At 42.7% G+C, this 143,392-nt stretch overlaps 4 protein-coding genes across 9 annotated transcripts; 1 reads left to right on the forward strand and 3 right to left on the reverse strand.

Annotated features, from left to right (window-relative positions):
* Positions 1–2,709: 2,709 nt before the first annotated feature.
* Positions 2,710–27,121, reverse strand: Myh3 (myosin, heavy chain 3, skeletal muscle, embryonic). The gene is made up of 39 exons (XM_013013175.1): positions 26,916–27,121; positions 24,975–25,118; positions 24,105–24,261; positions 23,578–23,605; positions 23,038–23,146; positions 22,029–22,121; positions 21,249–21,312; positions 21,069–21,167; positions 20,150–20,253; positions 19,918–20,056; positions 19,464–19,582; positions 19,223–19,372; positions 18,292–18,462; positions 17,905–18,211; positions 17,728–17,798; positions 16,601–16,688; positions 16,391–16,508; positions 15,813–15,936; positions 15,584–15,720; positions 15,250–15,505; positions 14,644–14,886; positions 14,380–14,556; positions 14,111–14,256; positions 13,933–14,023; positions 12,066–12,455; positions 11,836–11,962; positions 10,240–10,358; positions 9,459–9,655; positions 8,905–9,088; positions 7,627–7,792; positions 7,263–7,387; positions 6,133–6,441; positions 5,800–6,003; positions 5,587–5,712; positions 4,667–4,837; positions 4,461–4,565; positions 4,194–4,289; positions 3,954–4,091; positions 2,710–2,842 (listed from the first exon to the last, which is right to left on the reverse strand). The coding sequence occupies exons 1-39, from the start codon at positions 27,117–27,119 to the stop codon at positions 2,816–2,818; spliced, it is 5,823 nt and encodes a 1,940-aa protein (XP_012868629.1). The 5' UTR covers positions 27,120–27,121; the 3' UTR covers positions 2,710–2,815.
* Positions 27,122–44,452: 17,331 nt separating this feature from the next.
* LOC105983542 (protein SCO1 homolog, mitochondrial) lies at positions 44,453–57,799 on the reverse strand. The gene is made up of 6 exons (XM_013013486.1): positions 57,511–57,799; positions 55,234–55,324; positions 52,194–52,391; positions 51,441–51,533; positions 49,607–49,722; positions 44,453–45,660 (listed from the first exon to the last, which is right to left on the reverse strand). Exons 1-6 carry the CDS (start codon positions 57,784–57,786, stop codon positions 45,526–45,528), a joined length of 909 nt encoding a protein of 302 aa, XP_012868940.1. The 5' UTR covers positions 57,787–57,799; the 3' UTR covers positions 44,453–45,525.
* Positions 57,800–57,885: 86 nt separating this feature from the next.
* On the forward strand, positions 57,886–72,728 carry Adprm (ADP-ribose/CDP-alcohol diphosphatase, manganese-dependent). Of its 5 annotated transcripts, XM_013013412.1 has the most exons (7): positions 57,901–57,970; positions 58,135–58,243; positions 58,989–59,139; positions 59,298–59,339; positions 66,941–67,558; positions 68,769–68,885; positions 72,313–72,728. In XM_013013412.1, exons 5-7 carry the CDS (start codon positions 66,958–66,960, stop codon positions 72,621–72,623), a joined length of 1,029 nt encoding a protein of 342 aa, XP_012868866.1. In that variant the 5' UTR covers positions 57,901–57,970; positions 58,135–58,243; positions 58,989–59,139; positions 59,298–59,339; positions 66,941–66,957; the 3' UTR covers positions 72,624–72,728. The 5 variants fall into 5 exon arrangements, with proteins under 5 accessions (XP_012868865.1, XP_012868869.1, XP_012868867.1 ...); XM_013013411.1 differs by lacking the exon at positions 58,135–58,243 and having other exon boundaries at positions 57,886–57,970; XM_013013413.1 differs by having other exon boundaries at positions 57,895–58,243; positions 58,989–59,060.
* A 2,760-nt stretch (positions 72,729–75,488) lies between these two features.
* On the reverse strand, positions 75,489–88,452 carry Tmem220 (transmembrane protein 220). Of its 2 annotated transcripts, none has more exons than XM_013013419.1 (6): positions 88,350–88,452; positions 87,777–87,806; positions 86,151–86,211; positions 83,502–83,562; positions 82,384–82,443; positions 75,489–76,669 (listed from the first exon to the last, which is right to left on the reverse strand). In XM_013013419.1, exons 1-6 carry the CDS (start codon positions 88,443–88,445, stop codon positions 76,534–76,536), a joined length of 444 nt encoding a protein of 147 aa, XP_012868873.1. In that variant the 5' UTR covers positions 88,446–88,452; the 3' UTR covers positions 75,489–76,533. The 2 variants fall into 2 exon arrangements, with proteins under 2 accessions (XP_012868873.1, XP_012868872.1); XM_013013418.1 differs by having other exon boundaries at positions 83,502–83,625.
* Positions 88,453–143,392: the final 54,940 nt, after the last annotated feature.

Here is a 143,392-nt window from a genome sequence, read left to right on the forward strand (position 1 = left end):
AGACTTTCACTCTATTTGGCCATTCTGTTTTGACCTCAGATATATAACAGCCAGTGAGCATCACAAATGAACTAAAGGTCATCTATGTTCTTACTGAAAAACTGACTAGCTATTGGAGGGCAGACACTCAAGGATGGAGTAGGTGGGGTGGCACAGGTAATTGGTGGCCAAGAGAAAGGAAATGGACAGCAATAGCCACTAAGCAAAAAGGAGCCAGGTACCAGTGGCTCATGCCTATAATCCTAACTGCTCATGAGGCTGAGATCGGAGGATTGGCATTTGAAGCCAGACCAGACAGGAAATTCTGTGAGATTTTTATCTCCTATTCACCACCAAAAAGCCAGAAGTGGTACTGTGGTCCAAGTGGTAGAGTGTCAACCTTGGGCACAAAAACTTAAAGACAGTGGCCCAAGTCCTGCATTCAAGTCCCAGGACACACACACACACACACACACACACACACACACACATAGAGTATACTTGATGTTTTAGAGCCTAGGTTTTAACACAACTTTGCCCTTTGCCCTCCACTTTTTAGTATTTCTGTCTGTCTGGTCAGCTGCCCATGTGGACAGCCACTGCCTTGGCCTTGATCAAGCACTGTGCTTTGATTTCTTCTTCCTCTGTAATTAGCAGACGTATCAAACCCATTGAATCTTTATAACGATGACAATGACATGAGATGATCAATGCACACTGAGTGAACAGCACGAGCTGGGTACACAGTGACTGCTGTCGCCCCCTCCTGGCTGTGTAGGGTAGCAGCTCCTTACTTGGAAGGAGATGCCTGTTTTCATTTCTTTTTCCTCAGTGTCAGGGCTTCTTGGCAAAGTTCTTCACGATCGTAACTCTTAAACAATGAACTTCCTTCATTTACAACCTTCAGAGAATTGGAGCCTAACAGAGAAGCCATGGATGATTCAAGAATCAGATTCCACTTTATCTTGATCAGAACCATGTAGATATCTGGCTAGAAATTCTTTGTAAGTGACTGTGTCTATTTCCATTAGGAGGCCTATAATGTCTGGCTGCCTATTATTTTGTGATCTTAAAGGTTCCTATTTTATGTCAACATGATGGTACTCTTCCAGGAGCATTGACTCACATCTGTCATCTTCATTACTCAGGAGGCTGAGAAGGATAGCAGTTTAAGCAGTCCGGGTAAAAAGTTGATGAGATTCCCATCTCAACCAATAAAAAGGTGGGTACTGGGGTGTTCACCAGTCATCCTAGCTATGTGAGAAATATAAAAATGGGGATGAGGGTCAAGACCCACTTGATAAAAAATGGGAGACCCTATTAGTAAAATAAAGAAACCAAAAGAGGCTCAAGTAGTACAGTGCCTGCCTAGCAAGTACCAAGGCCCTGAGTTTAAACCTCAGCACTTCCTTCACTCCTAAAAAAAAGGATGTCCCAGTTCCTTCATTTCTCTTTGACTCAGTATGAACTGGATTCTTCTGAAATGAGGAACTTCTTTTGCTTTCTCTGTTGCCTGCTTTCCATGAAAGGTGATATCTGTCAGTTTTCATGAATCCCGAGACGATGTGAGGATTGTGGGTCTTTTGGGTTGGGCCTAAGGTCTGGAGGGAGATCCAACTATTTTCCAGAGCAGTGAGGTTCCCTTAGAAATAGCCACTACCAGAAAAGCATAGCACTTTCTACTCACAGTGCTGGAATGATGTCACAGAAACAAGCCAGGGACCTGATCTTTCAGAGTGACTAGAACCAGCAGGAATCCAAACCTGATGTGATCACAGCCCTGGGCCTGTCATCCCGACAAATCCCAGGAGAGGCTAAACTTGGGGTTGAGCCCTCAAGAGAATTCCCTGAGGACTTCTTACCCAAGTCCAAATGGGTCACTTTTGAATTCTCTACATCCAGATAAAGCAAAAGACTTTGGCAGCTCTTTCCAATGAGTTTAATTATGGCAATAAACAAATGATCACAGGTTAGATGATGCTATTTCAAATCACGGTCAGTTAAATTATTCTGATTTTCTGCTCTAGTTCCCCCTATAGGTTTTACCTGGGTGGCAAGTAGGGTTTGGAGTTGTGTGACTCTGAAAATAATGTACATCACGCCAAGATAGAAAGACTCCACAGTAACTTCAGACTGAATATCTTTTATTTTATCTCATAAATGTTAAGTATGTTTTGATTGGAGCCCAGAGCTGGGTTAGAACTCTGCTGCTGAGTTACCTGCTCAGCCCCTTAATTTTTGAAAGAACCAGACACACTTTCATTCATTTGTATATTCCCAATAGCTCAGAGAAGGGAGCAGCTGTCCATCAAATATTTGCTGGATTCCAGATCTATTTCTTTAATAGGATTATAGAAGAGGGGAATCTGACCCTTCGCTTTATTACCCTACCTAATGTGAGATGGGGTTTGCATACGCCTAACCTTTATATCCCCCCACAATGTATCAAACAAATGACTCTTGAAAAATTCTCCCTTCCCTCCCTCATCAAAGTAACCCTTAATCTAAAAGTATTTCCTTTGTTATCTGTTTATACAAAGTGTGATCCCTCCCTCCCATGTACACACATGATTTGAATTTTGAACTAAACCATCTGCTTACTGAGATTTCAACAGTAAGCATAAAAATCACCAAAGAGGATGGGGGGTGGAGTGTGGGGAAACCATTTCCACATGGGGAGAAGGAAAGCAATGGTAATGAAACAGGCTGAGCTAGAAACAAGGCCAAGTTTATTGCATGTGAAAAGGAATCACATGGAAATGCAGCCTAGTGGTCAGGCACTGTGAAAATATACATTTTGTATATCTTCTGTCCATCCTGATCCTGGAGGGCTCCCTTACTCTTCACTGTCGTGGACTACCATCTGGAAAGGAAGCGGGCACTTGTAGTCAAGTCAGATGGCAGAGACACCTTTCTTCCTTCCTGTCTTCCAACAGTTACCAAGGAGTTGTTCATACTTATCAGTAGGAGGCAGGAAATTTGGGGGCAGGGGATCTTGTAAGGATACAGTTATATAGATGAAGCCTGAGAAACCAAGCCAGGAGAGACAGCAAACCCCATTTGGATGGCAGATGTCCTAAGTGGATAGACACTGCAGAAGCAAGTGCTCCTCAGGCTCTAGAGAATATTCCTGTAGCGGTGCTCTGGTGCCAGCAGAGGGCATGTGAGAGCTCAGTGAGATTCCATTCTTTCTCAAGATAGTGTTTGTTTTTTGTTGTCAAACTTATTTTTTCGCTGGGTGGCTGGTGGCTAGATATTCAGGAGGCTGAGATCTAGGGATCAGTGTTTGAAGCTATCCTGGACATACAAACAGGAGAGATTCTTATCTTCAGTGAACCAGCAAGGAGCTGGAAATAAAGAGGCGGCTCAAGTGTCAGAGCTCCAGCCTTGAGTGAAAAAACTAAGTGAGTGATGCCCTGAGTTCAAGCCCGATACTAACAGAAACAAAAAGAAAATTAGGAGACAAAACTGTACTTTTTGGTGGTGCTTGAGTTGGAGAGCCAGGCTTCATGCTTGCTAGGCAAGTGCTCTACCACTTAAAAATATATTCCCATCTTTTTGTTGTTGTTTTTTTTTTGTAAGTTGTGGGGCTTGAACTCTGGGCTTAGGTGCTGTCCCTGAGCTCTTCAGCTCAAGGTGAGTTCTCTACCACTTGAGCCACAGCACCACTTCTGGTTTTCTGGTGGTTAATTGGAGATCAGAGTCTCACAGACTTTCCTGCCTGGGCTGGCTTTGAACCGCAATCCTCAGATCTCAAACTCCTGAGTAGCTAGGATTATAGGCATGAACCACCAGCACTTGGAGCAGCCTTTTTTGCTTTTAGTATTTTTTTAAAATATTATAGGTCTCACATGAAAACTAAGTTGCTTAAGACAATCCCCACCCCGGGATGTAATAAAGAGGATTCTGTACAGCTGCTTCTAGCTCAGCAGTCGCCATCATCACTGTGGGTGGCTCTTGGATCAACAACTTACCCTGCTAGAGGTGAAGTCTCGGGTCTTTGCGCGCAGTTTATTGACTTGCGATTCTGCGATGTCTGCTCGTTCCTCCGCCTCTTCCAGCTCATGCTGAGCTTTCCGGAATTTGGTGAGATGAACATTAGCTTGTTCATCCTAAATACAAAGAGCCCGGCAGGTCAGATCAGCGCATGTTCCTCTCTCAGAACTCCTTGCGGGATCGGGACCAGGCACCGTGTCAACATCACACAGACTTACCGCCTCCTCCGCCTGCCTCTTGTAGGACTTGACTTTCACTTGAAGTTTATCCACCAGGTCCTGTAACCTCAGCACATTCTTCCTGTCCTCTTCACTCTAAAATGGGAACGTTATGAGAGAAGAGGGGTAGAGCTGCACAAGACTGACCCATTTTCTGAACTGCAGTGTCTCTTCTTATATTCAGGTTGGACATACTGTTCAGAAGTACTTATCCCAAACAGGAAGAATTAAAAAAACAAAAGGCCAGCAATGCTTCTTTCTACCTACTTGGTATGTGAGCTCCTTGACCCGACGCTCATACTTCCTCAAACCCTTCACAGACTCCGTGTTCTTCTTCTGCTCCCCTTCCAGCTCAGACTCCAGCTCTCGGATCTGAGGAGAAGTCAGGGTGTTGTTCTGGGCCGGTGATATGAATGGGAGAAGATGGGGTGGGAGGTGGGGGCTCAGTCCAGCCAGGGATTTCCCTGTTGTACCCTGGCCTCCAGTTTCTGGATCTGCTTCTTGCCGCCCTTCAGTGCTAGCTGCTCAGCCTCATCCAGACGGTGCTGCAGGTCCTTCACCGTCTGCTCCAGGTTCTTCTTCATCCGCTCCAGGTGGGCGCTGGTGTCCTGTTCCTTCTTCAGCTCTTCAGCCATCATGGCAGCCTGAAAAGTATATTATTAGGCCCACTGAGTGGCTGACCAAGTTCAGAACCCTCATCGCTGTGGAGACCTGGGTGTTTGAAAGGAGCAGAGATCATGCCCTAGAGCTATGAGTGCGCACAGCTTTCCCCCTAGAGTAGGACAAGCGCTCCACAGGACATACAATAATCTAAGAAATAGAACTTGCCAGGACTGGCAGGACAAAGTGGTTGGCTCCTAGTGACCTTCCCCATCTCCAAGGGCTCTTCCTTTCATGACCACTAACATATTTTAGAAGATCCTGAGGCTAGGAGAAAACTGGTTTGATATTCAGCACCCCAGGATTGGGGATAACGAGGTTAAGACAGATCCTCTTGAGAACCAAAAGCCAAGTCTCTTTGAGGTGGTATTCCCTTGCCAGACAGCAGGTGACGCCATTAGATCTGCAGACCCAGGAAGCAGGTTTAGGGGACCAGGAAGGTTATAGGTAATTAGTGGGCGAGGTGATTTGGGATGTCAACGTGAAGGTGCAGTTTCCACATCTGGAAGGGCTCACCTGTCCTTCCTATCTTTCTTTATTCAATATATCCCTTTCGAATGTACAGGAAGAAACAGCTGAGTTTGAGGAGAGAGGGGGCAGGGGTCTTGGAGGAGATGTAAGCCATGAATGTTCTGGGGGAGACCTCTGCCTTTCTCATGGGACGGTCTAGGGGATTAGGGAGTAAGAAAGGCTTTGAGGAAGCCCAGGCCAGGAAAGGAAGATAAAGCCTTACATCGGTGATGGCCTTCTTGGCCTTCTCTTCAGCATTCCTGGCGTCTCTGCTGGCATCTTCCACCTCACTCTGGAGCTGTGTGAGGTCTGTCTCCAGCTTCTTCTTGGTGTGGATGAGGCTGGTGTTCTGGGGAAGGTGAAGGGGTGAGCATCACACAGGTGTGCCTGAGGTTCAGGTGGGGTCTGTAGGATCCCTAGGCTCCCACACCCTTACCTGGGTGTGCAGCAGCTGCACTCGCTCGTTGGAGTCCAGGAGCTCCTGCTCGGCCAGCTTCCGGGCCCTCTCGGTCTGCTCCAGCGTGGCCCGCAGCTCCTCCACCTCGGCCTGCAGCAGGTTGGCTCTGCGCTCCACAATGGCCAGCTGCTCCTTCAGGTCCTCCTGGCCCCGGAGAGCATCATCAAGGTGCAGCTGCGTGTCCTAGCAAGAAGAAAAAGGAAGACACTCTGAAGTGGGTGTCCTAGGTCCATGAGCTTTGTTTTGAGCCTTTAAGGATGGGGGAGGTTTTCCTCAGAGGGGGGGATCTGGGCGGGGGGAAGAACTCTGCACCTTCAGCTGGCCCTGGACGCTCCGGAGGTGTTTGAGGGTCTCCGCAGCCTGGCGGTTGGCATGACTCAACTGGATCTCAATCTCATTGAGGTCGCCCTCCATCTTCTTCTTGATCCGGATCGCTTCATTGCGACTCCGCACCTCAGCGTCCAGTGCACTCTGCATCGTCTCCACAGTCCTCTGGTAGTTCCTCTTCAGCTGCTCAATCTCCTCATCCTTCTCGGCAATCTTCCTGTCAATTTCTGATTTCACCTGGGTCAATTCCAGCTGGATTCGGAGAATCTTGGCCTCTTCATGTTCAAGAGCAGCCTTTGGGGGGGGGGGAGACAAACAAAATTGATGGTAACCATGCTGGGGCAGAGCCTGCTACACCAACCTGGGGAGGGCAAGCCCTAAAATCTAGCGCTGTCACATTAAAACGACCTTTGCAAAAAGTCTTCACTTGGCCAGGTTGTTGGTAGCTCATGCCTTGAGTCCTAGCTCCTTAGGAAGCTGAGATCTGAGGATGGAGGTTTGAAGCCAACTTGGGCAAGCAAGTCCATGAGATGCTTATTAATCAGCAAAAAAAAATACCCATGAGTGGAACTGTGACTCAAGTGGTAGAGCAGTAGCCTTGAACAAAAAAGCCAAGTGAGAACATGAAGCCCCAGTATTGGAACACACACACACACACACACACACACACACACACACACACACACACAAAATCTAACTTCACTGGGGAAATGAAACCTGCTTCCTTATGATTTGGCTTTGATTATGCAATCATCAATCATACACTAAAAACATTTAAACCATCTTATTTCTTAGGAGCAGGCAGCACTTTACATATATTTTTCAATTTGCCTAAGTTTTATGGAATCTAATTTTCAGACCTATTTCCATGTCAGCATTTTCTCCAGTGAATTCAAGGTAAGTCATAGAGATTATCCTATCTAGCCTTATAAGAGTTGTTGGGGGGAGGGGGGACAGGCATTAGGACTGTGATTTTACAAGCGTAAAAACAACAACAACAAAACCTAAAGCAGCTTACCTGCTGCCCGGCCCCTTCCACCCACCCCCACCCCCACATCCTGGTCTTTTATTCCTCTTTTATTCCTGCTGCCGCCAGCAGAGGCTCCAGTGCTCACCTCTGCTTCCTCCAAAGCCATCTGGATATCAGCCTTTTCCAACTCCATCTGCTTCCTTGATTTCTCCAGTTCGTGGATGGTTTTCCCATTTTCAGCGATTTGTTCTGTGAGGTCCGCTATCTCCTCTGCAACAAAGTAAGTCCCCACTGCAGTGAACTGCCTCCACCCGGGTTTCCCCAGCATGCAAAATGCTAACTCCCGGCTTTTGCACTGGTTTCTTATCCTGCTAAAGACTTCTGTGTTGTAGAGATAAGAAACGGTACCTAGAGAGACTTGCAATCAATGCAAAAGATGGTGGCTGCTTCCCGTGAGGGGAAGGGAAAGGTCTCGGACCGGCTCCTACTTGGCATTTGGAACAGCTTACGCTCTAAGTTCTTGTTCTCCCGTTTCACGGTCTCCAGTTGATCCAGGGCTTCCTCATAGGCATTTTTCAGTTTGAAGAGCTCAGTGCTCAGGCAGCGGGACTCCTTCAGAGATGCCTCCAGCTCTGCTTGACTCTCCTCACACTTGGTCTTCCACTCAGCCAGCACCTGAAACACCCAGCAGCAATTTCAGTTTATCAGCTCTCCTCCAAGCTTTGAACTCAGCAGAACCATTAAAGGGGATACTCTCAGATCTAGGGTTACACTGCCAGAGCTTTTTGTTTCAACTTCTTAATGTTGCTCATTGGCGTAGCCAAGATTTCCTTCCATACATTTTTACTCACTCAAGATCACCTGGGGGCTGGTAGCTCATGCCTCTAGCTTACTCAGCAGGCTGAGATCTGAGGATCCCAGTTCAAAGCCAGCCTGGGCAGGAAAATCCCAGAGACTCATGTCTCCAACGAACTACCAAAAAGCTGGAAGGTATTGCTTGAGTGGCAGAGTGCCATCCTTGAGTGAAAAAGCTAAGGGACTTGGGCACACGCCTGTAATCCTAGCTATTCAGAAGGCTGAGATCTGAGGATTATGGTTCAAAGCCAAGCCAGGAAGAAAAGTGTATGAGAGTCTTATCTCCAATAAACTACTTAGAAAAAAACCAGAAGTGATATTGTGGCTCAAGTGGTAGAAGTGCTAGTCTTGAGCACAAAGAGGCTCAAGGACAGTGCCCAGGCCCTGAGTTCACACACACACACACACACACACACACACACACAATTTTGCTCAAGATCAGTAGCAACTGCTGTCTCCAAAAAGCACATGGATCCTTGGAAGGAGGCTCTTTTCCTCATACAGTATTTCTAAGTATTTCCTTAAAACATTAGCTCCAGTGATAGCTGTCTGACACACTGAGAAGGGGCATTCCAGTATGCCTCCTATTGGGACATGTTAAGAGTTCCACACATCAACTACCTAGACGCTCCAGCAACATGAGGGTTAGCAAAGAGCTGGGGGCTGAGCAAGACTATAGACATTAACTAGTCCCTGCTGACCATGTTTGCAAGGATCCCCACCACCTCACCCATACCCCATTTCCATTCTGTTTGCAAGGTGTGGCAACCACACCCTGGGTAGTTCAGGGACATTCTCCATGCCACACTGCTGTTGAGGAAGACCCAGGCCTAAGGCCAGCCCCTCTTTCCACAACCAACCAGAACCTACACACACACACACACACACACACACACACACACACACACAGGCATCATGGCACTTGGCAACACCTTATCAAAGTTCCGCTGCTTCTTGTCCAGAGCAGCAGCCAGCGAGTTGGCTCTTTCCACATCAACCATGAGATCCTCCACCTCTCCTTGGAGCCTCTGCTTTGTCTTCTCCAAGGAAGCACATTTAGCATTCACTGCCTCAACCTGTTCCTCCGAGTCCTGAAGGCGCTGAGCAAGTTTTTTCCTTTTAAGGATATGAAAAAGAAGCAGATGTTATTTTGGTTTCAAGCTTAATGAACATCACTGCTCATCAAGCTGGAGTTGCTGATCTGTGGGATTCAAGCACTTCTGTGGTTTCAGGAGCCCAGGAGGGAGCCCTCTCTGCTCAGAGTCTGTGATCAATAACCTGCCTTGTCTCTATCCAGGATCAAAGTGGATGTCTTAATGAGACTGGCTAGTGACAGGTTCACACACACACACACACACACACACACACACACACACACACACACACTCAGTAGAGCATCCTCAGTTATGAAGCCAGGATGTTGGTGCGTTCTACCATGTGAGTACTTAAAAGTTTTTCTAGTTCTTTCACAGGCAGAGTTGCTTACTTGGCCTCCTCCAGCTCCTCCGTGCGCTGGATGGCGTCCGTCTCATATTTGGTCCTCCACTGGGCAACCTCACTGTTGGCCTTGGACAGCGCCCTCTGCAGCTCGGCTTTGCCTTCCTGCTCCTCCTCATACTGCTCCCGAAGGAGGTCACAGTCATGGCGGGAGGATTGCAGGGCATGGGCCAGGGCGTTCTTGGCCTGGGGAATAAAAAACAATAATATGATAAAAGCGAAATGAACTCCAAGACATGGACACAGAGGTTTTTTTTTGTTGCTGTTTTAATGTATTATGTGATTTTTCTGTTTCCTTGGAATGTTCTGCCCGCTATGGTACATCCCCTGTTGTCACTGTGTTTGATTCTGGTACCCTGGTATTGTATATACATTTATTTGAAATAGGGAAGTGAAGGGGAACAAGAGAATGGTGAGAAAAAGGGCCAGGGGGGAACCAATGCATCAGCAATATACACAAGACAACTGGGGGCAAGGCGGGGAGAAGTAGGAGAAAAATGAGGGAAGGGGTAAGGGGTAACAAGTTTGAGAAGAAATGTGCTCATTACCTTACTTATGTCACCCCTATCTACCTCACCTTGACAATAAAAAATAAAAAGTTTAAAAAAAAAGAGTCCACAATGGATTTAATACTATGTGCTTCACACGACCTAAGTATGTCCCTGTTGTCATCTCTGACTGGACAGAGCTGTGTGGTGTGCATCCTGTGCACCTGCAACTCCAGGTGATATCTGAAAATCCAACCAAGAACATAGAGGCAAGAGAGGCACCTTGCTTTCTTCCTCCAGCTGCCTCTTGAGCTCTTCTATCTGCTGGGTAAAGGCTTGCTTGCTCCTGGAAAGTTGGGACACGATGCTCTCCTTCTCTTCCAGTTGACGACTCAATTCACCTGTGGTCAGAAGGAAATACTTTCATGCATTCATACAATGCACTCATTCCTTCACTCCCCAAGTTCCTAGTATGTGTAAGATCTGGCAAGCAAATGAGAAGATGTGGCTATATCCATGGACAGGGGAACAGCATGCCTGACAATGACAGTGCCAGAAACCACTGTTGTGGGGACCACAATGAGGCCCAAAGAAAACCATTGCACCCTGAAAATGTTACCAGGGCCCTGAATGAATGACTTCCCCCAATCTGCCCAGCAGCCTCTTCCTTTGTCACGAAAGGAATTCCTTAGTGCTTCTGGGAGCAGCTGCTGCTCCCCAGCAATGTGGAGGTACTCTTTGACTGAACAGGGCCAGTTCAGGTTGATATGTGTACAGAGGTCAGAGATAAAGGGGACAGACAGGGTTTGTGACTCCACACACAGCTTACTCCTCAAGGTTATTGCAGAAGGGGTAGCTGACTACACTTCTTTTTGATTTACCTGTAGTGAGGGGTCCATGGTGAGTGGAGACACATTTTCTAGGTGAAAACCCCAAACAATGTTCCATTAGTTTGTTGGTGGTGGTAGTGGTGGAGGGGGTGGTGGTGGTGGTGGTGGTGGTGGTGGTGGTGGTGTGTGTGTGTGTGTGTGTGTGTCCAGTACCAGGGTTTGAGCTCAGGGCCTCACACTCTAGCTTGGCTTGCTTACTGTTTCTCTACCACTTGAGCTACATCTCTGGCTCTGCTTTTTGCTGGTTAATTGGAGATAAGAGTCTCATGGACTGTCCTGCCTGGGTAGGCTTTGAACCAAGATCCTCAGATCTCAGCCTCCCCTAAGTAGCTAGGGTTACAGCTGCCAACGCCCAACTTCCTTACGTTTTTATCACATAGGGAGAGGCAACACAAATTAGCCCGTTTCTCGCTTTATTCTCCACAATGCCTAAATGTAGACACCATGCTACAAGAAGTAGAGATGGCTGGATCTTCCTTTCTCCTCCTATTTTTGCCTATTAGATTCAGTCTGACCTAAGTTTGTATTAATAGGGAACATCCTAGAATATGGCGATGTTTTGAGCCCCTCCTTGTTCTGATCCACTTTCTCCCCTCTTCCTTGGACTCTTTTTTTGTTGGCCATGGGGCTTGAACTCTGGGCCTGGACTCTGTCCCTGAGCTCTTCAGCTCAAGGTGAGCACTCTACTTGAGCCACAGCTGCCCACTTCCTGTTTTCTGGTGGTTTATTGGAGATAAGAGTCTCATGGACTTTCCTGCCCAGGCTGGCTTTGAACCACGATCCTCAGATCTCAGCCTCCTGAGTAGCTAGGATTACAGGTGTGAGCCACTGGCACTCGGCTCTTGGACTCATCTTTAGGAATATCTTGAATGCACCTTCTGTGGGTTATTTCGATTAAGTCTCTGGTGCAAAGATTCTCTCAGAAATCCTCTACCAAACCCTGCCCTGCTGTCCTAGATCCCAGTGCAGGTTGGGCAGCCTGGCTCACCGGCTTCGGCCTGCAGCCGAGATTTCTGTGTGGTCAGCTCGCTCAGGCTCCTCTGACTCTCCTCGTTCTTGCCCCTGGCCTCGCTCAGCTGATCCTCCAGAGTTCGACAGATCTTCTCCAGGTTGGCCTGATGAATCGGGACAAGGGGGAGAGGTAAGGATGGCACGTGTGCCGGGCTGGGCTGTGGGCCCGGCCGCAGGGATCCCGTGCGCCCGGCCCCGCTTGCACACCTTGGATTTGGACACGCTCTCCACGCTGCTGGACAAGTCGTCGATCTCCAGCTTGAACTCGCTCTTCTCCTTCTCCAGCTTCTGCTTGACCCGCTGCAGGTTGTCGATCTGCTCAGCCAGCTCGGCAGCACTGTCTGCATGCTTCTTCCTCAGTGTGGCCACCGTGGCTTCGTGCTGCAGCGTGGCCTCCTCCAGGTCCCGGCGCAGCTTCAGGAACTCGGCCTCCCGCTTCTTGTTCAGCTCGATCTGGGTGGACGTGACGCCGCCCGCCTCCTCCAGCCGCTCGCTCAGCTCCTCCAGCTCCCGAGCGTAGTCGCTGCGCTGCTTCTCCGTCTTGGCACGCGTGGCCCTCTCGGCCTCGATCTCCTCCTCCAGTTCCTCGATGCGAGCCTACAGAGGGGTGAGCAGCCCGTCACCCACCCACCAACAGCTCTCCACAGAGAGTGGAGGGTCAATGCTTGGGTGCCAGCATCCACGCAGGTGCCCACCCCACTGGGGCACGGATGGGTAAAGGAACTGTGTAGATAGATGGATGGATGGATGGATGGATGGATGGATGGATGGATGGATGGATGGATGGATGGATACATACATACATATATACATACATACATAGACAGATACATAGATGCATAGATACATAAATAGATAGATACATACATATATACATGCATACATACATACATAAACAGATACATAGATACACAGATACATAGATAGATACATAAATAGATAGATACATACATACATACATAGATACGTAGATAGATACATAGACAGATACATAGATATAGATAGATACATGGATAGATACATAGATACACAGATACACAGATAGATATGTAGATTCATAGATATGTAAACACATAGATAGATAGATAGATAGATAGATAGATAGATAGATAGATAGATAGATAGATAGATAGATAGATAGATAGATTCAATGGAGTATTATTCAGCCATAAAAAGAAATGAAGGCAAGTCATTTGCAGGAAAATGGAAGGTACTGGACACTAAGTTACCTTACATGAAATATGCCAGAAGCAGAAAAAGCAAATGCCAAATATCTTCTCATGCAGAGTTTTTAAAGTTTTTATTTTGTGTGATGTGTGCATGGATATGTGTGTGCACACGCACATATCAGAACTAGGGCTTGAACCCAGGCCCCTGGGTGCTGTCACTGAGCTTTTTCACTCAAGGCTAGTGCTTTATTTAAACCCCTCTACTTCTGGGTTTGGGGTAGTTCATTGGAGATAAGAGTATCACAGACTTTCCTATCCAGGCTGGCTTCAAACCACAATCCTCAGATCTTAGCTTCCTAATGAGCTACTGGCACCTGGATTTTATTTTTATTTTTTTACATCTACCCAAATGTAGAATAGTGAGTAACTACCAGAGGCTGGGGAAGTGGGGGAGGCTGGATTTGATCAGCGCATGTACACTGTGTACATGTTTTGAAATGTCACAGTGAACCCCATTAATGTACAGCTAATACATGTTGATAAGGAATCTAGTTGTTACCATATTACCTGGTTACATAGTTTCTATTCCTATCAGATGAATGAGTCATCAGATCTCACAGATAAATAGCAATGTCACTAATTTCCTTTTAAACAAGATTTTCCTGTGCCAACCACCATTCGCCCCCAGTAGCCAACCCATAACGGTTCCCATTCCTTTGAATATTGACCCACATATTTTAGTTATGTGTTTGATTACAAGTTGGAGGTTAGTGATCGTGCCTGCCCCATCTGCCTGGCAAAAAGGAAACCCAGGAAATTCATTCATGCGGCCCTGCCTGTGAGAGGCCAGCACTTGGCTCCTTGGGTGACCCATGTGTGAAAGTAAAATCGGAAGGCCTCCTAACCTGTAGCTCTTTGATTTTCTTCTGGAACTGGAGGCCCAGGGTCTGCTCATCCTCCACTTTGCTTTGCAGTTGACTGTACTCAAAATCCTTCCTGTGGAGGGAAACGTACAGTATGTGAAGACAGAATCCATCAGGTAACAGCCTACAACGCACCGGAGCCAGTGGTTAGGTGGTTTACTTCTTCAGCCTTTCATCCAGCTGTTGCTTATCGTTCTCCAGATCTAGGATGGACTCTTGAGCAAGCTTCAAGTCTCCCTCCAGCTTCCTCTTGTTCCTTTCCAGGTCTACTCGCAGCTTCTTTTCTTGTTCTAGAGAGCTCTCCAGCTGGAAGAAAAAAAAATGGCACCATTTCCTTTTGGGATCAAATGCATTGTTAAAGTTCTCCCAGGAAAAGGGGATGTGCACCCTGAAATTCCAGGACTCCTGAGGTTAATGCTGTTGGCTTACATCATCTACTTGCTGTTCCAGTTTGCTCTTGATTTTGCTCAAAGAGTTAACTTTGTCTTCCTCTGCCTGCAGGTCATCCAGGGTCTGCTGGTGGGCCTCTTGGAGGGCCTTCTTCTCCCTGGTTAGCTTAGCGATGGTCTCATCCAACCCAGACAGCTCTTCTGTAAGGTTTTTCACCTAAAAAGAGATCTCAGCCATGAGAAGAAGGGATGGTTTGGTTTGCAGTGAATATGTCAAGCCAGAAAGACCCAGTAGGGGGGATACCTTGTTCTCTGTAGCATGCTTCTCCTTTTCGACCTTGGCCAGTGTCAGCTCAAGGTCATCAATGTCTTTTTTCAGTTCTGAGCACTCGTCCTCCAGCTTCCTCTTCTTGGCGGTCAGCTCAGCATTGATCTCTTCCTCATCCTCAGCTCTCTCCGTCACCTCTTTGATTTTGGCCTCCAGTTGGAATTTGGCTTTGATCAACTGATCACATCTCTCCTCTGCATCCAACAAGTTTTCACTTTCCTAAAGAAAAAGAAGAATCAGAGCAAGACGGATGAGAGTGATGAAAGAAGTGACCGCAATTAAGATGTATTCATCGTGCTTGCAAACTGACACGCTGAATTGGAACCCTTTGTACAACCGCTTAGGGATAAAAACAAGTAAGCATGCAAATCAATTAATAGATAATAAAATAATTATCACTTCCTTTAGGTATAATGAGATTTGTGATGTTTTAATATTTTGTTCTATATCCTTTATGAAGCACCCAGCCCCCCCCAAAAAAACTCCACCATTAATCTAGCTTTGCTAAAAACTTAGTAAAATACAGGACAATGGCAACAACAAGAATAATAGTAATAGTAGAAAAGACTCTTAGGCACATACAGCTTGTACTTGGAGCTGCAAGTCATTCTTCTCTTGTACCAGTGTCACCAGCTTTTCTTCTAACTCTTTCCTTTTAGCCTCTGACTTGGCGAGCTCATCCTTGGTTTTCTGGAACTCTTCCTTCATGGTGGCCATCTCCTTCTCAGTCTCCGCACTCTTTAGCAAAGGCTTGATCTTGAAGAAGAGTTTCATCCAGGGCCAGTGCTTGACATTCATGAAGGAGCGGATGTTGTACTGGATACAGAAGATGGACTCCCTGAAAACAAAGCATTGTTTACTCTACGGAGGCTCTCTCCCCCTTTCCCCCAAAATTTGAATAAAGACCCCACTTTACCTTCTTTGAACCATTTTCTGGAATTCCACCCGCATGAGGAACCCTCTGCACACAGCCTGGGTCCGGGTGATGAGTTTGGCCAAGCGGTCATCCCGCATCTCCTCCAGGGTCCCCAGCAAGCCAGCCTTGAAGAACACCTGCAGGGAGAAATGGATGCAATGCGGTCTGTTTTCTGGGGAAACTATGTGGAGAGGATGGAGAGGCCAACACCTGCAGACTGAGGTCCTACCTTCGTGTGTCCAAATTTGTACTGCGTGTGGTCAATATCGATGGATGCCAAGAGCTTCTCACAGGCTTTCTTACTGTCAATGAATTGTCCCTCCGGGATAGCGCTGGCATTCAACACTCGGTATCTGCCGTTGCATATAGAGATAATCAGGCTATTAGCAAAGACGTAACCCTCAGAGACCCAGCCAAGTCAAGGCCCCTCTTCAAGGCAGGAAGGCCAAGTTGCCCATAATCACACTGCCATACAATGGCCTAGAATCTAGGCTGGAGAGCACTTAGGCCAGGCCTTTCCCTGCCTGGAGGTACATCAGATAAATTCCAGAGGAAAACATGGAAGACACACACATATATATATACATACATACATATATATATACATATGTGTATATGTATACATCCATCTGCATATGGATGTATACACATATACATATATATACGTAACCCAGTGGTAGGTTATTTATTGTACTCACAAGTCCACATTGTTCTTTCAGAATGAATCTTTTCACACTAACATTTTGCCCCTGTCAAATCCTAGTCTTTGTACGCTCAAGAATCATCTAGAACATCTTCCCTACACACCTTTGCTTAAAATCTCCATAGAGAATCCTGTTGGGGAATCCCTTCCTGCAGATGCGGATTCCTTCCAGGACGCCGTTACAACGCAGCTGGTGCAGAACCAGGCTGTGCTCCATGGCCCCTATGAACAGAGGTGAGACCCGTCAGCTTCACTGGGAGCCCGCTGGCAGGCAGGGCCTCTGCCCAGGGGAGCTCAGCCTGCAGGTGACTCACCTGGGGTTTTGGTTTCATTGGGGATTATACAGCGCACGAAATGAGGGTGAGTGGTCCTCAAATTGGACATCAGCTTGTTCAGGTTTTCCTAAAGGACAAGATTCAGTTTCACAGTGTACAGTTAGCCTCTTACAAAGAAAGACACACTGCCATGAAAAATAAGATAGATGTTTTACATTTATCACAAGTTCTAAAGAACAGTGACAGCACATTCTTGCATGCAATAGTCTTAGGGCATATTCTCCCCACATTACAACTAATATATGTATATGTATATGTATATCTATCTATCTATCTACTTACCTATCTATCTATCTATCTATCTATCTATCTATCTATCTATCTATGTATCTATCTATCTATCTATATATATATATATATATATATATATGATAGCCAGGCATCAGTAGCTCATGCCTGTAATCTTAGCTAGTCAGGAGGCTGAGATCTGGGGATCATGGTTCAAAGCTAGTCTGGGCAGGAAAGTCTGTGAGACTCTTATCTCTAATAAACTATTCAGAAAAAGCTGGAAATGGTGCTATGGCTCAAGTGGTAGAGTGCTAACCTAAAGCATAGAGAGGCTCGGGGCCAGAGACCAGGCCCTGAGTTCTAGCCCAGGGACCAGAATAAAATAACATAAAATAAATTTTAAAAAATAGAGGTTAACATAAGCAGAAAAAGCTGGAAGTGGCACTGTGGCTCAAGGGGTAAAGTGCTAGCCTTGAGCCCAGAGAAGCTCAGGGACAGTGCCCAGGCCCTGAGTTCAAGCCCCAGGACTGACAAATAAATACATAAATAAATAAAGAATAGAGGTTAGAGGTGAAGGTGGAGGCAGTACTGGGCATTGAACCCCAGCCTGGGCACAACTGTTCTGCCACTTGAGCTTGCTACCAGCCCTTTTAGTTTTGTGTTTTTCTAATACATGGATTTGTGCTACTTTTGCCTGAGCTCGCTTTAACTTCCCACCTTCTTACCTCTGCCTTCCCAGTTGCTAGGATTACAGGTGTCATTAGGATCACTACTATGTGCAGACATTGCTGGTCTTAAATGATTCAAGGTTAGGCTCTGTTATATTGCTTGTGGCTTAAGGAACTGTATACAAGCAAATGAACTTGCACTCATCCTACCCTGAAAAGTGCAGAGACAGTTTGAAAGGAAGAACCCTTCTTCTTGGCAACTTTCTTCTTGCCACTGTCAGCTATGAGAAACAAAGAAAGACAAGTGCTGTGAACAGGTCTGCAAAGTGGGCTGCAAAGGGGTGACCACCCAAGGCCGAGGCCCTCCTCCTGTCCAGAGTCTTTTACCATCAGTTGTGGCAAAGGTGGCGTAGAGGTGTGCCAAGAGCCTGTTGGAGGACTTCTGGTACAGCCCCACAACGGTTTCGTTCAGAGGGTCCTTGTTCTTCTCCAGCCAGCCCGAGACACTGTAGTCCACAGTGCCCGCGTAGTGGATCAGAGAGAAGTGGGCCTCGGCTTTGCCTTTGACCACTTTGGGCTTCTGGAAGTTGTTGGATTTGCCCAGGTGCTGGTCGTACAGTTTGTTCTTGAAGGAGGTGTCTGTTGCCTTGGGGAACATGCACTCCTCTTCCAGGATGGAGAAGATGCCCATTGGCTAGATTTGAGGCAAAGGCATTGGTAAACATGAGTCGCATTGCAGCATGGGAAGAGGGTTCTGAGTGATGTGTAAGATACCTTCTCGATGAGCTCGATGCAGGCAGCCAGGTCCATCCCGAAGTCAATGAACGTCCACTCGATGCCTTCCTTCTTGTATTCCTCCTGCTCCAGCACGAACATGTGGTGGTTGAAAAACTGTTGCAGTTTCTCATTGGTGAAGTTGATGCACAGCTGCTCCAGGCTGTTATACTGCCATCAAAATATAATATTCACGTGAAAACTTAGACTGCATTCAGACAGCCATGAGCTGTCCCCCTTACAGCCTTAGTAGTCCTTGCTGGTCCATCTCTGCTCTCTCCCGGGCCCAGATTTGACCATACGTCCTCCTTTATGAAAGAAGAAGGCGTCTCCAACTTCTACCTACCTACAAGATGTTGCCCCCTCTCCTGAGTTTTCATGGTGTGAGGCTAGTCTGCATGCTGTAGAAACTGCTGTGTTGTTTTTAGTTTTTTTTTTCCCTCAACTAGACAAGAGGCTCATTTTTTCTGCCACCTGCATGTCTGGTACACATTCTCCTTAATGACTGGCCATATGCTTCTAACACAGGACAGTACAAATATTTATATAAAATTGTGTGTGAGGATTGGAGATATTTCTAGTGGTAGGGTGCTTGTCTAACATATATGAGGTCCTGGGTTGGATTCGTCAGCACCTCAAATAAATAAATAACTTGATTAATTTAAAAATAGTGTATCATTTACTTCACATCAAATTCTCTGCTTCTCATTCTGGCTCTTCCTAACTCATGAATAGTATTAATTTTTTCTCATTTACTCATTTGTGGATAGCCTTTAAAATTCCCTTCACAAAGAGTCATCACCTTTCTGAAATACTTATAAACCCTCTCAGCGTGTCAATTCTCTTCATCTGATTTTCTCAGTCTAGTTTTCCTACAGTATGGCCTTCCAAAACCAAGAGCTATCAAGGGAGGAATGGAAATCAGACAAACCTCAAAGATTTCAAAGCCTGCAATGTCTAAAACGCCAATGAAGTGCTGTCTCGGCAGCTTCGTGTCCAGCTGCTGGTTAATGCGGGTGACCATCCAGAGGAAGAGCTTTTCATATACTGATTTGGAAAGGGCATTCACAGCATGGTGCACCTGTCCAGGAAAAGCCAGTTCATGAGGAGGAAGGCAGTGACCATCAGGGGCCTGGCTCTCTTCCTGGCCTCTGGGATGGGACGCTCCTTACCTGGTCCACTGTCTGCCCCTTGGTGACATACTCATTCCCTACTTTCACTCTGGGGAAGCACAAGGCTTTCAGGAGATCGGAGGAGTTCAGGCCCATCAGGTAAGCTGTCTTGTCAGCCACTGGTAAGCAAGAAAGACAACATTCAGCCACATGGTGGCAGTGGACCAAGTCCATCTTGGTACCTGACATCACCTATCTCTTAAGAACATCTGTGGGTCCAGTGATGTCACTCAAAGAACATGGTCAGTTTTATGAAAGGGAAAGATCTGTCCCCAAGGCTCAGCCCTGGTCACTTCTCACTGTCACTAAAACCAGACTGTGCTAGGGATTCGACAAGTGGATAGTGACCGTGCCCAGAGGCATCTGTGGTCTAGCAGCAGGTCATTTGGGCACTGAATGATGTCAGGAGAATGGCCCCAGCCCTGGTCGATGTCCTACTTTGTGGAGTTGGTACCTTCAGTGCCATCTGGTTCTGCCTGCTCCTCACGCTGCTTCTGCTTGAATTTCATGTTCCCATAATGCATCACAGCCCCCGTCAACTTGTACAGTCCGGATTTCTCCTCTGGGGTGAAGCCCAGGATATCTATGGCACTCTGGGCATGGAAAGACCAGCCCATGGTCAGTGGCCTATGATGAGAGAAGCCCCCTTACCTCCCACACCCCTCATGCCTCTTCCCCCTGCTTACATCCGTAGCCAATAGTTCCTCTGCGTCGTCAATGCTGCCCACCAGGATTTCACCCTGGCTGATGAACGGGTAGTCGTAAGGGTTGGTTGTGATCAGGAGCAACTCTGAAATGATGAAAGGTTGAAGAGTTGACCCTGATACTTAGGGAAAAAATCCTTCTGGTGGATTTCAGTTCCCCTACCCCAGACTGGGAGTTTAACCCAGCTGGAATCAGAACTAATTGTAGAGTTAGAAATCTCTTTTCTCCTCTAGCTGAGCCTGGAAACACAGACCAGGGGAGACGTTGCTGTCTTCTATGCCTTGTAGATTAAGAATCCTAGAGGATATTTAAGTGTTCTTGTTTCTCAATTGGGGAAAACTGGCTGAACATGGGCCAGGTCTGGAGTTACAACACCGGATGGGGAAGCAGAGGTCTGTGGTAAAACCTTGCCTTTTCCTAATTTCTGTCGAAAACCTGCAGCCTGTTTTCAGGCTAAAGACCAAGAAGTGTGAGCAGATGCAGCCAGAAGGCAAGGAAGCCAATGTACATAGAGGTTTCTGTCTGAGGCAGAACTCGAGGCAGGGTGACTGGCTGGCTACCCACCCACAGGCTGGGTTCATCTGATTGTGCATGGGCCTCTCTCAGCCTTTGCAAGAGGTTAGTCTCTGCGTCTGGACACAAGAGGGCGATCAAGGACAATTAAATGTTCAGCCGCTCAGAAGCTTTTTATAAACCTGCTCTGAACCTTGGCTTAGTCTTGCTGCTGTCTGACCAGATGTTTTTCAAGTTGGTATGGTCACTGCCCAGGTAGCTCACCCCACATCTGACATAAACTCCTTCGTTGGCAGTGCATCACCTATGCAAAGGCAGAACTCTTCTTCATGCATGAAAGACCACGCCCTCTAGTAATTTCTCCAACCCCATGGAGGGCCTCCTCACCGATGAGCTCCGGCTTCTTGTTGGAAAGAATCTGGTAGAAGATGTGGTAGCTTCTCTCCGCCTTCAGCTGGAAGGTGACCCTTGATTTTTCCAGCAGATCTGGAACACAAACACAGGCCTGTGCTCCCAGCTGTTCCCCAAAACATGGAGACCACATACTACCTCACAGCGGCTACTTACAAGTTTCAATATCTGCAGAGGCTAGCTTCCCCGTCGTTCCGAAATGGATTCGGATGAACTTGCCCTGTACAAGGGGAAAAGGGAGAGCAGTTCCTACCATGCCCCTCCCCCTTCATCTCCTGGGCACCATCAGGAAGAGCCTTGTCCCTGTAATTTGGTCTTAATTATATGCTTTCTTCTTTTCTTTCCCTTCTTCTTCCATGGGACTCATCTGCTTCTTTCTGTTCCTCCTACTCCTGCTCATATCTATGCAGCAAAGTACTGATCTCTCTCTCTCTCTCTCTCTCTCTCTCTCTCTCTCTCTCTGTTCATGCCAGTAATAAGGCTTGAAATCAGATGTGAGTGCTGCTCCTTAGACTTTTCACTCAAGGTTAGTGATAGATACACATTTGGCTTTCCAGGGATTACTGGAAAGAAGAGTCTTGTAGATTTTCTTGAGCAGGCTAGCCTTCAGACTGTGATCCTCAAATCTCAACTTCATGAGGAGTATAGGCATGAGCTATGGGTGCCCAGCTCCTCCAGGTGTTCAGGTTTGGGGTCCCGTACCTTCTACACCCCTCCTAACCCCCTGCTCCCAGCCATTACCTGCCAATTCCATCTATTGAGGAGTTGGCTTCTGGTCACTCAGCTAGTCTATTACCCACCCAGTTCATTGAACTCTATCTGAGCATGTCTTGTGTATTTGTTTGGACTTTCATGGTCTCCCCACTCTGGTCTGTAAACTCCCTGTTTTAGGTATATTGTACGCAGAGAGATCCCAACCATGCTTGGACTACTCACGAAGCGAGAGGAGTTGTCATTCCTCACGGTCTTGGCATTGCCAAAGGCCTCCAGCAGGGGGTTGGCACTGATGATTTGATCTTCCAGTGTCCCCTAACACAAAAAGTGGAGGAAGAAACACCAATTTAAAAAAAAAAAAACACCTATCTTTTTAAAGCCAGAAAATGATGGTAATAAGTGCTCACTAGTTCCACCTCTCCTGCCTGCCTAGGAGTGAAAGGCCCCTCCCTCCTCCTCAGATAATCCAACCCAAGGACTGACTCAATCAGCAGCAGGCCTTCCTTCACACCCTCTGCCATTCCCACACATGTAGACATAGTTGGGTCTCTTAAATGGACAACCCTTGCTTCTCTGGGTAGACTGTCTGGATTTATTTTATAATACTGTGTTATTATTATTATTATTGTGTATTTCATATTATTGTATTGTCTGTGTCAAAGGCAAGGGTGTGATAGAGTTCTCTCACTCATCCATGAATCTGAAAGAAAGGAACAAGCTCTTTAAGCTGCACCCAGATTGTGAAACCTTTGCATCTTCTAAGAAATCGCAGGATCCTGTGCTACCCTTGGCTAAGATGACTTTTACATCCTAGCCTGCTTTTCTCTCTCACTTTTTCATTCTCTCTTTCTCCCTCTCTCTTTATCTCTTACTTTCTCTTATGCTAGCACTGGGGCTTGAACTCAGGGGCCTGAGCACTACCCCTCAGATTTTTTTTTTTACTCAAGGCTAGAGCTCTACTACTTGAGCCATAGCTCTAATTCTGGCTTTTGGCTGGTTAATTGGAGATAAGAGTGTCAAATGGGACTTTCCTGTCAAATTGTGATTCAAACTGTGATTCTCAGGTCTCAGCCTCCCAAGCTAGTATTAGAGGCATGAGCCACCCATGCCTGGCTCTAGCCTGCTTTTCTCTCCTTGTGGAGAGAGGAAGGTACCTGCCTGGCCTCTTTGTTGTGAAGTTAGAATAGAAATGTGAAGAGGCAGTGGAGAAAACTCCTCAGTCCCTGCTCACCTTCATTTTGGAGTCCTTCTTCTTAGCCAGGTCTCCAGTAGCTGCAATTGTTGCAAAGTACTGGATGACCCGCTTGGTGTTCACAGTCTTGCCTGCCCCGGATTCTCCGCTGTTCAGAAAGTTGGAAAGAGATAAAGGAAGTGAGACCTGATCCAGGCGCCAATGGCTCACAGCTGCAATTCTAGTGACTCAGGAGGCTGAGATCTGATGATCAATGTTTGAAGCCAGCCTGGACAGACAAATCTGAGAAGCTCTTATCTCCAGTTAACCAGCAAAAAGCCAGAAGTAGGGCTGTGGCTCAAGTGGTAAAACATCAGCCTTAATAGAAAAAGCCAAGTGAGAATGTAAGGCCCTGAGTTTAAGCCCCAGCACTGAAATTTAAAAAAAAATTAAAAAGAGAAGAAAAGAAGTGAGAACAATTGGTGTAGACAGGCTTCCTGGGATGCATCAAGTGGCCTGGACATGGACGAAACTAGCCTAGAAGTCACTAAAAGTGGCCCAGGCCCAGCTATGAAACCACTCTGTGCTTGAGATACTCACGTGATCAGAATGGACTGGTTTTCACGATCTGTCAAAGGAAAAAATAAAATAGAGCTTATGGCAGTACGGAAGAGCTCTCCAAGACTCCCTGGTCTCTCAAGGAGCCGCAGCTAACCTAGACAATTCTATTCCCCCTTACTTGCCTTCTTTATTGAGTGCACAGTAGGAAGGGAAGAGCTTCCTTCTTTTGAATGAGAATCAAAGAAGTGAAGCCCCTGATGGCAGCCCGTGGCTTCCCATTGGAAGAGATGGAGACATTTAAACCTGTCTGTGTTTCTGATCTGTATAGTTTTACCAATACTCTGATCAGTGAACATTCCTCACCCTGGCCCTGGACAGACAGTCTGTCTGGCTTCTTTCTGTCTCTTCTCCCTCATCTCTCTCTACCCCCTCCTCTCCCTCTCCCAGGTACTAGAGTGAGGCAGTATCAGGATGAGGGAGAGCAGCCGAGCCCTTTCATTTCCCCTTTCCTCATCTCTCCCCACACTCCAGATCCCGCCCCTCCCTGCTTCCTCCTCAGAACACACCAGTCAGCATGAACTGATAGGCGTTGTCAGAGATGGAGAAGATGTGGGGCGGGGCCTCCTGACGCTTTTTGCCTCGGTAGCCGTTCACCACCTCAGGGTTGTACACCGGCAGCCACTTGTAGGGGTTGACGGTGACGCAGAAGAGGCCGGAGTAGGTCTGTGTAGAGAAAACAAAAAGTATATGTATCTATGGGTTGGGTCTTTTTGATGTTAGATTTCTTTCTGGTAAACTTGTAAAAGAGTGAAGTAAATATTTGTTTATTGGCAGTATGGGATTTGAACTCAGGGCCTCTTGCTTGCTCAGCTGGTGCTCTGCCACTTGGGCCACACCCCTTGCCTTGCTTTATTTATTTATTTTTTTGATAGTTATTTTGGAGATGGAGTCTCATAGACTTCTTCTGCCTGGGCTGGCTTTGAAGTAGTCTCTTCTAGATCTCAACCTCCTGAGTAGCTAGGTTTACAGGGGAGAGCCACAACACTGCTTGATTTCTATTTACACATGAAGCAACTGAAATGCAAAACAGAAACTAGCCAGACCTCCCACAGCTAGTACTGTTTTTATGTTGTTTTCTTTTATGATTTTTTTGTGTGTGTTTCTGAGGCAAAAACTATATATCACTGTATATCCCAGGCTGGGCTTGAACTTTCAATCCTCCCATCTCAGCCTTCTGTGTGCTGAGATTATGGGTGTGCAGCACCACACCTGACTCCCACCCATCTCTTGCTTCATCTTCTTTCTCTGCCCCTCCACTTCTTCTGTTGTGCTCCACACCAGTCAGAACCCTCCACCTGCACAGTCTGGTGTATACCTCCCTTCCCCACCCCATATATAGTGTCCCAAGAAAGCCAGGGCCCGGGGTCACCACTGACATAGATCATCCAGGACGTGTAGCGGTCTTTGAGGTTGTACAGCACGGCCGGCTCATTCAGATGCGTTAGCATGGCCATGTCCTCGATCTTGTCAAACTTGGGGGGATTCATGGCGTACACATCTTCCGGCTTCACCACCAGGGTCTGAAAGGGGAAGAGGCACCAAGGCTTAGCTCATATTCCTACTGCTTCAGGAAGAGACTTGCCCAGGTGGACAAGAGGGCTACCTGGCTGATGGCGAAGGAAGATGCTGTTAGGGGGTGACTTGTGGTAGAGGGGACAGGGGGTGCTCGGTGTCTGTTACTGGGGTTCATTTCCTCTCCAGTGTGTTTGGGGAGGGGAGACAATGACAGAAATGAGAGAACAGGATGGGACCCCTGTAAAGGAGGTGGAGGCCTGTGGCTGGGATGGGAGCTAATAAGGCCCATTTAGCTCCGCAGTGCTGGCATCCCAGGAGCTCTCCACAGCCTGTTCAGAGAAAATAGCCCATCCTGATAGAAGCCAGGGGAGGAGAGACAGCTGGGTGGTTTGGATTCCCAGGCTGGTGTCCATGGCATAAGCTAACATGTGAAGCTCTCTGAGAGCAGCTGACACCCCCAGAATACCTCCATTGTGCCCCCAGAATACCCCCATTGTGTCCCCCTTCCTCAACCTTGTTAGCACATGCTTAGGAAAGAGTGGCACTCCTCTCTTCCCTGTCTATGGGCAGACGATTACAGGCCGAGTGAAGAGTCAGCCAGGGGCCAGGCAGAGCAGAGGTTCCCAGCATGCACCAGGGCTTTGCATTGCTCTCAGGAAAACACCCACCCCAGGCCTTGAGTTTTCTCTGTGTAGAGCCTGAAGCCCTGGGGCGGGGGACTTTTTCTTCTCTGTGCTTGGCACTTTCTTTCTCTCAATTGGTCAATCCTGTCTCTGCACCATGTGAGCAGGAAACCTATCCTAAACATTGGCCCTCTGGTCTCATTATATCTAGCTTTTACCTTTCCTCCCAGCTCTTCTTCTTAGCTTCTTCTCTCTCTGTGTGTGTGTGTGTGTGTGTGTTTGTGTGTGTGTGTGTGTGTGATTTTTTTTGTTTGTTTGTGGTGTTTGAACTCCAGCCCTGGGCGCTGACCCTGAGCCTCTTTGTGCTCAAGGCTAGTGCTCTACCACTTGAACCACAGTGCCACTTCCGGTTTTTGAGTGGTTAATTGGAGGTAAGAGTCTCATGGGGACTTCTCTGCCTAGGCTGGCTTCAAACCATGATCCTCTGATCTCAGCCTCCTGAGTAGCTAGGATTACAGGTGATAGCCACTGGCACCTAGCTTTCTTCTTAGCTTCTTTATGAAGTGTTGAATGCCCTTTCCTTCGCTCAAAGACACTATTTCCTCTTCTTGTCTGTTAGATTCTCTTTTTTCCTTGTTTTATTTTACTTTATCTTATTTATTTTATTCTATTTATTTCGGGGACATTTTTCAGACTCAGAAGGTCTTGAAGTCCAAATTATCTTCCACCTTTTCCCATAATGGCTTGGCTCAAAATATAATGGGCTACAGTGTTCATCTCCCTCTAATAGTAGATGTCTGCTAGTTCATTAAGCTTGTGGTCCACTAAGGGCCTCTTGCCCACTTTCCTTACCATTGCTAGAGATAGGGAAAATCTAGACTTCCAAGGAAGGGTGTTATAAAAGTGCGCCTCCTAGTGTTGGACTCCCAGTTCTGCACCTTTGAAAAGCATGCAAACATTGATTTGTTTTTTTAAAAACTCACAAAAATACTGAATGCTGACTGCTTTGATCAATCATCACCAGGCCTTTTCCTGCCTAGAAATGAAGGCCAGTACTCACTATGCTTTCTCCTAGAACACCCATGGGCCAGAGCCCATGAAAGTAGCTGGAGGAGGGGCCAATGCACATGTGCAAAAACAAAGCAGAGATCCAGAGGAAGGCAGGCCCAGGAGCCTTACCCGGCTGTCTTCTGTCTCCACCGTGACCTTTCCATCTTGGCTATTCTTAATTTTCCCCTTGGCATACTCTTCTTTGGAGTCAACCACAAAGCAGTAGGTTTTGGCATCGAAGGGCTGGTTCTGAGCCTCGATCCTCTCCTTTTCCGACTTCCGGAGGAAAGGGGCGGCTATGCCGAACACTTCCATCTCGCTATCACTACTCATGGCGTCAGCTGTGAAGCAAACCCACCGGTGAGCCCAGCTGCTCCCTGGCCAGGCACCAGGCAGCTCCCACCCCATCCCAGAATCCACCTGCAGGAGCCCTCAAAGGTGCATCATGCAAAAATAAAGGCACTAGTCAAAGGGCATCCTGAATGGCAAATGACAAAAGCAGGCTTGAACCATTTTGAACGGAGGCTTGACCCCCATGTGAGTAGTCAGAGCCTGACTTCCTTCGGTGGCTTAGAGGCTTGCCTCTGATAGCACCAGAGACCTAGCATGGTTCAGAAGGGCTGCCTCTTGTTCTGGCTCTGCAGCCCTAATGCCCTGCAGTCCAAGCCCTCTGGTGTCCAAGGGACCATTAGGAGGAGAATACCAGATGATGGGGGGCTCATCTGAAGACTTCCAGAAGCCTGGGGGTTCTCACCTGAGTCACACCTGCAGGAGGACAGCAGAAGGTAGTAGTAGAGGCTGGAAACCACAGGCCCTGCAACAGAACACACAACACACACACACACACACACACACACACACACACACACACACCACCCAAGTTCAGAGATGCCTGGGAGGATCCTGGCTCTCTGTCAAGTAAGCTCTTGACGAGACTAAAGTAGTAAAGACCAAAAAAAAATGAGTCATTTATAAATAGAGTTAGCCAGAGACAAGCTTCAGGGCCAAGACCTACTGATACATAAAGCCATCACAGGTCCCCATTTGGCTTCCTTCATCCCTGCCCATTCTGGTACAATCTGACATCAGAATCAGAAAATGATGCTTAAAGGTCAGAATCCCTGATAAAAAGTTGGGACTACCCAGCTGGTGGGAACGAGAGGTGGGGGGTGAGCAGGTGTCTTGGTCCTCCATAAGCAGGAGAAATCTCTGAGATGGGTTAATTAACACCTGGCAGCTCTGAGGGGTTGAGCACTTGGGAGGTGTGCAGCCCAGGAGGGGAAGACACTGAGTCCACAGGCCCACATTGCACAAGTCAGAGGGGCCAGAGAGAAGGTCAGGCCAGGGTGGACAACTGTGCAGGTGTCCAACAAGATCCTGACTATGAGGAGGAAGGAGCAAGCATTACCTCAGCTTTAGGGAGGAGGTGCTGGAGGCAGAGGGCACCTGGGTATTTTGGGCCCAGGGAGAATTCACTCATCAAATTCTATGAAAACTCCTTAAGACAGAGAAAGGAGGTACCACCTTACCAATGCCAGGCAGGGCCAGGAGAGTGGAGAACCACACCAGGTCAGTAGCAGGTGCTGAAAAGAGTCACCCAAGAGGAGGCTGTGACTTACCTCTGCCCACAAGAGCGAGCCACAGAGAGGTGACTGGTCCCTGGGGCTTTTATACGCCTCTGCTAACCCCCTCGGCTCATTCCTTCTCTATATTTGGAAAGAGAATGACCGACACCACCGGCTGAGAACCACAGCTCCTTCCACACGTACTTTTTTTTTTTTGCCATTGCCAAGGGAAAGGTATATATAGAAATGAGCAGGATCCATAACCATTTCTCCAACTGTAGAAACTTGGGAGCTTGAGATGCCTTTCTCTGAACGTGAGGCTGGTGCATCTTCACCAGATGCACTGAACAGCCTTGTAGGGGAGGGAGGGAGGGAGGAAAGGAGGGTGGTTCCATCTTGCCAGCCGCCTCCCTGCAAAGACAGGGGAAAACCCCTTTGGGAGAATTGGGGGGGGGGTCTCAATTGGGAAGTTTGCTTTTTTAAAAAAAATCTTATCAGGTGGGAAAACAAATGTATCTGTTGAAATTTCTCCTGAAAAAAATTTTTAGTAGGACTTTCATCTCAACCTGAGATCTGTATAATGTTAAAAGTTGTGATAATGATAATAGTGATGATGGTGGTGATGATGATAGTAATAATTCCCCCTCCTGCCCATCCTCTTCTGCCTCTACTTTTCCACCATGTATTTTCTGTCTAAGTGTTATCATTCACTTAATCCTTTTTTAAGTACTAATAGGCCCAACACATAAATGAATGACAGGGAGCTATGCCGCCAGCCAACACTCACAGTGACAGGTGCTGAAGGGCCTGTTTGTGATCAAGATACATTCCCAATTAGAAAAGACCAGCTGCCTGGGGAGGCAGGGGAGGGGGTAGTCAGGAGAGTGGTGGGGGCCTGCAGAGAAAGGGAGAGTGAGAGGTTGTCTCATAAATGTGATCATTTCTAAATCAGGAATGGAAAAATATCAAGCTTGAAGAGAAGGATTAGGGTGTATTTGAAACTTTACTTCTTCCCATTTTGTTCCCTCTGTCCCCTAACTGAAGCTTTGGAAGAGTAATACTGGGCCTTCCATGAATATTTCAGAGAGAGCTATGGGTTTTCCATTTGAGAATCAGGACAGCTCCTTCTGTATTCAGCCCAGATGTGCATGGGACAGTGGGCACAATGAAGGGACCTTTAATAAACTCCTTCTGTCTTCTAGCTCTATGGTGAGCACTTCAAGGAGGCACAATGAAGCTAAGTCCCAATAGCTCAGGCCTGTAAATCTAGATACTCAGGAGGCTGAATACAAGGATCATGGTTCAGAGTCAGCCTGGGCAAACAAATCTGTGAGACCTCCATAACAGCCAGCAAAAATAAAAAGGCTGAGCTGAAGGCATGGCTCAAATGGTTGATTAAGTAAGCAAGCTGAGAGAGTATGACACTAAGAGTTCAAACCCCAGTACTGTCAACAAATGAACAAAACTGTCAGGAGTCACAAGTCTGGACATTCACGAAGTGATTATAGGACAGGAGAGATCTGTGGGGAGCAGCTCCCTCCAATTGTAGCAGGAAAATCATATTGCTGAGAGCTGGGCAGGCCTGGAGATTGTACCCACTGGACCCATTCCAAACCAGTGGGCTATAGCATCATGCCTCTCAAAGCCTTTCTCCACGCATCTGTGAAATGTAAGTATGTCTGTTTCATGGACTATGTGTGTTGAAGGATGAAACAAACCTTTTGCCATGCTCTGTTTGAATCATCTGTGCCTGACCAATGTCAGTTCTCTACCTAAATTTGCAACAATGTGGTATGATGGGTGAATGCATGTCATTAGAGGGGAAAGACATAGATGTAATTTATCTTTAAAAAATGTCTATCAGAACTAGGCACGGGTGGATCATGTCTGTAATCTTAGCTATGCAGGAGGCTGGAGATGCGAGTTTCAAGATTCAAAGCTAGGCCTGGGCATAAGAGTTCATGTGAGACTCTTCCCTCCAATTAACCAGTAGAAAGCCAGAAATGGAGCTGTGGATCAAGTGGTAGAGCCTTAGCCTTAAGCAAAAAGCCAAGCAACATGCAAGGCTCTGAGTTCAAGCCCCAGAACTGGCAGACACACACATGTGCACGCACATGCACACACACACACACACACACACACACACACACACACACACACACAAATCTATCAGAAGAGTGAATCTTAAAGATGAGAACATCTTGCCACAGCTTTCACAGCACAGTGGATATTCTGACAGCGAATTCTCTCTCTGATAAGCAAGGGACAGATGACTTATTGGTATATTATTAGCTTGCCTTTGGAAACAGAAGGAGCCCTTGTTCTCTGAGCCATCATCCAACCAGGGTTAATCCCATAGCCAGGACAGAAGGCTGCATTTATCCCTTATGAGCTGAAGAAAAAATGTATTGTGTCTCAAGAATGCAGGCTGGCTCAGGAGCTTCGAGAGCCTGGCTCTTCCTCTAGGCTATTTTCTCCTGTTTGATGTCCAGCCCCACAGCAGGGACACGGGGGTTCCTGGCCATGGAGCAGCATTCCCAGGACTGCTGTCTGCCCGGGCATGAAGTCAGCCTTTGGGAGCAAGTGCCTTCCTTCCCCATCTACCCCTGCAAGGAAGATTGGATTCCCTGAACACAAGGAGCTCTGTGATCCTTGGCCAACACTATTCCCCAGCTTTGAGGGGAAATGGGGAAGCAGTGGTCTTTGGGCAGTGACCAGAATCTCCTGGAGAAAAAAGTTCAAACAGAGTAGCCAGTCTCCTTTTATTACACTTCAATCATACAGTTTCTCCAGTTTCCTATTATGACAAGTTTTGTATGTGCCAGTGAGCACCAAGCACCAAATATGAACGCTCATCTCTATCAATATAATAGCTGCTAGCATTTGGCCACCTCTTAGAATAAAAATAATCTCCACCATGTCATTTTCCTTCCCAGGAAAATTAACAGTAGTAATTCTGTGTCTGTAGTTCATATCCAAATTTCTCCAGGTATTCCAGCAATGATAGAACTGGGTTTCTTCCTCCAAAAATGAAGATTTAGTCTTTATCTCTCTCTGTCTCTCTGTCTCTGTCTCTCTCTTTCTCTGTATGTGTATGTATATATACCAGGGCTTGAACTCAGTCAGGGCCTTGTCCTCTTACTCAGTTTGCTTGCTTGCCTTTACCACTTAAACAACAGTACCAGCTAGATTTTTTGCTGGTTAATTGGAGATGGTGTTTTAGCCTGCTCCTCCTGGATTGGCTTTGGGCTATGATCCTCCACATCTCAGCCTTGTGAGAAGCCCCAGTAGCTAGGGTTACAGGCATGAGATACTGGCTTCTAGGCTAGCATTGAGTCCAGTTTTTAGCACTTTACTTGGTTCTGTATCTTTAGTTTCTTTTAGTCTAGAATCGTCCTCCATCTCATTTTCAATTTTTTTTTTTTGGTCCGGTTGTGGGGCCTGAACTCTGGGCCTGGGCACTGTCCCTCAGCTCTTCAGCTCAAGGCTAGCGCTCTACTACAGCACCACTTCCGGCTTTTTTCTTTTTTGCTTATGTGGTGCTGAGGAATTGAACCCAGGGCCTCATGCATGCAAGGCAAGCGAACTCTACCACCGAGCCACCTTCCCAGCCCCTCATTTTTAATTTTTAAAAGTAATATAAATGTGTTTGTTTTTTTTGCCAGTCCTGGGGCTTGAACTCAGGTTCTGGGCATTGTCCTTGAGTTTCTTTTGCTCAAGGCTAACACTCTACCATCTGAATCACAGCGCCCCATTTGGCTTTTTCTGTTTACGTGGTACTGAGGAATTGAATCCAGAGCTTCATACATGCTAGGCAAACACTCTACCACTAAGCAATAGTCCAAGCCATGTTGTATACTTTCTATGTGCCAGGTACAGGCTCCTGAGAGAGAAACACAGGTGTTTGTCATTTTGTTATGTTTTGCTTTTGTTCCAGTCCAGGGCCTTTATGCTGTCTCTGAGCTTTTCTTCCTCAAGGCTATTGCTCTACCTCTTGAGCCACAGCTCAACTTCTGGATTTTTTTTCGTAATTAGTTGGAGAGAAGAGTCTCATAGACTTTCCTGCCTAGACTGGTTTTGAGCCACAATCCTCAGCTCTCAGCCTCCTAGTTAGCTAGGATTACAGGCATGAGCCAAGAGTGCCTGACAATAACTGTTTTTCTTTAAAGAAGTTCTCAGGCTCAGGGCAGGAAGAAGATGAGACATTTGCCCAAGCTAAGTAGGTAGGATAAGATCAGAAATGACAGCACATGTGGTGAATGCCAGGAAACAGGCAGGCAGGGGTCCCAGGGAAGTATAGAGGGCACTTGGTAAAACGGTGTTAAGTCAGACCTTGAGGATGAAAGTCTGCACTTGGCCATGGTTCTTGTTCCTTGAGAAAAGGAAGCCACTGTCCAAACTATGAATAACTATTTATTTGGATTCCTTTTGCTTTTGAGGTAGTAACTTGTTTTGTAGCCCAAGAGGGCCTCAAATGAGCAATCTTCCTGCCTCAGTCTCCTGAAGGCTGGGATTATAAGTATGTACCAACACACCCAGTTTGTATCTGGACTTTTCAAAAAGAGAAAGATCCTACCCACATATCTTTTAATTTGAGTGTGTTTTTTGTACAATAGACCCATGGTGTCTGTCTGGTGATTATGCTTCCAAGGAGATCACCATTGAGGAGATCTTGCAAAGGCTCAGATACTTGAGAAGTTCAGCACTATACTGCACGTGAGTGCTTGATTCATTTTGAATACTACCCACCTTCCCTTAAAGCCATGCCCCCTTTCAACACCTCTCAATTTCTATGTCATCATTTAAGAACATTCACTTTTATTTTCTGGGGGAGATGGAATTTGACAAAATTACGGATTGGGAGACATTTAGCATATCACACAACTGACGTGATCTCAGGAATGAGGGAGCGTCTCCTCCTCCACTAAGCTGAAGTTGCACGTGATGGATTTTGTGGGGTTTTCCTTGTTGCGGTGTTTTTTGTTTTTTTTTGCTTTGAAATTTCTTTTGGTTTTAGTTGCTTATGTATTTGATCATGCTTTGTCAAAACTGTGTGTAAGAAAACTGTGGATAAGATAGGCTTACCTTTTCAATTTTATTTATTTGTTGCTGGTGATCACTTGCTGTGCCTATTTTGTAAATTAAACTTCATCACAGAGGTGTATGTACAGGCAAACAGGTGAATCGGTGTCAGGTATTCACAGGGGGTGCTGGAATGCATACCATATCTGTAAGCATGGAGGCTGGTAACAGAAGAGGCAGCAGGAATGTATTCTAGTGAGGAAAGGAATAGAGTAAAACCAAAAGGAGGAAACTTGCAGGGAATGAGGGGAAAAAAGGGACCCCTAGTAGGCTATAGCATGACAAAAGCCAAGGTAATTTGCCCCAAACCGCTACTGACTTCTAGAATTTTCCTTTCCTGTGGGAGGAGAAAAAGGGATTGAACAGAATAAACAGGGAGGGGAATTTCCTTTTGACTTTCTACAATTTAGCTTTTGGTAATTTCTGAACTAGATGCCTATTTCAAAGTGTTTCAAAAAGTAATTAACTCACACTTTCAAAAAATATGTAGTATGAAAACATGCTCCCGATAAGGTCAATAAAACTAAAACGAATATACTGAGACCTTTGAAGAGGGCAAAAATAGCACAAGTATTCAGTGTTCATGCAGGGCTAAACGATTGGTTGTATTTTAAAATCTCTGCTGGGCCTTGTGCTAAAGGTTTTGTGGCACGATCATCTAATACCTGTATAGATTCTGTATTACAAATGAGGAAATGGAGGCACTAGAAAGGAAAGGAAACTGGCTTGGACCATATGCTGGTAGCTTACACTTGAGGATTACAGTTCAAAGCCAGCCCAGGCAGAAAAGTTCATGAGACTTTTATCTCCAAGTAACCACTGAAAGGCCAGAAGTGGAGCTATGGCTCAAGTGATAGAAACATGGTCTTGAGCAAAAAAACTTCAGGGAGTAAAGTACTATGTGATTTTTTTGTTCCATTTCTATGTTCTTCCCCTACAGTATAACCCCTGTTTTCACTCTATTTGATTCCGGTGCCCTACATCTTTTATATACGTTTTTCTAATTTGGGGAGGGGAAGGGAAATAACAAAATGCTGAAATAAGGATACAGGCTGACCCATTGTAACAATAAGATGTACAAGACACCATATTGAAAACAAACTTTACAACTTTGTGGGGAGGGAGGAAGGAGTTGGGAAGGTGGGGCAGGAAGGGATGGTAGGGGGAAAACAAGGGAAAGGTAACAATGCTCGATAGGAAATGTACTCATTACCTTATCATGTAACTGTAACCCCTCTGTACAGAATCTTTACAATAAAAAAATATTAAAAAAAAAAAGAAAAAACCTCAGGGACAGCATCCAGGCCCTGAGGTCAAGCCCTAGTACTGATTACCTCCCACAGAAAGAAAAAAAAAGGAATGAAAGGAAAGGAAGGGAGAATGAAGAAAAGGAAGGAAGTAAGAAAGGGCATGCTACTAGCTAGCAGTCTGGTCAGAGTCATCTGCAGTCATACGTTTTAGAGCTGTACTATGAATTACCTTGTTAACTGCATTAGAAGAGATCAGGAGATGGATGGTTCAGGAAATGTAACAGGAGCTAGGATCCTCCTACAGTTAATCAGAGGAAACTTTGGAAATGTCAAACCTTAATCTGTGAGAGACAGCTGGTGCTGAGAAGGGAACAGGTAAGGGACACGATTCCACATGCTGGAAAGGAATGGGCAAAGGAGGTGCTATCCTTTGAGCTATGTAGCAAAGGGAGATGACAGCTACTGTCACAAGTCTGCATTGGGCTCTGCTGATTGATGGTGCTCGTGTGGTCAGGGGCTTGGAGCCTGGTGACTGAAGCAGGGAGGAATGCTTTGAGTAGGGCGGAGGAAACCAATTCCAAAGGAGGCTGTGAGAAGGCAGGCCTGGTCCAGGGCTTTGCCAGCAGATTTGGGGGCAGGAATTAGAAGTAAGGGATGAATCTGAACAATGCCATGGAGAATGAAACAGGTAACTCAGTCTTCTGGTTATATTTGGGGGCATGGAAGAGAGAGATCAAAGGTCACTGTCAAGTCACCAAAGGTCTGAAATAGAGAGAAAATGGTCATGTGACAAGAGAAACTGAAGGAAAGGTGGCCCATTTTGGAATGTGAGGGTAGATTATCCTTATTGGAAAGATAACATGAATTGTTTATTCAAAGCAGTGTTTTGGGGGGTTTTTTGCTTTGTTTTGTTTTGTTTTTCCAAACTGGCCATCCCTAAGCATTACTTGAGGAGCTGTTAAAGAGAAAAAGCTTTGCAAAGCCACTAGAAGAGTGGACTTGGGGCTGGGAAGTTGGCTCAGTGGTAGAGCACTTGCCTTGCATGCTGGAGGCCCTGGGTTTGATTCCTCAGCACCACATAAGAAAAAAACCAGAAGTGGCGCTGTGACTCAAGTGGTAGAGCGCTAGCCTTGAGCTGAAGAGCTGAGGGACTGCGCCTAGGCCCAGAATTCAGGCCCCATGACCGGACCCCCCCCCAAAAAAAAAGAGTGGACTTGATGTGGAAGAAAAGAATTGGAGGCAACAGATGGAACAACAAACATAATACGTATATGCAAAGGCTGAAAGTATTGCTGAAATACATAAAATTGAGTGTTCCTTGGCATTGGAAAGGATGGTTCAATATCTTGATATCAATTATCCCAAGTTTATATAAATTTAAAGCAACCCTTGCTCCTCCACCCCCTGAGCAAAGGAATACCACAGACAGTCATGAAGGGAATTTGTATAAGCCTGTGGAAGCTGGGCACCAGTGGTTCACTCCTATAATCCTAGCTACCCAGGAGTCTGAGATCTGAGGATTGCAGTTTGAAGCCAGCCTGGGCAGGAAAGTCAATGAAACTCTCATTTCCAGTTAGCCACCATAAAGCCAGAAGTAGACCTGTGTGTGTGACTCAAGTGGTACAGTACTAGCCTTGAGCAAAAAAGCTCAGGGACAGTGCCCAGAGGGCTTGAGTTCAAGCCCCAGGTCCAGCGGGGGGGGGGGGGGATAAAAAAAATCTATGGTAATACACATGGGGGTTTTGTGCATAGTGTTAGGTCTTCCCTGCGGGAACACTCTTTACCCCTTCCTCTTCACCAGCCTGAAACCAGCAATTACCTGACTGACAATCACTGGACTAAGTCAGCAAAGGATCCAGGCTCTGAGGTCATTTCCTCATCTGCTGAGATATTTTCTGAGCCCCCCTGGACATGCCTCTCTCAGACAGTGAGAGGCTCCCCAGGTATCACTTCTACATCCGCCCTGGTGCCATCTCCCATCTTTATATAATCTGGTCCAGCACAAGTTCCCTTCTCTCTTTCTCTCCTTCCTTCCCCTCTATCTCGCATGCCTCCATCTCTTGGGAACCAACAGTTTGCTCTCCCCTTCAATGAACTCTTTTTCTGCCTGAACCATGTGACAGTTTCCTTTCCAGTGAACCTTACATATATGTAGAGGGCAGTATCTCAAGCCAGCAGAGCAAAGATGGACTTCTTCGAAAGGAGGGATGGGACAATCAGATGGCCATTTGGGAAAAGATAAACAGAGACACACTTTATCTCATACCACATGTCAGGCTAAATAATAAATATATCAGATCCAAATATAAAGCAATTGAACCAAGTCCTAAAGAAAAGATGAGTGAATTCAGGTCCAATTCCTGCTGCTATGGCTCTGAATTCTGAGCAGATAAATTCTGGAAGAGCTGCTGTTATGTCCAGGAGGAGCAAGTGCAGGTGGTTTCTTGTCTACCCAGCAAGAGAGAGGAAGAAGGAACTCTTAACTCTTCATACTCTCCCAGAGATCTAGCCCTTTGGGGCTATACTGGGATTAACCTGACACCCTGCTTTTCTTTCTCTAACTCTCCTGGGATCATCTCTGTCAGGACCCCCCAAAATGTTACCAATACAAGCTACCCTTCTCTCATGGGGGATTCTGAGACACTGAATCAGGCAAGTTTAGTTACCGTGTTTTCTAATTTCTCTATGCATTTCTCCATCATTCATGGCTAACGATTACCTAGTATTAAAAGTAAGGTTGAATCTTGTGATTCTTGCATCTTTACGATTCTCATAGGAACAGCCTTCCTATGCTTTTTCCTTTTCAGGCAAGATTTTTCTATTTTAAGAACTTTCCAATGTCAACGATTTTGGTAAGCTCTTGGTTATTTCGTTATGACATTCCTCCCATTTATTCCTGATACCCTTTGAGCCTTACAGCAATTGCAGGGGCTAGGCAGAGCAGGTGGAATTATCCCCCACTTAATTGATGGGGAAACTGACTCATCAGAGAGTCCTTGGCCAGGGTGCAGTGGCTGCAGGAAGAATTAGGTTCCTTTCTCTAAGTGTGGTATGTGGTGCTGTCTCACTGCCTGTAACAGGAAGTCAGCCTTGATGGCAGCTTTGGGGATTATGGGAGAAATAAAAAGTTTCCCTGTACAAATTAAAATTTCTTAAATATTTGAGTCTAAGTTTCCTGTTCTGTAATAAATAAATAAATAGAGGAAGTTGAGCTACATGGCTTGGTGAGTTCTCCTTCTAATCTTATTATCTTCTGATCTGGTCACTGATGCCCAAAGAGAGATATGATACTTTGGGGCATTCATTGTCTTTATCCTTAAGGTCTATATATGTATTAAAGGTGGGAGCAGGGTGGGGTGGCTAGGTTATTTGGTCCCAGGTATGACATTCTCTAGGATGAATGCTTATGCCAGCTACTCACCGGGGTCATTTCTCCCCTAGACTTTGTCAGATTGTGAATGAAAGGCTTGAGTCTCAACAAGCTTCTCTCCAATGAAAAGCAACCAGTCACATAGAACCATAAAAAGCCCAAGCCCCTCACTTTCCTGGCTGGGGAGATCAAGGTAGCTACCAGGACTTCCCTTTGGTAGGGAGCTGTAAACCATGAGCCATGGGAGATGTAAAAGCAACCTAAAATGGAAGAAAAGCTCACGGGGTCTAAGGAGAAAACCTCATGCACTTTCCAAGTTACAAGTAACCAGCCTTTGTGGCCACCGACATCATAAAATCTCACCAAAAGATTTTTTTTTGAGTACTCAACTGACTAAGGATTCATGATAGGTGCATGGGTGGGCTAACAAATAGATGTAAACCAGCAGGTCTTTAACTTACCTACTCAAGCCAGTAAACATCTAATTCACTAAACTTCCTCCAGCCTTAGGACATGGACTCTGCCCCAGGAGCTGGTCTTGAGGGACTGGGTACCCCTGCACCTTTTATCCTTGCAGCCATCTTGGAATCCAGGGAGGGCATCAAGGATGCTTACTGTAACAAGTCTCTACCTGATGAGACAAAGGACTCATGGACCACATGACACCACCCATGACACCACCTCTGACCCTGTCTGTGGCTTGGGACTGTCTTAATCATACATACTTCTCACTCCCTGTCCCCAATTCTCCCTATTTAACCGAAGTCTGTACCCAGGAAGAGAGACAAAGATGCTCTGAAGTGCTGCTTTCCTATGGCCGATGCCACACATTCTCCTTTCTCTGCCATATTTCTTTGCTAATAAACTTCCTTACCACTGTTGCTATGCTTTTATCTTGCCTGAATTCTTCTCTTTCTGGATGCAAGGACCAACGATGATTAGCTTCACTGATTTTGTGGTAACATCACAGCCCCTGCAGACAGCATTAGTGGATTGCAGCTCACATCTAAGCTTAGTCAGAGCTTCATAATCTCACTTAGCTCTGTATTTTCAGAAGCAATTAAAACTTGATTAAAGTCAAGACAGGGATAAACTGTTTTCCTGGGATGTGACTATTTTTTCTATAGTACCCTTTACTCTCTTCTTTTTTTCTCTCTCCCTTCTTTCTCTTTTTTTTCTTTTCTTTTCCTTTATCTTTCTCCTTCTCCTCCTTCCTCATCTCTCTCTCCCATTCCCAGTCTCTTCCTTTGCAGGATACTGGGGACTGAACTCAAACATGCTTGTTAGGTAAGCCCTCTACCACTTGATCCATGTCTCTAGTCTATAACTCTTTCTTATTATGAATACAATATATGTTCATTTAGTCAGTTTAAGAAAATAGTTGATTGGGCTGGGAAGGTGGCTCAGTGGTAGAGTGCTTGCCTTGCATACATGAGGCCCTGGGTTTGATTCCTCAGCACCACATAAGGATAAAAAAAAAAAGCCAGAAGTGGTGCTGTGGCTCAAGTGGTAGAGCGCTAGCCTTGAACTGAAAAGCTGAGGGACAGCACCCAGGCCCAGAGTTCAGGCCCCACGACTGGACCCACCCCCTCAAAAAAAATAGTTGAACAAAAATAATTAAATTCACGTATTACCATTGTAAACGACTAAGGTTTTGGTGTCTATTTTGTGTTTAGGCAAAACATGAGCTTAGACTTTTGAATTTTATTCATTCAGGGTATATAGTGATTTTGTTTTTCCATATCGTTAAGTAGTATTTAACAGCTCCATTTTAAGAATCTCATGGCCTATTGATCCACTCTAGCTGGCCACATAGATTGTTCTGAATTATATATTCTTTTTATAGTCTACTATTATTAAAAAATGTTCCAGGAAACATCTTTATACCTACTTATGGTTCCTTCTGTGAATAAATGCATAAAGGCTAGATTTGGTTTGCTCTATCTATCTATCTATCTATCTATCTATCTATCTATCTATCTATCTATCTATCTATCTATGGCAATTGCTGCTACATTTTCTCCACCTGTGTGGGGGTGTTTCTTCATTCCTTCATCCTTAATGGATAAGGTTTTTGTTTTGTTTTTATAGTGTTTTGTGAACCTGAGGTAAGAAATCTATTGCTTTAATTTGTACTTTTGATCACTAGTAATGTCATGTTTTCCAATGGCTATTATCTGATATTTTTCATTTTGAATTGCTTATGTATTTTCTTAGTCTGTTCATCTTTATTTCCTTATAGATCCATAAAAATTCCCTATGTATTTGTGTGACTGTTACATGTTTATTAAGCCTTCATGACTTTATGCGTTCTGTGGTATCATATTCACAATAGCTGTCACTTTTATGTGGCACAAGGACTTGAACTCAGGTTACTTGCTGGGCAAGCATTCTACCATTTGATCCTTGCCTCAGACTATTTTTCTTTAGTTATTTTCCAAGTAGGGTCTCACTTTTTGGCCAGGGCCAGCATGGACCATGATTCCATTTACACCTTCTGTGTAGCCCTATTACATCTAGCCTATTGATTGAAATGAGGTTTTTCCAGGCTGGCCTTAAACTACGACTCTCCCAATCACTGCCTCCCAAGGTGAGCTATTGAACTTGGCCTAATGATCTTTAAGAAAGGAGATGGGAATATTTTATCGAAGACCAATAATTCCAGGCTTAGAGATGTGAGTATAGGGCTGGAGGTGAAGATGTGGGAAGCCATCTAAAACCAGCATAGGGCAGGTTGAAGTGGAATAGGGATCTTGAAGGGATAAAAAAACACTAGAATCAACCATCACTGATCAAATGCACCTGTTACACAACCCCAGTAAGCCAGCCCCAAATCACCACCCTCATCAAGATAAAAAATAAGGGCTGTCATCACTCTCTGAGCACATGCTGGTATTACTCTAGGTGGTCTCATCTGATCCCTATACCACTCCTCTGTGAGCAGTACTGTCAGCATTCCAAGATCATGGGTGAGAAAAGTGGGGCTTACAGAGGTTACCTTGGCCAAAGCTGTCAGGAGCCAAACTGGTCTCAGAGTAATGGGTTCCTGAAAACAGCACAACTGAGAGTGAAGGCTGTGAGGACACTGTACACCCTCCACTAAGGGGAGAAGCAGCAGCCCACACACAACTGGTAAGGAAGCAGTGGTCGTTGACGTGAGAACCCAAGATCCTGCCATCTCTGAGGATTAGTTTGGTGCTCAGCATCTATAATCATTCAAGAGAAGGTTGATGTGTAGCCAGTAACACCACTATCATTTAACTATAGGTCGCTATATGGACAAAACTTTCTACTAAACTGCTATTTTCTTCAGTTAACTTACTACCTACCTTTGGTGAGAGCAGGGTAACTACTGTGGGCAACCTTCAATATTTACAAACTCAGTAATAAAAGTTGAGCAGTCTGTCCACAACCCAGTGGACTCTGAACACATTCTCTGGGGAGAAACATCCAATATAAAACAGCAGTTACCTTTGAGGGGACAAAGGCAGGAGGCAAGAGACTTACACTTGCTCTGTCAGGTCTAATTAGTTTTTAAAGAAAGACCTCACAAATTTCTGATAAAATGATTAATTTTAAAATGATGGATATTAAGCTGGGCTCCAGAGATTCATGACTGTAATCCTAGCTAACTCAAGAGGCTGAAATCTGAGGATCACAGATTGAAGCCAGACCAGTATGAGCAGGAGCTTGGGGCTCTTTACCTCTAATAAACCACCAGAAAATTGGAAGTGGTTCTGTGGCTCAAAGTGGTAGCACACTAGCCTTGAGCCAAAAAACTCAAGGACAGCATGCAGGCAGAGGTCAAGCCCCACAACGAAGAAAGAAAGAAGGAAGGAAGGAAAGAAGGAAGGAAGGAAGGAAGGAAGGAAGGAAGGAAGGAAGGAAGGAAGGAAGGAAGGAAGGAAGGAAGGAAGGAAGGAAGAAGGAAGGAAGGAAATTGTGAAAGATGCATCCAAATATTGTTTCTTAGCAGTAGATTAAGGACTTAATGCATTTTCTTCCTTTAACTTCCCTACATATCCAAAACTTTCTCTATTAAGGATCTGGCATAATTATGAGAAAGAACCCTAGAATTTTAAAGGTAAACAGAACCTAACAGGCTCCTAAGACATGGCTAAACAGGTTATTACTTGCATCTCATTAGTAACAGGAGCAAAAAGCTGTATCATCAGAACAATGTGGCTCATAATACTAATGTAAAGAATAAACCAAATGGAGAATGTATCCATAAATGAAGAATGTTTGCATGACTTTTTAAAAAAATCAGCTGTATACTCACAAACACATACACAAACCGTGCTATAAATAAAAAAAGAAACCACTAGTTGAGTGCTGGTGGCTCAGCCTGTAATCCTATCTGCTTAGGAAGCTGAGATCTGAAGATCCCTTGACCAGATCAAAGCTAGCCCAGGCAGAGAAGTCCCTGAGATTCTTATCTCCAATCCACCACTCAAAAACCCAAAGTGGAGCTGTGGCCCAAAGTGGTAGTGTCAGCCTTGAACAAAAGAGCTCAGGGACAGTACCCAGGCCTGGAATTCAAGCCCCATGTGTGTCAAGAAAAACAAACCAAACAAAGCAGAGTACGGTGGAAACTTTCATTTTAACTTCATACTTAAAAAAAAAAGAGAGATTTAAATTTCTTCAGTAGGTGCATTTACACTTTTAAATTTCATTTAAGGCTTTTCATTAGCCTCCTAAAATGATAATTAACCTTCTAACTCATATGGGCGTGTACCGGTATTTAGAAAATCTCAGCTCTTAGACACACTGTATCAGCTGCCCTGTGGACAGCCATGTGGACAAGTCCTTTCATGCCTACTGCATTGACAGGATTCTTACAATTTTCAAATAAACAAACATCACTTCTTAAAATATTAGTTCCACTGCTGGGCCCAAACATCCTAGACTACTGAAAAGATCCTGAAGTCAGGCTCAGTTGAAAGGAAGCCTTAAACCTTGACTCTCTGAGAGGCACCACATGGAAGCCATGGCTCTGGTTAGATTCACACGGTCACCATAGAGATTGCATTATCAGTGCACCAAGCAGGGACCAGCTCCAGAGCAGAAAGTCAGACCCTGGCTTTTCACCTTAATATTATCTAGGAGTGTTCCCTTGTACACAAGAGGGAGATAATTCCCGAGACCCCTTCTCTGCTTCTAGCCTTTAAACCTAACATTGGAATGAAAAGCAAATGGAAAGGTTTCTCCCAAAGCTGCTGCTCCTTTTCTGGATCATTACACAAGCGGACTTGCAACAGCTGAGAATGAGGACTACAGCTAATCTGAGAGCAAGCTTGTGTGCAGTGATCCACACAAATGTCTGGTGGCTTAAAACAGACCACCTTTTAAAATGTTTGGCACTTCAGATCCTCAGTATTATTCTTGTTACAGGAGACTAGTCTTTTATAGCAAGTTCTTCACTTTAAATCATTTCAAACCAACTATTTGTGGACAACATCTAGCAGTTATTCATCAAGGAATGAGTTGTTATGGGGGTTTTCTAGGGCTCTTTGAGTAAAATACCAGGCAAAGCATTCGAAGTCCAAAGCCAAGGCGGCAGCAGGGCTGGCTCCTCCTGAACCCCTGAGACTCATGGTGATATCTTCTGTCTTTTAAGGACAGCAGTCAAACAGGCTTAGAGATAGTCTACCCTAATGATATTTTCATTTAACCTCTTTAAAAATATTCTCTTCAAATAGTCATATTTTGAAGTAACTGGGACTTGGACATATGGAGTGTGAAGGACATGATTCAGTTTTTAATGGCTATAGTTACCTTTCTTTCACTCATGTAAGTATATTTCTTACAGATGGTTGCCAATAGCTCATGTCTGTAATCTTAGTTACTTTGGAGGCTGAGATCCAGAGGGTGACAGTTCAATTCAGCTTGGGCAGAAATGTCTAAGAGACTCCATCTTTAAAAACAAAAAAACCTTGTAAAAGCAGTGCTAGAGGTGTGGCTCAAGAGTACCAGCTGAACAAGCATGAGGTCCTATAGTACCAGGAAAACCAAAATTAAAAAAAAAATTAAATGTAAAGCTTAGGAGCTAATGCTGAGTTTATGAGAATGTAAAAGCCAAAACACAAGCCTGCATCATGTACATGTAAAAATAAATCTATGCTGGCGCCAGTGGCTCATGAATGTAAGCCTAACTACTCAGGAGGCTGAGATCTGAGGATCGCGGTTCAAAGCCAGCCCGGGCAGGAGAGACCGTGAGACTCCTATCTCTAATAAACTACCAGAAAACCGGAAGTGGCGCTGTAGCTCATGTGGTAGAGTGGTAGCCTTGAGCTGAAGAGCTGAGGGACAGCGCCCAGGCCCAGAGTTCAAGCCCCATGACCGACAAAAAAAATAATTAAAATTTAAATAAATAAATAAATAGATCTACTTCCCACCTAGGTGGCAATTTAGGATTTATTAAAAGACATTCAGAGAACTTGGCCCTAGTGACAGTCAAGTCACTAGGCAAGAAAAATGTAAAAGCCAAGATTCACTACACCACTCAACGGTCATTTTCTTGAACAGCTGACATACCAAGTGGTTATTCTGCAATGAAATGATGTTTCTAGGCCTGTCTATTAGGACTCTGCACCCTTCTCCAAGCTTGTTGAGGCCAGCTCTGGTCAGAGAATCTGCATTTTCACAAGCACCAACCTACCCTACACAGTCTGCAGATCTCAGCCTCTGCTCTGACAACAGGCTTGCTCTTCACCCAGGGGAAGAGCCATGCTCATCTATGCAAAACTGAACACACTTTCATTTTATATGCAGTGCAATGTTATATGCAAAAAAACCATTCTTTGTCACACTGATGATCAATACCCTTATTTGTCTGATCTATAACTAAAAATCTGACAAATCATTTATCTATTTAAAATAAACCCAAAAAACGCTTATAGGAATCAAATGAACAGTTATCTCCAAGCAACAGATTTCCCCCTCTTCACTAGTTAAATCAGTATCTACTGATGGGGAGATGAAATGTGACAATGATATTCATTAACAAGACTAACCTTTTCCTTTTAAGTACAAAGACTGACTTTGAATGGCAGATAGCTAATCTTTACCTGCTATCAAGCACTAAAGGTAAGCAAAGCAAGAGCACTATGGAAATTACATTCTTCTGTAAAGATCAGCCACACAACCTGTGTGACATTAGTCCAAGACAATGGAGAAGCAGCCTGTGAGGGCCTTGCTCCTTGGCCATACACCAGCATGCTTCTCTCTGTTAATTCTGTGGTCTTTTCTCTACTGGCTCCATTTAACCTGGTCTTCCTGGCTCAGGGTAGCTATTTGGCTGGACTGTAATGATTACAGTTCCAAAAGTGCTAATTGAGTCCAAAGGAAACACGCAGCTAACAGACATGTTCTCCTGGTACGAAGGTCTTTCAGTAGGTTGCATATAGATATATATGCTTTAATAGCAGACAATGCTTTGGTCTTCTTTAGCCAGAGAATCCTGGCTGTGGCTATCTCTTTTTCATGTGGGTCCTCATGTGTGCAGCAATTGCACCTGCTATTTCTGCATTTTTCTTGTTCTGGCCAAAATAATCTAGAAATTCGCCATCTGGTCCAATCAAGTACATTATTATTGTATGATCCACCTGCAAAGAGAAGGGAGGAGTATGTGACATAAGGGTTATTGAAGTGAGCCAATGAATACATAAACAGGGTAAGTTTCACATTCATGCATAGCCATTGTAGCATCTATTATTTATGCAATGGGCTTCTAAGTCTATTACAGGAAATGAATACCTATGGACATCCAAACTCTATGTTGCACTGGTGACTATTGCTTAAAATGTCAGTTACAACTTGGTTTGTTTGGTTCAATCCTTAAATATACTCACCCACAGAGCTGCTGAGAGAACAGCCCCCTTAATGGTTGCTACAGGCTTTCATAATGTGTTCAATGCTTGAGTAAGGCTGGTTTGGAAATACTTTAGATTTTTGAGGGAAAGTGTCACAGCTGAGCCCTTTTCTACATTATAAAGAGATGCCAACTGAAATTGAAAGTGTTGAAAAAAATTAATTTCCATAGTAAGTTCTCAGGTAAGCTTCTATGTTTTTAGAAAGAACTGGTTCTCATTCATTACTATCTAAATTGAGCATATGATGTTTTACGAGAAGCCAGGAAATTAATAGTTTTAATTATGTAATCTACAAATCTTAATACAATATTTAATGCCCACATTAGTAGTTCAAACGAAAACTAGAAGATGTGTTTTTGTCCTTTAATTAATGTATATATGTTGCACTGACAACCAATCCTACTGGAAGCACACTGGAAACTCCTCAGTGGCCAGGAATGCCATACTTTGAGCTCTCTTCAATTTATCAATTCATCTATTCCCCTGACCAAGATCTTAAAGTGTTCCCAGCTCCAACTTAAGTTTAGTCATTAATCTTTCTAGTTAGCTACTTCCAAAAAAACATCTAGCTTTAAGAGACAAGATTTAGTATTTTAAGCCCTTGGGCATCTCTTGCAGGCTCAACTGCTATTTGGGAAGACAGGAAGAAAGGCAGGAATGTGATCACACATACCAAACTGGAGACACTCCCCCAAATATGCCCAACACACATTACATGTCTGTGAGGTTATATCATTCATATATATATATACATACACACACACACACATGCATGCACACGCGCGCGTGTGTATGTGTGTAGATAGCAGATGGAAAGAACTATTTGTCTGTCCCATAAGGAAAGAATGCTGCTGAGAGCTCAGACAGCTGGTGACTTCATGTATTGTGGAGAATTTCCTGCAGGGAGCAGAAAAGGGATGGATGTTTCTCCACAATTTGACAGAGGAATCAGAATTAATTCTCCGGTTCTCCTCCAAGCCATATTCTGCTGCTCACATCTCTTGCCTCCATTTCTCCCTTTCTTTTTTTCTCTATTTTCTTTCTCTCTTAAGAAACAGAATTGTAGAGTGTTGGACTCTTTTTCAGAGTAGTCTAAATATAATTTTTTTTCTAGTATCCAATAAAAAGTTCTATCTCTATCAACCTTTTCAGTGGTCACATTTTTGGGCTATGGCTATAGCCAATGTATGTACAGAATTCTTATCATATCATATAGAATTCTTTAAAGTTCTAGTAGTTTCTCATATGGAATGAAACTTGCAATTACTGAAAAGTCCTGTCACATGTCATCTCAGCCCTATCCAAACACAACTTTCTGAAGGAGGTTACATAATGACACAGCAAACCTAGCATGTATCTAACTGATCTAATTCAAAGACTTTTCTCACCACGCTGTTTCCATCTTTCCCTACTCCCACTGGAGAAAAGCAAATCAAGTGTTTTATCATACATGTTTCTTGTCTAAAAAGGTTAACATGCATACTACACTTAAGGGTATCTGGGCTGTCAGTTTCTTGTGAACTCCTCAGAGATACTCTGTATTTACTACTCTTCTAAGTTAAAAAATATATTGATCATTGGTGTGTATCAGCATAGACACTGGTAGCTTTTACAAAATGGCTGCTTGGCTTTCAGTCCCTTCTCTTTGCTAATAATGCTTTAGGGTCCATCTGTAGGAGGGATTTCCAAAAGAGGAATCTTTAGACCAAAGCAGCTGACAGGCTGCCCTCTGTTAACAACGCATGGGAAGTGCGGGTAGTTTCTGACCTCTTCCATAGTGCATTTCCTGCTGATCCAATTTTGACAATATATTTTACAATAGATTTTTCAGCTAACTAATTGATAAAAATTAGCATCTCATTCAGTCACATTTATTATGAAACTGAGCATCTTCTCCTAGCTTTGAAAGCCATGTATTTGTGTTCTCTTTTGAAAAGCATCTTAATACTTATATTGGATCTGTTATGTACAATAGTGCACAGGTTTTTTTTTTTTTAAGGAATCTCAAATATATGGCATGCCCAGCTCATGTTATCACACTAAAGATTCCATACAAAAGCTAGTTTATGTTTTGTTGCTGTTGTCTGATACTATGAAAATGTCATTCCATTATGACTCGACATTCATCTTTAAGGGAGCACACCATTCCTTGAAGGCCCTTAAATCTTAGATGTTTTCCATACCATTCTGCACATGAAAATTTGTGGTCTCCCACAATTAATGACAACCTAAGACACCAAGAGTGTCTCCCCCTATTGGTTCTCTTAGCAAATGTGCAGCAATGAACTCATTGATTATTATATATCAACACAGGTAGGGTTTAAGATGTACTCAAGAGGGTCAAAGAAGTATCCATAAGATTTACCTTTTGCATGTAGAATTTTAAGATTAAAAAATTAAAAATTGTGGCCTGAATTGCCTAAGTTATATGTGAAATGTCAGGTACTAAAACTGTTTGGTTTGTCTATAACCTTGCTGGCACCTAACTGTCCATGCTGACAACAGACAGACAACATGAAAAGTGCGAGTTCTTACTACATTGAGACTACCCAGCAGTGACTACAGAATTGTCAAGGGACAGTTGACAGAACAATCAGACATATGACAGCAACTGGATCCAAATCTCATTCACTGGTGAGCAGTGCTTTAGTTTCAGTAAAACTCTCCTAACACATAGAATGTCTTTAATTTGCTCAGTTTTATGTGTAAAATTTCTTACTGAAAAATACCTTACTGACAGAGTTAGGAGCTATAAAAACAACAGACTAAGGGGTATTAATTTGTGTACACCATTTAGGAAAATTCATTTAAGGCTTGAAGTCAGACCATCCTGACTTCAGTTGGTCAGTTAAGAACAAAACTAGTTACAGGGGCTGGGAAGGTGGCTCAGTGGTAGAGTGCACGCCTTGCATGCATGAGGCCCTGGGTTTGATTCTTCAGCACCACATAAACAGAAAAAGCCAGAAGTGACGCTGTGGCTCAAGTGGTAGAGTGCTAGCCTTGAGCTGAAGAGCTGAAGGACAGCACCCAGGGGCAGAGTTCAGGCCCCACGACCAGAAAAATAACAACCCGCCCCCCCCAAAAAAAAAACTAGTTACATTAACTCTGCCTAGAAATACAGAAGAACTAAGTGCCAATGCCTATAACCCTAGCTATTCAGATTATCTGAGACCTGGTGGACCGCAGTCCAAGCCCAGTCTGGGGAGAAAAGTCTGAAAGACTCCATCTCCAATTAGCCAGCAAAAAGCCAGAGTAGAGCTGTGGATCAAGCGGTAGAACTCTATCATGTGTGAACAGGTAAAGAAGCTTGAGAAAGCCTTTTTCGATGGTTTCCTCTCTTGGCTGGTGCAGCAAAGAAGCTGCACAAGGGTCTGTCCACTTTCCTAAAGGATTTCCTTAAGAATTGTTCCTGAAGGAAGATTTTTCTCTTAAGCTTTTTTTCTCATAATTCAAGTTTCTCAATGCTACGAGGCACCAGACCTGGGAGGCATGATTACTGTGTGGGCTTAATTAGGGCAGAAGGATCAAGATTACTTTTAATTTAGGCATAGCCCATGGGGGAACATAATGTGCTCTTCAAGAATTTGCAGTAATCTCAGGTTTCCTTTCATCTTGGATGCTGTGTGAGTATTTCAGATCTAGGAGCCAGCCACAAATTACAAATGGAGTGTGTACTTACTATGTAGTCCTCATCTTCATCCTTGGGTCCAGGGCTATAATACACTCTGTATGCTTTGGCCACTTGATCAATCTCCTTTTTGGTGCCAGTCAAGCCAACAAGCTTGGGAGAAAACTCTAAATTCAAAAAAGAAAACAGTACTTACTAGACACTACGTTGAAAATGAACTATACAACTTATAGATACAGATGAGAGGGAAAAACTTGGGAGAGTAAGGGAAGAGGTGACACTGTCCAAAAACAAATTTAATCTTTCCCTGACTTATGCAATTATAATCCCTTGAACATCACTTTTATAATGGCAATAAAAATATAAAAAAATCAAAAAATGAGAAATAAGCAAGTAAAATAACACCTCTACTTAAAAAGTAATAAAGCAGCCATACTTTTACTTCTTTTCTGAATCCCCAAACACTTGATTCAAAAAAAAATTCATATAGAAAAAATAACAATTCCCCTCAATAATGTATGTTTCATCTTTTTATGGCATCTACCAAGTATCTGTACTGAATTCATTATTGTTACTTAACTAACCTTTATAATTAGTTTTAAAATACATATAGTAGGCCATCCACTGGTGGCTCACACCTGTAATCCTAGCTACTCGAAAGCCTGAGATCTAAAGATCACAGTTTGAAGCCATCTGGGGTAAGGAGTCTGTGAGATTCTTATCTCCTGATAACTAGCAAAAAAAGCCAGAAGTGGTAGAGCACCAGGCTTGAGTGAAAAACACTAAGGAACAGCACCTAGGTCCCGAGCAAGCCTTAGTTAAGATACAATGAACTTATATGAGAAGAAAATTCTGATTCACAATTAATATAGCATAGCAAAGTATCTGCATCTTTTTCTTAGTACACAATCTCCACAATCTTAGTATAGGTATCATGTTCTACTTGTGTGACAAAAGCTGAATAATATTCATCCTTTCAAATCAGCAATTGTTAATAAACTAAGGGCTAGGGTAAGCAACTAGGACTAAAGGTAAATCATTGATATATCATGTATGTACTGATTCTGGAATTTACATAGGTGGAAGTCACTTAAAACAACTGGATTTATCTGGTAACTAAAATGACAACCCAACATCCAATAGTAGCATCTTTTTCCAAATGTACACAACCCAATTTTTGTTCTTTAACTCATTCTAAACTAGAAAATGACTGAAGCAAAGAAAAAGCAGGGGTTTGTCTTTGCTTTTCAGTCTTTGAGGAAGTAATCAGAGGTGAAGAAAGACTTAGTTAGTGCACATCCAATATTGTTTTATTTACCAAATTGCAAAATGGCAATATTTTCTTACATACTAACTTAAAAATTTCAAGCACTCAAGATGCAACTAGTAGTGTTTATTTGCTGTTGAAGAATATTAACATAAAGGTTTGCATTTAAGTATAGCTACTCAGAGGTCTCTTCATTTAGAGCTATTATGATTTAATGTGACAGAAAACAATTGGTTAAATAACATGCAAATTATAGATTATGTATTAGAGGTCACTTATAAATAGCTGGTTTGTAATGCTTTAGAAAAAACTATTATTTCCAATATTTCTGACAAACTTGCAAATTATAGACATAAATTATACAGCTGGGTCCATTTGTTCTGTTGATTTCACAAGGTTCTGCAAGGTTGAAATGAATTGATACCTTTAAAGCTGCAAGGAGTGGTACAGAAGGATCACGAGTTCAAGGCCAGCCTAAGCTATTCAGCAAATTCCAGGTCAGCCAGACTGGGATACAGGGTAAGGCCCTGTTATAAAACAACAACAACAACAAAAACATTTCCCCCTAAAAAGCTGCACAAACTAAATAGGATATAAAGTATCATTAATAAAACCTACCTTTAACATAATCTGCGATAGCTTCTTTTGTATCCCTTTCTGGGTCAATGGTGATGAAAAGCGGAGTTAAATTTGGCAGAGTTGGAATACTATCTGAAAGAAAGTCCCCATCAGTACATGGTAATACTGGAAGGGAAAAGACAAAGCAAACCAGCAATGACAGGGGAGTGCAACAAGTGCAAAGCATCAGGGTGACACAGGGCCCGTGAGATCTGAGCTGAGAGAATGAGAAGGGGATAGAGAAGCAGCGCCACATGCTGTCTATGCTAGAACCAATCCAATCCAATCTAATACCAGGCTGGCATATAAGTACTGGTATCTATAGTATATGCTATGTTTGTACTTTCTTCTTTATCCTATTTCAAGGGCAAGATAATACTCTTCATAAGGAGAGAATACCCTCAAACAATTCTGAAAACAATTATTCTAAATGGCATTAATTAAAGACTACGGATCATTCCCAATATCTAAATGTAACCATTAGGCACTGGGGAAAAGGCAATAGGTAGTCTGCAATACAGGAAGGCCCAGGCCATACTGACTCTTTGAAGTGACTAAGCATCAGAGCAAGCTTCTCCACCAGAGGGTAGGGAGTAAGGCCAGAGAAAGCAAAGCAACAAGCTAAACGCTGAGATTCATGTTCTTTCAGACTAACAACGTACAACAGTCCCCTGCAACCTAATACCAGAATGTAAAAAACCACATGACATAAAGTAAGCATCAACAGTGTAGAGGTAGTGATGCTTTTCTTACCTATTTCATCCACAACTTGAATCATTTTTTCTAGTTCTTCTGGACAGATATCAGGGCAATGAGTGAAACCAAAATAAATCAGTACCCACTGACCCAGGTAATCCTTGTCAGTTTTGGGCTCTCCAGCATGAGTTGTGAGGGAAAATGGTCCCCCAAGTAAAGGCTTTCCAATGCTTCGCTGCCGTTCCTTCTCCAGCTCTTAAAAGAGACACATATACAAACACAGTCATTCTGGCCAGAGCTAATCAAATATTGGCATATGGTAGCACTATACTAAAACTGGAGGAAGGGGAAATAAAATATAGAAATACTCCTAGTTTTCAGGAAGCTAACAAGAATCTTTTCCAAACCAAGCATAAATAAAACAAAATGCTACGATACTGAGTAAGTACTATGAAATGGTAAAGATACTTTCCTCTTTAAAAGCAGTTCAGTCGTAAACCATTACAATGTAAGGCTGCTGTGGGGTAGGATGCTTAAGTAGGCAGGAGACCCTGAGCCTGACATATTGAGGAGGCAGGGGAAGTGGCAGTAGTGATTGGCCTTAGCTATGTACAGGGTATTGGTGAAATAAAGGAAACAGAGATCTTTGGAGAAAGTGTAAGATGAGCTTGTTTTTCAGTAATATGGGGTCTGAACACAGGGCCTTGCATTTTCTAGGTAAGTACTCTACCACTTCAGACACACCCTCAGCTATCTATTTTAGTTATTTTTTAGGTAAGGTCTCATCTTTGCCTGGGCTGGCCAGGATTTGCCAGATCTCCACCTCTCAAGTGACTGGGATTGGAGATGTCTATCTTTTTATGCAGAAGGAAGGAAAACCTCAAATAATATTGGAGACATGTCAAAAGGACAAAGAAGCCTGCCTGAAGAGTCTCTCACTAGCTAAGCTGGGTACTCTGAGTATCAACATAAAGAAAATAATGGATCATAACTCATGGAATATATAAAAAAAGCTATGAGTCCATACTGAAATAAGTTCAGAGACTGATGGGAAATAGGACATACAAATATACAAAACCAAATACATATTTGTAATCATAACTTTTCAAGAAGCCTAATACACATCATAATCAAATGACCACATTATCAGTAATGGGACAAGATGAACCCAAGAGGCACCTGACTCTATGCAATAATGGGCTGCAGCATTCTTTCTGTGATATTCCTGCCAAAATGTTGCACCAGTAAACATCAGACAAACCCTAACTAGGGGACACTTTATGAAATAACTAGCCTGTAATCTTCAAAGTTGTTAAGGTCATGAAAGCCATGGCAAGATCATGAAATTCCTGTAAAGCTTAAGAGCTAGGTACAAATTGAATTAAGGAGACCAGAGTCAACTAGGAATGTGTGGCTATGAACTGGCCTCATTTGCTATAAGAAGAATCAAGTGAGTAGTCTGATTCTGATAGATATATCTGTGCTTGTAGGAAATATACAATATAAAGCATTTGGAGATGATGAAGGATCATGTCAGCAAATATTTAGAACACTTTTAAGATTGTTTCGTTGTAAATTTTTGTTTTTTTTGGGGGGGTAAGGGGTCCGGTCGTGGGCCTGGGCGCTGTCCCTCAGCTCTTCAGCTCAAGGCTAGCGCACTACCACTTGAGCCACAGCACCACTTCAGGCTTTTTTTTTTTCTGCTTATGTGGTGCTGAGGAATCGAACCCAGGGTCTCATGCACGTAAGGTAAGCAAGCGCTCTACCACTGAGCCACCTTCCCAGCCCTGTAAATTTTCTATCTAAAACAAATATTAATATAGGTAAAATTCAAAGAAGTTGCTTATTTTAGAATTGTCAGAAGCTAGTGCATTTCCTAACATTTCAACTTCTGAAAATCTACTTTCTTGTGCAACTAAAAGAATTCAGTAAGTGTAACATTATACCAATAAAATTATAATTGTTATACAAATGTTATTCAAGAGTCATCTACCTATACTATATTTATATACAACTCATATTGTCCTATGAATTCTCACACCCAGATGCATATATTTTCCTTTATCTAAGAACAGTATCAGATTTAAAATAGTATGTTTAAGATTTACTGGAAACTTCTAAACCAAATCTTAAAAACTTTTGAATAGTCACTACAATGTTTCAGGATGCTACATCAGATCAGTATGCTGGCCCTCTGTCATTCAGGTTTATAGGATCTACTTACACTAAGATCCACATCTGATGATTCAGGCAGTCTTCACAAATCCCAAGGGGAGAGGCTGTCCCTTGGTACTAACCTGAGATTTTCCCTCTGGACTGGCAGAAACTTATGTAGAAAAACTCTGTATTTGTCTGTTCCCTGTCACCTGCACCTGTAGGACTGGGCTAAATTTTATTCATCTTTGCATTCTCTGGACCTCATACTGCCACATTCAAATCTGTTCATGTCTTTAAAGACTTACAGCTTAACAAAATTTAAGTATATATCTAGATCTAGGAAAAGTAAAGTGTCAATGGAACATGTGAAATTGAAAAAAAAAACTCTTTAGTTTTTAGTAGATAGTTTTGTGCTTCTCCCTACTCAGTTTCTAATTATGTATCTACAGCTATACAGATACCCTTTTATCCATTTTATTAGCATATATTGACTGTGAAAAGTAATAGGTTTCACTGTGAGATTTTCATATTTGTATATTCACCCTTTCCATTACCCAGTCTTATCTTCTCTCCTTCCCCCTTGTCCTTTTCCACATCTTAACAATTCCCCTCAATTCTACTTATTAGGGAAATCACGAGCTATTTATCTTTCCCAGTCTTGGCTTACTTTGCTTCACATGATAACTCTGTTTCACCCATTTTTCTTCAAATAACATTAATTTCAGTCTCCCATGTGGTTAAAATTTGATATATATGAAATGATTATATAAAATGTTAATGTAAGGGAAACTGGGTAAAAGATAGTGACAATCTTCTATGTCATCTCTGCAAATTTTTAAAAAATCTTACACAAAGAAAAAAAGATGTCAGTCTATAGTCAGGAAATATTTTATTCAGATCTAGCAAGATATGTACCAGATGTAACCACATATGCACTTACTCTCTGTCTTTTCTTTTTTGAAGTACTTCATTCCAGCCAATAATGCTCCTCCAACAGCAAAAGTGAATGCTAAAGACTTCCAAGAAACAGGCTACTGGGGCAGAGATTTCAAAATAAAATATTAGAAATAAACATTTAACCATGCTAAATATTGCAGGAATTTTTAATATACAGGTACACAGGCCATGATCTTGTTAAATATGAAAAATGCTTCTGTTTATTGCTAAATAAGAAAATGCTGACAGCGGATATGGTTCTATCTGAACTCTACAGACAGTTACAAAGACACTCATTTCCAGAGGAAATTTCCCCACATTAGTTTCTGTTCCTTCAGAAAATCAACCAAAAGAAAGGCAAGTATTATGACTGTCACTATGTGCGAACCTAACTACAATGACGATTTAAAAAATAATTGCTGGGCGCCAGTGGTTCACACATGTAATCCTAGCTACTCAGGAGGCTGAGATCTGAGAATCACGGTTCAAAACAGTCTGGGCAGGAAAGTCTGTGAGACTTTTATCTCCAATGAAACACCAGAAAACCAGAAGTAGAGCTGTGCCTCAAGTGGTAGAGTGATTGCCTTGAGCTGAAGAGCTCAGGGACAGTGCCTAGGCAGATTTCAAGCCCCACTACAGACCAAAAAAAAAAAAAAATTAATTACCAGCATGTGTTGATATCAGGTATATAAATAAGCCATAAAATGTGGTCAATGCCCAGAAGAGCCAATGTAATAGGAAGTATGTCTAGAAGTGGGCTCTCCCCTCCCATGATTGTTTTACTGGGGGGTGGGGAGTTGAAGATAGGACTTCTAACTTGCAAGATGGAGTCTCAAACACTTGAACCCTGTCAAACACTTAAACCCTGCCCCCAGATCTTTTTCAATTCTATTTTTCATGTAGCCTGGTGGTTTTTTCCTTGGTCTCATCTAAGCTATCCTCACACCTATGGCATCTTCACTTAGCTGGGATAACAGATGCTTATATGGACGGTTTGCTAAGATTAGGGTCTCCATAATTTTTTGCTCTAGGTAGCTTGGGAGACTGAAAAGTCTCCCAAGTAGATGGGATGGCAGCCTTATGAGGCTTCTTACGAATTGCATGAGTTTTACTTCACTGCATTTTCAAGTCCTAAGGCAGGTAAGACCTAGCTCATTAACCTTATCCTAGCTCAGAGAACTCAATTACCTATCACTACAGTAATGGCTCTAAATTCTTTTGTGTGAGTACTAGAACCAGACAACAGACAAGAAAAAGGCAAACAACCTGCAACTACTATCTACTTTTTGTTTCAATTTCAAGGTATACATGGGAGATTCAAATGACAGAAATTCTAAGTAATGACTCTTTAATCACAGTAAAGTTAAGGCAGGGACCCTTAAGAAAACAAGAACAGAAAACCTGGCACAAGTTAACATCCAAACCTACGTATCTAATCCATGTGGAGAAGCAGTAGGTTCTAAAGCTTCCTTGAGGATTGGGAGAGAAAGCAAACCCGGAAACACGGACCTAATTCCAGGGACGGATGAGAAGTTCCTTCAAGTCCCAGTTTCCAAGCAAAAAATTACAAGCCCTTTGAGAGCTACTCATTCATGAAAAGCATTTCGGGGTGTCTCGTAGAAAGGAGAGTCTCAGAAGGTGAAAGGTGTGGCAAGGATTTTAATAGAAGAGGATCGGAGTCAGAAGAAATAGAAACATTTCCTCGCTTGATGCAGGATATGGGAATTCAAGACTCGAAATTGCTATCCCTGACTGTAGTTGTTTTAATTTTTTGAGCAGAGAAAATACACAAGGTCATATCTAGCAACCCCTAGTGCTTAGGACAAAGGTTTTTTTTTTTTTAGGGGGAGGCGAGCCCAGTCAGGCTCAAACCTAAGATACCTTAACCTTCAGGACCTCCTTTTGTCAGATATGCCTTTCATTCCTTCTGTCTTTCCGTCATTCGGGAATGTTTCTCAGAGGTGTTTTTTTTTTTAATTATCTTTTTACTATTTCAAAAGAGAAGGCAAGTTTGTAAAACCCCTCCAATGTCTCAGTTCTTAACACCCAAGAGTAGGTGTGGCGGGAGCTGGACTGATTCCCCCCCCCCCAGTTAAAATTCTGGGTCTGATCTTTTTGATATGAGATTTATAAAAAAATAAACCTCATCTCCTGTCTCGTGGATCCTACCTGGCCCACCACCACCCAGGTAGGCAGGCCAGGAGTTCTCGCGTCTGACGATAAAATGGGAAGGATATGCCAGCCGGCCTGCGTGAGCAGGGCGCCCCGGGGAAACACTCACCCCGGGCTTGGAGGGCCGTGTCGGGTCCCTGCGGTCCCCCGGCTCCCGCCCCGGGGAGGTCGGGGGCGGCGGCAGGCGGGTGCCGAAGGGCCTGCTTCCCACGGTACCACCGGGCCGCGCGGAGGCTCGCCGCCCCCCTTCCAGCCGCGGGCGGCACTGGCTCATCCAGAGTCTCCCGGGCCTCTCTGCCAGACCCCAAAGCCCACATCTGCTCTGCCAAAGCTGGACCCCGGGAGGCCGCATCATGCGGCCGGCTGCTACAGCCAGCCCCGCCATGAGCCGAAGCGGAGGAAACCGCGTCTCCTTTCACCCGCCCCGCCACTTCCGGCGCGGCTTCCGCTTCCTCCGGAAGTTGGGCGAGGCCACTCTAGCTCTCGGTTCAGCTCCGCTTGGTGGTGGCTGTCATCGCCTTACCGGCCGTGAGCGATCCTGGGCTTTGGCGGCGCCCACCGGCGCGGGGGTAGGGGTGTACTGGGGACGAGGAGGCCTGGAGGATTCCTGGCTGCGTGGCTGGGCCGGGGGCTGGAGGTCCTGACCTCTGGGGGCACCGGCTTTAGCGGGGATCGGGGGGGGGGCGTATCCGGCCCCAGACTCTGGGGTGACAGAGAGTCCTTTGCACCCCAGGACCGGGACGGGGTGGGACAGACGGGCCCTTTCCCCCCACTTTGTCCTGCTTATCCTGTCACCTCGTCGTCCTGCCTAATCTAGAGGTCGGCTTGTTGGCATCCCCGAGGTAGGAGTCGCCCCGTAGAGATTGAAGTAATCCCTGGCATATAATATATATATAATATATAATATACATAATATATGTGATATAATATATATGATATAATACATTATATATAATATAGAAATATATATCATATATGATATATCGTAATTATATCATATATGATATAATTATATATAATATATTATATATGATATATATCATATAACATTATATATGATATATATATTGCTAAGGAGGGTAATTTGGGTGGTGAAGGTGGTAAAAACCGACTTAAGTAATGACCGAGGGTGCCCAGCCCTTCTAACTATAGCACAGCACAACCTGATCCCAAAGCACAGCTCTCTACAAGGCGTAAATGTCAAATCACATCCCAGTTCTAACTTACCAGCTTGGGATGGGGGCGGGGAGGGCAGGGCGTACAGTTTCTTTTCTCGACCTCACAGCCTTCCCTCCCACCCTTCCTGTTTGTGATTTAATGTTTGCTAACGACTTCCTCATCTAGGACAACACCTTGCTTTTCTACTGACACTAGATCAAAAGTATTCAAGGAATTATTTAATTCGTTAATTTGGAAATCTTTGTTTACATTCTGTCTAGATCTGCTTTTGCTTATGGGCCACCCTTGCCCTCACTCCCACTCCCCCCCCCCTCCACCTCTATGATAGATTTGTGAAAAAGTCCTCTCTCTTCCTTCACTACAGATTCCACTCTTGCTTTTTCTTCTGTTTTTGTTTTTTTTTTTCAGGGATGTCCACTGAGAGGAAGCACCTCTTGATTTAGCTATATTGGATCTGGAACAGAAGTAACTATTGATCCAGTGAGTGTTGGATTGGACCATGGTGGTTTTTTCCCTCATAACTTGGACCAACTAGCCAAGTGTGTTGTCCTGTAATCCAGTAAGTAAGCATTGTAGTTGAATATCATTGGTGTTTTATCATTCCCAAATTGAGCTGGAGCTTCCTAAAATTTGCCCTTATAGGTAGAAGAATTCTTAGATGTTTACTAAGCACTTAAAATCATTGTTAATTAAAATAATGTTTCCTTTTTTTGTCAGGTGAGGGCTTGAACTCTGGATCTGCCCACTCTTCAGCTTAAGGTGAGTACTCCACCACTTGCAGTTTTCTGGTGGTTAATTGGAGATGAGTCTCACAGACTTTTCTTCCTGGACCATGACCCTCAGATCTCAGCCTCCTAGGTAGCTAGGATTACAAGTGTGAGCCACCATCACCCAGATTTTTTTTTATTTTTTTGTCAGTCATAGGGCTTGAACTCAGAGCTTGGGTGCTGTTCCTGAGCTCTTTTGCTCAAGGCTAATGCTGTACCACTTTGAGCCACAGCTCCACTTTTGGTTTTCTGATGATTAATTGGAAATAAGAATCTCAAGGACTTTCCTGCCTAAGCTGGCTTTGAACCACAATCCTCAGATCTCAGCCTTCTGAGTAGATAGAATGACAGTGTGAGCCACTAGCACCTAGCTTTTTTTTCTCTCTTTTTGTATGTGTCAGTATCAGAGCTTGAGCTCAGGGGCCCTAGTTTAGCTTTTTCTGAACTGGCACTCACCACTTGTGCTATACTTCCAGTGCAGCATTTTGCTGGGTTTTAGCCCATATTGACTAAGAATTAAGATCTTCAGATCTCAGCCTCCTGAGTAGCTAGGATTATAAACATGAGCCACCAGTGTTCACTTAAACTCATTCTTCCATTTTTGAAGTTGCTTACAGTAAGGATTTGTCCTCTTATTTCTGTGTATTTTTACCTGTCAAGTTTTCCCCACACTTGACAAGAAAAAGAAAAAGAAAAAAAAAAGATATGAAAGCACATTCCTTGTTCAGATAATGAGCACCCACACATCACATAAGTTAAAATTGAATTTGATGTTGTTTTCAGCTGATCTAATTTATTCTCTTTTTTTTTGTGTGCCAGCATGGGGGCTTGAACTCAGGGCCTGGCTGTTGTCCCTTAGTTTTTTTCATTCAAGTATGGTACAATACCACTTGAACCACTTGAGCCCCACTTACAACATTTTGCTGGTTATTTGGATATAAAAATCTCATGGATTTTTCTGCATACCATGGCTTTGAATTGAGATCCTCAGATCTCAGTTTCCAAAATGGTGAGGTTTATAGACATGAGCCCCTAATGCCCAACTACTAAATGTTATTTGCCACAGTGATTCTATTAGTAGCTTTATGCTCATTTACTTATCAAAGCATGCTTACAATCTTTTCATATTTATAGTAGTAGATAAATATTAGTGTCTACTATAACTTGATTATTGGATGAATTGCTAAGCCTGATTTCTCAGACCATAGCTGTTACCTAAAATATTACCTAATACAAATCTGTTACTTATACCTACTATAAAGCACCAGAATCACCAAATGAGTTGGTTTTCAATTTAGGTACTTTTCTTGAAAAAGACAGAGATAATACCCTCTGATAGTTGTTCATTAGTAGTTGTCAAAGCTGATTAATTTTGTCCTTCATGTAACTGTAGACTAGTTTGACTAGGATAGCTAAGCTTTAACTTTTTGTCAATTTTCTGACTGTTTCATCTTACTTCAGACCCTGACCCTTGTACCTACTACAAATATTTCCTATTATAACCTTCCTGTTACTATTAACACTAGTAACGCTAAATACTTTGCTTTGTTAATTGTTTCTTCATATGAAAGCTTTGCTCATCTGTCTTTTTGTCAACAGTCTTACTGCTAATGTCCAAAAACCTCTCCCCTTTTGTTTTGCTTTGACAATAAGGAAACATATTTTTCTGCAAATGTCTTGGGTGCTTGAGGGCTTTCTGTGAGGAACTTCAGTCTTCTGCCAGTCTTAGGTATTCTAGCAAGTTTTTAGCAGCAATACCCCATGCATGGGTATTTTTTGCTATTAAAAAAAATCTCTTAATATCTGATGTGGTTTTCACAAGATGCTTGCTGCTTATCCATCACCACAACTTTCTTTTTTGGTGGTACTGTGGTTTAAACTCAGGGCCTTTGCTTGCTAGGTAGGTATACTACCACTTGGAACCATGCTCTCAAGCTACTTTTGTATATTTTCCAGGTAGAGATTTCCCCAAGGGCCATCCTCAGACCTCAGTCCTTCTACTCACGTCCTCCTCTGTAGCTGGGATAATTGGCATAGCTTGTTGTGTGAGGTGAAATCTTGCTTTTTGCAGTGGCTGGCCTTAAGCCATAATCCTCCCAATCATTGTTTCCCAAGTAGCTGGGATTACATGCATGAGTACTGTGTCTGGTTGTACCAATATTTTCTGTAGCTATTTTGAGAGGAAAACATTGTAAGTTAAAAAAAATTATTTTGTTCTGTTAGATTTGTGGTAGTTGGGTATGATGGTACATGCCTTATAATCTCAGCTACTCTGGAAGCTGAGGTTAGAGGGTCATGAATCTAATGCAAGCCCAGGAAAAGTTAGTGAGACCATGTCTCAACAAAACCACTGCTCCCATGCCCCCTGAAACTCACAAGCTTAAATGATGGAGCATTTGCTTAACATGCCTGCACAAAGCTGGGGTTTGTTCAAATCATAGTTTCACAAGGAAAACATTTAAAACTTTAGTGGTTTTAACTGTCTTGAGATTCACTGGTGAAATATTCTCAGATATATAATTTAAAATTCATTTTATTGTATGCATATGGTGCTTTATGATTCAGAGATTTACAAAGTAAATATTAATTAGTCAAATCAGTGCATTTAATTAATTAAAATAATGAATGGATTTTAATTCAGCTAACTTTCACAGCAATTGAATGAGGAGTCATTTTCCTCTATGGAAAACTGGGACTATATTTCAGTGTTAGGTCTTCAATTTCAAAGGTGTCAGCAGCTCATCATAATACCTTCTTGAAAACTAAAATTTAGCCGGGTATTGGTGGCTCAAACTTGTAATTCTAGCAACTCAGGAGGCTGAAATCTGAGGATAATGGTTCTAAGCTAGCCTGGGCAGGAAAGGCCATGAAACTTATCTCCAATTAACCACCAAAAAGCTGGAAAAGTTGCTGTGGCTCAAGTGGTAGAGTGCTAGCCTTGAGCAAAAGTGCTCAGGGACAGCACCCAGGCCCTGAGTTCAAGCTCCAGGACTGGCACAAACAAACAATAAATAAAACTAACACTTAAGTAGCTTTGCTCGTAGAGATAAAATTGTAAAATGAAGTTCACTAGAAATTTACTATTCTCTTTCCTATTCAAAAACAAAATATATCCTTAGGTCTTCTAATTTGTTCAGATCTATTATCTCTGTACTTTAGAAGCTTAAATAAACAAGTATTTTTAAAGCATGCATAAAAGTAGCTAGTTATGTACTCATAGATAGCTTCAACAATTACTTTAATTGCCCTCCTCACCTATTTTCTCCATGTGTATTTGGTAGAAAAGGGTATTTTGAGAAAGTTCCAAGATGTAAGGATGCTTATTCTTAATTTCCCAGTGGAGGTGGCTTAGAGATTCTTTTTAAAAAATGTTTTTATTTTTTAAATTGTTACTGTAAAAGTGATATACAGAGGAGTTACAGTTACATAAATCAGGTAATGCATACATTTCTTTTTGAACAATGTTATCTCTGCCCTCCCTTTCTCCCAGTTTTTTCCCTACCTTCACCCCCAACCCCACAAGTTGTATAGTTCATTTGCAACATAGTGTCTAGTGAGTATCACTGCTGCATTTGTCCACCCTTTGTCCCACCATCTCTAGGTGTTCCTCCTTACACTCCCCCAAACAGATAAACTTACAAACAAGACAGAAGGCACAGAAAATATAAACAGCAACAAAGAAATAAAGTCTTGCATCTATTTCTTGGAATTCATTTTGATAAGCATCATTTTATATGATCATATGCACATAGCTGTTGAGCCTTTGTGATCCTCTCCCAAGACTATCCCTTGGTCTCACTGTGTGAATGTCTGGAGTCCCATATGATTTATCATGTCCAAGTGTATTTTTTTGTCTTTTACTATCCAGTGTGTTTACTTGTAGATTTATAGGCACATTGCAGTTATGACAAATGAGGGTCTGGCTTACTTTGATTAATATAATTATTTCCAAGCTATCTCTGTCCAGCAAGGAAACTCTGAGCTTCCTAGCATCTATAACTCATAAAATACCACACTGAATTAGCAAGGAGTAATTTACCTGCCCACTTGGTTCTTTGCCTGTCCTTACTTTTGATTCTGAACTTTCAGCTCAAAGGGAAATGTGTTATCTGATGTAACTAAATAACCAAAGGGCAGTCCTGGCAGGAACAGATAGACTGTATATATCCATCAACGATGTTTCCAAGAAACTTCTTATTTCTGTCATTCATATTTGCTTCCGTATAAATAAACTGGGTTTCTTTTCTGTTAACTTTACCCTGGAAACTCAAGTTTTAGTAATAAGCAGAGCAGGCACAGTTGCAGTACTTGGGCTAGTGTTCCCAGCAAATGTCCTTGGGCTCTGCTTATAGATCCAGCTTGGGTTGAATGCCCAACTCAGGAGGAAACTGGGCTTTTATAGGCCAGACCTGAGTCATTTCTCTGCTGTGCCCTTACCCAGCCAAGAGTGGGAAATGTCCAGTAATAACATGAACAGAAAGTAGGGAATTAGGTAAATGCCTAAATGGGGTGCCACTGCACAAAGAACAAGAAATGATTGCTAGGTAGCAAAAATAATAGCCTGTTTATAGAAAGGAGATCAAATTAATTGGAACCAAATTCCTCCAAGAGATCTGAGGAACACATAACCTAAGGCTCTGAACTTGAATATAAAAACAAATTTCATTTGGCAGAGGATTAGGAGCATTGCCAGACAGTTTTTTCTTAAGCTTGGTAATAATGTTCATGTGATATTATTTGCTAAATTATGTTCTAATTTGCTTCTCTTACTAATTTGTACTTGGAATCACAAGTACTTGAAATTAATAAGTTGAGATTTTCAGTTGACTTAGATGAGGTTTCTATTTCTTGTAATTGTATCTGAATTCTCCACACACATAAGTACCTCTCCAGCACATACATAATCACCGACTGTCTAGAGGATTTTCAGAAGGAGATTGAAGGAAGAAATGAACAAATAAAGAGCCTGAGAACCAATTTTTTGCAATTTCTTTCTTTGTGGGGGGGGTGCTATTTTATCTATTGTGGGGTTAGTTATACCCCACAATAGAAGAAAACAAAGTAACTAGTACATCTAATTAGGTAAGTTGATATAGTGTATCTTTGAATGACAAAAGTCTTAGTTTGAAGGGAACCCCCAGGTTGAGTATGAAGTTGTATCTTCCATCTCAGCTGCTTTTACAAGTGGGATTTCACATGTCTATGAAGGAATGGTTGGGAACTTTAGCTACATTGGGCAAATGACTAGAGACTTGGAGTCTGAAAAAAATGTTAGTCAAATGAATTTTTAGATTCAACTAGATCTTAATAAAAATCAGTTGCTACCAAATAGTTTACTGTAAAAAAAAAACAACAAAAAAGAAAAAGCCAAATAGTTGACTGCTATCTATAGTCATTATAACAAAATAGTGGGCTGGGAAGGTGGTTCAGTGGTAGAGAGCTTGCCTTGCATGCATGAGGCCCTGGGTTCGATTCCTTAGCACCACATAAGCAAAAAGAAAAAACACAGAAGTGGCGCTGTGGCTAAAGAGGTAGAGCGCTAGCCTTGAGCTGAAGATCTAAGGGACAGCGCCCAGGCCCAGAGTTCAGGCCCCACGACCAGACCCCCCCCCAAAAAAAATAGCTAAAAATTCATGGTCTTGTCTTAATCCTTATTGTACTTGATTCTTTTAGAGATAATAAATTTAAATTATTAACAATATAATGAAATTGGTTTTTTTTCAAGCTTAAAATTAAGTTTGTTCCACTTAGCCACTAAGGCAGAGCAGAAATCATGTATAAAATGAAAAGATTTCATGCTTTCTGTTTGGTTGTAGGCAGGGGGCTAATAAGATTTTTAAAAATACATCAGGTTAAATTTGAATCTAACTGTTGAAAAAGCAGGAAAATCACTACTTATGAAAGTGACAATCCTCACAGTGTCATAGCTTAATTTTTTGTTTTCTTCAGTACTGGGGTTTGAACTTGGAGCCTTGCACTTATTCAGCTTACTCGTTTCAGCTGACACTTTACCATTTGAGGTGCACCTCCTGCTTTTTGCTATTTTTGGAGAATGGAGTCTTGTTTGTCTACACTGAGGTTTTTTGTTTTGTTTTATTTTTTGCCAGTCCTTGTTCTTGGACTCAGGGCCTGGGCACTGTCCCTCAGCTTGTTTTGCTCAAGGCTAGCACTCTACCACTTGAATCACAGCGCCACTTCTGGCTTTTTCTTTTTATTTGGTACTGAGGAATCAAACCCAGGCCTTCATGCATACTAATCAAGCACTCTACCACTAAGCCACATTCCCAGCCATTCTACATTGGTTTTGAGCCTTGATCCCCTGGATCTCAGCCTCTTGAGTAGCCAGGATTACAGGAATCAGCCACTGGCACCTAGCTATGCCATAGTTTTTGTTGAGCTGCTTGGTGTCTTGGTTTAAAAATATTCCTCTTGCTGGAGGCATGGCTCAGTGGTAGAATGCCTGCCTAGCAAGTATGAGGCTCTGAGTTTAAAAAAGAAAGAAAAAAAGAAAAGAAAAAGAAAAGGAAGCCGTGCCCTGATGACTCATGCCTGTAATCCTAGCTACTCAGGATGCTGAGTTCTGAGAGTCACAGTTCAAACCCAGTCTGGGCAGAAAAGTCCATGAGATTCTAATCTCCAAAAAAACTATTCAGAATAAGGAGGAAGTGGCATTGTGGCTCAAGTGGTAGAGCTCTAGCCTTGTGTGCAAAGAGGCTCAGGGACAGCACCCAGGCCCTGAATTCAAGCCCCAGGACTGGCAAAAAAAAAAAAGTATTGCCTAAATGAGTGAATAAATAAATAAATAGAATTTCTCTCTTTTCATATCATTAATGTTTCCTCTAGTTACTTTAGATATGAAATACAAGAAACTTACTTTAGTGAGCTAGCCATCAACAAGGATCCAGCCTGACACAAAGTGATCACATAGTAGAACTCTGATACATAAAATGTAGTAGTTGAGTGGGCTCAATATATACCTTTATGAGAACCTCGAAGTTTTGATAGAATTGCTGGATATTTGTGGGAAAGAATGTAAATTATGTGCATGGTTAAAGTGAATGCAACATTAGAAATTATTTCAGGTGGCTGAGAAGGTAGCTCAGTGGTACAGTGCTTGCCTTGCATGCATGAGGCCCTGGGTTCGATTCTTCAGCACCACATAAGCAGAAAAAGCCAGAAGTGGTGCTGTGGCTCACATGGTAGAGTCCTAGCCTTAAGCTGAAGAGCTGAGGGACAGCACCTAGGCCCAGCGTTCAGGCCCCATGACTGACCCCCCCCCCACCAAAAAAAAAGAAATTATTTCAGACTTGAATTTGGCTTTACTAGAATTAGAATGTTCATTATTATGATACTGCCCTTCTGCAAATGGTACCCTTCTGAAGAATGGAAGTTAACATCTTTTTACAGATGAGAAAACTGAAGCATTTCAGAGGCTTCATGTTTCAGAATTCTAAAGCCTACATCCTCTTTTCTGTGTCTGGCTGCCCAATGATTTTATTGTTTAATATTCACTTTATCATTTTCTTGAATCCAATTAGTTAAATTAGATGCTTTTAACTTAATTATATCTTTCACTTCCTTTAGTTTATTTAGAAGCGTGTTTTGAAGTTATGGCTGATGAGCAGAATCCCCAAATGCCAACTGATGGTTCAGAACAACTCTTCTCCTTTGGAGTTATAGCAGATATCCAGTATGCGGATTTAGAAGATGGATACAATTTCCATAGAAGCAGGCGGAGGTATTATAGACATAGTCTTCTTCACTTACAGGGTGCCATTGAAGACTGGAATAAAGAAAGCAAGACACTCTGCTGTGTCCTCCAGCTTGGAGATATCATCGATGGCTATAATGCAAAGTATAAAGCATCAGAAAAGTCTCTGGAACTTGTCATGGACACGTTCAAAGTACTCAAAGTCCCAGTTCATCACACATGGGGGAACCATGAATTCTATAACTTCAGTAGAGACTACTTAACAAACTCTAAACTTAACACAAAGTTCCTAGAAGACCAGATTGTACATCATCCTGAGACCATCCCTTCAGAGGATTATTACGCTTATCATTTTGTACCATTCCCCAAATTCCGGTTCATTTTACTCGATGCTTATGACTTGAGTGTCTTGGGCATCGATCCATCCTCTCCAAAATACCAGCAGGGTATGAAGATACTGAGGGAGCACAATCCCAATGAGGAGTTGAATAGTCCTCAAGGTGAATTATTCCTTTGCGCTGAGAATCTAATACATTGTCTTTAAATTCTTCAGCTACCTTTTATTCAGCAGGAACATGGATGATTCAGGTAAAAGTATATTGTCACTGTTGTTGAAGGTCAGGATTTTTCATGAGCCTGATGTCACAAGGACTCATTAGTTGATTTGGGTTTCATTTATTTAACAGATATTTGAATGCCCATTCCAGGATGAGCACTTTACAGTATTACTATTTTTAATAAAAGGAATGAATCATAGTAGTAGGTAGAAGAGATAATAAATATGTTAATTAGTTTTCTAACACTGACAAAATATCTTACGTAAGTAATTTACAAGGAGGAAGTTTATTTTGGATCGTAGTTGTCAGTCCATGGCCCCTTGACCTTATGATGCAGTACATTGTCACTTGGAGCTTGTATTAGAGAAGCTGCCTGCCTCATGGCAGTGTGGAACACAAACAGAAAGGAAGATCTGGGGTCCTTTTATCTCCTTTGAGAGCACAGTCTCAATAATTAATTTCCCAATAGATCCTCTATGTCTTCAAGGTTCTACAATCTTATTTTTGCATTATGAGCTACTACAGCTCAACTTGCTGAGTTGGTGATCAAGCCTTCCTTTAACACAAAGAACTTGGAAGAACATTTCACATTCAAACTGCAGCAAATCAATGGAACCAAAACCAGATTATTTCCACATTGACAAGTGTTAGTAAGAAAATAGAGTATTTTAGTACAGAAAAGCATTATGGATACTACCTTAGATTAGGTGATCAGAGAAAGCCTCTTCCAGGAAAGAAATATTTAAACTGCTGTCCAGCTGACAGGAAGGAGTTATACACAGGAGAAACAAATGCAAAGGACTAAGTAGATAGAACACTGGTATTAAACACAGGAATCAGGGAGGTAGAAGATGATTTTGGAGGACAGAAAAGTACAAGAATATGTTGTGGGTTCAATGGACAAAGTAAGGAAGTCATATTTCTTTTTCAAAATATAGGGCCAGCTGAGTAAGCCAGAGAATATCAAGACTAAAAAGATACCATGTGATTTGTTTGTATACTGCCCTAAATTCTTATGAGTTGGTATTTTTTTCACTGCTAATTAAATAGTCCCTCAAAAGAACAAGTGTCTTGTATTAGCTAATCTTGAATGCCCAAATGAGGAAAATGACAATGGATGTCAGATTCAGTCTGATCTACTGAATTCATTTAGGACTTTCTGAGCCCCAGTTTGTCCAGTATAATGGAGGATTCAGCCAAGAACAGCTCTGCTGGTTGAATGAAGTTCTTACATTCTCTGACACAAACCAAGAAAAGGTGGTGATTGTGAGTAAGTATTGAAATTGTTTATCTGGTTACACTAGCATTTTAGAGATTGAGAAATGTTGGCTATTAATGATATTTATGCTTGATATTCTCTTTCTATAGAATGGATGTTTAGTTTAAAATTTTCATTAAAATATAACCAAAATCTAAGAGTAACATTTAAGGATGAGTTGGAAAAGAATTGTAAAATAACAGAATTATCTATATATTAGCACTTGTAACTCCTGTAGGTTTCAAAATTGAGTTTCTCTCAATGGGATCAGCTTATATAGTAATTATGTGTGTACCAAAATGGGGCTTAAACTCAGGGCCTTGAGCTCTCATTTAGCATTTTCATTCAAGGAAAATGCTCTACCAAACATATCCACTTCTTTATGTAGTTTTAAGTTTTTCCTTTTTATTGGAGGGGATGCACCACACCATTCCTGGACCTACTGCAATACCAGGCTCATGTGTGGTATCCAAGCTCCTATTCCAAGTCTTTGCTCCAAAAATCCATTTAATATACTATTCTTAAATAAAAGGTATATAGGACATTAAACGGATTAGAACAGACATTTTATGTCATAATCTTTAACTGAGAAATTGAGTTTAGACTCCATGTCAACTCCAGTGTTAGGAAGCTTAGCTTATAAGGGAAGTAGCCACCAAACAGGCCATGCTCTCCAGCTGAGACAAAGCTGAGATAACATGAGATCTTCCCATGTGCCTCAGATCACTGTGAGTACTTATCAACAGCAGGGTCCCAAGGAATTTAGATCTGAGTCCTTTTTTTTTTTTTTGGTTGATCGTGGGGCTCGAATTCTGGGCCTGCGCCCTGTCCCTCAGCAATTCAGCTCTGCAACTTGAGCCACAGCACCATTTCCAGTTTTCTGAGTGGTTTATCAGAGATAAGAGTCTCTTGGACTTTCCTTCCTGGGCTGGCATTGAACCTTGATCCTCAGATCTCAACCTCCCAAGTGGTTAGGATTACAGGCCTGAGCCACCAGTGCCCAGCTTCTGAGTTATTTTTTTTATAGACACACTGCCATAGGAGATTATAGAAATCTGGAAGTGCTTAAAACATGAAAAAAACATTTGAATTTGCAGTGTGGCTGGTTTGGGGACTGACATTGCATCTCTTATTTTAAAATCAGATGAAAAGACTGCATCAATATCCAGAGGATAGAAGCCATTCAGACTCTTACTTATCAAACTGTGTGGCCCTGAATACTTATTAAACCTATGAGCTACAGTTTTCTTAGCATTGTGTCAGATGGATTATGAATTTGAAAACAATAGGCTACTCAGCGGGTTGGTCATACAAAATTACATTTATCAACAAAGATAGATTTTACATATTAGTCTTCTACTGACATGGCAGAAATATAAATGGAGTAGGAATATTTGACTGTGAAGCATCAAGGCTTGGAAAGATAAGATGCCCTTGGGTTCTGGTAAGATACGATACTATTTGGCTCAACAAAAAGCTCGTGTACTAGTTGACTAAGTCTGCTTTTAGTTTTTCTGGTAAGCTAAGAGTATTGTTGTTGAAAAGGATCTAGGAATCATCTAGCCAAATCATTTAATTTTACATAAAGATAAACTGAATTCTAAAGAAATTGAAATATGTAGCTATTCATACAGCTGCCAGCAGAACTGCTGACTGTTCATGTTGTATATCCTCCTTCTCTTTCTTTTCTGTCATCCAGTCCCTCTTTGTTGATGGGAGTATATCTATCTGCATCAGTATCCCCTTATATTTGTTTACCATTTGCTGTATATTTAGAAACTAGATAAGCAAACATAAGTTCAAATGTCTATTTGAAGTCATGTGCTATTGTACACTAATGGAGATGTTGGGTGGGCAGTTCAAACATGAATCTAAAACTAAGAAATTTAAGCTAGATATATAAATGTAGGCACTAAAAAGATAATATTTAGATCTATGTAAGTCACAGAGATATCACTAAGTCATTGTGTGCAATACAGAAGTCCAAGGACCAAGCATTTCAGATACTCCTGACAGAATGTTGGGGAACTGAGGAGAGACTAGTAGAGGAAATTGAAAACTAGTGGCCATTGAGGTTGGAAGAGGAAAAGTAGGAAGAAATTTCTAGGGAAAGTAGTGATGTCCTGAAAGCAAAACACTTCAAGGAAAGGGGGCAACGAATCGCCTCATTTTATGTCTGAGTCAGTATGGCTTCTACACAGCCAATGTGTCTGTGCCTTGTGTCTAAAAGGCCATCTTCCTCAGGGCACTAGATGGCTGTTAACCCCTTGCCCCCTGTTTTACTTACATTATAAACAAGGAAATATTAAGTAGAAACATGTTTAATTTCAGAATAAAAACAAACACAGAAAGAATTAAAGAGATGTATTGGGAAGAAGCAGAGATGGAAGTAAACATGTTACCTGGTCTAGATTCACAGATGTGTTGGCACTAGTGATTTTAAATTCTCCAAGATCGGGGCTGGGAAGGTAGTTCAGTAGTAAAGTGCTTGCCTTGCATGCATGAGGCCCTGGGTTCGATTCCTCAGCACCACATAAGCAGAAAAAGCTGGAAGTGGCACTGTGGCTCAAGTGGTAGAGCACTAGCCTTGAGCTGAAGAGCTGAGAGACAGCGCCCAGGCCCAGAGTTCAGGCCCCACGACCTACAAAAGTAAAAAAAAAAAAAAAATCAGACTTAAATTCTCCAAGATCCACCTCCACATGTCTTCTGTGATCCAGGATAAATGTTGGTTGCATCGGTCAGTTATCTCATCTGTAAATAGATAATGGCTACCTTGATCTCAGGGGAGTATTTGAAGACTCTATAAAAAATTGTTTCAGCTCTACTGCACTGAGTGTTTATATGACACATAATCCATGGCCAGTCCCTAAACTGATCTTTTATTTACTATTACATCTCTCTGTGTATATAACATTCATAATCCAGGAAATCAATGAGATTGGATTGCAGCACATTATTTGTCTGAATTTTTGCTGCCTTTGCAGACTGTACTGTGTAAGCTGCCCTTGCATTCCTCGTGTTTGTGTAACTCAGACCTGTAGGCCTCAGAATCTCTGAGGTTTTTCTGTACAGAAGCCTCTCCCAACTTGCTTATGATTTGTTTCAACTTCTTTTTTTCTTTTTCAGTTATGGGTTTTGAACTTAGGGCCCAGACACTCTCCCTGAGCTTTTTCATTTTGTAGTTATCCTCACTATGTAGTCTTGGCTGGTATCCCACTCATGATCCTCTGGCCCCAGTCTCCCCAAGTGTTAGGTGTGTGTCATGGACCATCTGTTAGACTAGTTTTTCGTGTGTATGTGGGTTCTCTTGGTCTTAGTCCATTTACATGAACAATAAGCATTGTTATTGTGTTTATTTTCCCTCAGTACTAGCATTTAACTATTTATCTTGATGAAAAAAAAATTTCTTAATTGGTTCCTAACTTCTTCTTTTTACCAGGCCATCTCCCCATTTACCCAGAGGCTTCCGACAGTGTGTGCCTAGCCTGGAACTATACAGATGCTCTAGCGGTCATTTGGGCTCACAAGTGTGTGGTGTGTTTCTTTGCTGGCCACACACATGATGGTGGCTACTCAGAGGATCCTTTTGGTGTACACCACGTTAACCTGGAAGGAGTTATTGAAACAGCTCCAGACAGCCAGGCGTTCGGCACAGTTCACGTCTATCCTGACAAAATGATGCTGAAAGGAAGAGGCAGAATTCCAGACAGAATTATGAATTACAAGAAGGAAGAAGCTTCCCATTCATAGTCTGATCTATCTTGTTTGACTTTGTGAAAACAATGACTTTAATACGTGTTTATCCCTACCACACCAAAAGGAAAATGGAAATAAAAATTCTCAATCCCATTAGGATTCTGTCTGCATGACCAAATGTATTTATGACTTCAGTATGTGTTAGTGAAGATAAAACATGCAGAAATGTCACTTTTAAGTAGTATATCCCACACTGAAAGTTAGAAACAGAATAAGCCGGGGGGGGGGGAAGGGGGGAGACTCCAGTGAGTGAATTTAGTTCTGATAAGAGATTTTATTTGGCATTACTTGAAACATGTTCATGTGAACTCTATAATTTAAAATTCATGATATAAAAAAAAAACTCAGGCAAACTTTTTCTGTTCACAATGCAGTGTGAATGAATTTGGGATACTTTTGCTCCAAATACCTATAATAGAACTTTATAGACTGTATTCTTTTTTGTGTGTGTGAGAAAAGTTACTGTGAAGTAACTTCTGAGTGTGGTACCCCTCTATCTGTCAGGTCATCCAATCCCATGATTCCAAATGAGGCGCCACTGCAGTCTTGTGCAGTTAGCTAGGTTTATTTACCTGCCGTGTGACACCACGATAGGTAAATGAATTTGTCCTTGATAACTTTTATAACTATGGGGCATGTTTAACTCAGTTGGTATATGTGCTGAGTTACCTTCAGAAACAACCCATGGCAAATGGAGACTGTTTAAGTGTAGAGAAAATTTGATTTGAGCCTAAAAAAAAAATGAAAAAATACCAGTCAATGTGAATGTGCCTGTTGGGAACCAGTATGCACTACTTGGTGGCTTGCAACATGAATTTGTTCTTTGATAGTTCTAAGGGTGGTAAGTCTGAAACCAGTGAGCTAAAAAACTGAGCTATTGGCATGGCTATATTCCTTCAGGAAGCTTGAAGCAGAGTCCTTTTCCTTGCCCTTTCCAGGCTTTGGATATCTGGGTATTTTTGCCCTCATCAAATCTGAAAACTCCTATTTTGCAGAATAAGGTATCGGTTTCCAAGGATTATGACCTACATGTTTTTGAACACTGGTACTCAGCTAGCCACAGAGATGACTAATGTCCTTCTATACTCATAGAACTTTCCATAAGGGAGAGACATGCACAGATACAAATGTGTGAAACTGAATGTCATACAAAAATGTGGGAGGAACACATTATGTTTGAGGGGACTGGAGATGATAAGAAAATGGAGTAAGTGGAGAAAAGCATTTCATGTTGAATAAAAAGAGCATCAAAGACCAGCTAAATTTAGAAATGACTACCAGTGTTATGAATGTCCACTAGAAGAGTCTTGGGGCCTGGCAGAAAAGGATAGAGTAGGACCATACCATGAAGAGCCTTGAGTAATAGCATATACATACAAAAAGTACATGCCATTTCCCTGATAAGGTGACTTCAGAAGCCACTGTCACAAAGACAAAACAATACATACCTTCTGTAATAAACATACACTACTTACTGTTTTATTGAACTATAAAGAGACAGATTATCACTCATCTTCATTCTCTTGATCTATGGTAGGCACTAACTCAATGCTTCAGAATTTCCTAATTCTGATGAAATGGTATCTGACCAGAGTTGGCTTGATTAAAGCATATGTAGAAAAGTTACCATTCAGATACCCATCTGAAATATGTGAACCACATTAAAAATTTTAAACATTCTAGCAGTCATATTTTAAGAAGTAAACAATTTAAAAACAAGTAGAACAAAAACCCAGTGCACCTGTTAAGAGTTGACACTCTATTATCATGGGAACCAGTTTTCATTAAACTTGAAGCAGTTATGACACGGCAGTGTTTTGGTTCAGACACCTGTTCACAGAAAAGCATGATGGGAAAGTATTTCCTGACTTGAGTGTGTTCCTTTTTAAATGTGAATTTTTATTTCTTTTTAATTATTTTAAAATATTTAAGCCTTTTTCTTGATCTTAAAGATCATGTAGATTGGGGTTGGGAGGGATGAAGGGCGAGTGAGTCTAAAGATAATGAAATAATCAGTGCTGAAATAATTTTCCCATCATCCTTTGTTCTGAGTATTCTCTGTACCCTTTAAGATATCCATCTTTTTCTTTTTAAAAACCAGACATGCATGTGAGAACTTTTATTGTATAAAAAGTTCCACAGGTCAGTAAGTTTAGAGGAAAATGAGTATTTGGTCCCCTCAAAAAAAATAATAACCAAGATTTCAGGGCTTTTATTTTTTTCTTTCGTAATTGTATAAAAATGGAGAAAGAAATACAAAGAATTTTAATATGAAGACATTTTTTGCTATAATCATTAATTTTAGAGACATTGTTAGTGTGTGTGAATAGTCCATTTCCCACATCTTTCCTCAAGTATCTTCTATTTTTTTTTTTTGGGGTCCGGTCATGGGACCTGAACTCTGGGCCTGGGCGCTGTCCCTCAGCTCTTCAGCTCAAGGCTAGCGTTCTACCACTTGAGCCACAGCGCCACTTCTGGCTTTTTTCTTTTTGCTTATGTGGTGCTGAGGAATCAAACCCAGGGCCTCTGGCATGCAAGGAATGCGCTCTACCACTGAGCCACCTTCCCAGCCCCAGTATCTTCTATTTTTATCATGAATTCCCTTTTAAACAACTGTAGGTTATTTAAAATAAATTTCTATAACTTAATGAAAAAAGTAAATAGCAACAAACTTGATTTTAATCATTTATTTAACCCAACATATCAAAATATTGGCATTTCACTATGTAATTAATATAAAAATATTTTACTATTTGTATAACATTTAAAAAACCTACTGTGTGTTTTACACTCATAGCCCATCCATTTGGACACTTAATTTGTTATTGTAAAAATTTAATATGGATTTAGATCTCCAAAGCCAATTCTGGAAGATTTCCAATTAACCAGCAAAATGCCAGACTGCAAGCATGGCTCAGCCATTAGCAATAAGCTAGCTAGAGCACAAGGCTTTGAATTCAAGCCCCAGAACTGGTGCATGCGTGCACACACAGATATACACACTTAAAAATTACTTCTCAATCACCCTAGCTGCATTTCAAGTGCTCAATAGCAATTTAACTCAGTAGATAGTGGTGCCATATTGGAGAGGATAGCCCTAAAATGCTCTCCTTCCTAAGGTCACTTTGGACATCCATTTATAAACATGGCTTTTGGCCTTATTTATCATTTAGAATAGAATATATGAGTAACTAATATTCTCTATTTCTTTCTTAATTGGTTCCAAATTCCTTTTCTCCATCCAACTTTTTCAAGTCGTGACTATTTCTTTGGTTTCTTTTGAGTTCTCATCTAGTTCATGTACTCACCCATTCAGTATAATGAGATTAGTTCAGTGACATAGTCCTTTCTGACTCTACATCAGCTGCAAAATAGTGCCCAAATGCTAGTCCCTTGATTTTAATGACATGTGGTCCTTTGTACTCTACAAGCACTTGATATATTCTAAGTGCCTTTGGTTATAGTAACTAAGTATGTAGGCAATCTGACACTAATGTTATAGATAAGGAAATACCAGGTTTATATATTTGCCCAATCAACATGGGCAGTGGTAAAGTGAATTACAACTCCATTAGCTTTGCCACTACGCTACAGGCACAATATTCTTCAGAAAAAAGGCTTCCAGAGATTGATAGACTCCACTTCTCTTATTTGTCTCATTCAATCTTACATTGCAGGGTAGACAGCTTTAAATATTTATTTTTTGTTTTTGCTTTTGTGGTAGCATTGGGGTTTGCTAGACCGGTACTTTATCAGCTCCATTCCACAAAAGTTTGTAAGATCTTTAAATCAACCCTACAATTAGCTAAATTTCTTGATCTGAAAAACTGTCCTGTTACCCTGATATGTCTATTAAAAAAAGAATTGAAAGTACCAATTCAAAAAATACAATCCTTGAGTTTCTTTAAATGACTGTCTTGCAATGAGTTGGCCAAGAGGCCCTCATCTCTTTGTTTATGTATATGTAGACCCATGAAATCAATGGGAGAAGAGCAATTGTAATGGCCATCACCAAATGAATTCTTCCACCAAGTGGATTCCTGTAAAGACACATGAAAACTATTATAAGTAAAAGTCTGCTAAGATCATAGATTACTTTGGAAGCAAGTACAAATATTGAATTGTTAAAGCATAAGATAACATTTTAATATGTTTTTCTATCAAAATATTACTTACCTGTAGAAAATCTTTCCATTTAAATCTTTGTTTGTCTATGTTGCAAATATCTTATCCTACCCAATGATGTCTGTAAGGTATCTATAATGTCTATTTCAGGATTTAATTTGTTAATGTTTTCTTTAGATTTTTCCATCTGTGATCATGACTATGATCACTATGTAATAATCCCCCCCCCCATCCTTTTAAGTGCTCTTGGCAAGTTTTGTCCTCATCAGTGAATCAGAAAGTGTGACTTCTTTTCCTGTTCCTAGAAGTGTTTGTTGATGGCTGGCATCATTTCTTTCTTAAGTGTTAGATTTCTCCAGCTGTGCTCTCTAGGCCTAGAGTTTTCTTTTGGGGAAAATTTAATTATAGACTTTATTTAAGAAGAAAAGGCTGGAAATTAATGAGTTTAGAGTCCATAAAGATATGTATTGTCTATTTCTAGAAATTAGGAACAAAGCAGCAAGTTAAACAGAAACAAGAAGATAAAAGCAGAAATTAGTGAAATAAAAATTAACATAAAAATAAGAGAATTGATAAGGCCAAATATAGTCTTTAAAATGATTTATAGCACCAAGTCCTTTGTTTCAAATAGTTTTTGTATTCTCAATCGAATTTTAAAAACAATTTGTGCCCCTGGTAAAAATGTTCAAATTTAATATCATAAAGTTGTCAAAGTGTCCCCTTAGGATACTTTAGTTTTAGTACTGGGGCTTGAACTAAGGATCTCAAGCTCTCTCTTTACTGACACTCTACCGCTTGAGCCATAGCTCCAATTCCAGCTTTTTGCTGATTAATGAGATAAGAGGTTTGGCTTTTTCTGCCCAGGCTGGCTTCCAACCTTGATCCTCAGATCTCAGCCTCTGGAGAAGCTCTCAAGAGGATTCTGCTATTATGTTTACCTTCTTTTTAACTTTGAGTTTAACTTGCTTTTTTCACCCACCTTTATTTATTTCTTTTCAATTTTGACAGTACTAGGGCTTGAACTCAAAGCCTTGGTCCTTGCTAGGCAGGTACCTAGTGACCACCTGAATCAGCTTTTCCTGTTGTGATGCAACTCATAAAACTGAGTGGCCTGGAACTGTGATTTCCCCCAGTCTTTACTCACCTAGGATTAAAGGTATGGTCTACTAGTGCCTGGCTTTTTCCTAACTTCTTAGAAGCTTAACTCATTAAATTTGGCCTTTTTTTCTCTCTTTCTCTCTCTCTCTCTCTCTCACACACACACACACACATAGCTATATATAAAGCTTTTAAGCATGATTTTTAGTGGCATCCCACAAATTTTGGTATGTAATTTTACTAATTCTGTACAAAACGTGTTAATCTCCATTGTGATTCCTTTTCTGTTCCAAACATTATTTGAAACTGTATTTCCTAACTTCCATAAATACAGAAATCACCTAATTATGGTTAGTAGTTAATAGCTTAATTGTACTGTGATAAAAAAATCATCACAGGATTTGAAATCTATAGTCTTGAAACCTATAGTCCTTTGCAATGTGTGGGGACTTACGTTTTTTAATACTAAACATGTATTAATAAGAACATGAATTCTACCATTCATATTCAGATGGTCTAACAATGTCCATTAGGCCAAATTTCTTATGGTGTGGTTAAAGTCTTATATTTTTATTTTTTGTCTTCTTGCTATATTACATAATAAGAGAACTACTTTGATGTCTTCCACAATAACTAGAGTGAAAAGTTTTTATCTCTCAAATTTTATGGTATAAGTTTTAGCTATGTTGTTAGGCACATAAAATTTAGAATATGTCAAAAAACGAACTTTACAACTTTGGTGGGGGGGGGGAGATGGGAGGGCAGGGATGGTAAGGGGAAACAAAGGAGGAGGCAACAATGCTTGGTAAGAAACGTACTCACTTCCTTGCCCATGTAATTGTAACCCCTCTGTACAGTATTTTCACAATAAAAAATTAATAAAAAATTAGAACTGTTATATCTTTTTAATGAATAGAAATGGTCATTAAAAAGTGTCTTTCTTTGGCATCCTAAGTGGACTTCTTAATAAGTAGTGCTTAGATGACTAGGTAACTATGGAAAAAGATAATATTGACTCTCTTATTCCTTATTCATGTCATTACCTCGGGTTTATCTATAAGGAATTTTGTTGTTGTTGTTTTGGCTATACCGGGGATTGAACCCAGAACCTTGAACATAGGCAACTACTTTACCACTGAGCTACACCCCAGCCCAATTCTGAAGATTTAAGTGTAAAACTGAAACCACACATATATTACAAGAAAATGTATGTCAGTCTCTTTATAGTGTGAAGGGAAGTATGATTTCACACATGTGGTTCTAAATGAAGAATCAACAAGGAAAGGATGATCAAAATTGCTTTAATGAACATAACAAAATAAAACTTTCCCATGGTAAAGTGAAAACAATAACAAATTGCACAAGAAAGTAGTTCTGGACTTATAACCAAGGGTTAATTGCCCAGGCATATAAAGTTCTTCTAAAGATAAATAATAATAAATCTGACAATTAAATTTAACTATATCCTGGAGATGGACCAATGTTTCAGAGAAAAAGAAATATAAGCTGGGTATGATAGGTATGCCTGCAATCCTGGCTAGTTGGGAGGAAGGAGTGGGGTAGATGATTTGAAGCCAACCTAGGCAAGAAGTGCAAGCAAGAGATGCCATAAAAGTGCAGGGGACTGAGCTCAGTGGTAGAGTGCTTGCTTTGCATGCATGAGGCCCTGGGTTTGATTCCTCAGCACCACATAAGCAGAAAAACCTGGAAGTGGTGCTATGACTCAAGCGGTAGAGCACTAGTCTTGAGCTAAAGAGCTGAGGGACAGTGCCGAGGCTCAGAGTTCAGGCCCCACAACTGACCCCCCCCCAAAAAAAAACCCAAAAAACAAAAGTGCAGGGGACCCAATTTTATCTCAAGCAATAAAACACTAAATGTGGTGGTGCACACCTGTCATCCCAGCTACATGGGAAGTGTAAATTAGAGGATCACAGTCCATGCCAGTCTAGATATGAAGGTAAGATCCTATCTCAATTATAACCAAAGCCAAAAGGGGTGGAGGTGTGGCTCAAGTGTCTTTAATCTCTCTTCTTTCTTGGATGGGGATTGGACACAAGGGCTTACACATGCTAGGCAAGTGCTCTACCATTAAGCTACATTCCTAGCCCTTAAGTTTGCTCTTAATAAGACCAATTAAATCAAAAGTCTATCCCCTTTTCAACTATCCAATTAGTAAAAGTTCAAAAATTTAACAATATGTTCTATTGGCTAGGGCCTAGGGAAAGTCACGCTTATTGATGGCTAGAGTTAATACAAAACACACAGCAATCCCTGTGGAGGAGAGTCTGAGGAAGCACAGTGAAATATTAATGATGCAATTATACTTTGATCCAGCAATCCCAAAGCCATACTTCTAAAACCATTAGATATATGTAGAAGGTTATTAATTGCAGCGCTATTTTTAATGGCAGAATCGTGGATATAATCTAAACAGAGCCATGGAATAAGAAAGTCTTTGTATATTATAATGAGCTCTAAGAATAGGTCAGAAAGCCTAGGTACACTGCTTACAGCTCACTACCACTCATCTATGGTAGGCAGGAATGAATACATATGTTTCTATTGCACTGAAAATCCATGGGATAAGCTATAAAGCTGAAAAAAGCTCACATATAGGGAAAGGATTTAGGATTCAATAAAGAAGTTAGGGCTTAAGAGCAAAGAGACAAACGGTACATGGTCTCCCTGATAAGTGGATGCTAAATCTAAAATGTTAGGTGATACGACAAAACTAACAGGACTTAAGAAACAAAGAACTCCCACTCATCTGGTAGAACCACTACTAAATATCCCCATGCTGCTGATCACATGTATGGTGTATATGTGTACACCGTTATATGTTATAGACTGTGATAGACAATTGGCTCCAGGAAAGTTAGAATGAACTTGTGACTTTAAATGAGCATCATTATTCCACAATACTGTGAAATTTGGGAAATTATGTAATCACTTAATCACAATTAAAAAAAAAGAACCTCGGGGAAGGTAGGGAGAGAAGGGATGGTAGGGGGAAAACAATGGAGGGGGTAACAATGCTCAATAGGAAGTGTACTCATTACCTTACTCATGTAACTGTAACCCTCTGTATAGTATCTTTACAATAAAAAATTAAAAAAAAAGAAGTTAGGGCTTTTTTTCCCCAAATATGTCTTATTTTATAGATTTGACTAGGAAGCCATGTAGACATTGTACACAATTATTTAAAAATGAGTACATTTTAAATAAAATGATACCTAAAATATGAATGCATTAGTGTGTGTGTGTGCGTGTGCACAGTATATACCACAGGCTGGCCTAGAACTCATGATCTTCCTGCCTCCTAATAACAGGAGATTACAGGCATGAAGCACCACACACAGCTAATACATTGTTTCCACCTTTTGACATTTGGTATTTCTATATTTGTATATTAAAGATTGTCTTCTATGAACAGTGGAGATTTGGATTTTAAGTCTCTGTGCATTTTGAAAAGTTTTGACTCTTAACCAGAATATCTGGTAAACTTTTGACATAATTTCTGGTGTATCTGGATTTTTCATCTCTATCTTAACATGTGCTTCCAATTTGTGCCACTTACCTCCTACTTCCCATTTTTGTACTATCTTCTCTATTCATTTCCTATTCTCTTATATGCAAAAGACGACAACATCTGTACTTTAACTCTTCTTAGATAATCCAAGATCTATAAAAATCTTAACTCCATTTATACCCTTCAAACATACATCCTACTCTTGTTATGTATTTTTATTCTAGATTTTTAAACTCAATGAAACATTGCTACTATTGTTTTGTTAATATCCATTTTATATGTATCTTACATGTTTGTATTTTCCTTGCTTTTCCTTTTTTTCCTTTTATTTTTTTTTTATTGTGAAAATACTGTACAGAGGGGTTACAATTACATGGGCAAGACAATTAGTACATTACTTATCAAGCATTGTAGGCTCTTCCTTTGTTTCCCCTTCCCATCCCTTCCCATCCTCCCCGCCCCCCCTCCCCCCTGCCCAATCCACCCCACTCTCCCCGCTCCCCTCCCCACTTTTCCTTCTTTTCTGAAGTTTCTGTCTGAGATGACTGTTTCCTTGAAGAACACAGACTACACATGGGGTTCATGAACATACAAATGATCTGTTAGTCACTTCCCTTATGAAAAGGTAAGATTAGGGTAGGAAAGATTTTCTTTAAAGATTATTGTTTTCATTTACATGTCTAAATTTTCTCTTGAACCCAAGTATTGGTGGCTCATGCCTATAATCCTAGCTACCTAGGAAGTAGGGATCTGAGGATCACGGTTAAAAGCCAGCTTGGCAGACAAATACAAGAGAGTCTTATCTCCAACTGACCAGCAAAATTCCAGAACTAGGGGTGTAATATAAGTGGTAGAGCACCAGCCTTGAGAAAAAAAAGCTAACGGAGAGATTGAAACCCTGAGTTCAAGCCCCAGTTCCAGTACATTAAAAAAAAATTCACTTGCTACCTGATTTTACCAACCTTGGGGTCACCTGATTTGAATGGAAAGTTGAAAACTTACTTTGCTGAGCTGTGACATAGCCCCATCCATGCTGTGATGATCACCAGGCCAGACAGCTCCCTGGAAAAGTTTCACATTTCATGATGTGAAGTGCCTGCACCTTACTCCCTTACCACTACGGGGAAAAGTACAACCAAGAAAACAAGCCCAGATAAATTTCATTATCTCTACTTGTCTGAGACCTCAGTGTTAGGCAGGATGAGCTCAAATCCGTATACATTTTTAGCAGGAGTTGGAGCCTGAAGGGAGATACATAGTTTGTAGCAAGAATCAGATTACTGTTGTAGTGCATATGTGCTTCTGGATATGTATTTAAAAGCACATGACTTTTACATAGGATTAAACGCAAAAAACAACAATTATCTTCTGTCAGTGCCACTGAAGGTCCTACTTGAAGCTCACCATAATTCCTGGGCTTAAATTGGAGGCATTCAACCTGTTTGGTTTACATCCCATATACAGTCCTAGCCAGGTTGACTCTCTAGTTTCCCACAGATGACAAATCACACCTTAGCACTGATGACTATTTCATAAGTTGGACTTGGAAAATAGCCGGGGGTAGAAAAGAAAGTAAATAGTCTCTCAGTAAGGCCAAGAGTCAAGGGTAGGAGGAGGGAAAGGAAGAGGTAGTAACAGGAGAGTAAAGGTTCATGGTGATCGGAGGAGATGACATGTGACACAGGAGGGTGAGGCTGGCAGAAGTGGTTATAAAATATTGACCTCAGGAGGCAGCTGTTCACATTTGAGGACTTTGACTTAGCCAGAGGTGAATGGAAGTGCTGACAGAGTTACTACTATCTTAGTAGAGGCTTAGGTCACTGTGTTGTACCTTGGCTTTGTTACAGGGAGGTCAAGGTCCAGCTGCCTACAGTAATAGAATGGAATAGGTAACGACTTTGGGTGTAGGTAATCACGGAATCTGATAGGTGGGTTTTGAATCCTGGCCCCATCATTTCCTCAGTTTCTTCAGCTTATTGAAGACGTGTTACTTTCCTTGCTTCTCGTGGTACAGTTGGGTAATTAAATCATCACTGTGCACAGTTAAACTGGCATTACAAAGAAATAAAGGGTTTCTTGGTTTCACCCCACCCATCCAAAGAACAAAAGTTACTGCTCACCTGCCTTCTTCTTCATGTAAGATGTTCTGTTGTGTGTGAAGCAGGAGATGGTACGCCAAACCTACAGCCCACACCATACAAAACACCATGTGTATTGCAGAGATGCTCTTCCAAATAAAGTTCCCTACAAATACACATCTTGATGCTATTAGTCACTGGAACACAACCAGAAACAATCTCTTAGTACCTGTCATGTCATAAACTGCTTTCAGGAAAGAGATTCTGAAGAGACAACGTAAAGGTTATAATGTGCATTACCTATAAACTTCACTGAACAACTTGTTTTTGGTTGTCTAGCATTTCCCATTTCCATGAGTAGTATCATTATTTTCTTTATGAGACTTACCCTTTCCACACCTCTTGTTCTATGTGGGCCATGATTTGATGCCATGATTTGTCTCAAGGCCAACAGATAGTGAAACAAGGCCAATAACTCACTTCTGGGCCTTTGGTAGTGAAGAAATGGGAGTCTCTTTTGTTGAGCACTGTTCTGTGAACTTGGAGCTGCACGGAGCACCAAGAATTACCCTGTGGAGCCTAGGAGTAAAGGGAGGGCAGCAAATGGTAGAAATAAGAGGTAGAGAGAAGTCTTGGGTGAGTCCTTTAGTGCCTACAGGCAGCATCACCCATAACTTTTTTTCAGTGAACATCACCAGTTTAATTACTTCTTAGTTGATAGTATATTTTAGATTATTTCTGTCTGGACTGTAATTGATGAAGCCCTAACTCATCCACTTTAAGGATGAAGATAAGAAATTAAGGGTCCTAAAAAAGGAGCCAAGGTATATAAGGAACTAGAATTTTCCCCATGAAGGTGAGAATCATCCAAAAGCCATTGGGAACATTCAAGCCCTCTTAGTAGAAGCTGTTTTAAAGAAAGTGAAGAATAATCTTTCAGGATTGACAGTCCTCATTAAAAAGAGTATTTTTTTCTAACAGACAGTTTTCTAGTTATAAAAGTGTTCAGTCTAAGAGTTTTTGTTTTTGTGTCTTTGTGCTGGTAACAGGCTGAACTCAGGGCCTCACACTCTTACTCACCTATGGCTGGTGCTTTACTTCTTGAACACATCTCCATTTCTGGGTTTTGAGTGACTTATTATAGATTAAGAGTCTCACATATCTTTTTTTCCTCCAGGCTGGCTTTGAATTGGGATCTTCAAATCTTAGTCTCCTGAGTAGCTAGGGTTATAGAAGTAAGCCTAAAGTTTGTTGAGAATTTCTCAGGACTATGAAAGGTAAGATCCTGTTTTCCCCAACACTTGGTCACTTGTATGCAAATAAACCAGTTATTTTAATTGAGCTCTTTATGTGTATACTCACTGGGAGATTTTTGTAAGGGGTTAAAAAAAAAAAGGCACAGATGCCGGGCACTGGTGGATCAGGCCTGAAGTCCTAGCTACTCAGGAGGCTGAGATCTGAGGATTGCAGTTCAAAACCAGCCTGGGCAGGAAAGTCCATGAGACTCTTATCTCCAATGAGCCACCAGAAAACAGGGAGTGGCACTGTGGCTTAAGTGGTAGAGTGTTTACCTTAAACTGAAAAGCTCAGGAACAGAGTCCAGGCCCAGAGTTCAAGCCCCCTGACCAACAACAATAACAAAAGAGGCACAGATTACAGAATAAACATACATACAAGACTCTGCTTTACAGGCATTCAGTTATTAGCAACCATCAAGTACCTACTATATGCCTGGTCACTCAAACACAGAGTGAATACTTGTGTCCACCTCAGATACATTGAAATCCTAACCCTAAGGTGATAGTATTATGAGATACTACCTTTGGGGGGCGGTAAGCAGTTCATCTGAGTGGAACACTCATTAATTAGATTAGTGCCCAGGAAAAAGGCCTGAGAAATCTCTGTGTGTCCTCTACTGTTGTGGAAGAACACACAGCAAAAGGGCTGTCTCTGATGGAAGCAGTCCTTCATCAGAGGCCAAACTTGCTGATGCCTTGATCTTGGACTTCCCAGCCTCCAGAACTGGAAGAAATCCATCTCTCTTGTTTATAAACCTCCTACTCTATGATATTTTTTGTAACAGCAATTTAAATGGATTAAGGCACATGTAAGCTAAAGTCATACAAAGATGCATGGGCTATAATTCTGCTCAAGAGAGATTTATAGCTAAGTGAGAAATGGATATAAAAGTATGCAATGTATTGCTGTAGATTTTATGATAGTATACTAAGAGATTTGTTATTGACATTATAGACAGATTCTATTCACAAGTGGCAATTCAGACACATAGATTTTAAATAAATTCAAAATAAGAAAGGAATTAAGGTGTGTGGTATTGCTTTAAGAAAACTTTGCAAAGAATTATAAATAATAAATATGTAATATGTATCGATTGCCACTGAGTTTAGTGGCTTAAGAAATCAGTGCAATGGCTAAAACCCTTCTCTCTTATGGGCTAACCTGTACAGCAGATTCCATATCAGCCTTTGAAGTCCTAGATCCAAATTAGTAAGTATAACAAGTCCTTCCTAAAGATGAGTAAGGATGATTTGGAGTAGATGAACTACTCTTATAATCAGAAATTAGAAGCAGTGCTTTATAGAGTCCTGGGAGTTGGGTAGGCAGGTTCTCAGGAATTATCCTAAGGAAATCTGATTTGGTGGCTATGCATTCAGAATTCAAGGTTCATACCTGTGACGAGAGGGTTCAATCCAACAAGCAGAGTCAGTACTGCAGGTATCATGTATACCACCTGTTAGCAGAAAGAGAAGAAATACCTTGGTTAAGAAGTATGTCAAGATGCACGATGTGTGGAGATATCCAGAAAGTAAAGAAAGTTGACATCAGTTGTCGTCAGCTCCATGATTTTCTTTTAGGTTTTAGTAACTTTTTATGAAGTAGCTACCTTTTCTTATATAACTTGATCACCATGCCAGCTTGGACTCTTGCCTGCTTCCCTCCTAAATAGTCTAGTAAACTAATTGTACAATGTTTAGTTTAATTCAACACACAGCCACTGAAGACCATGCAGCTATTCCTAATACTACCATGCAGCTATTCCTAATACTACCCTTGTCTACCAGCTATTACCATAGCTGTTCCCTGAGATCATGTGGGCCACAGTGCTGAGGAAGAGATGATTGGGTGTGATTCAGGGGCATGACAGGCAATGTCAGAGTGTGATACTACTGCACTAAAAAATTCCCCCCAAACCTAACTAGAATTTCTCATTATAATTTCCACTGTTTTCACTTGTTGTTCATTCACGCAGTCAATATAATCCCAAAGCCTAAGCATTATCTCCTCTATGACACTGTGCAGTCTTGTGCATCTGTGTTGAAAGAAACTGAGGACAAAGCTGGTTGCTAGTGTCTTATGCCTGTAATCCTAGCTACTCAGGAATTCAGATCTGAGGATCACAGTTTGAGGTCAGCTTGGGCAAAAAAGCTTGTAAGCCTCTTATCTCCAATTAACCAGTAAAAAGCTGGAAATAGATATGGCTCAAATGGTAGGTGTTAGTCTTGAGCATTACGCTAAGAACATGAGGACCTAAGTTCAAGCCCCCAGTACACACACACACACACACACACACACACACACACACACACACACAAACTGTGCAAAATTCAAATGTCTCAAGACATTCACGGGACAATCCCCTCCAAAGGGCTCGAGTCACAGCAGTGATGAACATTGTAGGTTTTATGGGCTTTAGTTGGTTTCTTAAAAATAACTCTGAATCAACAGAACCATTAACCTTAAGCCTGCCTTTGCCTACTCAACTGTTTGCTAGAGTTTCTAGCTAGAAACTCATGAGGAAGGTTTGGTTGATAGAACACTCCAGAACAGCGTCCTCACTTCTGACATCTATTCAAAGAGAATATGTGACTGCTCCTTGGTAGCCATGGACAATTGGTTTCTTCACTGCACCTGCCCCCTGAGGATACTAAACTCTAAAGATGCTCAAATATTTGCATAATAACCTACACACTTCCTTCTTATGATTGCTATCATGGTTAGTGATAATGCATGTTAAATGTTCAGCACACTGAGGCACTGGGAAAATGATAGGACTCATAAGTGTGGTATGATTAAGGGGATGAGGATTGCTGGCGTTTCAACGGGAAGAACTATCTCTGGAAAGTTTAGCAGTTACACACATAAACACACTTTGTATTAGGAAATAAAGGTTTGATGTTTTAAGTTTTTCCAGCAGGAGGAGAGGCAACCCGATCAACCTGTGTGATTTGTGCACTTTACACAACTCTACCAAATTAGGGGGACATTTTTTTTAATTTGAAAGGGGCCCCTACTCACCACCCACAGCTCTGCATCTGGATCGTTAACCTGGAACACGAAAACATCACCATGTTAGTGGACATCTGGATCATTGACCTGGAACACGAAAACATCACCGTGTTAGTGGACATCTGTTCCATTTTCTAGGTTTGGTTTAGCTCTTTCTATTCATTTGCAAATAGCCAGACGCTGCAGCATTCATAGTCTAGCAACTCTGGACTGCTGGGCTCCAGACTGAATGCAGCAGGTGGCTCTAACACACCCACAGACTCCCCCGCCCCAAGAATTGCCTCAAACTCCTGAATGGGTGCATTCTAAGGACTCTAAGGACGATCCCACAAGCAGACCAGACAGGATGAGGTCAGGCATGATCGGAAAGGGTTTTGCTCCGGGTCTCCCCGTCTCCCCTCAGGCCGAAGGGCCGGGCAGCTTCCCTCACGGTCCCATCGGAAGTGACAGTGGCAGCCTGGGGTCCCCCAAAACGTACCCCCACTTCTGGTCCTCCCGGCACCCCCGAACGCCCCTGCGGCCCCGCAGCCAGGCCCCGCAGCCAGGCCTGGAGTCCCCCGGCCGCACGCCAGCCCGGCTGACCTGCACGAAGGCGGCCAGCGCGAAGAAGGCGGCCATGAGCGCGTTGCAGGCCCGCCACAGTGCGCGCGCCCCGGGCACTGCCGCCTGAGGCGCCATGGCTCTGGAACCCGCCCGGGAAGAGACCGGGGGATGGGACGGGGGGCGTGGCCGGACACAGGGGGCGTGGCCGGACACAGGGGGCGTGGCCGGACACAGGGGGCGTGGCTTTTGGACGTGACCTAGGCCCCGAGCTAAGGCCAGGGGCGGGGTCTGGTGGGACGTGGGCGGAGCGAGGCTCGGGGCGGGGCCTCGGGGGCGGGGCCTGGCTTCTGTTGGCCTTCTCGCGTTCTTGGCGGTCTTTACCTCAGTGGCTCGCTTGGCATCCTCTCCAGATGACCTCACTACCTTGAGGCGACTTAACCCTCGCCAAAGCTGTGGCCCTAGGCCTCACTCTGCAGCTGTATCCAGACTTCCCCTAGGGCGAGAAGCGTGTCACAGGTGGGGAAAGCGAGTTTCACAGGGCCTAGAGGTGGGATTCCATGGTGGTTGGTGGAAGGAAGGCCTGTTTGAACCTGGCCAGGTCTAGATCCAAAGCCCTGTTCCACCTAGGCTAAGGTTACCTTCCTCACATGAAAATGAACCCCAGGAAATGAAAAAGAAAGAGAAAGGGAAAAGCAAAGGAGAAAAACGAGACGTGTGTATATGTTTTTCTGGTTAGTATTTATGCATTTCTTTCCCAGAGCTCAGGAACTTTCAAAGGCCTGTAAGCATTATGGTAATTTCTAGAGAGATGCCAGTTACATCAACATCCGATATGGTTCACAGCTTCTATACAGACAGCCTCGTTTATCTTCAGGGCTTTTATTATAAAAGGTATTTACATATTATACATATTTACAATTCTCCCTCACCAGCAAAACCAACAAAATTTCCAACACACGTTGCTCATGAATTTCTTATGAACGAAAAGACACTGAAATATTCACTGTTCTCTCTCACTTGTTACAGTCTTTTTTCATTTTGTAATTTACCCATCTGATGAATTCCTCTCTAGGCTCATTTACACATCCATAGAACTCATCATTTTTGCCCTTAAAGAGTCTTTATTGCTTCAAATCATAAGCTTGGGTGCCTGTCCCCCTTTCGTTTTAGCTGAATCTCCTCAAACTGTGTAGAAGAATCTTTCTTCCCATTTAGTTCCATCCCTCTCAGAGAAATACTCAATTTTAAGAATGTCTGGGGCAAGATGTAGATTTTCCAATTTGGCTAGATGGGAGGCCTAGGTAGAGTATTGCAATCAGAGGCTGGCACTAGAGGAAGCTATCTGGAAAAAAAAATGAACAAATATGGAAAGGACTGGGGGCATAGCTCAAGTGGAAGAGCACTTGTATAGCATGTGTGAGGCTTTGAGTTCCAACAAACAAAAGTGTCTGGCCTGCGGATTTGGTGTGCATATTGGTGACTGGATACATTGGCAGTGGTGTGGCTGGACAGCCTCTGTCTGGAGTTCTGAAAGACTCTTTGGAATACCACCAATAATCAGAACTGAGGATGGGAGACAAGCCACGGTCCCCCTGTGGTCCTGTTTATTAAATGAAAAGAGTAATTGGGAGAGGGCTTCTCATGGGCTGGAATGGGCCCATCCCCTATTCTTTTGCTGAGGTTCTGCCACCATTGTCTCAGAATGTCAATGTATTTGGAACTAAGGATTTTTACAGAGGTGAACATGTCAAAGTGAGTTCATGAGGGGTGGTGCCTATTTCAACAGACTGGTGTCTGTTGAGAAGAGATGCTAAGTACCTATAGGGGTATAACAGGAAGGACCACATGAGGACATAGGAGAAATTTGAAACTGCAAGTCAAGAGAATGGCCACAGAGGAAACCAGACCTGCAGATAGATACCTTGATCCTTGGACTTCAGCCTTTCCATCTGTGAGAAAATGAAATTCTGTTGTGTAAGTCCTGCTCCCAGTTTGTCATGCTTTGTTAATATAGAGAATAATTACAGCACCTATGAAGGAAGAGTGGTTTGAGGTGCTGGTAGGCTGTTGTGTGTTCTATAAGCACCTTGGAATGTTCTACTGTTCACTATTGTCTGGGATTTTCGGGGTCACTGCAGCCAGCATTTGGTGTTTTTGCCTAAGAAAGAGTTATTTTTCTTGCTTCTAAGTCCAACTCTTGATTATTGGGGTCATCACTTCCCACTATTAGCACATGTAGAGTACAGGGCCATCTCAGGATTAGGTAAGTGGCCATACATTGACAGTTGTTTTTTTACCCATTCTGACCACTGAAACTGGGTGTCAGAACATGAGTCAATTGCTCAGATTTACTCCTAGGACCTATATTAGTAGGGTTGCTAGATAAAATAAGTTAAATTTGCATTTCAAATCAATAATGAAAAACTTTCAGGTATAAATGTGTCCCAAATATTGGCTAATTCTGGTAATCCTGGCTGGACTAGAAAGCTGTGGAATGTATAGTGTGATCCTGGAGGTATGAGAGAAAGTTTTTCATGGAGAAAGCCTTGCTGAATATAGAGAAAGCAGAGCTGAGATACCAGAAAGGGTTGGAACCTGCTGATATCACTGGAGGTTTTGCATCTTGCCATGCCTGAAGCTGGGAATTACCATTCCAAGTTTAGTCTCTTTTCTGCCTAAGCCTGTGTGGTCCAGACTTTTGTCAATGGCAACAAAGAACAATGACGTGTCAAGTCACTATTAAGTCCTTGAAATCTTCTAAAGCCTGCTGTTGCAGGTTTGTGCAGACTGTCTAGAAATGGTAGAAGAAAGCAAGCAAGCTCAGGCTAAGAAACAATGAAAACAAATTTAAATGGATCCAGTATGATTTCTGCTTGAGGAATGATTTTGGTTTTTCTTTTTAATGAAAGACAGTAAGGTTTTGGAAGGAACAAAGGCCTGTCAAAGCTGGCTTCCTTTTGTGGAAAGGATGGTACAAAGAACTTGTCGTGCTAGGCTCTCCCAGCTTGATCAGAGACAACATCATAAAATCAGTCAGAGGCACTGGTGTGAGGGGAGACAGACCAGCTTCTCTGCCAGAACCCAAAGGTAAGGACAGGACATAAACACCTGTCTTCTGAGACAGATGTCTAGGCTAACTGTATAGGGGGTGATGTGGGCTGAAAGTCAGTTCACAAGCTCCATTCTCATTTTGCTGTGATTCTACAGTAATAGTTCTAGAGAACTCTCCCCCCCCACACACACACTCCTGTGTGTAGAGAACAGAGAAAGTGTTGATCTGCTGGCTCAACACCAAGCCTGGTGTGTTTCTAGGTGTCTATTGATAGAATGCAGTCTCTTGTAGAGACTGTGTCCAGCATCTGCCTTGCCAGCTATAGTCAGCTCTCCTAGAGTGTGGGGGCAGGGTGGGCCAAGTCTGAAACGGAGTCATCACTTGTGAGTGGATCTTGTTCTCAGCTGGGTGTTCTAAGTATGCATGCTGGTGACAATCACAAGATGACATGTTGGAGGAACAGGTACAGGGCTCAGGAGTTCCTGCCTATGCTAGTTACTGCCCCATCTGCCCAGCAGGTCAACCAACAAGTACCAGGCATTCATCTGTCTAGTCTTTGCTGGCCCCATGTGAAGGAAGTATTGGAGATGATAGCAGTTAGAGAGAATGATGGAACAGTTCTACTCTGTGTCACAAAGGCTACTTTTAAAGTGTCTCAAACCAGATACAAATGCTACCACCCCAGCAAGGATAGGGACACATTCCTACAAAGCCCATCTAGGTAGCAAAACTTAGTTCCAATGATGAAAAGCTAACTCAGATTCATTGTCAACCAAAGACATCTGGTTCAAAGAATGTTCCTCCCCCCCATGCCTCCTTTGGCCACTGGAAGGAGAGTAACTTCAGTGTGCCCTTTTCACCAGTGTGAAACTCTCACTGGACTATTGGTTTTATACATTTATTACCCATTCAGTATTTCCTATGCTCAAGCGCTGAGCTCATAACTGAAGATGTGACTAGACATAGACACACCATCTTTGACTCTGTGAAGTTGATAACAGAAGGCTAAATTACACAAATAATTGGGCAATCAGGCAGGGAACTGTGAAGGAAGAGACAGGGAGTACTGCTGTAGGACGTGCTTAGTAGTTAGGGGGTCTGACTTCTTCTGAGAGGCCTCAGAAAGCTCCCCAAGAGCGTCTCAGCTATAAGCTGAGGGGTGAGTAGAAGAAAGGGAGTTAAAAGTCATGAATCAAGCTCCAGGCAGATTGATGCTGGTATGAAGAGGCCTTGGGGTCTGAAAGTCACAGGGCCAGGCAGTGATGGAGGAGTACCAGTGGGGGGAAGTGGAGGCTAGCAAGGTACAGGGGTGCTGAAGAGCACTGGGTACTGAGCAGGGGTCACATGTTAAGAGGCCTGCTTGGGCTGTGGTGAAGAGATTGTACCAGAGAGAGCCCAGAAGAGAGACAGGATTGGCTAAGAGGCACTTGAGGACAACCAGAAAAGTAATGATGCTGGCTGACTAGCAATGACCCTGGAGAGCAGGGAGCTCAGATGATCAGGTGGGGAGATAAAACCAACAGAGCTGTAAGTCAGAAACTTGAAACATGCCTCTGTTCTCTATCTGATGACAAAATTTAGTTGTCAAGCCTGCTTGGCTAAGGAGAAACTAGAAGAGACAGCAAATGCATAGTAGAAATGGCAGACCCCTTTGTCTCAATGGTGGCTGCCTTGGTTCCATAAAGAACCCTAGACTGCCAGCCTTTGTTACTGGCTTATCTGGTGTCAGGCGTATTTCTTTAGTATCTTTTGTTGGCAATGACAATGTTCTCCTACCTTTCCTTGTGATACTTAGCTTTTGTCTTTTACTGATTATTTGGCATTAACACATGCTGTTCATACTTCTGGATTGGATCACAAATTATAGGAGGTGTATCTGATGTACCTGGGTATCATCTGCATCCAATGGATGGGTGAGAAAGCATTTATATGCTGTGTAAATGAAGGAAGAGAGGCAGGCGGCATAAATGAATACAGTCATAATATTCAACATATACATGTGAATGGAACCGGGTATCTTGAAGGCATGGATGAGTTTGGGATAGATGGGGGAAAACAATGAAAGGCATGATATTGATCAGGATGCATTATGCTCATAAACTAACTTGTTGACTTGAAACCACTTTGCACAACTAAAGATAATTAAAAGTAAATGAATAAATGTTGGGTTTGAGGGTGAGTGATGTACTAGTTAATATGTTTTAAGTTTACCCATTAGGCAATATGCCAAGTACTGTTAAAAACATATATTAACCATTTCATGTTTGCAACAGATCTATTAGATAGATAATATTATCCTCATTTGAAATGGATTGAGAATTAATGCATCGGCTAGCTTCCTCACTGTCCACTTTTATGGGCCTGCATTCTAGCTTGGTTTGCTTGCTGATATCTGGTAATTTACCAGAGCCAGGCTGGCTTTTGACTGATTATTTTGGAGATGGAATCTTTGGACTTTTCTAATTGGGCTGGATTTGGGCTGTGGTCCTTGGATCTCAGCTTTCTGTGTATCTAGGATCACAGGTGTGAGCTATCACCACCAATAGAATTTATTTTTGATGTGTACATAAGATACAAAATTGTACCTATTAATGGGTATTGTGGGAATTTTTTTGGTATAAATGTGTACATTATGCAATTGTGTCAAATATTTGATATTTCTTTTTTTAAATTTTTTTAATTTTTGGGTCCGGTCGTGGGGCCTGAACTCTGGGCCTGGGCGCTGTCCCTCAGCTTTCAGCTCAAGGCTATTGCTCTACCACTTGAGCCACAGCACCACTTCCAGCTTTTTTTCTTTTTGCTTATGTGGTGCTGGGGAATTGAACCCAGGGCCTCATGCATGCAAGGCAAGTGCTCTACCACTGAGCCACCTTCCCAGCCCCAATATTTGATATTTCTTTATGGGGAAACACGCTGAATCCTTTCTTCTAGCTTTTTGAGACAAGTCATACACCATCCGTGTCTATAATCATAGTGGGTGACAGCACATTAGAACTTCTTACTCCTACCTAGCTACCATTTATTGCTCATCAAGCAACCTTTCCCAGCTTCTCTTCACTTATTCCATTAAACCTTAAGAGAAGTAAGTGGGGGTGGATATTGGGCTTTCCCAAGTCCATGGAGATGTCTCCTATGGGTTTATGAAAGTAACAAGTAGAGCATCTAGTTCTTCCAAGAGGAAGAATAAAAACTATTTTCTTTCTATGAACCCAAGGCACCTAAGGTCTCCTGAAGGTTGCAGGCCTACTTCAACACCATTTTTGCTCACGTCTTAGCTGTTTGAATGACCAGGAAGATTTCCATACATATACTTGTTTTTCCAAGCCAGTTAGGTGAAGCTTTATTTAGAGGCAGAAAGACAAACGAAGTGACTTTGAAACTAACATCTCAATTTTGACTTTCTGATATAGGGTTAGGCTGTTGGAATTGTGTATGTCCACAAGATGGCAGACTTCTGCTGTCAACTTGGCCATGTGGGTGGAGAAAGGAAGGAGAAGGGAAAAATATAGGCTTGAACCTTCCCTTGGCCCTTTCAGCTTAGAATTTCTAGATGAAGATAAAGTTAGAACCAGCCTGAAGTGAAGAAATACAAACAGAACATTGAACAAGGGATATTTTGTGTTCAAACAGAGGGGTTTAAAGGAAAGAGCTAAGCTTAAACTTGTTTGCTGGAATCTTATTCTAGGAAAATCAGATATACTTGAGAGGGAAAAAAAATCACTTCTTCTAATATAGGAATAATTTCAAAAGTGAAATCATGACAATATGTCTCCACTATTGAATATTTATGTAAACTGGCTGCTACTCTTTTTTCTCTTCTTGACATCCTTGAGAGCCATTCTGGATTTTGCATTTCTAAATCTAAATTCCAACTCTCCCTACTAAACCCACAGCAACAGGGTGTCTCAGCCTCTTCCTTCTTCTCTTCATGAATGACAGGATTAACCATAAAACCCTTCTTCGTATCAGTTCTTTAATACTGTTATAGTAATTCTTTGTGAACTTCTTGGCTCAAGACTAGAGAAATTCTTTTACAGTTCTTGAAGCTGAAAGTCAATGTGTTGGTAAGGGCCTCAACTGTATTGCCCTTTGCAGCTTCTGGTGACATCTGTGGCCACATCATTTCAATGTCTTCCTCTGTCTTCACTTGGCTTTCTCTGTCTTAGTATTTTCTTCTCTTCTGTCTCTTACAAAGAGAATTATCGTTGGCTTTAGGATCACCTGGAAAATCTGGGGGCCTGTGAGTTAATTGCATTGTCAAATGTTTTTCTCTAAGTAGCAAGAAATACTATGAAAAACGGTAATTGGCATTATTCCTGCAATATTTTCCAATCCTCATTGCAATTTTGTATAGTGCAATTACTATGTAGAAACTTTTAGGGATTTTTACTTCCACTTGATGAATATGAATAAGGAAATGGCTAGGTAAGTGACCCAAGGTCACCCAGTTAGTTACAGGTGGAACTGAAGTAGAAATCCAGAACTCTCAGGTTATCAAAAGTCCTGGATCCTAATAGCTCAGAACTAGTTAGCTTTAGATAATAAAAGCATTCTTACAAAAGTAAAAACATATCCTAACAAGGAATTCATTAGGGAAGAGCAATTTTCTTTATTTAATAACTATTGCAATCAATAACAAAATGGACAAATGATGGAATATTACATGATATTGCACCCACAAATTGGAGCAGTGCTGGTGGCTTATGCCTGTAACTCTAGTTACTCAGGAGGCTGAGAGCTCGGGCAGAAAAGTCTGTAGGACTCTTTTCTCCAATTAACCAGCCAACAGCTGGAGGTGGAGTTGGTGGCTCACCAGCCTTGAGTGAAAAAAGCCAAGTGAGAGCACAGGGTTCGGTGTTCAAATCCCAGTCCTAGTACCAAAAATAAAAACAAAAATCATTATGCTGAGTGAAAAGAGCCAGACACGGATGAGCACATGACCGTGTGACTCTATTTGTGAGAAATTCTGTAACAGTCAAAGCCATCCAAGGTGAAATGAATTCGATCAGCAGGAGAGGGGAATAGTGGGGTAAGAGCTACAGGAAGGTTATGAGGGCACCTGCAGGGATACAGACTGCTCTGCATCATCGGGGAGGGGTCAGTTATTGCATGTGTTTGCATTTGTTCGCAAGCAGCATTTGTATACACAAGTTGCTGATTTCTCTGTTTGCAGAGTGCATCACACAAATAAGTAAATATTGAACTGTAGTTAATGATATGCACACTGAAGTGTTTCTTTTCAGAGTAAAGTGTACCAAAGGTTGAGGCTTAAAAATAAGATGGATTGATGGTGGCCAGAGGGAGGTATGGATGGATAGATGTGGGATAAACTGTGTAGATTTGAGTGTGGGAGCTGGGGTGGATGGATGCTTATTGCATAGTACTTACTTTGTTCAGTGTTTGGATATTTTCGTAATACAATGTAAAACAAAACATGAGAAGTTGAAAATGTATTTCAAAAGTTGTTAATGTACGTTGTAATCAGTGAGACAATCCAAAGCTCCATGGGTAGAAAATTGTTTGTTGTTGCTTTATATTACATAGCACCCCCCCCCCATCCACAGGGATATGTTTCAAGCTCCACAATAGATTCCTGAAACCCTGGATAGTACCAAACCTTATGCACACTATACTTTTTTTTACATATATGGAGCTATGATAAAATGTGTAACTTAGATGCTAGAAGAGAGCATTAACAAGAGTCATGCATAAGGGCTCATGCCCGTAATTCTAGCTACTCAGGAAGCTGAAATCTGAAGATCACAGTTCAAAGCCAGCCTGGGCAGGACAGTCCATGAGACTCTCATCTCTAACTAACCACCCCAAACCCCGAAGTGTAGCTGTGGCTCAAGTGGTAGAGCATAGAAAGCTCAGGGACAGTGCTCAGGCCCTGAGTTCAAGCTCCAGGACCAACACAAACAGAGACAGAGAAGGAGATAGAGACACATAGAGAGAAATAACTGATACCAAAATAATTGCAGACATTTTACTGTAATAGAAATTATGTGATTATGGCTCAAACAAATAATGTTTCCACACTACAGTTTATCAAGATAACAGAAACTGCAGAATAAAGTTGCAGGTACAGGCGAACTACTAACAGAGAAGAGGCGGGAGTGTAGGACCCTGGTGGGAGGAACTCAGAAGAGGAGGTAGCTGGTGAGATCCTTTTCATGGTAGAGAGGCGATAGACTAGCAGACCAGACATTGAGGGCAGCCAGTCACTCCCTGGGGCCTCACAGGTAGCAGGAATTGGCCCTCAAAACTTGTTTCCCCTTCCAGTACAGTTAGGAAAGCTAATGTTTTCCCTCAGAGCTACATTGAGAGCAACATGAAATTGCAGAGCTTCTGCATGGCAAAGGACATAGCTAGCAAGATCAATAGAAAGCCCACAGATTGGGAGAAGATCTTCACTAGCCATACAACAGACAAGGGTCTCATATCTAAAATATACCTGGAACTCAAAAAATTAAATCCCCCACCAACAAATCTTCAAAGAAACAACTGCCCAATAAATATGCGGGCTAAAGACTTAAAGAGAAACTTCTCTGAAGAGGAAAGAAGGATGACCAATAGACACATGAAGAAATGCTCAACCTCCCTAGCCATAAAAGAAATGCAAATCAAAACAAATGCAAATCAAAACACCCCAGTTAGAATGGCTATAATCAAGAGCTCTAATAACAACAGATGCTGGAGGGGATGTGGACAGAAGGGAACCTTACTGCATTGTTGGTGGGAGTGTAAACTTGTCCAACCACTTTGGAAAGTAGTATAGAGGTTCCTCAAAAGACTCTACATAGAGCTCCCCTATGACCCAGCAATCCTACTTTTGGGCATTTACCCAAATGATCACAAACAAGATCATACTAAAGCTACCAGCACAACTATGTTTATTGCAGCATTATTTACCATAGCTAAGATATGGAACCAACCCAGATGCCCCTCAGTAGATGAATGGATCAAGAAAATGTGGTATATATACACCATGGAATTCTATGCCTCCATCAGAAAGAATGACATTGCCCCATTTGTTAGGAAATGGAAAAACTTGGAAAAAATTATATTAAGTGAAGGAAGCCCAAAGAAACATAGATCCCATGGTTTTCCTTATTTGCAATAACTAGTATATGTCTGAGACAAGCAAGAAACAATGGTCAGATAAGTTGATGTTAGGTGAGATGAACCCCAAGATAAGGACTCAAATGTTTTTTCTTTCTTGTGATTGTTTCTATCATATTTATAAGATGATTTCTTTGTTGCTTTGTATGTCCCTCCCCCACGGTATAACCCCTGCTTTCACTGTATTTAATGTTGGCATAATTTGTGGAGGGGAAGGGAAAAAACAAATTGTTTATAGGGATACAGGTAGACCCATTGCAACAATGAGATGTACAAGTCGTTATGTTGAAAAACAAACTTTACAACTTTGGTGCAGCCGGGAAGGAGGGGGAATGGGAAGGGATGGAAAGGGGAAACAAAGGAGGAGGCAACAATACTTTATAAGAAATGTTCTCATTATCTTGCCCATGTAATTGTCTCCCCTCTGTATGGTATTTTCACAATAAAAAAATAAATAAAAATTTTAAAAAAGCCCTGTAAGGGCTAAGAGTAAAGACAATGCGAATGAAACACCAGGCTTATGCTTAGAGCTGGGTCAAGCTCTTTCTAGAAGAACTGCATGCTGACACATCCCACTTGGGCAATAATACTCTCAGGAGCTGCATGTGTGGCTTGCCCTGTGCAGAGGTATGGTAATTTTGATGACATCTAGGATGTGTACCATCTGATCTAGTTCCCAATCCTGATTTGTTATGTATTCCTGGAGCACATTCTCGAACAACTCTTGGCTTTCATTTCCTTAGCTGTAAAAATGGAGACCATGGCATTTAGTTGGCAGGGTTGGTATCAGGGTAAAAGATTATGAGGTTCAAGTTCTGCTGTGCTTTATCAAATCCATGATCATCCCTCACCTGCTCCATTTGCTTCATTCACCCATGGCTTTGAATGTAGTTGATAAGGCCCTCCTTCTTGAAACACAGCCAGCCCTTTCCATCCTTAGTTTTTGCATCAGCTGATTCAGTCATGTTTCAAAAATAGTGGCAGGCTGGGTGTGGTGGCGTATGCCTATAATCCCAAACAGAGCAAGGAAGACTGCAGTTAGAGGCCAGCCAAAGCAAAAAGTGAGTGAGATTACCATCTTTCTAACAAATAATTCAGGCAAGTTGGTATGTGTCTGTAATCTCAGCTACTTGGGAGGAATGGGTAGGGAGGATCAAAGTCCAAGGCTGGCCTGGGCAAAAGCCCGAGACCTTATCTAAAATAACAAAGTGAAATGGTTTGGACATATGCTCAAGTAGTAGAGCATTTGCTTAGCACGCACAAGGCCTGGAGTTCAAACATCAGTACCACCAAAAAAATCAAAGGAAGAGCTATTTGTTAGAACTCTGCTGGAACACTCGGCAATTAGTTCTGCTCAGATATTGGCTCTTCTTATCTCACTAGACAAATAGAGGTACTGCTGGCAGGAAAAAGAACCTTTGATCTCTGACAGGAGACTTGTTTTATGCCCCTCACCAAAAAAAAAAACTGAATTATGTTCTGTGTAAGTATATTTTTAAGACATCATAGTTGGTGGAAAGAAGCAGGATTCCTTTATCAGAAAAGAGATTGTACTCCCTACAATAATACAGCTAATTTTGAGTGCCTACATTGCTGATAACTGAGCAATGGTGTTTAATGAAGTTTAAATACCTGATGGAAAGGCACAAGACAGGGAGAAAAGCAGACAGAGAAACACAGGAAAATACGTGACTACAGAGGCCTAAAAGGAGAGTGGAAAGAGAGAGAGAGAGAAAGAAGGAGAGGGAGAGGGAGAGGAAGAGGGAGAAGGAAAGGGGGAGGGAGAGAGAGAAGGAAGGAGGGAGAGAAAGAAAGGAGGGAGAGAGAAAGGAGGAAAAGAGAGAGTGAAAGAGGAAGAAAGGGAGAGGGGAAATGGGTGAAGAGAGGGAAGAAGCAGGGAGGGAGAAAGGTGAAAAAGAGAGAGAATGAGGGATTAGAGAAAGAGGGTAGAGGAAGCATAGAGAGAGAATCTTAGATGATATAATTGAGTTACTGAATTGAGTCTCATTTGCAGCTAAAACTATCTCTAAACCCCTAAGGTATTTTTCTAGCTACGACATTTCTTTAGTGAGTTTCAGTTGGGTTCTTTTACTAGGTCACTTGCAGCCCCCAAATTTTTGACACAACTAGTCTGCTACCATTTAAGGGGAGGATTGCTGTGTCCCATGGAACAATAGTTATCCTGGTTCGGTGCCCTGCTATGGGGCTAACATGGGGCAGACAATTAAATATGCAACACAATAAACTGTGGCCATGGTACTGTCACAAAACAGGGTAGAAGAACCAATGGACTCCTTTTTTTTTATAATCTGGTATTTCCATATTGTTATGTATGCCCATGCCTAGAAAAACATTGCAGGACTAGGACTACTGTGTATCGTGGAAATATGATCTGCTTGCTGCTTTATTTTTGCAATGAACTTTAATTACTCTAATAATTGAGGATGGAAATGCTATTAAAACCAAGATGATAAGCATGGTAAGCATTATACTGGGAGAGGTATTGGATGCTGTTAGGAGCACTTAGCAGGCTCTGGCTCTGGGCAACTGCATGATTGTGAAGGGAGTAATGGAGAAGGTTTGATGAGGGTCTTTTGTGCATAGAGACCTCACTGCCTCTGCCTAAAAAGATCCACCCTTGAAGAGAAGGGAAGCCAGGTGCAGGGACTTGCCACCCACTCACCCCTTCCCCAAATTATCTGGCACTAATTTGACCAGGAAGGGCATTTCCCTAGATCACTCCTCTGCTTTTGCAATGGAGAAATGGTTGCTGGAAGCACATGGCTCCTTTCTCTCAAGGGCTCCAGAGGCTGAACATTAAGAAACCATTGCAAATAGAGTAATTGCTCAGAATGAGCATTAATGTCCTATTAAAAAGACTCTGCTGCTGTGGCTGTAACCTCTAATTCTGCAGCTGTTTCCTGAGAACCATGTTAATGCGATTTGAGCTAATTCCCTCCTTGCTGCCTGGGGGCTCAGGCCAGAATGGCTAAGAAGGAGGCTCTTGCTCTCCTTCTGTGTTGGCAGACGTGCAAGAATTCTTCTCTTCTCTTCCTGGAAGGGGTGTTCTGGAGGCTCTGGCATCAGGCAATCATCAATCAGCCCTAAAACTGCTGTTGATTGTCCACTCTGTCCTTAACTGGGAGCTAGGTTCCAAGGAGGGGGAGTGCTAGATCCAAGAGACTTATTTCATCTTATTAAGTGCCTTTGAGGCATTGGCATTTGTCTAAAAAGTCAGGACAACTGTGGCGAAGAAATGAAAGAATCAGAGAACAGCACCAAACAGAATGTACTCTTATTAATTTATTCCTTCTGGGTGTTGGGGGATATGTGGGTGAGTTAGACTGCTCTGGACCCCTGTCATAGAGTTCATATTTAATGAGACAATTATTGAATATGCAGCTGCACACTAATGGATTTAACTATGGTAGTCACAGATGTGACAGGTAAATAATGAGATGTCCTGAGAGGACCAAAATAGAGTGGGGTGGGAGCTCTGAAAACACTTCCTATGGGAGAGATCTCAAGACTGAGTAGGAACTAACAGAGCAAAAGGGAGGAAAGAATTAGTACTGTCTGAGAATAGAGGAGACTGGACAAAGAGAACATAGCAGGGAGATGGTAGAAAGTAGCACCATCTCGGGGCTGGGAAGGTGGCTGAGTGGTAGAGCGCTTGTCTTGCATGCATGAGGCCCTGGGTTGGATTCCTCAGCACCACATAAGCAAAAAGAAAAAAGCCGGAAGAGACGCTGTGGCTCAAGTGGTAGAGCGCTAGCCTTGAGCTGAAGAGCTGAGGGACAGTGCCCAGGCTCTGAGTGTAGGCCCCACGACCAGACCCCCCCCAAAAAAAGAAAAAAAAAGTAGCACCATCTCCATGTCTTAATGACTACAACTGCCCGGAGAGGCACCTAAGACCAAGACCTTTGAGTCAGGAGACCTGGGTTCAAATCTCACTTTTCTTTTCTGCTACCAACTTTGCACCCTTAGATGAGATACTTATTTTTTTTTTTTTTTGCAAACCCTCTTTGCCTGTAAGGGTCTCTGTTTGTCAGGCGAGTTTCCACAAGATCCTAGGATGTATATAGTTTTGATTCTTGGTTCTACCATGATGAGATAAGACCGGCTAGGGGTCTTCAGGGATGGGAAGCTGAGAGATTTGAAGTGTGGCCACCGTCACGGGACTATGTGGTCTGAAGGTACAAAGGGAAGTGAGTTTCAGGAGTGAGTTGTGTTTTCAGACTTTGCAGCAGTAGGCTTTCCCATTCACAGCCCTGTCAGGGGGCTTTTCTTGTCTAGCTCTTATGCCTAAATTTTGCTGCATGTGTCAAGAGGCCTTGGAACTCCAACCAAAGATGGGATGAAAGCAGAGATGAGATGACAAAGGAAAAGTAGTGTGCTGCAGGATCTGGGCCACAGTTTTAGCTCTGTCCTTTATTGGTGACTGCACTGGATTTGGCACCCAGATCCTTCTTCAGGAATAGAAGACTTCTTCTCCCCATGTTGCCAAAGGTGGCTCTCAGTTACCAGACATGGATTACTTAAACCAAAGAAGACCTCCAGGCCCAGGTCACACTTCCTTCCAGACATAGCCAGGAATAGGCTGTCTGATCTAAATGAGGGTTTATAAAAGCTTGGTTCTTCCTCCCCAACTTGGGACAATTCCAAAGACCAGATTCTTTCCAAAACACACAGCACAGAAGAGCCCCTTGTCAGGACTGCGTTAAAGCTCCACTTTCCCCAGTTTCTACCTTTTCCTTCCCTTTCCCCTTCCCCACAATTCCTGCACAGCACTTTGTCTCAGGTCTGCTTTCCTAGGAGGCAAACTGGCCACAGAGCCCTTAGGCAGGTCCCTTCTTTCCTTACTTTTACAAAGAGAGCAATAAAACCTTCAGTGAGAATTTAAAGAACTCAGTTTCTGGTAAGGACATTGAGCACTATGCTATTGATTTTGCCCTGTCCTATCTTCCTGTCTTCACAGTTTCAGGTCTTTGGAGGGAAGTATTCACTGAGTTCACTAAGAGCAACTTTTCCTTGGAGTTGCAACAGGTTTTGTGCTCCTTTCAAAACTCTGATTAATGGCTCTGGTGGGATTGGCAGAGGCCAAGGTGAAGAGGGCATGGAGTGAAGCCAGGAGCGCACCAGTACAAACACTCTTATAAAAGCCATAATGATCAGGACAAGACCCTTTGTTTCCTGTGCTTTGTCCCCAGTTCATGCTCCCTTAGCCTGCTTGCATGCCTGCCTGTGCCGTTGCTAGGCAACCACCTCCCAGAGCATCCCAGGAAGGCGGAGCTATAGTCATTAGGGTCAGCAGCCCAGCCTGCTCCCAGCTGTCAGGAGGACCTTAGGACCTTACAGGAATTTGTGAGGGCACCAGATATGACTTCACCTGGATGGCCTCCTGTACTAACTGAGGGTTTCTCCTGTGCCTCAGAAAACTTATGAACCAGATAAAGCTCTTCTAAAAGGAAACACTGGCTACCAGTCTCTCTCCCAGGACTGGAGAGAAGTGGGTGCTGTATCCTATCTCTCTAATGCATACATACATTCTAAGAGCTACATAAAGGACTCACTGTTTCGTGGCTGGGTGGGATCATATTCAATTGGACAAAGGTATATGATACAGCATAGGCAAAGGAAAACAAAAACAAAAACCAGGAAGCTCTAGGGACACTGACCAGTCACTTTGTTTTGGATCTATGTGCTTGGGCTGTTCCCAGGGGTTTGTGCTTCCTCCCAAATGGCTAGCCAGGAAGGGCTATTTGGATGACAGATGCCACTTGCTCACAGCATTTATTTCTTCCAGGAGTTTAAAGCAATCCATTAAGGAAAAATAGTTGCTAGTTAGGCAATTTCCTTCCAGAGTTCTTCTTGTGCACCCCCTCCAGCTTCTTTTCTTATTCATTTGAGTCCCAAGGAGAGATTTCATTCATATAGTGGATACTTTACTTCCTTGGGCGGGGCAGCAAGGGCATTGAGTACTGTCTGGAAAAGGTGTGACTGGATGGGAAGATGGTCTTTATTAGTGTGAGCACTGATCTTAATTAAATTGTAGAGATAAAAATCTTGCCATCTGGCAGGAAGTATGACAAGGAAGAATATTTATTCCAGAAGAATATTAAAAAAATCATTCTTAGTCTGGAATCTCAATAGGGTCAGACAGGGGTAATCATGGAGTCTCCCGCTAAGTATCTCGAAGAAAAGCCTTATAAAGGAATGCGTTCTCACCCCCTTATGGTTATGTGTATTTGAAACCAGGAGTAATTGTCTCGGTTGGCTGATTTTCCTCTCAAGGAGAAGTGATAGGACTTGAGAATGTGGGGCCACCCAGTGAAGAGGGATGTCAGACCTCGGCATTGGGCTGTAGAGCAGAGGCCAGGGCACAGGATGGAGCAGTTGTAGGGACCATTTTCGACTGAGGAGTCTAGCCCTTTGCAGGCCTAGATGGATAAAAAGTCAGAGTCCTTGTCTTCCCTCCTGCATCAGTTTTCTGTAGCTCTGTAGCTCAGGCTGAATTGTCACCATACTTTGGTAGCAGCTGCACAGGGTTCTGTTGGGATTCCTGCCCATCTATCCTCGGTTTTTTTTTTTTTTGGGAGGGGGGGTGTCCGGTCGTGGGGCCTGTATTCTGGGCCTGGGCACTAGCCCTCAGCTCTTCAGCTCAAGGCTAGCGCTCTACCACTTGAGCCACAGCACCACTTCCGGCTTTTTTCTTTTTGCTTATGTGGTACTGAGGAATCGAACCCAGGGCCTCAGGCATGCAAGGCAAGCGCTCTACCACTGAGCCATCTTCCCAGCCCCCTGCCCATCTATCTTCTATCTCCTGAATCTCTCTGAGATGACACAGATCATATAACTTCTCTGAGCCTAGATTTCCATTTATCTCCCCCTCTATCTACATCTGAATATTGATATCTATGTCACTATCTATCTAGATACCTAGATCTAGATATCTATATATCATTCTCTTCTATCTATATAGATAGAGATAATCAACAGTTCATAATCTCTATTTATATCTAGATCCATATAGGTAGATTTCTGTATGTTTATATATCTAGATGTATATACATTTATGTATGTATGTATGTATGTATGTACCTTTCTGTCAATCTATTCATCTATCTATCCATGAAGTTTCTCTGAATAACCAACTCAGAATCTCAGATTGACATATTTGGGGAGGGGCATTTTGATCTCTGTCAGATGGCAGTCTCAGTACCCTCCCTACTCCATTCATTCTCATCCTGTTGCTCACATTTATGGGCCCTAATTCAATCATGTGAGTCCCTCTCTAGCTCAGCACATGACTGTACCCAAGTTTACTTACCTTCCTTTCCTCTAGCCCCTCTTGACCTATCTTTATCTGTGGTTATCAAGCTGTTGTAGGCATCAGAATCAACTAGAATGCAGAATGCAGTTTACTGGGCCCCACTTCAAGTCAAGGAGGGGTGGATAATTTTCAATCCTAGTAAGTTCCCAGAGGATGATGGCCAGACTTCTTTGGCAGTGGGCATTTCAACCTGGGTATTATTGACATTTGGTGCTGGATAATTAATTCCTTGTCATGGGCGGAGGGGTGTTTTGTATGTTGTAGGATGTTTAGTGCCATATCTTATCTTTATCTAGTAGATGCCAGTAAGAGCTCTTCTAACATATGACCATCAAAAAGTTTGTCCTGGTGGCTCATGTCCATAATCCTAGTTACTCAGGAGGCTGAGATCTGAGGATCATGGTTCAAAGTGAGTCAATGGTTCTAAAGAATCTATGAGACACTTATTTCCAATAAACTACTCAGAAAGAGCTTGAAGTGGTGCTGTGGCTCAAGTGGTAGAATGCTGGCCTCTACAGGTCTGACATATCAGCTAAGTCAGCCACCACTGACTTCCATCCCATAATTAAACCCCTGAAAGAAAACTGCTCTGGAGCCTTGCCAGATGGTTACACAATGGGCCTCTACTTCTCTGGCAGCATCACCTCTATGTTATCTAGGGACTGGTAGCAGGTAGGCTCTAAGCCTCCTGTGAGATCAGTTGACATCTTAGGTTCCCAGAGATCATGGGCAGCTGGGTGAGAGCACTGTCACGTTCTCATCCCTGACCAGCAACAAAAGGCAACTTGTTAGTTTCCCCTGCCACAGCACTGTACACCTGACTCTCCCCTAAGAGGGTCTTCATGCTGTTCTCCATTCTAAAGTGCAACCCCCTATAGTCAATTCAGGCCAGCCACCTGCTTTTTTTTTTTTTTAATAAATAAGCTCATTGCAACACAGTCACATTTATTGACATATTTTCTCCATTGCTTTCTTGCTATAAGGGGCAGAGTTGAATGGGCTCAACAGAGCTCAACTGTGAAGTCTGAAGTATTTACTACTGTCTGACCTTTCACAGAAAGAAATTTGAGGACCCTACTATTCAGCTCCTGAGGGATCTGGTAGAATTAGATGGGATGGAAGAACCAGGTCCACCCAAGGAAAAGGCCAAAAAAGGAGGTCTTCCACATTGAAGAAGGATAAGAAGTTTCCTGCTTGTGCCAGCAGGGTGCTAGGGGCCAGCAGGATTGGGGACAGCATGGTATTTTTCCACTGATGCATGGCTCATGACCAAGCTGTACTCAGTCATCTCAACCAGGCCAAGAGTTTTGCTCATCTATGGGGTAAATAAGAGCCTTGGGTAAGAACCCAGAAGAGCAGCAGGTTATAGAGTGGAGTGGAGGTGCATTTAACATCTGGATTTGATCTGTAATGGGAAGAGAAGAAGTGAGCGATGCATAGCACCCCAAGGGCATAAGGAAGACTGTGCTGCTGACAAGCTTTTATTCTTTACACGTGCTTAGAGCTTAAAAGTTTGCAGGGCACTTTAGAACTTTACCTCATGAATCCCAACACTCAGAATTTATGAGTTCAACAGAGAGTATGTCATTTATCAACTGGCCATTGATTGGTGGGGAACAACTGGCCTTCACTTTTTATTTATTTATTTGTTTGTTTGTTTATTTATTTGTCAGTTATGGGGCCTGAATTCTGGGCCTGGGCCTTGTCGCTCAGCTCTTCAACTCAAGGCTAGCACTCTACTACTTGAGCCACAGTACCACTTCCCGCTTTTTCTGCTTATGTGGTGCTGAGGAATGGAACCCAGGGTCTCATGCATGCAAGGCAAGCACTCTACCACTGAGCTACCTTCCCAGCCCCTGGCCTTCACATTTTAATGGTAAGGAAATGGCTTTGGTGAAAATGAATCTAAACCACTGGTGTAGGGAGTGGGGAAAGGAAGGCTCACAGAGTCAGTGGGAAACTGAAAGATAATTCCTTAGAAAAAGTACTGTAATGGGCTGGGAAGGTGGCTCAGTGGTAGAGTGTTTGCCTTGCATACATGAGGCCCTGGGTTTGATTCCTCAGTACCACATAAGCAGAAAAAGGCTGGAAGTGGCACTGTGGCTCAAGTGGTAGGGCATTAGCCTTGAGCTGAAGAGCTGAGGGACAGTGCCCAGGCCCAGAGTTCAAGCCTCACAACCAGAAAAAAAAAAAAAGAAAAAGTCCTGCAAAACAGAAACATTGTACTCTTCAGTGTAGACTAGTTCTGAATCTTGTATGTATCAGTTGAATACTGGGCCTTGAACTTTCTCTTGACATTTTTGCTCAAGGCTAGTGCTCTAACATTTGAGTCTTCACTCTAGCTTTTTGCTGGTTTATTGGAGAAAAGTGTCACACAGATTTTTCTGCTCTGGCTGACTTCAAACCATGATCCTCAGATCTCAGCCTCCCAAGTAGCTAGGATTACAAGTGTGAGCCTCTAGTGCCCTGCTCCCTCCCAGTTGATTGCTTTTGCACACACACATTAACTTCTGGTCTTTTGTTTTCTTGTGGTGCAGTTTGAACTCAGGGCCATGTGTTTGCCAGCTCTACCCTTTGAGCCACAACTTTATCCCTTTTTGATGTAGATTTTTTTGTTGTTGTTTTTTGGGGGTGGGGTGGGGTGGGCAAGCTAAGTTCTCATATTTTTACCAGGACCAGCCCTGGATTATGGTAATTCTAACTATCTGTGAGATCTATCTGGGATGACAGGCATACCATTATACCTGGCTTACTGAATGACATGAGATTTTGCTAACTTTTTGCCTGAACTGTCTTCGAACAGCAGTCCTCCTGATTCCCACCTCCCAAGTAGCTGGAACTACAGGTGTTTGTTACCATACCTTCATCTGGAGACCCTTACATCCTTCAAGTTTCAGGCTGTTTTCTTCATTTGCACATGCCCCGTTGTAATGGCTACCCAGCATCTCGTCCAGACTTGTGTTTGGCATGGATGCCATTGATCTAAATGGGAAACAGAACCCATTTGCCCAAAGCTCCAGGCACTTCTTTCCTAGTGCCCTGGTACAGGGACTATGGGCATGTGGCCTAGTGTTGTTGGCTAAACAGTTTCACCCACCCAGGAACTTCCAGGCAGAAGTGAATGATGAAAAGCAGCAGAGATAGGGGAGCAGTATCTGTAGGATGGGGATGCAAGGATTCATGGACAAGATTTTTGGTGTGATTTTGACTTAGCTTCCTGTCTTCTGAATCTGGCTTCTCAGTGTTTGTGGTCATTCTGGGATCCACTCAATAGCCTCTGGATTAATCACTTCATTTCTCCCTGAATCTCCCACAGTTGACTTTCTTTGCCGCTTGCAGGTATAAACCCTCATAAATACACCAGCACTTCTGCAAGGAGCAAATATTTGCTTATACTGTGGATTGATCACTCTAAGTCTCAGCAGTGACTTCCAGCATTCATCATAATCACTTTTAAATCCATCCTGGACTCCCACCCCAAGCGCCTGGCAACCAACCCTTAACCCTGGCTATCTTTCCAGCCAGTGAGGCCTGATGCTGGGAGAGACACAGCTGAATGTTCTTCTCTAGGGAAGAGATAGTTAACCTTTATGGAGAGATAAAGTGATGGCTGTGGGTAAGGTGGGGCGGGGGGAGGGGGGAAGAGTAGACATGCAGATGAGAGGCCAGGGAAGTCTTGCTCCACTGGAACAGGGAAATGGATTTAGGCTTCCAGTGTGCTCTGTAAAGCACAGAAAAGCAGTAATTAGGCTATTCCTTGGCTTTGGCTTGCTAACGAAGTGAATCTGGTTGTCTCCTAGGGGGCAGGGCTTCTTGTGGAGAAAACACATTTCCTCCTAACTGGATCCCTTTCTTACTTCTAGGTGCCAAGATGACCAGCTAATGTCAGTGAAAAAAAAGACTTAGGAATCAGTCAAGAGGAGAGAAAGCCAGTGCTGGTAAAATAGCCAGTGTCTTTGCTATTTGGATGCTGGTGCAGTGCCAAAGTGAGTGACAATAATTCCCTGAGAATTTCTCCATCTGGCACAGTCCAACAAACTAGGTCTGTTCTAACACCACACTCTTTTTTGGGAAGTTAACCAATTTCCATCTGCAATGCCAGGCTTTCCACATTCTCCCCACAACTGGGGATTGCTATTTATAGGTCATCATTGCCAATTGCATATGCAAAGTACAGTGTAATTATTTTCATTTACATTTTTTTTGGTTACTAAAAATATCAGACACTGTAAAGTGTATTGAGTTCTTACCTTTTTCTTCCTACATTTCCACTTCATACCCTCTTTTGCTTTTTCCCTATCTACCTGTGAACTATTAATAATGTAAGGTGATTGATCTTTTATTCTTTTATTTTATGTACCAATACCAGGGCTTGAACTCCAGGCTTCTCACTTTCTCTTGGCTTTTTTGTTCAAGACTGGAACTCTACCAGTGGAGCAACTCCTCCACTTCCTTTTTTATTATTGATCTTTTGGATGTCATATAGATTGTAAACTGTGCCATATATTTATGTTATTTTGTCATATTTACTATTTTATATTATTATTGGTATTATTGTTAATACTTATGCTACTAGTGATCAAACCCAGGGCCTACCACATGTTACTCAAGTGTTCAGCCACTTGAGTCTTGCCCCTAGCCATACTGGCCATATTGACTTTTATCTTTTAATTATGTCATTTTGATTTACAGAAATCTTACTTTTTGGAGCCTGGTATAAGGTAAACATTCGCATTTATTTATTTATTTAACTTTATATTTTTTGCTGGACCTGGGCCTTGAACTTAGTTCTATTTTATGTAAAGGACTTTATCAACCACAGAGCTGAGTTTTCTTTTTCCTTGTTCAGCTGTACTGGTGTTTGAACTCAGAGAGTCTTGCACTTGGTAGGCATGCAATCTACTACCTGAGCCAAATGTTAGTTTTCAGAGGGAGAGCCAATCCCCTGTGGATGCTGAGGGATGACTACTGCGGAGCCCTAGTTCAGTATTTGGAATCCAGGAACTGCTTATCACACAGCTCCATGGAGTCCCAGTGGCATGCAAATAATGTTGCGTCCATCTTCCTGCCCAGTTCTGAGAAAGGCATAAATGCAATCTGGATTCTTATGGGTCATTGCCTTAGCAAAGCCCTTGGGAGCCTGGAAGCAACCACCTGGCCAGAGCTTTATGTCAATTGCTTTTTAAATATCTACCATAAATCTATGAGATGAGTCATTTCACCATCTCACTTTATGGATGGGAAACTGAAGTACACGGGGGCTTTACATTTTGCCCAAGTTCAATTAGTTAGGAAGTTGTGTAGTTGGAACACTTGAGCCACTGCATTTCATGGCTAAGCTGAGCTGCCTCTTCCCCATCCTCACAGCCCCTCCCTCAGCAGCTCAGCTGAAGTATCCTCTCCAGTCCATCCCCATCCTTAGGCTCCTCTCCCAACTCCTTTGGTCAGTATAGGGTGGTACTGGGGAGGTACTTGGCAGAAAGGACCTCTTGGAGGAAGACTTACCATCTCCAAAGGGCCATTCACCTCCCAGCCTCCCAGACCTATCCTTCCCCAAGGAACTAAACCAGCAGCAGTCTGACTGGATTTGTGATGGGTGGGGGGTGGATATATTGAACTTCTCCAGGCCTTAGCTGGCTCTGGAAAGTGATTCAATTGTACAGGAAGGACCCTGCACCCTATGGGGTCTGCCTCTTAATGGAAAAGATCAGCCATCTAAGAAGCAGGCCAGCCAAGACCTTATTAACCCAGTCCTGGAATTCTCCTCCATTTCTCTTCGCTTAGTGTTAAGACTGCTGGGAAAGAAGACATTCTGGAACTCCTCATCCAAGACAGGAACTCTGAATCTCATCCAGCTCCTCCTTGCAGATGGTGCAGGTGTGGCCTGGACATGGCATGGGTAGACAGAATCTAGAGATGGGCCAGTGACATAGTTTCATGCCCAGCCTCCTTCTCTGTGGGAGTCCTATATCTTGTATCACTCCATCCTCTTTCCCCCTCCCCCTCCCCCCAAGCTCCTGCCAATCACTACCTTGCTTCTGTCCCTATGGACTTTCCTACCCTGGAGAGTTGTATAAATGAAATTATGTCACAGTGCTTTGGTATCTTGCATGATGTTTTTGAGGTTCGTCCACATTGTAGCATCTTTTTGCCCCATCAGACAGTCTGGCCCTGGACAGTGATTGCTCTTTACTTTCAGCTTTCTGGTCTTGGTGACTTGGATGTTAAGGGATCAGCAAATGTGTGTCATGGTCCAGAGGGCCAGACTTTGAATCCATCCATCCTTTGGAGGTAAGGAAGGTCAGAGAACCTGATGTCAGATTCCCACTTTTTATCTTGCGGAGAAGCTCCTATGCCTCTGATCACTTCCAAGTTGGGGTTGGGGTAAGGCACTGAGAATAGACTGGTATAGGGTGAAGTCCTTCCTGCCTTCCCTCACACAGTCTGTGGAGCTAGGTCAGCCAGCCTTAGCCTCTTCTCTCCTGGATTTTTTGCCTTCCAATATCCAAAGGGACCTGGTTCATTAGACCATAGGGCCAAGTGTGGGTTGTATCTAGCTCTGGATATAGTCAAGCTTCTCCTGGACAGGAATCAGGCTTTCTATGTCCATGAGAAGACGCAGAGAAAGGGAGTGGGGGAGGTTATGGGAGAAGAGCAAGCTCATGAAGAATGAACCATTTGCCCCTTTGCCTGCTTTTTCACAGACAGACCTCTAGTAGCCTCTCTTTTACCTGAGATTTCCCCTTTGTTTCATTTCTCCTTTTCTCTGCATGTCTCTCCAAAGTGGCCTTGTCTCCATCAAAGTAAGAAAGCCAATGGATTTACCTCCTTTTCCCCTCTTTCTCTGACTCTGTCTTCTTGAACATCCTAGACCCAAAGCCACCTTTAAGTCTAACATGTATTCCTGTCCTTTTATAACCTTGTTTTCCCCATAGCATCAATTGTGCACATAATGTGTGTGTTATCCATCTTATTTCCTGTCCTTCTATCCAGCTAGAAGCAAAGTCACCCTGTCTGTTTGATCCATAGATAGATAGATAGATAGATAAATAGATAGATAGATAGATAGTGCCTGGTACATAGTGATCCCTTGATAAGTGTTAATTGAATGAGTGAATGAATGCTCTGTGTACATGCCCATGAAAAGTGGTCATCCTCTGCTAGGGTGCTGTCTGTTGACATTGAATATGGAGGTGAGACAGAACTTAAACATGCAGCTACCTCCACCAACCCTAGCACCATTGCCTTTGATGCAGGGGTGGCCATTTCCAGCTCCAGCTTCATCTGGCCACACTGACTTGGGGAAGGTGGTGTGTCTAAATATAGATGTAATTTTAACCCAGTCTCTCCCCCCCAAAAAAAGTGAAATGTAGAGTTCAGGAAATAATAGTTGCCGTGTGGACCACTGTTTCTGAGTGGCTTGAGCTGACTGACCCAAGATCATTTCAGAAGTTATTTTCCTCTGACCAGTGATGGCAGGGAATGAGCTGGGGTTTGGAATACTTTGTTGAGCTGGACACTGACAAGGGTGATGACCTGTGGCCAGGAAACACAAAGGAGATCTGTGATCCTGAAGAGGGAGAGTAGGTACCTGGAAATCTCCTGCTTAGGTCTTGATTCTTTGAGGGAGTGTCCTAACAGAATGTGCCCTAAGATACTGAGTTGTCAAGTGTGTGTATTGTAGCTGTATGCCTGTGCCTTCTTTGTATTGGTGAGCATGCCCCTGTGTGTGACTTTGTGTATTTCTGTGTCTGTTGAGGACATGAGGATCAAGGTTCTTCTGTGACATTATAGACATTCCCCAGTGTGCGTGGTGTGTTAGTGGCAATACAGCTCTCTGAGACATAAGCATAATTGCCTTATGTCTTTCTGTTTTATTTCTCGGACATTGGCTTTCAACCCTGATTGCATATTAGCTTCACTGGAGAGCTTTATAAAATACTAGTGTGTGGGCATTTCTGCACAGTAGGTATGAGACCTGAGCAGGAGGTCAGAGTACTGGTGTCTCTGAAGCTCTACAGGTGCCTCTGAGTTCAGCCAGAGCTGTGCCTCACTGCTTAGTCCCCTGTGAGGTGTCCATATGGAAAGGCTTCAGTGGGGATGAAGGGGAATGGTCCTGAACTTGTCCTCTGGAAGCTTTGGCACGGGTTCCATTATTTCATTGTCTTTGACCTTGAGCAGGTTACTTTGTCTTTGGGGCCCTTATTCTATTCTCTGATTAGAATAATCATACTTTCCTACATGCTTACCTCTTGTCCTCCTGGCTTTTGAGGCCATATATATGAAAGGGCTTTGCAGATTCTGAAAGGCTACATGAATGCCAGAAAAACCTATGAGGATTATTTGTGTTAGTCCTTTATAGAGACCACAGTAATGAAGCCCAATGAAAGGGAGAGCTTCTGCAGTAACCACGGACAGGTGGTTTATCTGCGGGCTGATGTGCTTACCCAGCTCCTACCACCATCTGAGGTCAATTCTCCCTCACTCTTTGAGGGAAAATTCACCAGATCATCACCAACCTCTCTGTAAGTCAACTCTTATAGCACTCTTTGTCTGCTGGTTACTTCTTTCTAGAATCTTGATTCCACACCTCTAAGAAATCTTTCCTTTCCAGATACAACTCTTCCCCACCATTCTTTTTCTTAGTATTTCACACGTGATCCCTCTTCTTCCAGGAAGCAAAAGCTCTTCGTCACTTCACCTTTTCTGTTAACAAGTTCAAGTTTCATATTACCAGGGCTACCTACCTCATTGTGCTTAAGTTAAAAAAAAGCATATTCAAATATAACAGATATTTAAAGATATTGCTAGTTTTCTCTTCCTAATTTTTTGTTTTTGGTACTAGTCCTAGAGCTTGAACTCAGAGCCTGGGTGCTATCCCTTTGCTTCTTCATTCAAGGCTAACACTGTGTAATTTGAACCACACCTTCTATTCTATTCTGGCTTTTTGCTGCTGCTGGTTAATTGGAGAGTTGTACAGACTTTCCTGCCTGAATTAGCTTTGAATTGTGGCCCTCAGATCTCAGCCTCCTAAGTAGCTAAGATTATGGACATAAGCCACTGGTGTCTGACTTTCTTTGGATTATTTATTGTTCCAGTCTAAGGAAACAGCTTTCTTGAGTAGGCTTGGCTGTTTCATTTCTAGGATTTTGCACATCCTCTTCATTCTTCCAGGAGCTCACTTCCCTTTGCTGCTCTTTTGCTTCTCTAATCCCTTCCTTTGTCAGTCTGTGGATCACTTCTTCATCCTGGTAAAATACAGTTCTCAAAGTCATTCATTAGTACTTGATACATTTTATTTTAATCAGGGATGAGGTGTGGTGAATTGTTATAGTAGTAGCATCAGACCCCAGTCTATTTATCTCCCTGTGTTTACACCTTCCCATCCTGCTTGGCTATCTTGACATACTTGAATAAGAACAAGAAAGTTAAGAGCAGTGTCTTGTAAAGGCCTTGCTATGGGTGCTTACCCTTGCCTGCTACTCTTAAAACCAAGCTACTACCATGTATTGGTAGTTGTAGGGAGAGACACAGGACCCGGTTGTCCTCCATGCTCTGGTCAGCATCTGGCCTATCACCAGGTGTGTAAGCAAGGGAGTTTAAGAGCACTGAGTAGCTCACTACAAATAGACAAGTGAAGGATTGGGATGTAGCTCAGCAGTAGGACACATGCCTGCTACTATGTTCAAGGCCCTAGGGTTGATCCATAGCACTCTACAGGGGAATAGAGGAACAAGTGATCCCAGGAGACCTCAGTTATGCCATCTCAGACCAGAAGAACTTTCCATCCCACAGAACTGGGAACTAAAGAAATGGCTTTGTTTTAAACCACTTAATTTGGGAGTGGTTTGTTACACAGCTGAAGCTATCTAATATAGGAAGGAAGTAATAAGGAAGAGAAATATCTGGTTCATGGGAAGACACAGAGGATTTATACAATCAATAGAAAGAAAACTGCTATGATAAAGTTGTATATGAGACTGGTTAGTAACAGAGCAATAAAAAAGTAACCTTTGGACTTACCTTCTCTCAAAAACTTAGGGATCATAAAGTATAGGAAATGAAAGAACAAGTTTACTATGTGCAAGAATGGAAACCAGACTTGAGAAGCCCTGGTTTGCTAAATGCAAAACAATGTGTTTTTAAAGAAAAACACCTGCTGAATGTCCAAACAAATCAAGTTCATCTTTCATGGTAGAAAACAACATTTTTCTTTAATTTTATCATCATAATCACAAAGATCACTGACAGTCTTTGGATATTATCATAGAAAAGTTCAAAGATAAAATGAATGTGGCTAGAAGCTCCAGAGTTATGGGAAGTAGTCAGGGTTTTACAATGTAAGGGACCAGACAGAGCCTGACAAAGAGAACTCATTAAAATAATAAGTAGCAAAAGCTTTGTTTGTTTTCTAATTGTATCAAATAAAAAGCTAAATGATATCAGAATTGAAAATAATAACATTTTATTCTACGTTTATTTCTTGCACAGAAAAAGAAACTCTCTTGATCAGTTTCATACAAGTTAACTTCAAATCCTACATCTCACCTTTAATTGAAAACTTATCAGATACATTTCCTAGAATAGTCAGCTCACCCTTGGGTGGGACTTGTAGAAAATGCTCCAGCAGGGCTTGCTTGGTTCCATAGTCAACTTTTTGTCTTACTTAGACATTGAGGATAATTTTTCCCAAACAGATCTCTCCCTGATCTACAAGCCCCTGACTCAGAGCTCTCCAGCCACCTATCCCAGCCTTTTCTAATTTCATAAACTTCAGACTGTTTCCTTTCTTCACTATGACTTGCTTGAGACTGCAAGTATGTGTCAAAGTACTGTTGGGTCCCCACACTTGAGCACAGGTCTTGTCTAAACATTTGTTCAATGACTCTATGATGTATAAGTATTTCCTCATGGAACCAAAGCCAGTGTCCCATACTGGGTGTCTCCGGACTTTCCAGGGTGTTCAGTTAACCAGCCTCCCAGATGATGTCCCAGTAAGGCGACCTCTGGAACTGGCTGGTACTGGCTGGTGGGAGCTGATTCTGTGCATCTCTTCCCAACTACATGCTCACTGACAGCTCATTAGGCAGGCCTGGAGTATTTACATTGTGGAGACAGGCAAATGATACATTTTCTTTTCCCTGATTCTATTTACTAGCACACCAGAGATTTTACTCATTCTCTGGTCCAAAGACTAACGTATTAAAATTGTTGACCTAGGGTGGGACAGCCAACTCTGACTTGAGGGACACATTCATCCTGCCATCTGGTTTTGTGCTGTTCAATGGGTTAATAAACATTTTTATGGGGAGGGGCATAGTTATTTTAAAGGGTTGTAGAATAAGAAAAAGAAGAAACAGGAAAGAGGAAGGGAATAAAGAGAAGGACAGGGAAGAAGGGGAGGAAAAGTAGAAAGAGGTAGAAAAGAAGTTGTAATAACAGGCTACTTAGGTCCACAAAATCTGAAATATTAAATAGTTGGCCTTTTGTGAAAACTTTTTGCTGATCCTTTACCTGGGAAGCTTTCAAAGTCTGACTGTTCATTAATATCACCTTGGAGAGCTTTTTAATCAATTCTGGTGCCTGATCCTCTGGATGCCTGAGGTAAAATCTGGAGTGACTGTGTAATTTGATTGTTCTCCAGGAACTCACTGCCTGTCTGCAGTCCCAGATCTTCTGATTTCCACAGTCTCTCACTATGCCCCTGCCTTTGCCTCCAGGTCCCATTTCAGTCTGGGCTCAGTTACCCTTGAGTCCCACAGTGAAGGTCTATTTAGGGTTGTGATGTATCTGAAAGTCATTGTCTCATCAGGAAACAAGTGAGAGGAATGGGCGAGGCCCCAAGGTGGCCATGACTCCAGACAGCCCCTACATTCTTTAGTGAATTTTTCAGATAGGATCTTACTTCTTGCCTAGGCTGGTCTCAATGGCCAGATCTTAGCCTCCTGGGTAAATTTGGATTGCAGAGGTGAACCACCATGCAGACCTAGAAGATTTTTCTGCATTTATGAGGTGGGCTGGGAAGCAGAAGAGGAGAAAGGAGCACAGGAAGGGGGCAGTAGCAGTCTGTTGCCAGCATTTCCATAGGAGAAGAATAGTGTGGCTAGAAGGGATGAAAGTGGGGAAATGGGGGACTGTATTTGACAGGGAGCATGTTTATTGCCAATAGTAAAGAAAGAAGGAAGGGACTGGATGAGAACTGATGTAACCTGGGATTGTCCTCCCTGAGAGCACCACTAGAGGGGATAGGAGGCTGGGACAGGTATGGAAAATGTTTATAATGTGTAGCAGAGGGAAGACAGATGAAATTTCAAAGCTGGGTTGGTTTTTTTTTTTTTTGTGGTCCACATGTAGAGACACTTTTGTAAACTTCACAAAATACCAAACAAAGGTGAAGGATTTACATTTTTATTTTAGTTTTTAAAATCAATATGCAATAAAGCCAATACTATTTGGGAGGACATTATAGTGTACTTTATTTTTTAACACAAGCAGAATAGTTTGAGATTTGAGATTTATCCCAGTTGGTGGCATGTATCAATAATTCTCTTTTCTTGCTGAGTAATATTTCATTATATGGATGTACCACAGCTTGCTTACTCATTCCCTATAGAAGAAAGACCTTTGGGTGACTTCCAGTGTTTTGACTATTGAAAGTGAAGCTGCTATATACATTGGTGTTTTTGTGGGAACATGGCTTTTTTTTTTTTAAAGGTGAACATGCAGGCATGGGATTTCTAGATCATGTGGTAAGAGATACACATGTTTAACTGTATCAGAAGCTGTCAATCCATATTTAAGTGGTTGTACTATCTTCTATTTCTACGAGCAATGACATAATTTGACTTCTAGGTATCAATACTAGCTGATATTTGGTATTAACAGTATTTACTCTAGTTATTCTGATAAAGGTATAGTGGTATCTTGGTTGTTTTTAATTTGCATTTCTCTGTTGGATAATGATGTTAAACCAATTACCTCCTGTACATTGAACTTTGAAGGTGTTCAATTCTTTTGCCCACTAATCACTTGTTTTCTTTTTACTGAATTTTGAGAGTTTTTAAAAAGTATATTCTTGGGGCTGGGAAGGTGGATCAGTGGTAGAGCACTTGCCTTGCATGTGTGAGGCCCTGGGTTCAATTCCTCAGCACCACATAAGCAAAAAGAAAAAAGCCAGAAGTGGTGCTGTGGCTCAAGTGGTAGAGTGCTAACCTTGAGCTGAAAAGCTGAGGGACAGTTCCCAGGCCCAGAGTTCAGGCCCCACAACCGGAACCCCCCCCCAAAAAAAAGTATATTCTTGTTGCATGTATAATTTTAAAACTATTTTCTTCCAGTTTGCAATTTATGTTTTCATTGTCTTGGCAGTGTCTTTTGCAGAGAAAAGTTTATTTTTTATTTTTATTTTTTGTAGTCCTGGGACTTGAAGTCTGGGCCCAGGTGCTGTCCCTGAGCTCCTTTAGCTCAAAGCTAGCACTCTACCATTTGAACCACAGCACCATTTTCAGCCTTTACTGTGATTAATTGGAGATAAAAGTCTCATGGACTTCCAGTCCCAGCTGGCTTCGAACATGATCCTCAGATCTCAGCCTCTTAAGTAGCTAGGATTATAGGTGTGAGCCACCAGTGCTTAGCTTGGGAAAAGAGTTTTAATTTTGGTAAAGGAAAATTTAAAATGTTTTCAAAATGGCTCATCCTTTTGGTGTCATAACATTTTTTTTGGTCTAACTCAGCTTTGCATTCCTGAGACAGGCTCTATTTGGTCATGGTGTACTGTCACTTTTATGTATCATCATCATCATCATCATTATCATCATCATCATCATCATCATCATCATTTATGCTGTTTTGTCTGGAGTTGGTGTTAGGAGAGTGCCAATGTCATGGGGGAAGATCTGAGAAGTGTTTTCACCTCTGGAAGTTTCAGGAAGAAATGTGGAATTGGTATTGCTCATTAAATGTTTGGTAGAAGTTGTATGTGAAAGCATCAAAGGCTGGACAAGTTTTGCTTGTATGTTAGAGTAATAGGGATTGAACTCAGGGCTTGAGTTCAATCTACTTGAGCCACACACTTAGTCCTTTTGTTTTCAGATATGGTCTCACTAACTTTTTCCAAGCTAGCCTTGAACCCCAATCCTCCTTGCCTCCACCTCTTGACTAGCTAGGATTATAGGTGTGTGCCAGTGCATTCTTCATAAGCCTACAGATTTTGTTTCCAGTGGTTTTTTTAACTAAAAATTCAAGAACAACAAAAAGTAGAATTATTCATGTATTGTATCTTGGATGAGTTCTGTATCTTATTATTCTTTCAAGTTCTATATAATCTGTTGTGATGTTTCCTCTTTCATTATTGATAGAAATGGTTGATTCTGATATCTTCCCAGCCAACAACTATGTCAATTTTATTGATGGTCTCAAACAGTTAGCTTTTAGTCAAATCAATTTTCTCTATTGTTTTCCTCTTTTATTATGTCATTGATTTTTCTTCTTTTTTATTTTTATTTTTTTGCTGGTCCTGGGGCTTGAACTCTGGGCTTTGGCGCTGTCCCTGTGCTTTTGTGTTCAAAGCTCCTATTCTACCACTTGAATCACAGCTCCACTTCTGGCTTTTTGTAGTTGATTGAAGAGTTTCACAGACTTTCCTACCCTGGATGTCTTTGAACAGCAATCCTCACATCTCAGCCTCCTAGCTACTCAAGCTAGGATTATGATGTGAGTCACTGGCATCTAGCTAATTTTTTCTCATATTTTTATATCCTTCTTTCTGCTTAATATGGGTTTAATATCTATTTTTAAAAAACAACTAGAAGCCAAGATTATTGATTTGAGATGTTTTCTAATATGATTATTTAAAGCTAGAGTTTTCTAAGCACTGCTTTGACAACATTTCTGAAATTTTGATAGGTATCTTTTTGTCATTGGTTTAAAAAATATTTTCTAATTTCCCTTGAGACTTCCTATTATATGAGCATTTTAAAGAATATTGGATCAAGCCTGGTGCCAGTGGCCCAAGAGACTTTTATCTCCAATTAACCACCAGAAAACCAAAGTGGCACTGTGGCTAAAAGTGGTAAGAATGCTAGCCTTGAGCGAAAACCTCAAGGAAAGCATTTAGACCCTGGGTTCAAGCCCATACTGACATTTTTTTTTTTTAAAGGAATATTGGATCAAGGCCAGGGCCAGTTTGCTCCCCCCCTCCCCCGCAGTATTTTAAGCAACAACCCAGACACCTTTATCAATACTCTGGAATTTTCAAAGTCCCCACATGAGCCTGAAGTCCACTAGGAAAATCATGCAGTTGTTTGTTTGACAACTGCATGGCAAAAGCAGTCAGGACATAATGTCAATTTCATTCAGAATACACCGAGAAAGTGGGGAAGGGAGGTATGGGAAAACCTTGTATCTGTCATTTATTTATTAATGTCGGTACTCGGTCTTTCTTTTTGATAATATTTGCATATTTTGTTCCAGTCATTTGCTTTTAACACAATGATATCATTGTATTTGAATTGAGTTTCAGAGTGATAGCATTTACTCAAGTAATTAAAAAAATCCTATTTGGAAAATGCTTGAATTTTAACTTGTGTGTTGGATTCAGGCCTACCATTCCACCATTTTTTTCTTTGTTATTTGTTCCCTTGAGTTCTCTCCTTCTCTTTGTCTTTCTTTTCCTCTTCTTCCTCTTCCTCTTTATCATCCTCCTCCTCCTCCACCTCCTCCTCCTCTTCCTTCTATTTGGCAGTTCAAGGCCTTGAATTCAGGGCCTCCCAGCCTCACTTAGCTTCCTTGTGTAAGGTATATTAAATAGGTAGGTTTCATTAGGTAGCCGATGAAGAGAACAGCACAAGCTATTCAGGCAGGAGAATAAGTTTATTTACCGAACTGCTGCCCCCACCATGCATGGTGGAGAAGCATGGCTGAAAATGAAAGTGGGGGGGGGAGGAAGAGGGGTGACCCACCTCTAGGCCAAGACTTATCTAGGCCAGGGACAGGAAGAGGTGTGGCGAGGTGGGGGAAAGGTGTGGCCACACTGGATCTGGATGTGACCTCAGGGTCTGGGACCCTCCTAAGGTCAGAGGGGAGGCATGTGACCAGAGGTGGCCCAGGATGTGACCTAACAGGAGGGAAAGGTGACTGCTTCCGGGTCTGCCAGTTACCTAGGTAACAGATACTGGGTGGAAACTTAGCCAAGAGGGAGGGAGGTGTCCCTGTTCAGACCTTATAGCTTGTTCAGCTGGAGCTCTACCACTTGAGCCATGCCTCCAGCCCTGCTCTTTGCTGGTTAATTGAAGATGGAGTCTTTTGAACTTTTCTGCCTGGGTTGATTTTGAACTGCAAGCCTCTGATCTCAGCCTGCTGAGTAGCTAAGATACCAGGTATGAATCACTAGTGCTTGGCTTCTTGTTTTTGCTTTCTTAACTTCTTTTTAGTTATTCATTTTTTAGTATTCCATTTAATATTTTTTGATTTTCATTTTGTTTCCCTGGTTGCCCAAGGTATTGCAATGTAAATACCATAGTTACCTGTTCTCAGTTGACTTAGAATCAGTAGTTCATTACTTCTAGAGGATGGCAGAAAACTTCTGATCATGTAGGTGCCTTTGTGTCTGTTTTTATGCTGTCTGTAGTTGTTTACATCTGAACCCTGTGAATATTCAGTGTGCCAACAAGGACTTGAATTATTGGAATTAATTCTGGCTGCTCATCTATGTCCTTAGAGTCTAACATCACACTAAGACCTGGTCAAATATGGTCTATAAACATAACGTAGTCAATTTGGTACACATGATTTTTTTTAAAAAAGGAAAAGCATTTTCAGGGCTGATATATATATATATATATATATATATAGCTGGAGCTGACCATAGAATATTAGCATTTTGCAACTGGGTTTGAACTGGTTTTAGCAGAAATGAGAGGGAACAGGGGGAAAATGTTGCTGTAGGTACAATGTAGGTACAAGAATGAAGGATAGGATGTCCAGATGTGTCTCTGGTACAGTTGTGAGAGATTCTGGGAGGCCTAGGTATGGGGACATTTCAGTTATTAGACATTTATCTGCATTTGGGACTTTTGCCCACAAAGAAAAGATACTTGAACAATTATCTGTGTGTCTGTCTGTCTGTCTTCTCTATCTATCTTCATCTATTTATCTACTTTAGCCACACCCCTCAGCCCTTTTGGTTTGCTTTAGTTATTTTTCTAGTAGGTCACCTTGTTGTGTTCAGGCCAGTCTTAGATGCCATGTCCAGCATAATCAGGATCATAGAGGTATACCATCCTATCTGGCTTATTGCTCAAAGTGGAGTCTTGCTAGCATTTTACCTGAGACAGCTTCAAAACATGATCTTCCTGATCTCCACCTCCCAGGTGGCTGGATTTTAGGTATGAACTACCATGTCTAGCTTCAATTTCTTTAAAAAAACATTTCTACTGAGACTTTAATTGGGACTATTTGAATATATAAATAAGCTTGGGGAGAACCAACTTCTTAAAAATATTGAATATTTTAATCCATGAATATGATATGTCTTTCCATGTACTCAGCAATGTATTATAGTTTTCCAGCATAAAGGTATTTTCTTTTTCCAAAGCTTGCTAAATCCAAACTTAACCTGTTTAATTATAGACATAAGGCTATGTTGGTTATCTGTTTCTCCCTAAGTATTTGTCCATGGAATTTTTCCATTTCATTTAATTTATTGGATTTATTGGTATAAATCATCTGGAACATTCACTTACTATCCTTTTAGCAATTGTAGAAAATTCAGTGTATCACATTCTGCTTCATAATGTTGCTCATTTTTGTCTCATTTTTATGCCTCTAATCAGCCTGCTTAGTAATTTATGTGTTTTATTGTCTAGTAAAGAACCAGCATTCGGTTACTTTGATTTCCTCTGTTTTTGTTTACTGTTTGCGTTCACTTTATATATATATATATATATATATATATATATATATATATATATATCATACAGGAAGGGAAATCTAGTCCTCATTACTCTATCTTGGCAGAAGTGTCTCTTCATGGTCCCACTCTTAATTCATAGGGTCACAAACTTTAGTGTGGTAAGAATCACTTGGTGGAGCTTATTAAAATGCAGAAGCATCTGGATCTCCACAGAGGACATGGCAGATAGTGGAGGATCTGTATTTTAGGGAGGTACATTGTACATTCACTGTGATTTCAGATGTGCTGACTTCATTTCTCTTTTATCTGTAGCTTATAACTGCAATGTGCTTTACAGATCTCAAAATGCCCTGGAGGCAGATTGTTTGAGTCCAGTCCCATCTCTACTTGACACCAACTAGAATCTTGGACTGATTTCTCTTGAACACCTATCATAACAACTTATCAAGCTTATGATAAAGATTAACATGTAATTAATGGCAAGTGCTGGCATGTGGCAAGCATTCAAGAAGTGCAGGTATTATCTCATCTGATAGTTAATAGAGCCCATTTTACAGATAATATTGGGAAGGAGGAGGTCTTGACAAACATCATTTGGCCAGCAAGTTACAGAGATAAACCTGGAACTCAGATTCCTCCTTTAATTCAAAGCATGCTCTACCTCAGTGTACTCTGATAGCTAGGTGGTTACCCACCAGAGTAGAATAACCACTTTGTACTTTGTAGTTTGTGTGTGTGTGTGTGTGTGTGTGTGTGTGTGTGTGTGTGTGTGTGTGGCTGGTAGGACTCTGAGTTTATGATCTGGCTCTTTGCTATCTCCTTTAGTACCACCAATCTCCTGTCTATCCTAGTGTACATTCAGAAACATCAAATGTAAAACTATTTATAAGACAGAGGCAGGATCGATTTGTGGCTAAGGTAAGTTACAAACACATAACCTTAAACCACACTACTTGTTTGTTTGGTTTGTTCAGGTTTGAAGCACTGAATCGTTCATTCTAAGTCATCATCTACCTCTTCCATGATTGTCTCTTGCTTTTATAGTTTCCATTTCCAGACCTCTGAGTTTCTCTTTGTTAGCTGCTATAGTTTTTGGGGGAGGTAACTTATTCTTTTTATCTGTTTAGAACAGGGTTCATCAAACTCATTTCAATGGTTATTAATAAAAAGCAATGAGGTCTTTAACCATATCAAGTAGACCAAGAGGAATCCAGAATGAAAGTCAATAAAAACAATAGCTGTATAGATTTATTGCAGAACTACATTGATTGATGTTTGTAAATTAGCCCCCAGTTTGAATTACTGTGATACAGGACATGGAGATTGATGTATAAGGTGTTTATCCATCATGGTACCTGACCTAAGTTCACCTGTATAATTGATGCCTCATAGTTCCCTTGTGCCAGTGGCAGGACACAACAAAAGTAAAGTGGGTCTCATCTCAAAAGCCAAATTCTGTGGCTGTTGTAGTAGTGAGGAGAGGCCTTGTTGATGCCCAGCAGGAGTTACTTGACTTTGGTTGATAGTTTCTATGGGCATTAGAGGTGTGTGCTGTGTGGTTGTAGTTCATGGGCCAGGAGTTTGTTGTAAGTTATGGAGTTGGCTTCCCGAAGCCCCCACCATGTCCCTGGTGTTTGTGCCAAAATATAGTAAGCAGAAAAGGGAAAGGGAAAATAATAGAATGTATGCGGCCATAGTCAAGCCTTCTCTGAAGCAGAATCAAGAGCTATACTCCATTTTGTCCCATATGGACCCTTTTGGAAAACTTATCTGTGTCACCAGCCTACTGATTGGGATGATCTGGAGAATATAGTGTTGATGTTGCTATCCCCAGTGTAATAGCAGAGGTACAGCAAGGCCCCTGAGAACATAGCCCCGTCCACCACTGATCCAAGTGCTTTGGATCAGTCCTGGGGGAGAGTTGTTTCATCTTTAATCCTCTACCTTCATCTGGAGAGGCAGAATAGAGTAGAGGAAGAATAGATTAACAGGTTACAAGATAGATTATGTGGGTTTCAGTCCAGATTCTGTCACTAACAGATCATATGGCCTTGAGTACATCAGATGAAATGGGTGGTTCTTGGTCTTTGTAGAGGTGGTTAAATGTGGCTGGAATTGCTCCTGACTCTTTGTGGGGGGCATCTATGTCATTGGGTGATGGGAAAGTAAATCCATGGTAAAAATGATGCCAATTTCATTTGAAAATTTGGGAACACTTTTTCAAAGTAGAGAAGGAATACAAATGTGTCCGAGTGAATGTCAACATTCATAGAACTTTTCATGATCAAAAATGTTTTTTTCTCCCAGCTCCGTCCCTAGGTCCTACTTCTTTTCTCTCCTATCATTATAAATTCTGGTTCAACAGCCATGGATGTGTGTGCCCGCAATCCCAGCACTGGGGGTGGCTGAGGCGGGAGGACCACAAGTTTCTAGCTAGCCTGGGTTATATAGTAAGACCTCATCATCAAAACAGAAGAAACAAACAAATCAAAAGCAAGCCAAACAGACAAAAAGGTGTGTTGGTCGACAAGTGTCCTAAGCTAAGTAGAAGGCAGGCAGATCTAGTTGCAAACAAGAACAACAAACAGAGATGAGCGCGTGCCTGGTCCCTGTCACTGGGTCACTTCCTAGCTTTTCTCTCCTGTGACGGACTACTGGTCTGTGTGGGGCTCTGGAAATGGAAATGATAGTACTTCTCTGTATCACCTTGCATAGCACTGTATGGATTTGAGATCGCTTTGATGGATGAGGACACTGGGGACAGGAGCTTGTTCCTTACTTTGTCAGAGACCACCAAGCAGCCTGCCATCCTACATTTAATATTGAAAAGCGAAGCCTGACTTTTCAGGAAGTGGAGGTGGCACCCAATGGGATGGCTACATGGGGAAAGTTTGAGCAGAGCAACCAGCTCACTGGCCTCCCATGATCAGCGCTGGTCTTGGTTGTGAGCCTATTCGTGAGATGCCCCTTTGAGGATTCCCAGAAGTAGAAGGAAGGGTGGGGTGTGTAGAAGGGGGTCAAAGTCCCTTGGGAGTACTGGAGGTTGGGTAGAGAGTGGCAGGAAGGGCTGGTAAACATTTAGTTTATTGCTTTTCTCACTTTACCTTTGATCTCCAAGGCAGCTGAGATCTGGAATCTCTGGTTTCATTTGTTCCTCTTGGATCCCCAGGGGTTTATAGAGGTTGTAATGGATTGTTTTAAATGTTTCAGAAACTCTAATGGATATCATAATACTTCTGTTTTCTGCCTTTTGCATACCCAGTTATGGATGTGTCTGATTAATAAATCATGAGGAAATAAATTACTTATTTTTCAGTGATTACAGCCTCTTTGGCAGACAATGTATTTCAAAACAAGAGAGATGGGGGAAGAGTAAAAGGCAGTTTTGATGTTGATTAGGTTGATATAGCTCTAGAAACTCTACAAGGTTTCTTTTCTGGACTGGAACATTCTCCCAGAAAGGGGTTGTGCAATTGAGCAGGGGTGGGAAAATCTGGAACCACAGGGCCCTTGAAATCATTTGGTGCAGTATAGGACAGACACATATGATTCTTGTTGCCTCCCTCTGGCTATCTGCCTGCCTTGATTTGTTACTGTCTGCTTGTACTGGCATTGGGGCTTGAACTCGAGAGCCTAGATGCTGTCCCTTAGCACTCTACTACTTGAGCCACAACTCCAGTTCTGAATTAATTATGGTGTCTACATGGTTAGTGATAAGAGTCGTATGGCCTTTCCTTCCTAGGCTGGTTTTGAACTGTGATTCTCAGATTTTCAGCCTCTGGGATAGCTAGGATTACAGGCATGAGCCATTGGTGCCCAGCTTTGTCTTGATATTCTTTATGGCCTCCAAATAATGCTATAACTACCCAAATGCCTATGGCTCATCACTTTTGCTTGCTAAGGGGTCCAGCAGTACACAGGAGGGATAGAAGAATGGGGCATGCTCCAACCATTTTCCCTCATCTCTTCAAAAGCTATTAAGTGGATATCAAGAGGTGGTCTATGTCCATCATTAGGGGGAATCTCCATTTCTTTCTTTGAAGTCTGCCTAAGGAAGATACGCAAAAACCCTGGAAAAAAAAATGAAGCAGCCGGGAGCAACCTGCCTGTTCTGGGAAATAGAATTGTTTTGCTTATGTTTCTCAAAAGGTAACCTGTATCAGACTCATCGGGAGGATTTGTAATGTGTAACCCTGGGTCCAACTCTCAGAGTTTCTAACTCAGTAGGTTTGAGAGGAGTCTGAGAAATTGCATGTCTGAGGAGGTTCCAAGGTGATGGTGCACAGCTGTGGCTGTGGCTGCTGCTGCTGGTGGTCTCAAGAGACGGCATGCTGGGAAGAACTCATTCCATCCATTTATACCCAGTGCATCTCTCCAACAGCTTTTCTGTTCCCCATCCTCATCCCAGCCTCTGCTTTCAACAATTTCACCCTCCACTACCTCTCTCAACTTTCCTCTGCTTAAACTTCTCCTATACCTTTCCCTCCTTACTGCTTACTCAGACATCAACTCACCTGACTTTCTTCCCAAACAACAAGGAAACTCAGATTTTCTTGAAAATGCAAGTGCAAAAGGAATAGGGAGAAAACTTGGTATTTTCCCATCACTGGCTGGGATACAAGTTGTAGACCATCTGGGCTGAGACTATTGTCCTGGCCAACTATGAGCTAGGCAGAACATGAGATTCTCCACAGCTGAAAGAGCTGCCTGGGGCTAGTGCTATCTGGCCCAGAACTCTCTGTGACAGACAGCAGGACAAGGTCTGACTTCCTTTGTCCAGGGAGAGAGTTGGAGGACATGGGGTCACATTGTGGGCAGCTTTGCGTAGATTCAAGTTTAGCATTTTAACACATTTAGGTTAGAATTGGCGAGACTCCAATGAGCATGCATCAACATTCCCTGAAGGGTTCAATAAGTATCTATTGCTGGGCCCCAACTCCAAGGCAGGTCATTGAACAGATCTGGGATAGGCTGAGCATGATCAACCATCAGATTTATCTAAGACCAAGGGACTTTTCCAGTTTGAGGCCTTCAATCCTAAACAAGGAAAGTCCTGGATGAATGGATATGAGTTGATCACTCTATGTGGGGCTTTGCATTTCTACCAAGTTCCTATGCATGGAGATTTTGCTGGTCTTCAACTACACTTCAAGAACTATTGCTTTCTTGGTCTCATGCAGGTGCAGAGGGCCTAAAATTGGGTGTTCTGATTCTGGACTCTTCTTAGAGTATGATGCTCTTTAAAGAAGTTAGCTAGAGTCCAGCCTCTGAGTAGCTGCAGTTGAAGAGGCAGTCATGGACTTGGAGAATGGCCACAGGGTTCAAGATTGATTGGGGGAAGAGGATTGGTTAGAATGATGGGGTCAGGGATGACAGGGCATCCAAACTGAGGTGGTGGGTTGGGGACAGGTTGCAGTGAATATAGTCCAAGATCTCTGCTCTCTTCGTCTGGAATCAATGGGTGACTTGGACTGGAAGTAAAGCTGGGTGAAGAGGATAGATATTCCCTGGGGCAGAGGTTAGTACAGTAGCAGATAGTTTGGGGAAAGAAAAATTAAAAAGAAAAGAAATAGAGATCATTATGAACTGGATGTGTATATTTGGGAAGCACAATCAGTTCAGATTCAGTGTCTGAGCTGTTAATTTGTAAAATAATGAAGAGTCTACATGCTAATTATTTGTCTGCTAATTATTTGTAAATTTTTGGGGCAGGTAGATCTCTATGACGTGAGGTTCCATAGAGAGCTAAAGTGTGTGTGTGTGCACGCGCGTGTGTGTGTGTGTGTATGTGTGTGTGTGTTGGGGGGAATACTCTTCCCTGTCTGGTGATTCATCAGCCTCAAATGCCAAAGAAATTCCCAGTAGGGGAAGAGTGGGGAAACCAGATGGATAGAGGCCAGAACTGACTTTGTGGCCCAAAGGAAGAGATGTAAGTATGAGACTCTGTCGCTTCAAGAAGTCAGAGACTACCGCAGCTGGACCTCCCTTTGTTTTAGGCTTGGATGTATACAGCACACCTCACATCTTGAATTCCTGCTCAGCTTTGGGCATTCTGAGCTTTTCTTCTCAACATCTCTGATACAGGGTGGTTGGCTCTTAACATTCATTTTCTTGGCTAGTCGCCATCCATCTTCTGAGTGTCTACTCTGCCAAGAAACTTCTGGGAGTCTTGGAATAGCCTATTCAACTCATAAACAACTTCAATTAGCTAGCACTTGGCATCTATTGCTTTATTTTTCTGCCAGATGGTCAACAATGTCTACCCGGAACTATATAACCTAAGTCCATACTAGATGTCCCTAAGGGCTAAGATGTAGACTCTAGTATTTCATAGATTATTTCCTTAGAAAAACCAGCCTAATCTTCTTTGTAGGTCTTTGATCATGAAGGAAAAATAGATCCTTGATAGAATAAAGAAGCTGAGTATACCTGCAGGAAGTGTTTCTTTTTTTTTCTTTATTTTTTACTAGACCACACCTATTTCCTAACTCTCTTTATTTATCCTCAGGGTTGATTTTTACCCAGAAGTCTCTTTCTGCAAATAACTCTTTTGAACTTGCCTTATGAGAATGGAGTCAGCTGGTATTCCAACTACAGGATAATTTTTTCTCCTTCCCTATACCTGCATTTACTGAGGGATGTGTTGGGTCTAATGGGGCTTTGGGATTAACTGGGTGGAGGTAGGCCACTCTTCCACCTAGTATGCCTGTATGCTTTGGACTTTATGGGTTTCCATTGGTCATCTCTGCCAAATACCGTGGGGATATAGAGTATAACCAGATTGGGTTGATGACAGATTTTCTTATAAATTGCTTTTAAAATAATAGATCCATAGCAGGAGATGGTAGTGGGGATGGTAATCCAAACACTCAAGAGATGGAGGCAGAAGGATGGTGAACTTCTGTCCAGCCTAGACTGCTTTAACAAGACTCTCTTTCTCAGAAAACCAAACAAAACCACATGTAAATAAATAATGAGTAACCCTATAGCTCTAGAATCATTACAAGTTATGAAATGACCTAAGATTTGCAACTGTTGGCTTGATTTCTTCAAAAGGAAATGGTATGCTTTAAGGTATTTGCCAGTTTAGGAGTTTGCAGAAGTCTCAGGTTGATGCTGAATCACATTTGATATTTGTGATTGTGATGTCATCATTATCTCTTCTAAATAGTAAGAAGCAGTGGCATGGACTGAGATGGGAGTGAATGAAAAAACTCAGCTGCTAGTCAGGCACTGGTGTCTCCTCCCTAGAATCTTATCTACTTGGGAGGCTGAGATCTAAGGATCAAGGTTTGAAGCTGGCCCATACCTGGGCCAGTAATAAGGTCAATGAGAGACTTGCCTCTTCAATCAACTACCAAAAGCCAGAAGTGAAGCTATGACTTAACTAATAGGGCATTAATCTTGAACAAAAAAGCTAAAGGACAGTGCTTAGGCCCTGAGTTCAAGGCCTAGTACTGGCATACACACACACACACACACACACACACACACACACACACACACACACAAATCCCAGCTGCTCACTAGAGAACCAGTTGTAGGAACCACCAGGAATAGGCCTGGAGAGTTGTAGGAAACTCTCCATGTCCTTTGGGAATGCTTTCTGTGAGGATAAGACCCACGCCAGACTTAGTCTGGCCTAATGGGGCTCCTCCTGTTTCCTCCTCCCTCCAAACCCTGCCTGCATGATGCATGTGCTCTGTGCTCTGGCATTCCAAGTGAGGCAAAGTAGCATGGGGTCCTTTCTGTTCATTCTCTGGCATGCAGAAAGCCAGGGTCGTGCCAGTGCACACCCCAAAGGAAAAGGTTCCCGACTCACTTGCCATGGAAGCATGCATCACTTCCCCTGGCCATGGCCCTGCTTCACTTGCTTGTTCTGCCTGCGGCTGTGCAGGGCTGGGGAAAAGCCAGGCAGCTATTTATGGAGAGAGGAAAGAGGACTTGATTGGCAGTCTGGAAACCTGGGTCTGCTGCTTGAACTTAAAAGAGCCAATTTATTTGTGGGCTTTAGCTTCTCTATCTCTAAAATGACAGGGTTTCTGGAAATCTTTGCTCTTTAGTGTCTCACAGATGCCACCAACAACAGGGAACTTGCTAGAAAGGCACAGGCTCAGATGTTCCCTAGGCTTATGGAATCTGAAGCTACCTTCAACTTTACCCCTGGCAATTTGCCTCCATCTGGAGTAGCCCTACTCAGTGATCTCTAAAGATTATCATTGGTTCTCCTGACCTCCTGTTCTATACTCTGAAGTGTCTCTGAGATTCATCCTTGCAGATGTGCAGCGGTGGCCTGTGGTTCACTCCAGAGAGATGGTCTTCTGACTTCCATGTGCACTGCCTGGGTCTGCCTTCTCAGTTGAAGATTTAAAAGTGGTTCCAAAGGTATCCAGTGATGGTAAAGACCAGGAGTCTTTTCTCTATGAACCTTTTTTTTTCCTTCTGGGGTGGCTAATTCAAGGGCTAGTAAGTCATCGACTGGAATGGAATTTAATTCACTTCATCCTGTTATCACACATTATTCCACAATCACTCCCAAAGTAGTGGTCACAAGCATTATTCTGCAAGAGCATGTCTTCTAATTAGAGAGAAAATAGAAGAATCAAACCTAGATCTTATCTGTATCTGTATCTATATCTATGCAGCAACTCTGTCTTTATCTTGTTCTCTGACAGATGAAAGGATGAGCGTGAGATGTAAATGGCATTTGAAGATTGCTTGGAGTAAATGCATTGTGTGAGGTGTGGCTCAGCTATTGCTCAGCCTGTCTCAGCTCTCTCAGTTTCTTTCGGATGTGAACGCATTCTCTGGGCTGCAAGTGATCTTAGTTTTTCGAGATTTACATATTTGTAACAACTTGATGCTGCTAAGAGAAAGATAGGCAGCCACTGCACTTGTTTTCCTCTTGTCTGGAAACAGAAAACAATTGGCATTTCTCTAATCATAAACCAAACCCAAACAAAACATCCAGCAATGTTAGTCTCAGGAAGAGAAGGTATAAGGCCTCCAGCATAGTATTGTCCCAAGGATAGAGAAGTTTCATGGATAGGCAACTTTTCTTGTGTGTGAATTCCAGAATGCCAAGTTAGATGAGGTGACCCCTCAACAGTATGTAGTCAGCTGAGACACACATAGCAAACTTGTAAATGGGAAAATCAATAAGGTTATAAGTAAAGATGGTAGAAGGAAGTTCTGGAAATCTTTCTTTTAATGCCTTAACTAGAATGCTATTTCATGATGTCTTTTCAGGTTCCTGGGTCTAGCAAGGTTGGTGGAGAGACTCAGAAATGCCAGATGACCCCATGGTGCTGGAATCACCTGGTTCTGTCTCCACCACATCATGCTCTAAGCAATCCCTTCCGGAGACAATGTGGAATACCAGGGTTTATGCAAAGTCAAAGTAAATGAAAAGGAACAACAATGCCCTGAAATCAGGGACTAGAGAGTTGTTATGAAATCATATTGACCCAGAATCACATAATATCATGTTAAAAATTCATTTTTTTCATTTAGGTAACTACCTCAGACCAGATGAAAAGAAACACATAGACATACAGAGTGTCATATAAATTAAAAAATACAAAATCAGACCAAGGGAAATATAAATTATTCTTCACACACTGGCAGGTCAGGCCTGACTGAGAAAATGGCACACATCTAATCACAACAGCCTGGGGATCTTGATCTTCAGAGTTGCTGTAGTTGGGTTTCACTTGACCACATGTAATTTAGGCTCAGAGAAAAATCTTGGCTTTGAGGCTATGAAATGAATGACGGTACAGTGCAGCAGAATTCTGATGTGCTTGTCAGAAAAGTGCCTGGAGGGTTGCAGTTGACTGAAAGCTGAATATAACAACCCACGTGGCCAGGCTGTGAAAACGGATGGGTTGAATGGTGCACAGTGTGTCCCTTGAGGAGGAGAAAGTCCTCTGGCACAAAGCTGCACACTCGGGCTTGCAACCAACATCTTAGAATATGATACCATATAGCCACAGGGAAGCAGGGATGCTATGGAGTTTTCCAGGGGCTTAGAGAGTCACCGGGGTCAAAGACTTAGATGGAAGTAGCAGCAATGCTTTGTGAAGTGTGCTTGTAGGAGACACCTCCCCGCTCCCCATAGGAATTTCTTTTCTTGGCTTCAATTGTTTGGAAAGGACATTGAGATGAGCACGGAGCTTCTCGGTGGCATGTAAGCCCATTAAAGCCCCACTGAGGTAACTTCCTAGCTTCTCAGGCTTTCCACAAACGATTGAAGTGGCAGCAGTAACTTCAGTGGTCTAGTGCAAGGTGCTGGGCCCCTTATGGAGTCCTGGCTTCCAGAGCCACATATAGGCATCCTTGTGGGTTCCTCGTGGGTACCGTTAAAGGATGCATCTTGATTTTCTCCTTCTCCATTAAACAGGGCCTGTGTTGAATAAATGAAGATGAGATGGATCAGTTGAGCCTCAGCTATGTTATGTTATGCCTGTGTAAAACCAGGGTAATTCTTGGAGTCAGCCAGACTCAGGTTTGAATCTGGGTGCTGCCCATCACCAGCATGCTTGCTTTGGACTAGCTCTGAAGTAGCTCTGAAGCTCATTTTCCTCTGGTGGGAAATGGGAGCTTGAATCCCTATGCACAGAGCTCTAAGCAGTGAATAAGATCATGGAAATAAGTGATTGGTCTAGTACATCCAGAGTTTCTCTCCCCACTCTATCTTGTAGGCAAATTTAGTATATCTCTCTGAGCTCTGGGTTATCATCCTGCTTCTGTCTTGGATGTGTTTAGACATCCATCTTAACTTACCATTTCATCCTCCTTTTTCCCTCTTTGTTTCCAGTCTCTGACTTTCCATCCATCCTGTTCAATTTTTGGTAACTCTTCCTTTAAAAAGAGTCCTGCCCAGAGAAATGGAGGGACAAAGGGTGACCAAATGCAGTAGTGGTACTCATTAGACACCCTGTCGAAAATGAACTGTACAACTTGTGGGTAGGGATGGGAGGGAAAAACTGGGAGAAAGTAAGGGAAGGGATGATATTGTCCAAAAAGAGATGTACTCTTTACCTGATTTATGTAACTGTAACCCCTCTGTGCATCATCTTTATAATAAGAGTGAAAATATTTTTTAAAAAGTCCTGCCTTCAACCAGGTATGCCCTGTTTTATTGATTTCTTCACCAAACTTCTAAAAGACTACTCTGCACATAGTTCTTGTACATCTGAACAACCACTCCATAAGTAGCATGAATCTGATCTTCCCAGCATTTAATGATAAAGGTTCATTTCAGAAGCTCATCACTTTCCAAACACTTCAACCTTCTTGACCACACTGAAGCATTTGATGGTCATTCCTACATTCTTGTTAACATGCTTTCCTTTGTCCTCTGTGCCGCCTTCCTCATGCTCCCCACTTAGAATTACTGGGCGCTACCATTTGAGTTCCCCAAGCTTCCTCCACTCTCCCATCTTCCAAATGTAGGCATGGCCTATGGTTCTAACTTTGACTCCTGTGGGGAACATCTATGCAAGGCTAGGCCAGTGTTTGGCACTTTTTTTTCTTTAAAGGGCCAGGTAGGCAATAGCGAAGGTTTTGCAGGCTGTAGAGTCTCTGTTGGAATTACTCAATCCTTCCATTATAGCATAACAGCCAGGGACAATACATACGTCAATGAACTGGTTGACAGCCAAAGAAACTTTACTTATAAAAATAGGAGGTAGGCTAGACTTGGCCATGGGCCAGAGTCTGCCGGTGCCCAGTCTAGTGGAAAGAATATCAACAAGAGGCAGATACAAGGATTTTATCACTCACTGCTTCTGTCATGTTGGTCAAATTCTAAACCTCTGTGCTCCTGACTATCCTTATCTGTGGGAGGTGAGTGATTGTGACGGTGATCCTTTCCTCAGTGAAAGAGCCCAGCTCAGTAAATTATACTGTTCCTTTCCCTTTCTTCCTTCCTTCTTCCCCTTCTCCCTCCCTTCATTTTTCCTTTCCTCTTTCCTTCTCTCTGCTATCCCAATCTCTATAATCTTCCCCTTTCCCACCTGACTCACAGCCATATCCCAATCCTACCTCTATCTCCACATCTAACTCTCTTCTGAGTTAAAAAAAAAATCTGCAAAGTTAAATGCCAACCGGGGTGCACCATTTGCATCTAAAACCACATGTTCGGAAGAAAACGCATCATGTGAACACTGAGACCTTCCCTGATTTCCCTCATTCTAGGGATGGTGAGGCAGCTGGAAATCCTCTCCACTGCCTTTCCCTGCAGAAGGGCAGGGCAGTCTCCCTCCCCAGGCTGTCCTCACCCTTCTCCCCTCCTCTGGTGGCCATCATTTGAGTCCAAGCCCTTACAGCTCACCACTTGAGCTCCACGAACTCCCTAATACATTCTGTCATTGAAATCAAGTTATTGTACCTCAGGAAGAGGGAGGGGTTGTACAATTCTCCAGTCTGTAATGTCAAAGTAGGCTTCTCCATTCTTGTCAAGATATCAGGATCCTCACCTGGTGTTCAAAGTCCAGCCACTAAAAACTGAACACCCTTGACCTCTTAGTCAAATGTGTCCACTTAGCCTCCTAAAACTCGAATTCTTTTGTCTCTGCAGTCTTTTTTTTGTGGAGTTTGAACTTTGGGCCTCAACCCTGCTCCTTTGTTCTTCAGCTCAAGGCAAGTGCTCTACCCACTTGAGCCACAGCGCCACTTCTGGTTTTCTGGTGGTTTATTGGAGATAAAAGTCTCAAGGACTTTCCTGCCCAGGCTGCCTTTGAACCATGATCCTCAGCTTTCAACCTCCTGAGTAGCTAGGATTATAGGCATGAGCCACCAGTGCCTGGAAGCAGCCTTTTTTTCCCCCCAGGCAACCTGTTCCGTCTTTGCCTGTCATGTTCTTATCTATTCCTCAGGAGTCAAGCCAGACATCTGAAACCAGGAGGCCAGACACATGGCTTCTTGCTTCCAGTGCAGAGACCCTGTGCCTCATCCTAGCTCTCAGAACCTATTACAAACCTTGAGCTTAACTCCCGGAATGCATTTTCCCATGTACTTTTGTGAAGCATTATGTACTTGTATTATCTCTCCCCTTTAGATTAAACTTCCCTGGAGAGATCTGAGAAATGTCTGGCTGTTCACACAATGCCAGCACTGTGTTTCCCTGAAGCAAGGGCTTGCTGAGTGGGTAACAGAGACCCTTTTTACCCAGCTCACCTTTAGGCAGACTTGGCAATAGACTGACCTCCTCCACAGGCAGGGAGAAGAGGCTGCCTGTTAGAAAAGCTAATGTGGAGGAGGGATAAATAGGCATATGTAGGTGGTGATCATGTGTTTGGAAGGTGAATGAGGTGATCTCGATTTCTCTCTGTATTTTTGAATGGGTGGGTTGTTTGTAGGACAATAGGAGAGGCAGATACCTATAGGGTACATCTATGGTTGGGGATATGTGATTTTGGACACTCTTTGTTAAAGGACAAGAGTTCTTACCTGACTTTGCCTGAAGATTTAATTATCTACAGGAAATGCCCAAGAAGTAGAATATGGAGAAAGTGCTCTGAAAATAGAACAGCTGAGTGATAAAAAAATAATAAATCAAAGGGCAGAATATCTTGCTTGGTACACAGCTGGGCTATAAAAATGAGCCACTTATCTTGAAACTTAAGGGACAGCCTTTGAGATTTAGTGCCAGAATGCTCTCTGGTCTTCAGAGAACTGGTAGGCTGAGGGCAGAGTACAAGCCACAACATACCTCCCCTCTACAATACCAGATGAGAAAGTGGCCTTACCTCTGGTGCAAGGTGGCGTAGATTCTAGTTACCTCACCTTCCTGAGCCTCTGAAGGACAAGGGAGGAACTGAGGCCAGTCAGTGTCAGGAGACCACATTCTTTCCTTTACCCCACTCTGAGAATCGAGGACTGGTAAAGCCAGTCACAATCTCCCCTTACATCGCAAATATGGCTGGAGATCAATCCTACTCAGGCCAAGGGTGGCAGAATGTAAGGGAACTGAGGTGAGCCATTTTTGAAAGATTTTCTTTTTTAGTAGGGGAAGCTTATAGTGGCATGAAGCCTTATTTGCAAGTTCAGCAGCAAAACTGTTAAACATCCAGTGTTCTTAGTAAACAAGACTTGTCTGGGATGAGGGCAGGGAGTCTATGGGATTTCTGTTCCTCCGATCTGCACCTCACCCCATCTACTTACCTACTCCTGTTGTAAAGGAGTAAATAGAATAATAAAAGGAAATAGAGTGAATTGCTGCAGGTCCCATGAATGAGTAAAATAGCTTCCTGAATGGCAAGTTCCAGCCCACACTGATTTACCCACCTGTATAGCTGTCCTTAGACATGGCAGGGAATGTAGGGAGAAAGAGCAGTGTGGCAGGTAGATCTGTCTGGCTTTAAGGTCCACCCGGAAATGGAGTCTGGGGACTGAAAAGGCAAAAGTGTTCTTTGCCCAAAGAACATCATGGAGCCTGGCATTTTCAGGTAGCATCTACTCACCTTACTACCAAATTCTGCCTTAAGAACGGATCATAATACCTCAAGGTTGTCTTTTTTTTTGGTCAGTCATGGGGCTTGAACTATAGGCTTGGGCACTGTCCCTGTGCTCTTCAGCTCAAGGTGAGTGCTCTACTGCTTGAGCCACAGCGCCACTTCAGGTTTTCTAGTGGTTTGTTGGAGATAAGAGTCTCACGGACTTTCCTGCCTGGGCTGGCTTTGAACTGCGATCCTCAGATCTCAGCCACCTGAGTAGCTAGGATTACAGGCATGAGCCACCAGCGCCTGGCAAGGTTGTCTATTTTGAGGGAAGTTCTTACCTCTTCTACTGTGCCAGCTTTCTGTGTCAGGATGGAGGCTTAGCAGGGTGCATGTGGTTTACTTGGTCATCACATACATAGTATTCAACACTTGCTAATCTACCCAGAGACATCTACTTGAGTTCACTACTAATCTCATTATTTCCACTTTACAGATTGGGACCTGGGACATGGAGGGGAGGTAGTAACTTGCTCCTGGCCACACAGCTGTGAAGGAACAAAATTGGATTCAAGCCAGATTATGTGGAGTTTGGCCCAGGGCACTGGGTTATTGAACTTGTGTGAGAAGATGGACTGAGCAGGGAACCTCATGCCTGCCTGGTACCAGGCACTTTGGTTCCTCTGAGCTGTGCTTCGGATATCCTTTGGAAACAGATTCAATGATGTCAGGCCTAACCTTGCTTATGTCTCTTCAGTGGCTTCTTATTGTCCTTAAAGTAATGACCAGCATTTCTTAAAGGGCCTTCAAAGCCTGCTAGATCTGGTCTAGCAGGGACCCAGTCCCTTTTTAGCACCAGCTCTCTGCTCTTATGTTTTCCTGCTCTCTTTTACTTCCTGCCTCTCCAAGGCTCAAGCCATGGCCTCTCCTGAAAGGCAGGCTTCCCAGCCAACTCCTGCTTCCCCTATACACGTTTGGTGCTCAGCCTGGCATCACTTCTTCTAAGAAGCTTGCTGGGACTTCACCTTCCAGATCCATTCCCTCTTGAGTGTTTTTGTGACATCAGCCTTCTCTCCTTCTTGGTCCTCACCTGACTTTGATATTGCACTGCTGCTAATATGATTATGAAGCTGACATCTGTCGCTCTCACCAGACAGTAAATGCCTTGAGAGCAGAGCCCTCATGGATGCTGTTCTTTACCACATCCCAGCTGCTTTTATACAGTGCGTGACCATTTTAATGAATCAGCAGACATGTCCGGGCCCATCTTACTTCAAAGATTCATCATGCCAAGTGAGAGACGATCCCTGTCACTACCAACTTGCGGCACAAAATTTGGACTCTAAGTTTACTCACCCCAGACTGCACATCAATAACAATATCCGATGTTTGCGAGCATTACGCCATTTGTAAAGAGCATTTTTTTTTCAGGCTTCCCTCTTTTTGGCCCTTTTAACAAAGCTAAGGAATAGCATCTTTAGAGGGTGATGCAGCCTGTCCAAGACCATCCAGCCAAAAAATATGAAAGCACAGAGCAATCCCTGAATGTTCTATTATCTCATATTTTCCTGCATTCCCCCCCCCCCAGGTACCCACAGAGGCCTTTTCAATTCACTTTTTGTTTCTTTCAGTTCTGAGGGTCAGATGCTATCTCCCATAAAAGATAGAAACACTATTTCCTTCTTTCAACTCAGCAGTGACCTTTGCTTTTCCATCTCCTAATCAAAAGGGAGTGCCTGGCTGTTAGTCCCACGCCACCTGGGGAGTAGGTTTAACAGTCAAACCAGCTTGGAGCTCTAATTTGAGTCCCCTGAGGAGAGCTCCCATCTTCTCAAATTCAGAGTTGTATCAAGCTTCCCAGCTCTATCTTCTGGGTTCTGTCTCTGTGTGAATTTACTCCTAGAATGTACTGCTTCTTGGGTTCTCGGCAGTCAACAGGCCCCCTTTCCAGGTTGTGCAATTTAGGGTTTGATCAGTGAACTCCTCACCCAAGCCATGGTCCCTTGACTTCTGGATCTCCGAGGTCGGCCTAGGAACACGAGTTAGCTGCATTTGTGGGCGTGTAAGGATTGGTGGTAGGGGCACTATTGAGAGTGGAGGTAGGTACACTAAGAGAGTGTGGGCAGCAGGTCCTGGCTCTCTCTGGTGTGTCTCATTTTGGGCAGGTGCAGGGAGGAAGTGAGCTAGAAGAGCCATTCTGGCTGGTTCCACTCTGCTTGCTCCCACATAGCCCAGTCCACACCCCACAGGCATGTAAGCAGCCACCAGGGAACTTTCCATCCTCATATTACCTTAGAAACATTTTTCTCCCCCTGGCAGGGGCTCTCCCAGGTAGAAAATCAAAATGGTCTCTTTTTCATCTTTCAAATCTCAAGTGGAAAGGAAAGCTCTTTCTCCATGGCAGACCAGATCATTTGTGACATAACAGGGCTGGAAGAAACCGTGGAGAACCTCTATGAGAAAACAGTTCCCGGAGGAGAAAACAGCTGGTCCACATTCTCCTGCCTGGTCCACCATGAACCCAGGTTGATAGAATTCCCAGTCAAAGAGCTAATGTCTAGTCCTGACTTGTCCCTGCCGGTCCGAGTTTCTCTGGCCACCCTTCTAAGTAGGTCTTGTGTGCACTCACCTGGTCCTGACCGGGCACCCTGGATGGAAGCTGCATCTGATGCCTTTCATCGACCCCAGGTTTACAGTAGCATGTCGCCTCCTTGATCCATAGCCAAACTATATGTCCAGCTTCTCAAGAGGCACTTCGATATTGAAGCAGTACCAGGCAAACCAGAACAGAAGACTTAGGGCCAAGATCAGAGCTCCTGTGTAGACTAAGAAGTCCCAGTAGTTCACTGTGGCAAAGATCCCCAGCAACAAAAGGACCAGGCCTACAGCGTCACTCAGGAGGGCAACTGTGAGGATGAATACACAGCGCCCAGGATGGCATCCAGCACATGGCCTACCCAGGAGCATTGCCCGGGAGCAGCCCGAGAAGTGTAGCCACACTCCCCCGTGGTGATTTGCATGCTAGGTGGCAGCCCTGTCTGCCACTGCCTTCTCTCCTTCTGGGTGTGAGCAAATGAGTGAGCTGGCGCGTCTTGGAGCCACAAGGAAGTACACGTGGGTCCACCTTTATGAGTCTGGCAGCCAGTGGGGCAGGATATTTCTTAACTGTTTCATGGTTCAGGAATGATACTGACCCAAACAATCTGACATCACTGTTAATTGGCCTGGTCAGTTCTGGGACCAGCCGAGCTATGTGTGGTAGAGGAGTCAGGGTACCACCTGCCTTTGGATGGATTTGTAGTGTTGGGAGTCCTGAAAAGCTGGAGGAGGAGTGGTCCCATGCCAGAGAACCTGAGGCTCCTGTTCTGAGACACAGTGGCTTTATCTAATGTGGCAGCGTGGGGTGGTGTCCTTCCTCCTGTCCCCTCTGTTTTCCTCTTATTGATAGTGAAAGGAGGTTTTATGTAAAGGACGTGAATGAGAATTAGTTATTATAACCAAATTTGAAATGGTGCTCTGGTCAACATTAGCAAGAGAAAGTGTATTTGTCTTGTAATGTCTCCACTCTTAGGAGAATAGGAGGGAAAAAGACAGGCTGGGAAGGCTGGGTGGACAGAGAGAGGACAGCAGGAAGGGAATGGACATCTAGCCTCTGTTGGCTGTAGACTCAGTGTGGATCAAAGTCAACGCCCCCTAAAAAAAAGTCAAGAGATATTTCCAGGGTCCATCAATTGTATTTTTCACATAGACTACATTTCTGTTTACTTTCTCTCTGGTGAGAGTGGGGTGCTCTTCCAGACACCCCATCAATCCATGAGGAACTATGGATTACGTGGAGGGGATTTTACCATGGTGCCCACTTTCACTGTGTGTGGCATGAGCCTGATATGATATCCTTTGGCAGAGCTACATACTTTGGCATCCATCTGCCCTAGGCTACACCCTTTGGCATCCATCTGCCTTCGATGTCTCAGGATACTGCTATGGCTCTGGGTGAGGCCTGGAGCTAGGTGTCCCATCCCCCTGGGCCTCACTTTCCCCAGATAAACAAAGAAATTCATTTACAGTTTTGCTTTCATTCTCCCTAAAGGGTGAGAAAGAGCAGGTTGTTTGAATTTAGTTTCCGATGTGCAAAATAACACGAGAGAGAAGCTTTCTGAAAAAGTATTGGGGGTGGGGAATGAAAAGAGGAATAGCATATGCTGGAGATTTTAGACTCTGACCCAAGATAATCAGGTAGCCAATCTGAGGCATGTCAAGGTGAGGAGTAGCTGAGGGCCAGCTCCTCACCCAGCATCTGTATCCTTACCCAGTATACTTTTTAGAAGGATCTATGTGTGAGACTCCACTGTCCCATTGCTTGGGGAGTCATAGCTCTTCTAATTGTGGTCCTGATATTGACCAGAAGAGTACTTCTTGAGAACAGTTGATGAGTAGCAATGCCTCTACCCCAGGGCAGGTGGACTCCTCCTGTGGCTATGTATGGCCAGGTTGATATGTCCTGGCTTAAATACACGCAAGATCTCAGGGACCCTTCAGGTTAGTATATGTGTAGCAGGGAATTGGGGCTTCCTTAGGTGCTGGATTCCCTCAAGAGTTTCAAGTTGACTATACTTGTTTACTACAAGTTTACTACATTTGTCCGTTAGCATCACCATCATCGGTGGAAGATGGGTTCCAGGACCTCCTCAGATACCAAAGTCCGTGAATACTCAAGCGCCTTATATTAATTCACAAAGTATATAAACTATGTACATCTCGCTGAATACTTTAAACCATCCCTAGGCTTCTTATAATACCAAATGCAATGTAAATGCTATGTAAATAGTTGTTATACTGTATTGTTTAGGGAATAATGGCAAGAAAAAGTCTATATATGTTTAGAACAGAAGCAATTTATTTTCAATCTGAGGTTGGGTATGCTTATGGATGTGGAAGCCACAGTTACTAAGGGCAGACCATGCTATTTGTCTCTCTGTCTCTGTCTTTCTTTCTGTCTCACATATGCACCCACACCACGACATACATCCAAAAGGAATAGAATTGAAACTATTCACCATGTGGGTCTCTAGAACTAATTGGCACAAGCTCGTTGGTATATATCCACCAGGCCCTTAAATATCTCTTCTCTCTTACAGATATAGGCTGTGTTGTCTCTTGGTTTTCCAGCCTGCCATTTCCTTCTCATAACTACTGGGTATCTTGCATATCACTAACTATGGC

Source organism: Dipodomys ordii, unplaced genomic scaffold, assembly GCF_000151885.1.
Source record: "Dipodomys ordii isolate 6190 unplaced genomic scaffold, Dord_2.0 Scaffold19, whole genome shotgun sequence".
Lineage (NCBI taxonomy): Eukaryota > Metazoa > Chordata > Mammalia > Rodentia > Heteromyidae > Dipodomys > Dipodomys ordii.

Bases quoted from the DNA above. Each gene is read 5' to 3' on its own strand.
- Myh3 (XM_013013175.1), bottom strand. From the start codon at position 27,119: ATGAGTAGTGATAGCGAGATGGAAGTGTTCGGCATAGCCGCCCCTTTC. The intron at 18,212-18,291 runs GTATCTTACACA...CCTCAAATCTAG, and splicing joins GCATCGAGCTCATCGAGAAG to CCAATGGGCATCTTCTCCAT. The intron at 4,566-4,666 runs GTACAACAGGGA...ACTTCTCCTCAG, and splicing joins TCCAGAAACTGGAGGCCAGG to ATCCGAGAGCTGGAGTCTGA.
- Adprm (XM_013013411.1), top strand. From the start codon at position 66,958: ATGGCTGATGAGCAGAATCCCCAAATGCCAACTGATGGTTCAGAACAA. The intron at 67,559-68,768 runs GTGAATTATTCC...GAATTCATTTAG, and splicing joins GGAGTTGAATAGTCCTCAAG to GACTTTCTGAGCCCCAGTTT. The intron at 68,886-72,312 runs GTAAGTATTGAA...TCTTTTTACCAG, and splicing joins AGAAAAGGTGGTGATTGTGA to GCCATCTCCCCATTTACCCA.
- LOC105983542 (XM_013013486.1), bottom strand. From the start codon at position 57,786: ATGGCGGGGCTGGCTGTAGCAGCCGGCCGCATGATGCGGCCTCCCGGG. The intron at 55,325-57,510 runs GTGAGTGTTTCC...CTGCCCCAGTAG, and splicing joins CACGGCCCTCCAAGCCCGGG to CCTGTTTCTTGGAAGTCTTT. The intron at 45,661-49,606 runs GTAAGTACACAC...TTCTCTTTGCAG, and splicing joins ATGAAGATGAGGACTACATA to GTGGATCATACAATAATAAT.
- Tmem220 (XM_013013418.1), bottom strand. From the start codon at position 88,445: ATGGCGCCTCAGGCGGCAGTGCCCGGGGCGCGCGCACTGTGGCGGGCC. The intron at 87,807-88,349 runs GTCAGCCGGGCT...TTCGTGTTCCAG, and splicing joins CGCTGGCCGCCTTCGTGCAG to GTTAACGATCCAGATGCAGA. The intron at 82,444-83,501 runs GTGAGCAGTAAC...AAACTTTTCCAG, and splicing joins TTACATGAAGAAGAAGGCAG to GGAGCTGTCTGGCCTGGTGA.